The sequence below is a fragment of the Pyrus communis genome, chromosome 13 (genome assembly GCF_963583255.1).
Source record: "Pyrus communis chromosome 13, drPyrComm1.1, whole genome shotgun sequence".
Classification (NCBI taxonomy): Eukaryota; Viridiplantae; Streptophyta; class Magnoliopsida; order Rosales; family Rosaceae; genus Pyrus; species Pyrus communis.
The window spans coordinates 3,339,274-3,481,920 of record NC_084815.1 but is presented as its reverse complement, the minus strand read 5'-3'; the positions used below and the strand labels follow the sequence as shown (position 1 = coordinate 3,481,920).

Sequence of the window (142,647 nt, the reverse complement as noted above, 5' to 3'; positions counted from 1 at the left end):
AAGGAGGGAAACATATATTGTACAATATTGTTTTACAAAGGAAGAAATATAAAATAATATCTACCCTAATCACATCCTGATTACAAGGACCCAAACAGACAACTAAACTAATTACAAAGGTCAACTCTCTCCAACACTCCCCCTCAAGTTGGTCCATAAATGTTGTTTATGCCCAACTTGACGAGAGAGTTGTAGAACGCTTGAGACGCAACAACTTTAGTTAAGATGTCTGCTAATTGATCATCTGATTTTACGAATGGGAATTGAATAATGTTCCCATCCAGCTTTTCCTTAATGAAGTGCCTGTCAACTTCCACATGTTTCGTACAATCATGCTGTAATGGATTGTGTGAGATATCAATGGTCGCTTTATTATCACAGAACAAACCTGACGCCGACATTGAAGGACACCCGAGTTTTGCGAGTAACCTCCAAAGCCACAATAATTCACATACTCCTTTTGCCATACCGCTGTATTCCGCTCTACACTTGATAAAAGCAACCACTTTCTGTTTCTTACTCCGTCATGTCACTAAATTACCTCCCACAAATGTAAAGTAGCCAGATGTGGACTGTCAATCAGTAATATTCCCTACCCAATCTGCATCAGTATAACCTTTTATCCAGCAATGACCATTCTTGGAAAACATGATACCTCTACCCGGAAAGGACTTTAGGTATCGTAGGATGCGTTCAACCGCACCTATATGAGTATCACTCGGGGAATGCATAAGCTGACTAACAACACTCATTGCATATGCAATATAGGCCTGGTGTAAGATAAATAAATTAGCCTTCCAACTAGCCTTTGATAACGATCTTTGTTAGTGGGAACTTGATCAGGGTGTACAACAAGATGATGATTTTGGACTATAGGGGTGTTGGTCGGTTTACAATCCAGCATTGCAATTTCTGCTAACAAGTCTAAAACATACTTTCTTTGAGATAGAAATATACCTTGTTTAGATCGAGCTACTTTTATTCCCAAGAAATATTTCAATCCACCAAGATCCTTCATCTTGAACTCGGTTGTTGAATAATCTTTTAGCCTTGAGATTTCCTCTTTATCATCACCTGTAACAATCATATCGTCTACATAGATAATGAGTGTCGTCAATTTACCCATTTGACATTTCAAAAAAAGTGTATGATCAAAATTACTCTGCCTGAACCCATACTTCCTCATAACAGTTCGGAACTTATCAAACCATGCCCTAGGTGATTGTTTCAATCCATACAATGCCCTATTCAACTTGCACACTACTTCGAGTTGTGAAACCTATACATAGCTAGGTGGAATATATAACGACCCGTCCCCAAATATTACAGTTTTTATAATTTTAAAGCGTGAATTTATGAAAATGCCTTATGAGGCAAAAACGTTGAATTTTGTTGACTGCCTTATTGTGTCACGTAAGATTTGTTTCCTTGGTGTATCCTTCTAGTACTTGACGTTATGGATGCATAGGCGCAAATAGAATTGAATTTGGAGCTGCAATAAACGTTTTACGGAACTACGAAGTAAAAGGGCAAAATAGTCAATTCATTATTCTAGATATTAGGGTTAGATATTTTTATTATTTTAATAATTTCTGTCATGTGGGGCCCACACCCCACTTCTCATTATGCCATGTGTCTTCCGTCCTTAAATCTCTGGAACTCTCTTTCCCTCATTTTTCTCGATCATTCTCTCATTTTCGAGCAACACCTACACACCTTTCTCCGGCGAGCCACCCCACAGACCACCACCTCAACTCCCAGTTCTCTCTCTCATTCTAACTCTCTTAGCTACCTCTTTCTCTCATTCTCTGTAAACTGGCACGCCACCACCACCACCACCACCACCACCATTCGCTGTTCCGCGAGCACCCAAACTTCACAGACTCTCTCCCCGACGATCAGTGATGGACTCACAAACCCAAGCCAGGCTGAGAAATCCCTTATTTTCCCTCCCTCCCTCGCTGCACAGTATTATCTTTGAGCAATACCGAATCTAATAAGTTATCGCCATCCTCGACGAAGGTAAGTCATGAACCACCTTTCGATCTTCTTCCCTCGTGGTCTAGATTATTTAGTTGTTGAATAAAAATGGTTTTGGTGAAGGTTTAAACATGAAAATAACTCGGAAAAGCGTTTTCCAGATTTTTCGACGAGGTTCGACAGTTTTTGAGTCATTTTCCAGCCAACTCCGACCACGGTTGAGGAAACCAAAGGTATATTCCGACTCCTTGTTCTTTGGGCGTCAATTTGGTATATTGAATAACTGGTTTTAGTCGAGCTTTGGGGATGATCGTAGTTTAGGAAGCTTCGGCTTTCTTTTTCTTGGAATCTGGCTGATCCACGACCTGAAACCGGATCGACCCGACCCATGAGCCAAAAACCTGACCCAAAACTGGCGCAACCTATTAACCTTAACCCAAATCCAACCCAGTAACCCCTGGCCCAATCCAGCAAGTAAGCCCATTCGACCCGGATCCAATCCAATAACCACCTAAGCCTAGTTCCATGGGTCAGTGCGTGTAGGGGGCTGTTATGGCTGGCACATGGAGCACACGCACCTCCATCGTCCATGACGGCAACCTATCTCGATGCGTGGCAGTGCGTGCGGTGGCCTGTGGCCCCCTAGGCCGCTGCCTTGTGGCAGCGCATGGGGGAAACCGAGGTCCCTCCTTAGGTTTTTTAACGTGCCGAATTTGAATCCGTTGTCCGTTTTCCCAAATTCTATCATTTTGGTAGAGTTTTACTAAATGGTCTCAAATTGTGTTTATTGATGAGTGCATATTTTCAAATATATTTTTATCCTGAAAGCTACATTTTCTAGTTAAATTTTGGATTTAAATAAAAGGAATTGCATGGTTTGGTGATTATATAATTAAATTAATGAGTTGGAGAAAAATCATGTTATAATTCCTTGGTTCTAATTTAATCAGGTGATTTCTTATAATTTAAATCTTTATGCCCATAGCCTTTGGTTGAAGTATAGACTACTTGACTATAGAAGTTACAGGTGACTTAAATCATTTTTATTTAACTTGCCTGCAGTTAACTTGTTGGAATTACTTGGTGAAGTCACCAGCACATGACAATTTGTAGAATTACAAGCTTATGTGATTGAACCGACAAGGAAGAAAAAGCTACATAATTCTTTCCCATTTTCCATGGTCGGCCGGTCACACAAATCAAGAGAAAGAGAAGTTTTAGCAAAGTTAAATTGGAAATAAAGATGAGGATTAATTGACATAAAGGCTATGGCAGGTGAACTACTAAGAGGCTAGCAAGGAGTTAAAATTGTATTTCCATTTCTTCTCTTTTATGACAATAAAGTGGCTATTAAGTTTGGTGAATTATGGAAGAGGAAGAGAATGCCCAGCGGCAAAGATAGGAAAAAAAAAGATAGAAAAGAAAAGAAAGAAAAAAAAGAAGGCTGCAGGTGGTAGTGGAAAGAAAGAAAAAAAGAGAAGGCAGTGTTGGGAAGGAAGGAAATGAATGAGGAAATCTTGGCATTCTCTTCTTTCAGTTTTATCTTCTCAAACTCATGTCTTTCTTTTGGTTTTATTTAAGGTTATATGTAACTAATTTTTAGTAGTTAGGGGCTGTTTTGAAGCCCCGAATATGATTGCAAGTTTGTTATGACATTTCGTTTGAATTACTTTATGAATGGATGAAAATTGGTTCACTACTTGTCTCATTGATGAATTCTTTATATGTTTTCTACGGATGCATACTTAGTAAGCATATCTAGGATTCTAATGCTATGAATATGTGTGTACCTGCCCTTGTTGAATGAGGACTTACATATGTTCTAGAGTAGTACTTGTTAATTGTGGTTAACATGTGAACCAATTTATAGGATAAGTAAGACAACGTTAGTACTTACAATGCCTTGTGATGACTCAAACTCTTTTCATTCTTAATGATATCTACTTGTTAAATCTATGAAAACACCATTCTAGGTTGCATGCTAGGGACTAAGTTAAGTTGAAAATGCCATTCTCTTAACATACTACATAAGAAAGAGAAATAGGCTGAGTTCTAACATTGAGCCAACTTAAGCATCTTCATCCGGAAATAAAAGGAATTTGAATGAAACATAACATGTTTGCATGATTATTTGGTGGTGGATAGCAATTCCCCTAACTCATTTTTCTTAATTTGTGAACTACTTAAAATCTGTTTCTGTTCTGTTTTTGTTCGATTTAATTTAAATAGCAAATCAACTCTAAAAATCCCAAATATTTGTATGAGTGTAGCTCTGTGTGTTTAGTATCTGCATATTAAATTTCGTAGACTTTAGATAAGTGTAAGTCAGTCTAATAATTATTTTTCGGTGGCTGGTCAATAGGAACAGTAGCCCAGTTTTTGTGACATTTTAACTAGTTAGATAAAACAATCTTTTACGAGAAAGACCCTTATTTTCATATGCTACAATTGACAAATCTTAGTGTTAATAAGGAAAATCAATAGGACATTTGTGTGCTACTTTGTGGTGTGCATTTAATCCTATCATTTATGTGCGTTGGTGGGAAGCGACACCATCCTCTCTAGTTCGAGTGGCTCATCAACAATGGAATACTGTGAGTGGACCCCTTCTTAACTTGCATTTTTTTTATTATAAAATATTAGGATTGCATTCACGAAAAGCATGATTTCATGATTTTACGTTTTATGCATTATTTATGATTTATCAAATTTGCATTTTACAGAAGGGTATGAATTATTGGATTTTTGTATATGAAATTCTATGGATTTACATATATGATTTATTTTATGGATTTATGAATATGAATTATCATGGATTTATGAGAAGAGGCTTTGAGCTTTTGAGCTCTGGGGATTTGATATGAGATTTTTGAGATACATTTTCGGTTCTTATCTAGTGGGTTATCATACAACACATACACACAATCGGGTATGTAGACATCTATGGCCATAGGACACAGTTGATGACATTTATGACATACCCTTAGCTTCAATAGCCCAGGGCTAGTGTCGGTGTGATATGTTATATGTATATGTTTCTTCTTTAGCGTAACCTAGAGTCATACAACTTCACCTTCGGGTGATGAACCTTATGTTTCTTCTTTGGCGTAACCTGGAGTCGTACAGCTTCACCTTCGGGTGATGGACCCACTGCATATACATATATATATATATATATATATATGTCATACAGCTTCACCTTCAGGTGATGGACCCACACACACATATATATCTCTTCTCTGGCGTAACCCAGAGTCGTACAGTTTCACTTTTGGGTGATAGACCATGATTTCTTCACTGGAGTAACCCAATGTCGTACAACTTCACTTTTGGTGATGTTATGCCTTTGGGCCACCATGATACCCCTAGTTGAGTACATCACTGAGGAGATTTACGAATTTGCCTTCGGACGGCTATATTACCATTTTTGAGCACTGGTTTACACCTACATGTTTTACGAACAATTTTCATGGCATGCTAGAGTTTTCAGAAAACCTATTATGTAGTATTATATGTGTTTTCAAAACAAGGGGTTAGTATGTTCATAAAGAAGATGGTTTTCTTATTATTAGTATTATTATTATAAACTTTAGTCCACTCACTCTTTTGGTTTTGCATCCCCTTCAGGATTTAGATTCAAGGCACACGATCCCGACGTTAGGACACTTCCACATAGGTATCTTCGATTCTTTTCAGAGTAGAACCCACTCATTTGTTCGTATCATTTTATATTGATTCTTTCAAATTATTCTTGATTAGTTGTATGCTCTGAACACGGTTCTGCATCGGTATATTTCTTTCTAATTACATATTTTATTTGTATGCAAGTTTAAAATGACTTTGTCACCCTCGGGTGTTGACTAGCACGTGCCTATCCTGATATTTAGGGATATCGAGGTCGGGGTGTGTTAGAATATCCATATACACTTATTCTTTAAGATTGCCATGTAAGAAAGCATTTTTCACATCGAATTGCTATAATGACCAATCTAAGTTAGCCGCCAAAAAAAGTAACACTCTTACCGTATTAATCTTCGCTATTGGGGGTGTATAATCAACATTATACATCTGAGTGTATCCCTTGGGGTAGCGAAACCAAAAAAAGTAACACTCTTACCATCGACTTTATACTTGATGGTGTAAACCTATCTACATCCGACTCTCTTCTTTCTTCGAGGTAGCGAAACCAAATTCCATGTTTGATTTTTCTAAAGTGCATCCATTTCTTCCACCATTGCCTTGGTCCATCGATAGTCAGATAGTGCCTTCTTCAATGAACTTGGTGTGCTATCATTGGATATTTGTTGTACAAAGGTTTTGCCGGGTTCTGATAATTTATGTGAGTACATAGTTGGCAATGGGATATTTAGAGCCTTTTGTTGTTTCCGGTGAATATCGATTAGGTGGATTTCCTTAGTTGTGCTTGAAAGGTAACTGATAATTCGAAAGATCGGATACATCAACAGGGATAGTAGAGCTTACCTTAGGAATATTATAAGGAGTATGGTTATTTGGTGAACTATATTTGGAGATGAAGGGGGAGTAGTATTAGTAGAAGTCCCAAAATCAGCAAGTAGCAGCGCTGTTGTCGTGGGTGTTGATGACACAGTTATGCCTACATCCGTCGTGAAGGGGGGTGGTAGCAACAATACCTTTTCTGATGTAGTTCATACCCTATAAAAATACAACAAAGAGCACATGGGTCAAGTTTCATCTATACCCCAATCAATAAAGATCGAGCAGTTTCTAATAGATAACGATTTTTGCGCTCAGCTACCCTATTTCATTGGGAGTTTAAGGACAAGTAGTTACGTGGAGGATTCCGTGAGTAGTAAAATAATGTGTAAAATCATTATTAACATATTCATCGCCATTATCAGAACGCAAAATATGGATTTTAATGGAAAACTGTTTCTAAACCATGGTGTGGAATGTCTTAAAAGCCAAACACACATCACTTTTATGCTTAAGAAGGTATAACCATGTCATACGTGTGCAATCGTTTATTAAAGTCACAAACCGTCTAATACCGGATAAAGTAGTAATCGGAGATAGTCCCCAAACATTCGAATGAACAAGACCAAAAAGAGTAACACTTTTATTAGAATTCAACGGATAAGAAACACGATGACTCTTTGCAAGTACGCAAGTGTCACATTTAAAGTTTGAAACACAGCAACCAACAAATAAATTCGGAAATATATGTTGTAAGTAACTGAAAGACGAATGATCGAAACAGTGATGCCACGACCATATCTGATGCCGCTTGTGATTGACAGCTCCTTGGGCGAGATTGACCCATCCTGTACTGACATAATCCACAAAATAGAGATCCCCCTTCTTAGTACCACGACCAATTATCTCATTCGTGAGAATATCCTGAACAAGTCAAAGCTTCAGATACATTAGTACACAACAATTCAATTGCTCAGTAGCTTGGCCAGGAGACATCAATTTAAGCTTTAGTGAGGGTACAAGTAATGTATAAGTAAAAAAGAGAGTAGGCGTGAGGCATATAGTGCCATCGCCAGTCACCGATGAGGTGACACCATTAGCATTGGTAATATTACATCTGAGTGGAACAATATCATATGCTAAATCAGAGGGGTCATAGGTCATAGGTCATATGGTCCGTGGCATTGGAGTCAATGATCCAACCAGACTGAGTAACATCACTATTCATATTAAAAGCATAACCACAGTTACCTGAGGACATCGAAAACATATCAGAAGAACTTGAAACGGGAGGAGGATCATCCTGAGATATCAAAGATAGTTGGGATATTGAGGTTGCAAGATTAGCTTGCTCGTCTCGTTCCCTTTGTTTCTAAAGCTTTAATGATTCCCACCAGTCAGGAGAGCCGGGCAACTGAAAGCAATTATCGTGGATGTGCTTCTCACTGCCGCAGTAAGTGCAACCACCAACCAGGACTGGTGGTTTACTTCCATCATAGACACGTGGCTTATGTTTTGGCTGAGAAGGCTTCAGTTTGCTTCTAGGCTTGATGTTGAGCTTCGGGTAGATTCACCTTGTTTTGACACCTTTGAGCCTTCTTTCGGTCTAGCCCAATATTCAAATATTAATCCAAACATGTAGTAAAGAAAGTTGTATGCTGGTAGTAAAGAAAGTTTAGATGGGATGTGAAGTGATCACATTTTTTGAAGTCGAAACCTTTTTTTTTTTTTTTTTGTTTTTGTTTTTACTGGAGATACAAACTTATGTTGTTTCCCTAAGTTTCATTCTTCTATTCTTTGTTCCATTTGTTCCTTCTATAATGTCTTCCGATTAAACTATTTAATTCATGTCGAACTTTTGCTTTTCTTGTTCAACCGATATAGGGGGAGGGGAATTTGAACACAGAATCTCGGGCGGAAAGACAATCAATCTTTAACTGTAAACTCAAAGTCAGTCGCTAGGCTTGTCCATATAATTTTATGAAAGAATGGCCAATGGAATAGATGTCTCATGGCTCGATTAGGGTAGGCTGTAAATTTCTAATATGGTTCAATGCATTTGCCGGGAGACATGGATTAGAAGTTAACGAAGATATTTGAAACTGCCAAAACAAGAGTGGGGGAAAATAGAACTTCGGTAAGATTCGTATGGGATTTGAATAAAAGTGTTTTGTTTTTTTCCTTTAAAAAGTTTTTGATCCTCATGATCCTCATGACTCTTAAATTGGAGGCAATAATTGATAGAATCTAGCACCTAGAGGAGTTAGGCCTTAGGTACAACGATTGTACTATCTCACTATGTTATACCTAAAACTTACTGTACTCGAACGATATTGCAATCTAATCGAGACTGCATGTAAGGCTACTTAAACTGTAAAGAAAGAGTATGCTGCTTTCAATTAGGCTACACATTGATCTACACGTAATTTGGTTAGTAGAAGTAGTTCGGTTAGAAGGAAAAAAAAAAAAAAAAAAAGCTTTGGGTAGTTGTAGCACATTATCATGTAGTTGTTCTTTTAGAATTTTAATTGATATATTTCTTTTAATCAATTGGGGAAGGGAAGTTTGGACATTGGATCTCTTCTAAACAAATAGGCAATTACCCAACAAAAAATAGGCAATTACGTAACCAAAATAGGCAAGGGGAAATGTTTGAATCTAGGATACGGTAGTTTAAAGAGGAAAACCCGGTCCACCAAGTTAATACAACATGTAGACATGAAGAAAACTTATTCGTTTTAATCCTACCAATTTGGAAGGATCGGAAGGAATAAGTTTCTTTGATGAGTAATTCATCTTCTATCAACATTGCACACTTTGTTTTCATTCTTCCTTTAACATGCATTGAATCTAATTAGTTATTTATTCCAATCAAATCCTAAACAACAAATGAATCCAAGGATTCTCAATTTCATAGACTACCCAACAAGGAATAGGCAATTACCAACTCATAATATTTTATCCCTCTCGTTAACATCATTCAACCAGGGATTATGTTGAAATGGGGTCCAATTGTAGTTTTCCAAGCCAAACAAGCAGATAAAAAATTTGACGAAGCATCTCCTGTGCACACAGGTTGTGCGCATGAGTTATTCATGATTCGTATTGATAATATATCACAACAACATATTGACAGTAAATTGACAATTAATATTTATTTATATATTATTAATAAAGTGAGGATATGTTATCGATGCACTGTCAACATAGGTCATGCACAATCCATACGCAAGCGATGAAAAATGTGGCCGACCTATGATTTGGGCATTAAGTATTGTGATAGACAGCATACATAAAGCACACAAACAAAACGCAGGATTGCTCCTGCAAATTGGGGTACGGAGCCTAGCTTTGAACAATGGCGACCCTTGCTACTTTCACATCACGAGAGCTTCAACCAACTAGGGAATATGTGTTAGGCACTCAGCACTGGCTTTTGGGTTATTTGCAACCATGGTTTAATACGGATGAACGATGAGGTTATGCTTTATGGTTATAGTAATAATTACAAATTCATATGTATGAGCGGATTTGTTATATCACATAGCTATATTCCAGTATAGTACAATAGTATAATACCATTCCAGTATTGGCTTAGACTTATTAGAAGCATAAGCATGCACGTATATACCATGCGTTGCTAATATAGTATTTGAATTAACACTAGTAATTGTAAAATAGAATTCTCTACTTAGGGAGTTACTGGTTTTCATACTCTTTTTTTTCTTTACATATACTCCTTTCTGTTTTTTATTTTTTATTTTTTTCGACCTTTGAGTTGAATAAATTTAAAAGAAAATTAAGGTACATAAACAAAAAAGAGCTCACAAAGACAAAAACAGTGTTCAAAAATCACTTTTGAATCTTAGAAAAGTATTTAGATGCAGAGGCGGAATAACATGAAGGGCTGGATAAGCTATAGCCCGATCAGCCTAAGTTTTCAAGCAACTTAATTCGTCATCTTGGTTCCGCCACTAGATAGGTGGTTTTCTTGAAAGCTCTAAAACAATGTTTTTATAATTGAGAAGTAGTATTAGGTTTAACTTTTTTGGTCAATCATTGTCAAATACATTTTTTATTATATAAAAGTGTTTTTATGCCAAAAAAAAATTACTTAGAATTTAGAATTGACGTAATTTTGATCATCATGAAAAAAGTTGAAGTTTTATTATAAAATTAATTGGTTATAATAATTTAATTTGTTATAATCACATGTAACATCCCATATTTTTTTCGATGTGAAACAACACTCAATTTTCACACATAAAACACAATACAATATAATAAGAAGAAATTTATGAACTCGTCACTCAATTCTCACACATAAAACACAATACAATATAATAAGAAGAAATTTATGAACTCCATAGTGAGGGTGGTATTTATTTTGAGAGCTGCTAGACCCACCCCAATGTCATTTTTTCAAACCCACATTATAATCCCACCTACCATAAAAAGTCAAAAAATTGAAATGTTATTTTCCCACCCACTATTATTCCTAATAACCTCTAAATACTATTTCCATATCCACTATTATTCTTAGAAAATTGAAATGCTATTTCCCTATCCTCTGACGATAATCTATTAGCAAATGAATGATGCTTCAAATACTTTGTTGCTGTCGTGAGATTATGCACTCCAATAACTATTATCAATATTAATTTAAATCATCAGTTGCTAGCTCATATGCACTTTTCCAAAATTCTTTTTACCATCGCCATTTATGTCTTTTTTGTGAATTCGACTTACATATTGCCCATTCCTTTCACAACCCAATAGAAGTCTATGGCTTATGCTACCTTTTCGTGCCCAATTTATTACTATTATGTACTTTTTAAGATCCTTATCAATTATTTAACAAAGAAGAAAACTTATAATTAAAATTTTTATTAAAAATGGATGAGAAGATAATACACTGAGGTAAGAAGAAGAATACTCTATCTTTGAGTCAAGTAATGCATGATGATGCATCGCATCCGTCCGTGGCTACCACTTTTATCCTGATTCCCACTAATCCGTGGCTACCACCATCACCATCATGTATACCGATCATGCATGATGAAGATACATCAACTACATATCACAGCCGCCACCATCAGCATCATGCATGCATTAATTCCCCATTTTCCATTTTCTTAATTATCTGTTACTTTTGCAATCACAACAGTCCATGCCAAAGAAGAAAGATTTAAGTTTTAACTCCAATTGATCAGCAACTTGCATTGCATGGTTGCGGTCAAAGTGATGCGTAATTTTTTTTCTACTTGTTGAGGGAAGACCAAAACCCTAATTTAATCATGCCATGTTAAACATTATTACACGTGGGCGGCAGTGGCAGAGTCACCCACAAGATTCACAAGATTTAGGTGGGCTGTAGCTTAGAAAGGTTTTTTGTAAATTCATGCTTTAATTGCTTATGTTAATGCATGTAGTTTAATTATATAGCTCACACAATTTTAATACAAGTTAATATTTAATGTATACTCATGGATTTGAACCCCGTTGGCTCCGTAATCTAACAAATCTATCGTTTGACAAAAAAAAAAAAAAAAGACTTTTTACCCTATGCAATCTATCCATTGTGCTTACTCAAAAAAAGAAAAATATTTTTTTAATCAACCATTAAACCCCTAGCTCCGCAATTTCCTTACTTTCCATTGAGATTTTCCATTGAATGTCACATTTGGTCTGTTCTTAATCTCTTTATTTACTATTCTTGATCTAATTAGTAGGCTAATTATTATATGGTCCTTTAATTTGTCGATTAGATTACGATTTTGAGAAAAGTTTATATTTGATCGTTGTTGTTTCATATTGATTATTATATAATTTTATATAGGCAAAAAGAATGAACATATAATTTTGTGGTACTGATTTCAGCTAGCCAACCCAAGAAACAAATCCTAGCTCCGCCCTAGGTGGGCGGTAGGGAAAATACAGTGATTTGCAATTTTAAATGTGGCTTAAATTTACCCAAAGTTCAGGTGCCTTATTTTTTTGGTTAATTTGGATTCTGTATAAACTATTGCTATCAACTTAACAGGTTGTCCATATATATGGCTCAAGACAGAAGACTACCAGTTTTCTTTCTGATAGGGTGAAATCTCACCCACTCTTACACTGACTGGAGTAATAGATCATTTAATTATATAACTGTTAGTGCGAGTTAGGATCATATTTTGATTAGGAGTGGTTTGAATTTGAAAATGTTATCTTGTTTGGGTTAATTTATACTATTTTGAGGAGTAAAAGAATTGTTTAAGAGTATTCACATTTTGCGTTTGAAGTTTTGGGTTCGAATATAGTAGCCTTCACTTATTTTAATCAACGATGGAAACGAATGAGCGTTCCATTATTTGGTTCATACTGTATTTAGTTGGAAGTGTTCATTTATCTTTTGCAAATGAGCATTCAATTAATTGGGATTTTTAATACGACTAATTATACTCTCAGGTCTCATTTGGCAATTCGAACTTTACTGACTATTTCAATCGGATAGGATAATCTGCCATTGCATTGTATTGACTAAATTAGTCCGGCGTTTGGTGCAATAACATACTAATGACCATATTATTTATAATGTGTTTGGTACTGTTCCAGATAAGAGATCGGATTAAAAATTTTGATGACTAATGACAAAAAGGGATTTTCTATTTTTTTTTTTTGACAAAAATTCACAACAACCAAATGCATCAAATTAAAAAATAAAATAAAAATAATCTTGTTTGTCATTTTTGAACTTTGATATTCCATTTTCTATTTGTCCTTTATTTAAACCAACTTATAAAAAATAAAAAATAAAAAAAACAAATAAAAAATCTTTTCTTCCCCAAATCTTCTCCACCATACCGCCCCCAGACACCCTCACTCCTAGACCTGGCAATTTCTGACACGACCCGATAACCCGACACGACACGACACGAAATTAACAGGTGTTTGGGTCGACACGATAACGAATCGGGTCTTATCGGGTAACCCGATAAGCACCTGTTAAGATAACGGGTTGGGTCGGGTATACACGTGGGTAAACACGATACACGATAAGCAGAATATTATTTTTATAATTTTATAACCCTCAAACAATACTGTAATAATTATATACATTAATTTTACAATTTTATACCCCTAAAAATTATAATAAATATATATATATATATTAAATTAACTATAAAATTTATAATAATTATAATAATTATATATACTATAATAATTATACCCCCAAAATATTAAGTCTATCTATACTAATTATATATATATATATATATATATTAAATTTTATAAAAACTATAATAATTATTAATTAATAATTTAATATGCATGATCATGCATTGCATATTTGCATGATTTTGCATCCATTGAAATTTGATGCGTCAGGACTCATATGTGATTTGTTTCCATTCTCAAATTTCAATAATCAATTTCTTGCCATTGCCATTTGCCAACTTGCCGCCCTTTTTGAAAAAAAAAAATGGAGGGAAAATGAAAATGTTAAGAAAAGTTGAAAATAAAACAAAAAAGTGAGGGAATTCAATTAGGGAAAGATGTTGGAGGGAAAAGTGAAAATGATAAGAAAAAGTTGAAAAGGAAACAAAAAAGAGAGGGAAAAATGAAAATTAATAGAAGTGGTGAATCTAAGTATAAATAAACTCTAAGTGTTAGTTAATCTATCGTTTTACGAATTCTCCAAAACTAATTTCAACGATCCAAACCGTCAAAATTGTTTGTATATGCTTGGAGATCACATCAGCAAAAAATCACAAAAAAAAAACATTCAGAGATCAAGTAAACGGGACAAAGCTTTTCAACGGTTATAAATGAAAAATCACGATTTAACGGTTATTTTAACTCCGATTTTGATGATTTTTTATAACTACACTCCTTGACCCTATATGAATACAATGAATGAATTCGATCTTTAATTTAAAATATTTACACAAGTGGATACCACAAAATCTTATGTTATACTTAATAAAAGTATAAATAAACTCTAAGTGTTAGTCAATCTATCGTTTTACGAATTCTCCAAAACTAATTTCAACGATCCAAACCGTCAAAATTGTTTGTATATGCTTGGAGATCACATCAGCAAAAAATCACAAAAAAAACACATTCAGAGATCAAGTAACGGGACAAAGCTTTTCAACGGTTATAAACGAAAAATCACGATTTAACGGTTATTTTAACTCCGATTTTGATGATTTTTTATAACTACACTCCTTGACCCTATATGAATACAATGAATGAATTCGATCTTCAATTTAAAATATTTACACAAGTGGATACCACAAAATCTTATGTTATACTTAATAAAAGTATAAATAAACTCTAAGTGTTAGTCAATCTATCGTTTTACGAATTCTCCAAAACTAATTTCAACGATCCAAACCGTCAAAATTGTTTGTATATGCTTGGAGATCACATCAGCAAAAAATCACAAAAAAAAAACATTCAGAGATCAAGTAACGGGACAAAGCTTTTCAACGGTTATAAACGAAAAATCACGATTTAACGGTTATTTTAACTCCGATTTTGATGATTTTTTATAACTACACTCCTTGACCCTATATGAATACAATGAATGAATTCGATCTTCAATTTAAAATATTTACACAAGTGGATACCACAAAATCTTATGTTATACTTAATAAAAGTATAAATAAACTCTAAGTGTTAGTCAATCTATCGTTTTACGAATTCTCCAAAACTAATTTCAACGATCCAAACCGTCAAAATTGTTTGTATATGCTTGGAGATCACATCAGCAAAAAATCACAAAAAAAAAAAACATTCAGAGATCAAGTAACGGGACAAAGCTTTTCAACGGTTATAAATGAAAAATCACGATTTAACGGTTATTTTAACTCCGATTTTGATGATTTTTTATAACTACACTCCTTGACCCTATATGAATACAATGAATGAATTCGATCTTCAATTTAAAATATTTACACAAGTGGATACCACAAAATCTTATGTTATACTTAATAAAAGTATAAATAAACTCTAAGTGTTAGTCAATCTATCGTTTTACGAATTCTCCAAAACTAATTTCAACGATCCAAACCGTCAAAATTGTTTGTATATGCTTGGAGATCACATCAGCAAAAAATCACAAAAAAAAAACATTCAGAGATCAAGTAACGGGACAAAGCTTTTCAACGGTTATAAACGAAAAATCACGATTTAACGGTTATTTTAACTCCGATTTTGATGAATTTTTATAACTACACTCCTTGACCCTATATGAATACAATGAATGAATTCGATCTTCAATTTAAAATATTTACACAAGTGGATACCACAAAATCTTATGTTATACTTAATAAAAGTATAAATAAACTCTAAGTGTTAGTCAATCTATCGTTTTACGAATTCTCCAAAACTAATTTCAACGATCCAAACCGTCAAAATTGTTTGTATATGCTTGGAGATCACATCAGCAAAAAATCACAAAAAAAAAAACATTCAGAGATCAAGTAACGGGACAAAGCTTTTCAACGGTTATAAACGAAAAATCACGATTTAACGGTTATTTTAACTCCGATTTTGGTGATTTTTTATAACTACATTCCTTGACCCTATATGAATACAATGAATGAATTCGATCTTCAATTTAAAATATTTACACAAGTGGATACCACAAAATCTTATGTTATACTTAATAAAAGTATAAATAAACTCTAAGTGTTAGTCAATCTATCGTTTTACGAATTCTCCAAAACTAATTTCAACGATCCAAACCGTCAAAATTGTTTGTATATGCTTGGAGATCACATCAGCAAAAAATCACAAAAAAAAAAACATTCAGAGATCAAGTAACGGGACAAAGCTTTTCAACGGTTATAAACGAAAAATCACGATTTAACGGTTATTTTAACTCCGATTTTGATGATTTTTTATAACTACATTCCTTGACCCTATATGAATACAATGAATGAATTCGATCTTCAATTTAAAATATTTACACAAGTGGATACCACAAAATCTTATGTTATACTTAATAAAAGTATAAATAAACTCTAAGTGTTAGTCAATCTTAAAAACAAAAACTCTTTATCCTTGCACATTTAATATTTGTAATAGATTAGTAGTGTATGTATTTTTTTTTTTATTAGGCTTTCATTTTCGAGTGTAGATATAGTACTTGAACGAGAAATGTTTTAATGTTTTCAAGTAATATTTATGTCGCAATGTGTGGTATGTGCAAATTTAAAAAAAATATATTTTTTTCTTAACGGGTCATAACGGGTCATAACGGGTCGGGTCACTTTACCCGTTGGGTAAAGTGACACGACCTGTTAAGGACCCGTTAAGATAACGGGTGTAACACGACACGACCCGTTAAGATAACAGGTGTTACACGAAAACGACACGAACACGACAGACACGACCCGTTTGCCAGGTCTACTCACTCCCTTCTCCTTACCAATTCAAGCAAATTTTCCCCCTCTATACATCTGAAACGAATCCCAAATTACCCAAAAATAAGGAAACTTAATTACTATTAGAAAACAAAAAAGGGGGAAAGGGAAATTGAGCTGCAAGAGTCTTCGACACAACCGAAGGGGAATTGAGTTGCAAGATGGGATCTTAACGGTGATGTCGTTCTTGCGAGCTTTGAGAGCGTAGGCAAAGAACTTAGGCAGTGGATCGGACTCAGAGCCTTCGACGCGTGAGGGCTAAGCCTCGGGGCTCTTGTAGCAGAGGAAGATGTGGCGGCCGTAGGCGTTGACGGTGATGGCAAGAATGACGACGGCGAGAGGAGGTGTTGTGGAGAATGAAGTGCGAGAGAGACGGAAGGGAACCAGACTAATAATCTACTCATTTTGGAAGGGTTTATTATGCAGGTGTATAACCTACTAAATAAGCAGACTGACTAAATTAATCTGACGACTATTTAATACGAGAGGACACCAAATTAGGAAATCCGTGCCATTGAAAATTGATCTAACTGCTGAAGTTATTATAACTTTTAAAATGGGCCCCTATTTGTAGTCGTTCGATTAAATTTCAATAGCTTGGATTTCTTGATTTGGTGGATTAGGAGAGAGGGATATAGAGAGAATCCCTTTCCCTACGATAATTCTGAATTTTAGTTCAATTAAAAAAAATAAAATAAAAAATAAAAAAGCAAAACCTAAGTAACTTTCTCTCTCTCAACACATGTCACACACCTTGCCACCAAAACCAACATCCCAAATCCTTCAATACACCAAACCCATAAACCAGAATCAATCAGATGATTTCAGACTTGCAGACAATAGGAAGCTACTATGGTCCCAACCCATGGCGAAGACTTATCAAACCCAGCGACAGTGCTGCTTTCTTTCACACCCGACTACTCCGCCTCTCCAATCCCATCTTCCTCCCCTTCTCATAAACCCAGCACCACCGGCATCTTCATCTCTATCCTCCTTACTACCTACGTTGCTCTCTCCACTATGGCCGCCGTTCTCTCCAACACGCAAAAATCTTACCCCATTTACGACTCTTCGACACTCAAATCCAACCCGATTGTTCTGTTGGTTTCAATTCGAGTACCAATTAATGGCCCCGACGTAGATTTGGGTTGGGGTTTGATAGGTTTTTTTTTTCTTTTTTTCAGTGTTTTAATTAAATAAACTAGCATATGGGCACACAAGTGTGTGAGAAAATTTTTTATTTTTGTTTTTGAAATAGAAGGAGAAAGGAAGAGAATGATAGAGAATGTGGGAGTGGGAAGTGTTTTTTTATTTTTATTTTTCATTTTTTCAATTTTTTAATTAGAGATATGATAGGATTACATGTAGGTGAGGTTTTGAAAAAAAAAAACAACAAAATTTGGTTGTATGAAATTACATTTCTACCCCATATTTCGTATTCATGTTCTGTTTTAATAACAGAAATGTCACATGGCATTATTTGAAGATTACGATTTGTAGAGATGAAGACAGGAAGTGTCATTCTTTCTGTGTAGATCTCGAAGTTTTATTCTCTAGGAGTTGGATTTCTTGATTCAAGATTACGATTTGTGGATGCGACGACAGAAAATGTCATTCTTTCTGTGAATCTTGGAGTATTAGTCTCTAAAGATTATGAATTAAGATTTCAGAAGGGGATTTTTGCTGAGATTTGTATCTTTCTTGGAGTATCAATCTTTGGGATTAGTGTATTCTGTTGTGATTTATGTTGAGTACTTATCAATGGCGTCCTCTTCATTTAAAATAGAGAATTTGTTGGGTATGTTGACTATAAAACTCAGGGATGACAATTTCACCAAATGGGTGTTTCAATTTCAGTTTGTGCTAAGAGGGTATAAACTTTTTGGTCATTTTGATGGTACGGTTGTGTGTCCATCAAGATATGTTGTAAGTCAAGAAAATGGGATCACGAAGGAAGTTTCTGCAGAATTTCTTGAATGGGAATCTACTGATTTAGCCCTTATCAGTTTGTTACTTGCTACTTTAATAGATGAAGCGATGGAATATGTTCTTGGTTGTAAGACCGTTTTTGAAGCATGGACAAATCTTGTTGAAAGATATGCGTCTGTTTCAAAGTCCAGAATTAATCATTTAAAGACAGAATTGCATACAATGCAAAAAGGCACATATAGTATTGATAAGCATTAGTTGAGATTGAAGAATATTAGGGATCAGTTGATTGCTGCAGGGGAAACAATTTCTGATAATGATATAATGATTGCTGAGTTAGCAGGGTTACCTAAAAAGTATGTTGTTATTAAGACTGTTATCTTGGCTAGAAAGTCTTCGATTACTCTGAGAGAATTCCAGGCACAATTACTTGGTACTGAAAAAGAAATTGAAGGGGAAATGAATATGTTGTCTCAAAATATGTTTGCTCTTTTAATGCAAGGTCCTAATTCTGGTCAGATTTCTGGTTCGAGTTTTCTTACATATGGTCAAGGATCTGGATCTTTACATGGGGCATCTTCTTCTAATTCTGGTCATATATCAGCTACTACAGAGGGTACAATCCTTCATCAACCACATAATTCTTTTTCTAGCCCTCATGGTCAAGGAACTGCTTCTTTTGAGCCTCGGTCATTTGGTTCAGGATTTCTTGACATTTATGGCTATGATTTTGTGGGGTGGTCTAACTCAGGACATCAGCAAAGGTTCAAATTTCAGAATTTTGGTTCCAGGTTTAACAATGGTAATCAATTCAAGCATCACAACAACAATTACAGGAGTAATAACTTCAGAGGAAGGTGGTATACCTATGACAGCAACAATTCTTATTCTACATGGTCTAAACAAGCACATAATGGAACTACTTCATGGATAGGCAATATAGAAACAAGAACATATGTTGTTGTTGAATGTCAGATCTGTAATAAAAAAGGTCACACAGCTGTGAACTGTTTTCACAGAAACACAAATAATCCTTCTGCTGGTTTTCTTATGGAGTGTCAGATTTGTGGAAGAAGGGGGCATTCTGCACTAAACTGTTTTCATAGAGGGAATTATGCCTTTCAAGGTTAGCCACCACCATCATCTTTCTCTGCCATGCAAGCACAACAAACAACCCAAGTGCTACCTCAGGACTCGTGGATTGTAGACTCAGGTGCTTCTCACCATATGACTGCAGATGTCACTTCATTAAGTCAAGTTATTCATTTTCAAGGTTCTGAGAATATAACCATTGGTAATGGTTCTAGTTTAGCAATTCAAAATATTGGTTCTACTACTATTCAAACCAATAATCATTCACTTATTCTTAGTAAAGTACTTCATATTCCAAATATTGGCAGAAGTTTACTTTCCGTTAAACAATTATGTGCAGATAATAATAGATGGTTATATGCAATAAATGTGAATTTTTTGTGTAGGACAAGAAGACATGGAAATAGTAAACTAGAAGAGTTATTTCAGATACCTGTTCTGTAGAAGACAAAAGGGTTACAGTCTATTGCAAGAGGTCCAGTTACTTACTTGGGAAAAATGGTGAAATCCAGTATTTGGCACCAAAGGTTGGGACATCCTGCTAATGATACCATGAGTGTTATGCAAAAAGAGTCTAGAGTTGTATACAAGTTAGATGATATGCATACTATTTGTATTTCTTGTATTCAAGGAAAGATGTCTAGGTTACCTTTTCCTGTTAGAAATGACAGATGTTCATTTTGAGAAAGTTCATAGTGACATTTGTGGTCCAATACCTGTAAAATCCTTAGAAGGATACTGATACTATGTACTGTTTGTTGATGAATATACAAGATTTAGTTCGATATTTTCCATGTGCAATAAACCTGATGTATATGAAATCTTTGTCAAATTCTACACTTTGATTCAAACTCAGTTTGGGATGTCAATTAAAGGATTGCAAACAGATGGTAGAGGAGAATATACTCGCAAGAGATTTGCATCATTTTGGCTACAAAGGGTATTATGCAATTCATTTCATGTCCCTACACTCCTCAACAAAATGGCATATCTGAGAGGAAGCATAGACATATTGTGGATACTGCAAGTACTTTATTACATGTTGCTGGTTTAAATAGGGAGTTCTGGTACTTTGCATGTGCTCATGCAGTTTTTCTGATAAACAAGATGCCATGTAAAATCTTGTCCTTTAGCTCTCCATACTTTCTTCTATATAAAAAGGTACTTGACTTACAATCCCTCATAATTTTTGGGTCATTAGTGTTCCCTTGGATAAGACCCTATAATACTAATAAGTTGCAGTTAAGATCAAAGATGTACATTTTTCTAGGCTATGCAATGGGGTATAAGAGAGTTATTTGTTATGATACATAGTCTAGGAAATGTATTACATCAAGACATGTTTTTGAAGAGTCATTTTTTCCTGCAAAATCAGGAATGTCTCAGATAAGGGATCAATTTGTGAGGAAACCATGTACTCCTACTTAATTCTGTGATTGTATCATTTCCGATCCGGATAAATCATACAAGTTCTACATCCGGGACTAATAATACAACTGCAACAAATCATTTTGCGTATGATACGTCAGAGGTTGAGATATCATCTTCCAGTTCATGCACACATGCTAGTAATACACCCCAGCTTTAGAGTTCTGGTTCTGCATCAACAGCAAAGCATGATTCCACTCTTTGAGCTTCTAGTGATACACCACTCACACCTCATTTACTTCATGTCCTCGATTCAGCACAACTTCAGGTAATATTACCTATCTCTGAAATGTCTTCTGGTACTGATATCTCTGTCTCACCTGTTCAACAACAAAGACATCATGGAATGCAAACTAAGCTACAAACATGTGCAATTTCAAGAAAGAATTATGCAACTTATCTAGCTGCTTTACCTGAATTGAGTTCACTACAATTATTTGATGCTAACTCAGTTGATTCTTGTCCAAGTGAATTCGCTGGTACAATCTATAGGGTTTTTTTTCCTTTCTAGCTGATATAACAGAAGTTGAGGAACCTAAGACATTCAAAGTTGCATCTTCTAAAGTTGAATGGAAATTGGCTATGTAAGAAGAGTATGATGCATTGAAGACACAAGGGACATGAGTTTTGGTTCCACCTCCACCTAACAGAACTATTGTAGGGAGTAAATGGGTATACAAAGTTAAGAAGCATCCTGATGGATCAGTGTCCAGATACAAGGCTAGGTTAATAACCCAAGGTTTCACTCAGGAACAAGGTTTGGATTACTTTGAGACTTTCAGTCCGATTGTGTGACACACTTCTGTAAGAATTGTCTTAGCTTTAGCTGTCCAATATGGATGGAATATGAGACAATTGGATGCTAAAAATGCATTTTTACATGGTGATCTTGAGGAAGAAGTCTATATGAAGCAGCCTCTAGGGTTTGTGGATCTTACTTGTCCAAGTTATGTGTGTAAACTTATCAAATCTCTTTATGGCTTGAAGCAAGCACCAAGAGCTTGGAATTCAAAATTCACGAGTTATATGCCTTCTTTTCGTTTTAAAGTCTCTTTATCTAATACTAGCCTATTTGTTAAAGTGGATGATGAGGATATTATTCTTCTTCTACTATATGTAGATGATATCATAGTCACTGGTTCTAATCCCACAAAAGTTCAAGAAGTTATTAGTGATCTTGCAGGAGTATTTGATCTTAAAGATATGGGAAAATTAACATTCTTTCTAGGATTACATATATAATACAAGGAAGATGGTTCTTTATTCATCAATCAATAGAAGTATGCAAGATATCTATTGAAAAATGCAGCTATGGAGACATGTAAACCAACCACCACACCATCAAAACCACATACACAATTGCTTGAACAACAAGGTACTGCCCTTTCAGTCTAACTGCTTACTCAGACTCAGATTGGGCAATTGATAATAACACTCGAAGATCAATAACTGGTTTTGTGATTTAGTTGGGAGATAATCCGATCTCATGAAAATCTAAAAAGCAGTCTACAGTTGCCTGGAAACTTGCAACTATCATCACATAGATTAGAAAACTTGTTACAATCCAATTAAAGAACTGAAAAACTTGTCCATTCAAAGTGGCCTACCTAGTTTTACTTTTCAACAAATATTAGGCTTACCACTCATCAAATTTGTTTACCAGGCCACTAGGAAATACCTTTACTACAATTCACCATATCGCTGAATATTCAGTAATATTCATGTTAAAAAAATGTAATATATAAAAAAATAAAAAGTAAACGTTGTGTTTTTAGAAGTGTATTCAATTGAGGTTTTGAAGAATTTTTAAAGAGTTTAAAAAATATTGGAGTATTTATGAGGATTTGAGTGTTTTTTAGAAATGATATTATTTACCCTAAGAGAATGGGGTGGGCTTAGCCTCACAATGGACTAGCAATAACATGATTCAAATTCGCCTTTAGCGAGATTCAAACCTAAGAACTCTCACTTACAAGTGAAGAGGAATACTACTAGACCGTAGTACTAAGTGACAGAAGATTTTAGAGTATCTTCAAAGCAAGAGATATTCAATTAGAATGTTAAAGGAGCTCATAAAAGTCATAAAATCCGGCGGTATTCAATTAGGATTTTATAGGAGTCTATAAAAGGTTCACATGTATTAAATAAGGATTTAAATTTAAAATAAAAGATTTTTTTAGGAGTTTATTTTGAAGAATTTTGAAAAAGGTTTAAAAATCTAAGAGTATTTATGAGGATTTAAATGTATCTTAAATGACAAGAGATATTCAATTAAAATTTCAAAGTAGCTCATAAAAATTCATAAAATCTAGCTGTATTTAATTAGAATTTTAAATGAGTTTATAAAAGTCTAAGTGTGTTAAATAAAGATTTAATTTAAAACAAAAGTTGTATTTTCTAGGAGTGTATTCAATTGGGATTTTGAAGAATATAAAAAAAGTTTAAAATCCAAGAGTATTTATGATCATTTAAATTTATCTTAAAAAGTAAAGGTAAATTTGAACCAAATTATTGTGAGCCTATTATGAGGCTTAACCACACCCTTTCCCTTAGTGTAGACAATATTGTTTGGTAAAAAAAAAAAAAGTATCTTAAAAGGCAAGAGGTATTCAATTAGAATTTCAAAGGAGTTCATAAAAGTTCATAAAATCTAGCTGTATTCAATTAAGATTTTAAGGGAGCCTATAAAAGTTTTAAGTGTATTAAATGATGATTTTTAGTAGAATGTTAGGGTTAATGGGTTAATTAATTAGTTGTTAGGCAGAAAGAAACAGTGGGAATCGAACCTGCACTAAGGTGCATGGGCATGATTGCTTTATGCCATTGTAGTAAAGCGTCATTTGCTAAATAAGAATTTGATTTTATAGGATTTTGATGATTTGGAGGAATTTCATAATCCACTCTCCCTTGAGATTTTGAAGGATTTCTCTCAAGTTAGCACATAATAAAGTTCACTAAATGTTGTGTATTCAATTTGGAGTTTAAATAGTTTTAAAAGAGTTTTACAAAATGTTGTGTAATCAAGATTTAGTTTTAAAGTTCACTAAATGTTGTGTAATCAAGAATTTTTTTTTTGAGAAAAAAGTACGATATTCACTAATAATGAGGGAATGCGTCCAATGCTAAGAATATGGTGCATGTTAGAGCATCTTCAACCGATGATGTGTAACTGTGAAAAATGACATTTCATTTCATTCCAACCCATCACCCAAAAGTTGATGTGGATTGAAGGCTTGGTGGGATGTGTCAAAAGTGCTGCCACAAAATTCATATGGCAAATAATTATTTTGGTTTTTTTTTTTTTTTTTTTTTTTCAACTTATGGACTAGCCTTGCATTAAATGCTTGGTCTAAGTGTAGCTATTTATATTTCTTTTAGCACTTATTATGATTTGAAAAATTAATATATTAAAATACAAAATAGTATATTAGACATATTGGTTGGAGACGTAATTTTACCATGATGTCAAACTACCATGTAGATCATCAAATTAAAATTTGGTGCTCAATATTTGACGCCTCCTTTGGAGATGCTCTTAAGGGCCTCAATAAAAACCTTGTTGGGGATTTCAACCCGGTCTAAGGGAAAAAGAGCGTCCTGCACCAAATTACAAGATGGAGTTGCTATCCTCAAATAAAGAATCTAAGATAAAATCTGGCGGTTATTCAAACCACATCAAATGATTAGTTACTATCAAGCTATATCTTGCAAAGCAATGTGCAACATTGTTGGCCTTGAGATTGATAAACGAGACATTCCCCTTAAGAAAAGTTCTTCAACATCAGACGAGTATCATTTAGAACATGTCCAAACTGACCCATGTTTGTTGTGGAATCTCGTTGGAAAGCTGCAACCACCATTTAAACGTCTCCTTCTAGTTCCACCTACGAACCGACCCACAATTGCGCAAAGGTAGCAACCTCATGAGTAGTCATGCACTCTACCGACGTCAGGGATTTGATCCCTTCAGCGTTCAATGTTATTGCTGCCACAAAAGGACCACCACTCCAATCTCACCCTGATCATGTCGCTCGTCAAAAGCCTTGTCAAAGTTGACCTTCAGCCACCCTATCATCAAGATTTTAAATGAATCTATGGAAGTCCATATGGCTATTCAATTGAGATTCTAAAGGAGTTCATAAATTCCAGAGAAATATGAGGGTATTCAATCAATTAGATTTTAAAGTAGTCTATAAAACTTTATGTGCAGTCAATTATGATTTTAATTTAAAAGTTAAGGAGTTTGATAAATTTGTAGGGATTATAATATGTTTTAGGCTTAGGAAATAAAGCCAAACCCCATCAAACTTCATGTATTTGCACATTGATATATTACATTGCATGTATTTATAACTATATTAAAAGAGTAATGCTAGGCTTACCAATTATTTTTACCATATTTCTACTACCACCTTATGTGGCAACTGAGTTGGACATCTACGTCAATTCTAATCTTTACTAATTAATAAAACACTTATTGTCAACCAAAATCCTATGAAATTACCAGTTTAACCCTCTAACAATATTAACAAACTCCACTACTCAGATAATGCCATGTGACATTTTTGTTATTACTCCCCCCTCAAACGAAGCTTGGAGTATCCAAGTGAAGTTTGAATCAGTGACTTGTCTGAAGTTAATCTGGAACTGCAAGGCCAAGATGCCTGCAATGTTTCAAAAATATTAGACTATGCAGCCCTTTTGTAAAGACATCTGCAATTTGATCTTCAGTGGATATATATTGAACAAGTAGATCTCCTATTTGTACCTTTTCTAGAACAAACTGGTAGTCAGTGTCGAGATGTTTGATTTTTGAATGAAAAACAGGATTTGAGCTCAAAGCTAATGCACTCAAGTTGTCACAATGAAGTAATGGAGGAGTTGAAATCCCTTGATGCATGTCTTTAAAAAGAGATCTAATCCAACATAAATCTGTTGCAGAGTAAGCTAAAGCCTTGTACTTTACCAAATAACCCACAAATTGCACATTATCCCCAGCACCACCCTCCCTCTCTGTCCTCTCTATACATACCCCCTTACCATGAGACATCTTTCCTCACACCCTCCATTCCCAGATAACCAAATCCCAAAAGAAAAAATATATATATGGGTTCCCTCCCTCAAATAGTAGAAGATTGCATGGGAGTTCTCCAAGTCTTTAGCGACGGTTCGATCAAACGCTGCTCCTTAACGGACATAAACGTCAACATTCCTGTCATTGACGACGGCTCCGTGGCCTTCAAAGACATAATTTTCGACACAAAACATAAACTTTCCCTCCGTTTATACAAACCCAAATCAGTAAACCTCAATTCCAAGCTCCCCGTGGTCTTCTACTTCCACGGTGGCGGCTTCTGCGTTGGCTCGCACGTGTGGCCAAATTGCCACAACTGCTGCATCCGCCTATCTTCTGGGCTCCAGGCACTTGTCGTGGCCCCGGGCTACAGGCTCGCTCCAGAGCATAAGCTTCCGGCTGCGATTGATGATGCAGTGAGTGCAGTGGAGTGGCTGCAAAAGGAGGCATTGGGTGAGAGCACGAATGATGCATGGATTGGTGGTACGGCTGACTTGAATCGGGTTTTTGTATTGGGTGACTCTTCAGGTGGAAATATGGCCCACCACCTGGCGGTTCGGCTTGGGATGGGGTCTGTCAAGGCGGCTCCGGTTAGGGTACGGGGGTATGTGCTCCTAGCGCCATTTTTTGGTGGGGTGGAGAGGACAAAGTCAGAGGAAGGTCCTTGTGAGGCATTGCTAACTTTGGAAATACTTGACAGGTATTAATTAATTCAGAACTTTTTTAGTCTTGTCCTTTCCTAGTTTGCACATTAATGCCCTCTTCATTATCTTTTTTTCTTCTTTTTGAGGAAAATTAATGCTCTCTTATCTTACAACATGGTATTTGAAAATCCTCGCGTTCAATCTGAATCATAAATTCAAGGAACATGATATAACATATATATATATATATATATATATATAAAGTGAAAATCTCACAACTTAGCATATTAAGTTGTTTGATCGGATAAAAAACCATATTTGGATCTACTTCTACACCTTAATGCTCAAAAGAAGTCACAACTAATAAAGTGCCCACAAATTGGCACACTATCCAATTACTTAATTCGGATTCTTCGGATGTGTGTACATGTATCTTCTGCTTAGAAAAGTTGCACAAATTCTAAGTCAACTCCATGCACGAGACGAAATTCCACAAATTAATGTATTTTCTTTCACTTGGTGTCAACTTTTTTGTTTTCGTTCTTCAAAGGGGGATCAGTTAGGGTCAACTTGTTTGTATAAAAACCCAAAACTCGTATATACCATTTATCTCTTTTAAGAGAAGTTTTTATGTGACCACAAAATTTCTGATCATTGTCACTTCCTGTTATTGTCTAGTGATATTTCTCTTTATTTGTAAGTGAAAGGTTTTGACTTCAATTCTCGCCAAATGTGAATTTAAAGCACATTATTATGGCTCGCCCATTATAAGGTTTAGCCTATTCGTCACTCCCTTAGTACAAAAAATATCGTTTGTTAGAAGAAAAAAAATTGTAATCATTTAAATGTTATATATCTTGACCATAAAAGATGTCGTCACATGTGAATTGCATCGTAATTACTTGTCCCTTCAAAATATGGTCTAAAATTAGAAGATCTTCTAGATAATTATAGGTGATGACTACTAGAAGACACCTACATAGGGTAGAAGTAGAAGATGCCTCCAAATCCCACTAAAGTTGATGATGTGAAACTCATTTCTTCCTTACGTGTGTCATGACTTGAACTTGAACGAATCATCTTTTAAAATTGGAGGTGTCTTTATCCAAATAATATCTCAAATAATAATTTAAGCTTAATTAGCTTGTGTTTTACCAACATAGGCATTTCAAAATACTACTAATAAAAATGATCATAACTTAATTAGATTTAAACACGTAATGTTTATTGACTAATAATGACGGATGGCACAATCTTATTAGGTTGTTATTAGGTTGCTTATCCATTAAGCTAGCGGTTACTATATATTGTAGGATCACTTTCCTTTTCTAAGTAACTCAGACAATAATATCAAAGCTTCATTTTCTTCAACCTTTCAACTTCCCTCGGCTCTTATTTCATTCTTTGATCCTTTGATTCTGTTGCTCTAATGATGAACTGTTATGAATGTTTAGTGATAAAGAATATCAGTTGGTATTTTTTAACAGAGAAAATTCGCACTTGGGGCTTTCTTACAGTCATGGGTAGAGAAACAACAGTAAATAATAAGAAAAACTAATGAAAAGGGCTTGAAAACTTTGAGTTTTAATGATAAGGACAAAATAAAGGGTAAAGTGAATAGTATCAGGATTGACTTTTTAGTGTAAAAATGTGGTTTTTCGTTAAAGTGAACAGTACCATGAATTTTTCGTTAACACTCCCATAATAATAGTTAGTCGGTGACCGCTTTGATAGCTTTAAAAAATTTGGATATAAAAAATGGGAGCTATTATTGACAAGAAAGTAGTCATGATGCACTTATTTGAGAGAGGATCCTCACCGGATCCTATTTGTGAGGATCCCAGAAATACTCCAATCACATTCGTTCATCATATATCGTGCGGTCAGTTTTTGTCAGATACTGTTTATATAAAAATTACAATGATTTTTTACCGCATGATGTACGATAAATAGATGTGATCCTCTGGCTAATAAGAAAACAAAAAAGGGAAAAGCATGATGATTGTTTTGGAGTATATGTTCATAACAATTAGCGAAAAAATCTCTTATTTTGTTTCTCAACGGAAAAAGGAGAGGGGTTCAAACTTAGTACCTTTTTTAATACTAGAAAAAAAATACTGTGGTTTTGACAATTATTCAAGATACTTTGATTTGATTTGTGTGGTATGAACATATGCAACGTTGTTACTTACCAAGCATGAATAATGATCAAACTTTGAGTTTCTTTCCAAACGTGTAAGATAGTGCTTAATCCAATATAAGTATGACCTTTCAAATGATTAAGATAGTGCCATATCCATTTATCTATTTTTATAATCAAACCACATTCCTTGTCATCCTCCCTTAACCAATAACAAATGCATACTTATTGGTTCTAATATCGTACATGTATTTGACTCTCAATACATAGAAATAAATTTACGAGAGCCACCTTTAGGACATTTTTTAATGATCATTTCTCTTTTTTGGTTTAACAATATTCCTTTAAGTATTATTCTCACGTCAATATTTGATATGTATCATTTTAGGATCCCTGGCCGATTTAAAGAAATTGGTTTGATATCTGTGTTAACTGTCTTCTATAATTTGTTTTATTCAACAATTATCTTCCATAAAATTAATTTAATGGTTAATATTACATGCAGATTTTGGAGGCTTTCAATGCCAGCAGAAGAAACCAGAGACAATCCAATGGTCAACCCGTTTGGACCAAACAGTCCAAACCTTGAGAAGGTGGCCCTTGATCCCATCTTGGTTGTCGTGGGTGGCAATGAATTGTTGAAAGATAGGGTGGAGAGTTACTGGAAAAAGTTAAAAGATTTGGGAAAGAAAATTGAGTATGTCGAATTTGAAGGACAGGAACATGGGTTTTTAACGAATGATCCATACTCAGAAGTCTCGAATGAAGCTTTGCAAGTTATTAAAAGATTTATGACTGAAACCTGCAACTGAATAAGGAATTAATCACCATGCATGTGATATATTGTTGGATCAGTTTCCAGCTATAGCTCTATAATTTATTCTGAAGTGTTTGAGCTTGTATGTTTATAGACAAGCATTTGAAGTTAGCACCTTGCTTTTTTAATTTTTTCCTTCTGAATCTGATCAAGCTATTAGTATATATTAATGAAGAAAAGTTATATTTATGGTTATTACTATAATATTGGGGAGTTCTATCAAAATATTATGTATGTATGCATGCACGTATGTATGATGTATGTATGTAAAATGCTGTAGGAGTACATTGAGGAAGAAAGGGTGTGATAATCATCTCACAAATTTTATCATTTTAAATATGTAATTATTATTTTTCAGAAATTTGACGGTAGGAGGGAGCTTTATTTAAGGTTTGAAAAAGACACAACTTAGTATTACTATTTAATAATATTACTCTCTATTTTGTAAGTGTGAGCATTATGTTCAACTTTTTAAATTGCAAGTTAAATATCAATTTATTATGGCTAGACCGTTGTGTAACTTAGCTTAAATCTGTCACCCCTTAATGTAAATATATTATTTTATAAAAAAATAAAAATAAAAAGACAAACAGGAGACATAGGGCCTAACCCCCAACTATAATCTTTAACTACAATAGCGTCTTGAATATTATTAGGAGGCATCTCAAACAGTTAAAATAAACGAGCACAAATTAAAACAAACCGAGCTAACGTATTATTTCAAGTAATTTTTTAGTTTATATGAGTGATCATATTGGTTTAGAAATAAAAGAAATGTATTCTTAAGTTATAATCCACAAGATGCATAGGTAAGTAAACCCAAACATGATACGATTAGGTGCATTAAGTTAGTTTTGAGTTATATACATCATTAATTAAACATGGTAGATTCATCAAGTTGAAAAATATTTGACACGGATACAAGCTAGTGTGGTTCGAAAATGACCTCAATTGATGCCATATTTACTTTATTGTTGAGTCTTTACAAATAAAAAGAAATTGAGTAAGACTTATGTTGATTTAACAATAATAAACGTCCCTATCGATAACTTTTAGACCAAACTCACACTCAAATCAAACTTTTCGTATGAGATTTTGGTATACTATCCAATATTGCTTTTATGCTAAATGATAAAATTGTTCATTGTCTGATTAGGAGAGTATCCTTTTGAGAAGATTTAGTGGTCCATATTATCAATCCACTGTCATGCTTTGGATTAGGATTTAATTGTATATGTATTTATTAAATACAAATTGCGCCTTATCTAATTGACCTTATTTTAAAGATTAATGTCTCAGCACGCGATTTCCTTTTGGTTCACGCACTGCTCAGTGCTTTGACAATATTTTGGAAATGCTCATTTATAAAATACTTATGTGTAAAAGCGTTGCAAATTAGAAGTATTACGAAATTTGTGATAAAATGGAATGTGTGGTGGCAAAATATGTCGTCTTTCAATTTTGATGAATTTGTACCTACAAAACAATTAACACCTTCATCACAGACCAAAACTATGTTAGTGCGTATGAAAAGAGTGAGTGTTTAGGGCTCGCATGCGTAGCAAAAGATGATCAAAATTTAGTGGAGATGGAGTGGCTGGCTATAGGGTTAGGGTTTTGCCTTACACATTATGCGAGGTGTGTCATCTGTTGGATGAATGAGGAAAGAGTATTCTGAATATATTAATTAGGAGATAATATCTTGGGATGATGATGAAGCATCCATGATTGATTGTGATAGGAATTCCTTACTTGATAAAGTTGATCTACAATTGGTACTGTATTAAAGATAGGAGTAATTAATCCGACCTTTAATGATTTTGACTTTTCAACGCCACGACTAGGGGAGGCCTTAGCGGTCATAGTGAACTGCTTGGACATTCAGGATGCTGAGTTGTCGTGGGAGTATTTGAGAGCCCTACCCATTTAATGAGGGCAATCTTGTTTTTCTAAAGAAAAAGTCCATGTGTTGTCATATTGATTTTTGGGATTATTTGTTGCTCTACACAATGCTTCATGGTTTGAAGTGCTTTTGGTTAAACATAATTGTAAGTGCTTTTAGTGATTTGAAAGCGATTTTAATAATTTTAAAATTATTTTAAAAAGGATTAATCTCAGTTTACTATCATGAAGTTTCTTGGTTTCAATATTTGGTATATGAAGTTTTTTTCATCTCAGAATGGTACCTAAAGTCATAATTTTTTGCCACTCTCATACATCCATTAAGTTTCCCGTCAGAACCTCTATTAACTGATGACGTGGCACCCACATGGACAATGACTGAGGGCCACGCGTTACTATAGGTCAATGTGAATATTAAAAAATAAAACAATTTATAATTTAAAATTTAAAAAACTAAAAAACCAAACCTAAACCTAAAAGACCAATCTTGGTCTCTCTGTTTCTTCTTCCCCACCCAACATAGAAAATCATGATCCTTCCTCTTCCTCCGCCTCTCCCCCTCCCCCTCCTCCTTCGCCAATGCCACTCCCCTCCCAGCTTTCTTTCTCCCTCCCATCCAATCCAGCGACCAACCCCTCTTTTTTGTTCTCCCTCTCTGCTCTTGCTCTCAATTCTTCTTCTCTACACGAAGATACCCAAATCTTGCAGGTACTCTCTCTCTCCTCCTCGATCTGTCTGTCTCTACCTCTATGATTTTTAATTTTTTTTTCTTCCATTTTTTGTGAATTTGAAGGAAGTTCAGAATCAAATCTCCGCCAAGAACAAGTGGATTTGCAGGACGTCAGGGTCTCCAAGCTAGATGTGGGTAAGGGTCCGATTTGGGAGCGCCCAACGGTACAAATTCGGTTCGGATTCAGGAAGATCCACGTTGGCGTCAGATTTCAAGCAAAGGGTTGGAGGCCTTGACCAGATCCGGAGGAAGAGGGTAGAGATATGCAGCCTTGGGCTTGGCGTGTTGGAGGATTGGGCTCCGTGAATAACTTCATGTGGTTTGGCTGAGGTTTGGTTTTGGGGTGTGGAGGATGGGGTTAGGTTTTGGGATGAGGAGGATGAGGGTTTGGAGCAGGAGGTTGCTGGGGATTTGCGACTTGGTTCGAAATGGGGATGGGAAAAACCCTTAGTTTTTTTTTTTCTTTAAATTTTTTTTTTTTTTTTTTAGTTTTAATTTTTTTTTTTTTTAAGTTTTTATTATTATTATTATTTTTTAATGTCCAAGTGGGGTCAACTTGAATTTTTAATTTTCACGTAGACCCCTTAATGACACGTGGGGCTCAGTCATTGTCCACATGAACATCACGTCATCAAGTAATGGAAGACTTAACGGTTAGACTAACGGATGTATGAGACTGTCCCAAAATTAACACTTTAGGTATGACTCTGAGACGAAAAAAACTTCATGTACCAAATATTGAAAACTACGAAACTTAAGGGTAGTAAACTGATATTTATCCTTTTAAAAATGTGGAAACATTTTAAATTAGGTCAGTTTTACATATGATATATTTTATTGTCGATTTGACATGTCCGGTGCCATTTTTCCTGCAGTGAGATTAATGTGGTGCACGAGGCTGACTCTGTATATCGATTAAGTTTTGACTTGGGAGGTTTTTGACATAAGTGGCAAAGCATAGGTGGGTTGCTAGTGAAAGACGACATAGACATATCCAACGATTTCAACAACAAAATTTGATAGACGGTAGGTATAGATTGTCGAATTTTGTAAATTTGATTGATGCTGGGACTCATGGATTGTGATAAAGTAAGAGCATCCAATTCAAAACCAATCAGATTTTGGACACACAATATTTCAGCGTGTAAGACAAGAGTTCAATGAAAAATGTGATGCAAGATAACTGAACTGTTAGTTGATGATGGCAACTCCATGCCAAATGAAAAAAATACTATAATTGATGGGGTAGCAGGAAGAAGAAAAACCATTTGAGGTTGAGGCTGCAAACTTGGATAGGGCAGTCGGAGGCCAAACTTTTTTAGATAACGATAATTATTATGACATAAACCGAATATTCTACATATATTTTTTACCTCTTTCACCCATTATTTTGTTATGGTTTCATATTAAATTGTCGTTTTTAATGCGTTTTAGGATCATTTCTCCTTTTTTGGTTTAACAATATTCCTTCAAGTATTATTCTCACGTCAATATTTTGTATCATTTTAGGATCCCTAGCCGATTTATAAGGTCATCTCCAACCGACTGGGCCAAAGGGTCATATGTAGGGCTAAAAATAGCTTGAAATGACACGAAAACCGTCTTCAATCGAGGGCTAAGCCAAAGAGCTTGTGGGTTCTACTAGGCCAAAACCACCAAATCGGGCCAGAGGGCTGGCCATTTCCAGCCAACCAGCCTGATGAGCCCATCCCAATTTTTTTTTCCTACATCATTTCTCACTTACTTCTCACCATTTCTGTAACATCCCACATCACCCAGGGGAGTGATCCTTAAATGTATATTCTCATCCCTACCTAGCACGAGGCCTTTTGGGAGCTCACTGGCTTTGGGTTCCGTAGGAACTCCGAAGTTAAGCGAGAAGGGGGCTAGAGCAATCCCATGATGGGTGACCCACTGTGAAGTTGCTCGTGAGTTCCCAAAAACAAAACCGTGAAGGAATGGTAAGCCCAAAGCAGACAATATCGTGCTACGGTGGTGGAGCGGGCCCGGGAAGTGATCCGCCCCGGGCCAGGATGTGACAATTTGGTATCAGAGCCTAACCCTGGCTGTGGTGTGCCGACGAGGACGTCGGGCCCCTAAGGGGGGTGGATTGTAACATCCCACATCGCCCAGGGGAGTGATCCTTAAATGTATATTCTCATCCCTACTTAGCATGAGGCCTTTTGGGAGCTCACTGGCTTCGGGTTCCGTAGGAACTCCGAAGTTAAGCGAGAAGGGGGCTAGAACAATCCCATGATGGGTGACCCACTGGGAAGTTGCTTGTGAGTTCCCAAAAACAAAACCGTGAGGGAATGGTAAGCCCAAAGCGGACAATATCGTGCTACAGTGATGGAGCGGGCTCGGGAAGTGATCCACCTCGGGCCGAGATGTGACAATTTCATACTATTTTATCTCATTTTATTTCAATTATTCACATTCTATTCTCTTCCAATAATCTTTCCTTTAATTTTTTTCAATAATTTTCAAATGGCCACCTCTTTCAATAATCTTCCAATATGTTCGAAAATCTTATTTTAATATGGTGGTTTAATTTAATTAACTATATTAATTCAATTAAAATAATAAATTATGTTTGGTCTATGACCTTTTGGTCCCCTTGGTTGGAGATGGTATAAAATATGCTATGGCACTGTTCATTAAAATATAATTTCTTGTAGAGCTATAAGGCTAAACATAGCCCTTTAACCCTCCTTCGGTTGGAGATGGCCTAAGAAATTAGTTTGATATCTATGTTAACTGCCTTCTATAATTTGTTTTATTCAACAATTATCTTCCATAAAATTAATTTAATGGTTAATATTCCATGCAGATTTTGGAGGCTTTCAATGCCAGCAGGAGAAACCAGAGACAATCCAATGGTCAACCCATTTGGACCAAACAGTCCAAGGGAGAAATTTTTCTGGGTATCGGGAACACTACCTAAGCTAGCGTTCCCCACGAATGAAGGCTTGATACGTGTTTGTTTTATTTTTCTTAAGTAAAAATATGCCATCTAGATTTTTTTGGACTAAAATTCCTAATTTACCCTTAACCTAACTCAAGAGAAAATTCAGAAAATGATAGCCCCCCCCCCCACCTCTCGCCATTGACACCGAGCTCCCATCATAGATCAACCATCCACCTTCATCGTCGGTCGGCGATTTCACCGGCGACTTTATTTTACTATTCTTGCTCATCTTCCCTCTGTGCATCCCACACTTACTTCGACATTAGCCTGAGCGATGGTCGGCGGCAACTCAAGAGGTGGTGAGTTCACCAACTTGCCAAGGTTCACTTTTGTCCTTTCCCGGCTTAAGAGATGAGGAGAAAGAAAAAGCGGAAGGGAAAGAAAGGAAGAGAAGGTGAGAGAGAGAATAGTGAGGAAGAAGGAAATGAGGGTTGGGTTGGGGCGAGGGGTGTGGTGGCGGAGGTGGTGGCTTGTGAGGGAGAAATTTGGGCTTTTATTTTATTTTTCTTTAATAAATAAATTCTTTTTGAGAAATAAAATAATGAATTTAGGTATAAGAAAGGAGTTCATCATATTTCCCCAAAACCGAAATGAATCTTAACTCAGGAGAGTTTTTAGCCATATGTAAGATATTAATTAGTGGTGAACACATGTCAAGTTTTTATTTGTGGGGAACACCAGCTCAGCTAGTGTTCCCGAAACCTAGAAAAATTTCTCCAAACCTTGAGAAGGTGGCCTTTGATCCCATCTTGGTTATCGTGGGTGGCAATGAACTGTTGAAAGATAGGGTGGAGAGTTACTGTAGAAAGTTAAAAGATTTGGGAAAGAAAATTGAGTATGTCAAATTTGAAGGACAGGAACATGGGTTTTTAACAAATGATCCATTATCCATACACATAAGTCTTAAATGAAGCTTTGCAAGTTATTAAAAGATTTATGACTGAAAACTGCAACTGATTAAGGAATCACCATGCATGTGGTATATTGTTGGAACAGTTTCCAGCTATAGCTCTTTAATTTATTCTAAAGTGTTTGAGCTTGTATGTTTATAGATAAGAATTTGAAGTTAGCATTTTACTTTTTTTTTTTTTTTTTTTTTTCTGAATCTGATTAAGCTATTAGTATATATTAATAATGAAAATGTCACATTCCAGCTTGGGGCCCACCACATCCCGGGCCCGTTCCATCACCGTAGCACGATATTGTCTGCTTTGGACCCTGACCACGCCTTCACGGTTTTTTTTCTGGGAACTCAGACGAGAACTTCCCAGTGGGTCACCCATCATGGGAGTGTTCTCGCGCGCTACTCGCTTAACTTTGGAGGTCCCCTGGAACCCGAATCCAATGAGCTCCCAAAAGGCCTCGTGCTAGGTAGAGATGAGAATATACATATAAGGCTTGCAAGATCCATTCCCCTGGGCGATGTGGGATGTCACAATCCACCCCCCTTAGGGGACTGACGTCCTCGTCAGCACACCACGGCCAGGGTTAGGCTCTGATACCAAATTGTCACATCCCAGCCTGGGGGTCCACCACATACCACATCCCGAGCCCGCTCCACCACTGTAGCATGATCTTTTCCACTTTGGGCCCCGACCACGCCCTCACGATTTTGTTTCTGGGAATTCACACGAGAACTTCCCAGTGGGTCACCCATCATGGGAGTGCTCTCGCGTGCTACTCACTTAACTTTGGAGTTCCTATGAAGCCCAAAGCCAGTGAGCTCCCAAAAGGCCTCGTGCTAGGTAAGGATGGGAATATACATATAAGGATCACTCCCCTAGGCGATGTGGGATCTTACAGAAGAATTTATATTTATGGTTATTACTATAATATTGGGGAGTTGTATCAAAATATTTTGTATGTGTATGCATGCACGTATGTATGTATGTATGTATGTATGTATGTATGTATGTATGTATGTATGTATGTATGATGTTGTGGGAGTAAATTGAGGAAGAAATGGTGTCATCATCATCTAACAAATTTTATCATTTTAAATATAGAAAATTAGATTTTAATCCCTAAATAAGATGAAGTTTAGAAAAATGTCTTATACAAGATTAAAAATTGATTTTAGTCCCTAGACTCTATTAAATGATATCATATGTATTCAATGTCTCTTTGTTTTATTTATAATTTTATGATGTTCATAAATTAAATTTTATGAAAATATTATAAATTTTAATTCTCATTATGGTGAGTAGCTTATATAAGAAAATATTTTTGCAAAGATTTTTTGGTACACTTATGTTTTTGCATATTTTCTTATGTGCCACTAATTTATTACAATATTTAGATACAAACATTTTGGTACACTGGATTAGTATAATATGTTTAGGTACAGACATTTAGGTACACTAGTTTAGTATAATATTGTTTGGGCCCAAAATATTATTTTAGGCCGAGCTTAGAGTTATTCACGGCCCAATAGCATTCATCTAGAATCTTGTTATGGGCTGTCTAGTAAGGTCGGCCGAATCCTACTGCGAGGAAGATTGGTTTAGATAATGGTGAGGTAGTCGAAACCTAGTGCAACAAGGAGTCGGAAGGCTAAGGATGCTGAGAATTAGGGGATGAATCTGGTTTGTTGAAAGAGCTTGGTTCAATGTCCTATCGGAGTTAGGATTGGTCGAGACCTAATCAGATTAGGTTGAGGAGTTCTAATTCGAGTATGATCCTAGATCAACCATAAGGGGGTTGGCCACTATAAATAGAGAAGGGAATGCATCATTCAAAGCCCCTCCAATTCAACACACAAATTGCCCTGTGCAAAGCTTCTCAACAACCTTTGAGATTTTATCCTTCTCCCATTTCTTCCACCGACACATCTTCAATTTGGATAAACAGTATTGTGAAGGCAACCGATGACATCTTCAGTTTGGATAGACAACACTGGAGCCATAGAATCAGTTAATAAAGAAGCACCTTCAGTTTGGATAAACAACACTGCTTCGAGACCGATTAATTATTTATCCAAGTCTCGGTCAACAAGGACTTTTGAGTTCTTGTTGGTATAGGTCATCTCATCAACCTTCTCGGCGAAGTGAGGTGTTACAAGTTACTAGGCTCGGCACGTTGAACGCTGAGTTGTTTTATGATTGGATATTCACAAGTACACTTTAGAGTTCGACATTCCAACGGCCAAACCACATTTACCATCAAGACATACATCTTCTTCGAGTATTTGTGTCCATATAGTCTGGTACCAGTTTGACGTGCTTATACTCTTACGAATATAATTACCATAACCGAACCCAGCGCTGACGATTTGTGAACTTTGCAAAGACTAGCAGCCTTGTCTTCAGACTCTAGAACCTAAAGGCCAAGACGTGTTCCTTCCTTGGCCACAATTGCAGGATCAAGAAGTCGGTAATGTGCTCAACACAACATCAACACATTTTACTCCCCAGTCGAGCTCAACCATCGAGTTGGCACGCCCTACACATAACCGAAGAACATAGTTAGCTTATTAGTTACTTGGCCTTCGCGCCACATAGGCTTGGTAGTTTTTAGGGTCAATAAATATATTTAGTTATCGACATTTTAGTACACTAGTTTAGTATCATATAATTAGGTACGGAATTTTCGGTACACTTATATTTTTGCATATTTTTCTTGCCACTAATTCACTACAATATATTTAGATACAGACATTTTGGTACACTAAATTAGTAAACATATTATGATACAGACATTTAGGTACACTAATTATAGAAAGTTAAATAAAATTAATGAATTAAAATGTGTAAATAAATTTAAAATTTAATGTAATGACATTAAATAAGATATCTATTAAATATTAAAACAAAAATATAATATAAATTTGAATTAAGTACATATTAAGGGACTAAAATCAATATCCAATCTAACATCAAGTTTTTATTAAATTTTAATCTTCTTGAAGGATTAAAGTTCAAAAATCCCCTTTAAATATATAATTTTTTGTTTTCCATAAATTGACAGTAGGATGGAGTTTTATTCATGATTTGAAAAAGACACGACTTAGTATTACAATGTAATAATATTACTTTGTATTTTGTAAGTGTAAGCATTATGTTCGACTTTGTAAATTGCAAGTTAAATATCAAATTATTATGGCTAGACTGTTTTTTAACTTAGCTTAAATCCATCATCCCTTAATGTAATATATTATTATATAAAAAAATAAAAAAAACAAACAGGAGGCATAAGGCCTGACCCCCAACTATAATCTTTATCCATAAAAGCGTCTTGAATATTATTAGGAGGCATCTCAAACAATTAAAATAAACCAGCACAAGTTAAAACAAACCGAACTAACGTATCATTTCAAATAACTTATGAGTGATCAAATTAGTTTTCAAATACAAGAAATGTATTCTTAAGTTATAATCCACAAGATGTTTACGTAAGTAAACCCAAACGTGATACGATTACGTGTATTAAGTTAGTTTTGAGTTATATTACATGATTAATTAAACATGGTAGATTAATCAAGTTGACAAATACAAGCTAGTATGGTTCGAAAATGACCTCAATTGATGCCATATTTACTTTATTGTGGAGTCTTTACAAACAAAAAGAAATTGAGTAAGACTTTTGTTGATTTAACAATAATAAATGTCCCTACCGATAACTTTTCGACCAAACTCAAACTCAAACTCAAATGAAACTTTTATTGCTTTTATGCTAAATGATAAAATTGTTCATTGTCTGATTAGGAGAGTATCCTTTTTCTAAGATTTAGTGGTCCATATTATATATGTATTTATTAACTACAAATTGCGCCTTATCTAATTGACCTTATTTTAAAGATTAATGTCTCAGCACGCGATTTCCTTTTGGTTCACGCACTGCTCAGTGCTTTGACAAGATTTTTGGAAGTGCTCATTCATAAAATACTTGTGTTACTCATGTTTATGTTTAAAAGCGCTTTCAGTTGCAACATCTTGTTAGAAGTGTTAGGAAATTTGTAGTAAAATGTAATGTGTGATAGTAAAAATTTACCGCCTTTCAGTTTTAACGAATTTGTACTTACAAAACAATTAACACATATCTACTCTAGGCAACTCACCCGTGGAAGATTCAGTGTTCTCGGAAGAGACAAACATAGGCTTCTCTTCTTCTTGTCACCAATATTGTCAATCTTCCTTGCACAAGATTTTACATAAATTATATTCTGCTTTAGCGGAATTCTTTCTTCTGGTGTTGGATGTGTGGATTGTTGACTTCTGCTTGCTGCCATATTGAAAACTCAAATCTCATTTTTCTTTGTTAAATAGCATTTTTCTACTTATAATTAGCTAGTTTATGCTTGGCCTTACAAAAGCTAAACATGTTTGTATATCGAATGCTCTAATTACATACACACAGTATAATATCTCTTTTTCTTTGTCCCAGTTCCTTTGGGATTAAGTTGAGATTTGACGACCTACAAGAACAAAGTCTGACGAACGGAATACGAGCTTCATCAAAAACCAAAGAAAAAAACAACCATGTTGCGTTAGTTGATACTTGATAATAAACTTCGCTACATACTAAAATTCTTGATTATTTCGCCCAATATTTCTTTTGTGATGCACATCAATGTCTGCACATCTAACAAAAGCTGAGAAAATGAACCCTAAAGTTGTAATTTGCAATTTGTAATGCCAAGATGTTTCGATTACAGAGATGTTTACATGAACCCTAAATTTGTGTTGCACCATTTTCGTCCACTGTAAAGCTCAGAAAATGAGTCGGCTGCGGTAGGGTTAAGTGATAAACCATCTCATCCAACACAAAAAAAAAGGAATTGCATCTCAGTGCCAAGTAACAAAACTCAATTCGAAAAATGCTCATAATCGAAGAGAAATATAATACATAATGGTAAAGTGGGTATGCTTTGGATACTCCCCTAATTTGGACATAACTTACCTGCAAACGTTTCATTTTCGATAATTTACGCAATCCAATACCTTGAACAGGCTTCTAGAATCTAGACTTCGACATAAACTTGGTAAAGAGATCTGCAAGGTTGTCTTTGGAATCAGATTTACTTGACAGCGCACCCAAACCAAAGTCGATGAACATGAACCATCAAATTTAACCCAACAATAGATTTCTAAAGTCGCCTAAAAAAAAGAAGAAACATGAAGAGGTTTTCATTTTTCTTTTATAATGAGATCAGGAAAAGGAAAGAAATGAAGGGTGTGGGGGAATATGAAGAGCATGTACTTTGCTTCCCATCGATATCTTGTTGCCAATGGCAATGCATATATCGGAAGAGGTGAAGAACGTTAGGCTTCTCCAACGCACGGGATTTGGCGTCAAAAGTCAAATTTTAATATGCTGGAAAAGCTAGGGTCGTATATAGAGTTTAGAGTTAAACACAAACACAGTTACTCTAACTCCGGATGAATTACTCAAGCCATTCTCGCTCTTGCTCGCGGCTTCTGCTTGTGCCATTTCGAAAACATTTGTCCAAAAACATCAGTACAAGATGGGCAAGGGGAAAAAAAACATTTGTCCAAAAACCATATCACAAATTTCCCAACATAAACCGTAATCAATATCAACTCTGCATCTATGAATCTTCAAACTTAAGAAAGGAAAAGAAACACACAAAAATTGTAGGTTCAAGTATTTCACAAAAGCCTAACACGCCAGACGAGTGTCAAATAGGGTCAAAATCAATCAAAAGGGGGAAACTGAAGGCAGGACATCATATACACAAATACAAAAGCAGGCACATGCCTATTTGTATATTTAGTGGAGGAGAACATACTGTATAATTAACCCCCAGAAACAGAGAGAAAAACGTACCCTGAGAATTTTCATTCTCGAAAGAGATTTTATCCCCATGTTCTTGCTCTTCATTTGATCCACAAACATTCTCTTCCCCACTGTAGGTAACGTGCAGAAATCCATCTTCGCCCTTATTTTGCTCATCGATTTCATAAAACAAAGCCCCTGTAACAGTGCATAAATTATTACAACCTTAACTTTTGGAACTCTTGGAACAACATAGGATGCATAAAAGAAAAAATGAGCTGCCACTCACCAACGGGAGGTTTAGTGTTCTTGAAAGAGACAAATATTGGCCTTTTTTTGCTTATCCTGATGCTAACCCGAATGAATAAGATGAATTCTCTTAGAGTCATTTTACCAGGGACATGGTATCTGCAGTCAAAACCAAGATAGGCAATGCTGCTATGTAAGAGCCCCTTCCATTTGAGACAAGTTACAAACACACATGAACTTTCAATTTACCTATGCAGCAATCGATACATTTTCCTTTCAGTATGAAAATTCTATGGACTGATATGGAATGAAAATTACATGGTGGGAAGCTATCGCTAATTTGGTAACCAATTCTTGCAAACACTGTTAATCAAGAGTATTCCTAACCGCTCATTAAACTCTTAGCGATCAATTCATAACAGTACTTCGTATTGGGGGCATATAGTCTTTGCATGTAGATTTAAAACTGCACAACTCTCACAATAATAACATAACAGGTATTGGGAATAATTTCAACAAAATTCTAGCTTTTCATTTCCTATTTTTTCCCTGACCCATATCATGAAATATGTCAAAAGCATAAAGGGAATGGAAACAGTCCTATTCTATTGCAGCAATACAATTCAAGATAACTAGATCACAAGGGAATTCAAAACTCACTTCTTCCTGTCAATTTCAGGAATATCACTCCTAGCATCCTTCTGGACAGCCACCTACATGCAGGCTCAAATTAGAACAGCGTACATCCATCCACTGGCTGCATATAAAGTAGACATATCTGAATGCAATTAAATTCTTGCAGGTATTAAAATTGCGCAGGTCTTCCTCAAATGCCAGGCATCTATATGATGGGGCTGGTTTTGGGTGCGCTCGAGAAATTTTCTGAACCTATATCATAAGCATAAAACAGACAAAAAACAATCGGATTCCACTGTAGCAAATAAAAATCAAGATAAGTAAAGCACAAGGGAATTGACAACTAACCACATCCCATCCTTAGTATTAAGGTCAGTCCTCACAACCTTGTCCACGAGCAAATGCATGGAAGCTCAAATTAGTAGAGAGTACATGTATCCACAGAATGCGTAGGACATAAACATATATGAGTGGTGAAGTTCTTACCAGCCCGTTATTCCAACGGTCTAAAACTGTAATGGGTTTTGTGAACTTACGATACACTTGTCATTTCCTCTTCCTCGTTATGAATTTCTGAAAACATATCAAAACCATAAATGAACTGGTTTGTAGCAATACAAAGTTTACAAACCAAGATTTTAAAGCTGAAGAACAAACTTCTTCGCTATATTGACGGGAACGTCAACCCTCCTTGGAGATTCCATCACAACTATCTCATCGAGTGAAATAATCACTTGTTTCCAAGGGGCATTATTCTCTTCTGCTTGCGCCACTTTGAAAACGTGACAGATTTGAGACAAAACATATTAGAAAACAAATAAATTTTTCCAAAATAAACCATAATCTATGAAATTTCGACCTAATCTCCACAGACCAAATACTAAAATAGGCAAATTGGGAACTGCATAAAGTATATAATTAGCGCACCCAAAAAAAGAGAGAGAGAGGGAAGGAAATAAATACAAACCCTGGGGAAATTCGTTACTGGGGGAGCTGTTGGCCATGGAGAAACTCCCAATTCGACTGTTCTCTGCCAATTTTCAAACAACAAAAATCAAAACCGCATGCCGAATTTTCAAACCAGAAATTAACTGACAACATCAAACATAAAAATTTGGGGTAAAGATTGATTGACCGACAGCTGGGAAAACAAAGGAGGGCCAAATCAATCAATCAATCCTTACCCAAATTGGAATCCCAATTTGGGTTTTGACCCTCTTTGATTGCATTCAGAGAGCGAATTATTGCAGAATGAAGGTCGTATGCAGAAATCGGATTAATAAGTTTTAGGGTTTAATAGGGGGAAGTACCTTCCTATTCCGCCAAATCTACTTTATCTCTCTCTCTCTCTCTTTCTCTTCGCTTTTGCCAAAACAAAGGTTGTGCCATCCCCAGCCAATCTGGTCACATGATCGAAAATAGGCCAAAATGATATGAAAATCATCTCCAATCGAAAGCTAGGCACAATGACTTGTAGGCCCATCAAGCTATAATTGCACAATGGGCCAACCGATTGGCCTGAACCAGCCAACTAGCCATGCCGGTCCACAATTCAAGCCCAAAGGCTAGCTAGCGTCAGCATGACGCCAGCTAAAGGCAAATTAGGACCATTATATATTTTTGCACGAGCCCTCTTTGACCTATTTGGATCATCTTGGTCGTCATCAGATTCTCCATTAATATAGCCATTGCGCTCATCCTCCACAATCATGTTATGTAATATGATGCACGGCATCATGATGGAGTTCAATTTATCTCGACTCCACCTTCTTGCCAATTCCTTGATGATCTTCCATCGTACTTGTCAAATACCAAAAGCTCTCTTAACATCTTTTCTGTATGCCTCTTAGTGTAAGGTAAACCACCTTTGGGCGTCATCCACATGGTTTGGAATTCCTTGGACAAGTGTTGCCCACTTTGGGTAGATGTCATATGCCAAGTAATACCCCATATTGTATTGACGGCCATTGATGTAATAGTCAAGTTAAGGTTATTTATCCTCCGTCGAGTTATTGAAGATGGGTGAACGTCCAAGAACTGTAATGTCGTTTTGGGATTGTGGGACTCCAAAGAACGCATGCCAGATCCATATGTTAACAAGGCAACTACCTCTAACACAATAATTAGCTTTCTCGATCTTCCGATAAAGCCTCCTTGCCATCCAATGGGACTGTTCTTCCACTGCCAATACATGCAATCTAATGACCCTATCATGCCCAGAAAGTCACGGTCTTTAGCTTTATGAAGAAGCCGATCTAGATCTTCTTGATTTGGTTCACGAAGGTACTCCTCTTTATAAAGAACAATTGTGCGACAGAATTAAGCAAGATTATCAAGGCATGTAGACTCAGACATACCATATGTATCATCCATCGCATCAGTTGGGAAGGCATAGGCCAGCATTCGAAGTGCAACAGTAACCTTCTAATGAGGTGAGAAACCAGAGCAGCCTGCTCTGTCCAGCTTCTGTCGAAAGTATAGATTGATATGTTGGACATCATGAAGTAAACGCTCGAAGATATAACGCCTCATCCGGAAGTAACATCTGAAATCCTCTTCTATGTACACCGAGTTGGGGTTGAAGTAGTTGTTCATCAGATTGTCGTGCGTCATCTCTTTGTTTCGTGGTTTATAAGAGCGACCAGCAACAAAGCCACCCCATTGAGGTTGTTCCTCAGTTGGCTCACACACTATGACCCCAGCCATAGCTGCCATATATGATGTGTTGCGCCATGCTTCATCTTCTTCATCAGACTCATCATCTTGTCGTCTCATATACGCCGATTTTTCTTCCAATTCAGAATTGGATGAGGACCCTAGTTGGAATCAGAAAATGATCCAAAGTTGGAATTCATTGCAAACTTGAATTGAAAGAGATATTAGATAGGGCAAAGCTGAAAGTGTGTAAATATAGCCCAATATCCATCCTATTTATAGACATTGGAAGTTGAAGATAAGAAGTGCCACGCAGATAAAAATCTTATCTCAAATTCCCACAACCAATTACATCTCGACATGTGGCACTTGAAATCCTATATAAAAAATTATTGAGATTACACATCGACAAGAAATCTAAAGAGTTACTCGCATATCGACACGTGACACTCGAAATTCGAGACGTAATATTATTAAGATTCCTTATCGACAAGAAATCTGCAAAGTTACTCACATATCGACACATGGCACTCGAAATCTGAGACATAAAATTATTGAGATTCCTTATTAACAAGAAATCTGCAAATTGACTCACATATCAACATGTGACACTCGAAATTTGAAACGTAAAATTATTGAGATTCCATCTCGAAAAATTATTGAGATAGTTTAATTTAAGTAACCATATTAATTCAAGTAAAATAATAAATTATGTTTGGCCTATGACCTTTTGGCCCCCTCGGTTGGAGATGATTTTTTGTCACATGGCCATGCTTGGCCTATGGCCATTTAGCCCCTCGGTTAGAGATGTTAAGAAATATGATCTGATAAATTTATGCCTTGAATTATTAAAAAAACAATAGTTGATAATAAAATTATTGTACAGGACACTAAAGTTCTACTGTTTCGATTGACATTTGATGGACACGAGCACTTTATGGGAAACATTGACCATTTTGAGCAGCACGGGAGCATTCAAGAATTGGTCTAGCACGTTTTGGCGAGGTTGGGATGACTGGTCAGGTGACAACAGAGATGACGGGTTTGGTGACGAGGGGGATGACGGGTCTGGTGACGGTGGAGATGACAAGTTTGATGATGGCGGAGATGACGAGATTGATGATGTGGTCGATGAGGATGGGCAAGGTAATAGTGAGGACGACAAGGTGAGATAATTGTTCTCTAATTTCCAAGTGTCTATTGCATTTCTATTAACTTTGAAGAAAAGTGATTAAGAAAAATGATTTTTCGAATTATATTTTTTATTTGGACATGTTTTTCCTTTAATCATCTGGATTAATGAAAAAAAATCAAGAATTGCTGGCCAAAATGTGATGAAAAAAGTGTTCATAAATTTTTACCTTGAATTATTAGAAAAATAATAGTTGATAATAAAATTATTGTACAAGACATTGAGGTTCTACTGTTTCGATTAACATTCGATGGACACAAGCACTTTATGGGGAGCATTGACCACTTTGAGGAGCACGTGAGCATTTAGGAGTTGTTTCAACACGTTCTGCCAAGGTTGGGATGGCAGGTCCGGTGATGACGGATATACGGGTCTGGTGACGATGGAGATGATGATTCTAATGACGATGGAGATGATGAGATTGATGATGTAGTCGATGAGGATGGGCAGGGTGATAGTGAGGACAAGGTGAGATAATTGTTCTCTAATTTCCAATTGTCTATTGCATTTCTATTAACTTTGAAGTGAAGTGATCAAGAAAAATAATTTTTTGAATTATATTTTTTTTTTTTGGACATGTTTTTCCTTTAATCATCGGATTAATGAAAAAACATCAAGAATTGCTGGCCAAAATGTGGTGAAAATAAATGTGCATAAATTTTTTCCCTGAATTATTAGAAAAACAATAGTTGATAATAAAATTATTGTACATGACACTGAGGTTCTGCTTTTTCAATTGACATTCGATGGACACGAGTACTTTATGGGGAGCATTGACCACTTAGAGGAGCACGGGAGCGTTCAGGAGTTGGTCCAACACATTCTGCCAAGGTTGGGATAACGGGGTCCGGTGACGACGAAGATGATGGGTTTGGTGATAAGGGGGATGATGGGTCTGGTGACGATGGAGATGACGAGTCTGGTGACGACGAAGATGACGAGATTGATGATGTGGCTAATGAAGATGGGCAGGGTGATAGTGAGGATGACGAGGTGAGATAATTGTTCTCTAATTTCCAAGTGTCTATTGCATTTCTATTAACCTTGAAGTGAAGTGATCAAGAAAAATGATTTTTTGAATTATATTTTTTATTGGACATGTTTTTCCTTTAATCCTCAGATTAATGGAAAAAAAATCAAGAATTGATGGCCAAAATGTGGTGAAAATAAATGTTCATAAATTTTTGCCCTGAATTATTAGAAAAGCTATAGTTGGTAATAATTAACAATAGTTGGTAATAAAATTATTGTACAGGACACTGAGGTTCTGTTGTTTCGATAGACATTCAATGGACACATGCACTTTATGGGAAGCATTGACCACTTGGAGGAGTACGGGAGCGTTCAGGAGTTGGTCCAGCATGTTCTGCCGAGGTTGGGACTCGCACGGTATGGTGGGCCAAATGGCCACTCATTCTTCTTCTCTAACCACGTTGGTACCTATTACGAGATGGACGAGGCCATGGGATTGCAATGAAAGCAGTTTGTGGACATGCTGAGAGCGGTGTACGTTGGTGATCAGTATGATGTAAGTATTTATCTTGTGTTATATTTGTTTGATTTGTGTAGTTGGTTTGTTGTGAATATGTTTTAAACGCTTAAGCTTATTGCAGGAGGAGGTGATGAGATTAGAAGAGCTAAATGTGGTTGAAATCAGAGAGGATAGCACCTGGTTGCATATTGGATCGGTCTTTATGGCGAGTTCTGTTGTAGAGTTGGAGCGAGGTGTTTCGGATGTTAGAGCTGAGCTGCCTTGGACTCGTGAGTACGGGTGCATATACACGGCTCCTGATATGTTTCCTTTTGGGTGGACTGGAGAGTTACTGGCCGGAGCATCCTGGGGCTGGGAGTGGGTCCTGGAGTATGTAACCATGGCATATATATATCTAGATTCCTTCGCTTGTTCCACCATTGACATATTTTACCTGAGTGAGATGCTAAGTAAGGTGCTGAGTAGTGAGTGCTGATGCTGACTTTTGTCTTCCTGACTTTCCTCCAAGTCCAATTCTAGGAGTTTAACCAACCAAATGACCTGACCTAAATTGTAATGCATGACTTCTTCTAACTACTTAATCAATATAGTTAAAATATATTGGCAACAAGCTTGTCTTCCTCCACACAATCACCTGCAATTTCTAGATGTGTATCAGATATCTAGATTAGATTGATGAAGAAGAAACTGTATGAGATCTAGTTACAAGTATATATTACATTTGTAAGTCATGGGACCAAGTTAGTAGTGGGTATTAAAACTTAAAATGATATATATTAACAGAGGAGGGAGCCAAAACAAGTAGTAGTGAGAAGTTGATAGGTACATACATGGGTACCGGTGCTGCCCTCTTGAAGTCCGGAGCGGCGGATGTGGACTTTGTCCTCCCCATCAGGACCTTCTCCGGAATGGTCATGGACTCATGGTGGGATTCAGAGGGATCCTGGGAACAAAGAATAAAGAACCAGAAACCTCATCAGGTCATTGCCCCCTTCCATGATGGGTCCTTCCCCAACCCGTCGCCTTAAACCCAATCTCAGGGATCCCAACCCCTTTCTCCTCTCCTTTGATGCAAACCCCATACCCCCACCACTGATAACCTACTTAATTTTTTTCCCACGGTGGCGCCATTCATTTTTGGCTTCCAAATCCGACAATAATAGATGAGAGAGAGATATGAGCGGCGATCTTGGTTCGGATGGGTGTGGGAGGTTCTCATATCTCTAGCTCATTCATCATTTTTTCTCCTTTTTTTTTCCTTTTTTTTTTTTTTTTTTACGCAATCGAATACCTTGTACAAGCTTCTGAAATATAGAATTCAACGTAGCTCACTCCTATCAGAAAATATGGTACAAAATCGAAAAAATAGAACTTTTCGGCCAAAAGAAAAAATATGGTACAAAGCCCAGCTCACTCCTCTCACCTCTCTCTCGCATCCCATTGTTATAAACCAAAGGTATGAGGTTAACCCAAAACCCACCTCACTCTTCTCACCTCTCTTTGAACTTCCCTCTTCAAAATCTGAGCTCAACCCAGAAACGCAAAGCTTACAGAGATCTCTCCATATCCTTCCCTTCCAAATGAGAAAAAGTAATGCAATGGGCTGATGATTTTTAGTATTTATACGTGGGTATTTTAGTAATTTTGATTTTGTGTATGGTATGCATGGCCGATTTGTCCTATTTTTGTCTCAAGATTAAGAAAATGTCATATTTCTGGTTATTTCCCTAAATTCTTTGTGTGAGATGTATTTAATAATATGTGAGAGCGAATAAAGCAACTCTTTACTAGTCTCAAAAACTATTTTATTTTCTCGTTCTCCAATAATAATAAGATATGAAAAATATAGACTCATCTTGGTCTCGATAGGATTTTCCATTCAATCAATGTTTTAACTTTTAACGGTCTTACGCAAGCAACCAGAGTATCTCCGCTGCAAAGACTCAAATTCTAGGACCTATATTTTCATATTTGTGTCTCAATTTATGTATTTTGGTTTTCTTCTCCAATGCAAATGCTCAAAATCTTACGACTCATTTTGAGTTTTAAGATTTGAGTCTTTGAATTGGTGGAGAAAACATCAAACTTAAAACTTAAATTGAATTTTAACAATTTGGGCATGTGCATTGGAGATAATTGAACTCAAATCTCTTTTCTTTTTTTTCTTATAAATTTTTTTTTTTTTCTAATTAGTATGGGTTTCACCTTTTGGATTCAGAACAATTACCTAGAAGGGCTTAAAAACTTTTTAATTTTGTAGAAAGATTTGGGGACTCTTTTGTCACCTCATAGTTTATCATCCATTCATGTGTCAATAGTATAAACATTGTATAAAAAACATAAGTTGTCAGAGAATCCATAAGAACATAATGATAATGGCATCATTGGTCCATTTGTGCAGCTCAGTCTAAGAAACTTTGAGTGTATGACCAGACTTACGAGGTATTCGTATTTCGATACGAATGAATGAGTATTGTGCATCTCATAATCAAGTTATTAGTATTGTACCTTTTTTTTTTTTTTTTTTTTTTTTTTTTTTTTGAGTGCATGTATTTTGTTAAAATATTTTTCAACAAAAGACTGGACAACACATTTGCATGATTTCACAATGTATTAGTAAAACTAAAGTGCGTTATCCTAATTTAATCATCACAACCACACGAACTGTTGTTCATGGTAAGTAAACATACCTTTATCATTATCACGTAATTGTTGTTCATCAATTATCTACAAGTAGTTGGCCCCCGATACATTGACGAACCGCACCGGAACTCTAATGGTAAGTCCTCTTCTCTTAATAATAGTATAGATGAGCTCATGAACGGAGGAGGCTTCATATGCTCACTGGGAGCAGCTGTCCTCACTCAATTTTTTTTGCACAAAAAATGCCCCAACTCAAATTATAAATTACTTATATATATATATATATTCAGAAATAAAGTATGAGTCCAGACATTCAACTCAAAATACCCTTTCACGTTTTATATTTTTCTTTCCCACTCACTCTTCTGAGACATATAATATTTTCCATTAGCTAATTAATGGTTCACAATTTTACTATTCTAAGCACTAGTTACTCAAAATGATGTTGTTGGACAATAAGGAAACGAATTATATCAAATCTTGATTTAATTTCATCACTTGAAGTTGCCTCCACTGAAAAAATGTTTTTGGCTCTGTCTATGGATGAGCTTGTAATGACGTTAAATTAATAAAATTTCAGTTAAAAATCTTTGATAAAAAGAATATGATAGAAGAGAAAGGCATAGGCCTACATCTTTTTTTTTTTCCCGATATGGTTGGTCCATTAATATATAAACTATGACTTTGCAAGAGTTATTTTTAATCTAAAGACAATCATTTTGGTTGGATCTCTTTCAGTTTTACCAACTTTTTCTTTATATGGCCTCTAATTAGTTGAGGATAATGACGGTGGTGGCCAAATAGTTTCCAATAATTTCTCTCTTTTATCAATCAACCACAAAATGTTTGATCCAAAATAAAACACCAACCAACCATAAAAGGGTAATGTTAGATAGACTAAATTTTTAAAAGTAATGTTAAAGAGACTAATTTTGTAAACCAAATTTTGTAAACTAAATTTTTAAACCAAATTTTATAAATCAAATAATGTGTCACTAATAGGAAATAAGAACGTTAGCCAACACTTAGGCCTCGTTTGGCACATCGTATAAGACATCGGATAGTACTATATAATATGAAACAGGTGTTTGGTAAGTCTCGTACTAAATAAGCATCAGATTATTAGTCTGGCCCCGCCTATTTAATACCCCATACACCTGCTACCTTGGTATTATTTAGTCGGGTTCACTGTTCACGTCTAAAACGAAAGCACGCTCGCTCTTCTCCAACCCATTCGCCATCTGCTCTATAGATCGCGAACTCATTTCTCTCCCTCTTTCTCCATCCCCACTTCTGATCAACATCAAGAAGATTTCGAACGGAATCCAGAGGTGGCAGATCAAACCCAAGTCCCGCCGATCCTATTATGGAGACATTTTTTGAGTTTTTAGCTTAATTGTTCCCTGATTTTGTTCATATGGGGTGGGTAAGCTCAAAACTGGGTGAGATTTCATCTGGATCTTTGATTTCAAGAGATTAGAAACTCAAAATTGGGGTTTTTATTTCATATGGGTTTTTGGCTGCACTGATATCCCTCTAAAGCATGAAATTTCTGCTTCAGTGTCGTCATTTTGCTAGGTTTCTTGTTGCTACCCTTGTGGTGGGGTTTGGTTCAGGGGAGCAGACGAAGAAGAAGAAGGGAGAGAGAGGGAGGGATTCGGGGGGTGCGGTGGAGAGATCTGGGAAACAAAAGAAATGATTTCATTTTTTTTTTTAATTTTTTTTTAAGTTTGATTCTCATATCCGGTATAATACTAAACACAGTATAAATAATACAGTCATTAGTCTGATACTGCACCAAACACCCGACTAATTTAGTCAGTACTATCCGGTGGTTATTTATCTTATCCGACAGAAATAGTCAATACAGTCTGAGCTGCCAAATGAGGCCTTAAGTAATAATTCAATCTTTAACAACCATATCATTGAGTTGACAAAGTTTGGTTTGAAAATTTGGTCTCCCTTGCATTACCCATCCTAAATGTCAGTGTAACTTTAGGAATTGGGTATATCATTAAAATGTAGGTTCCACTAGCATATTAAGTTTGTTTCTGGAAAGATGTTATGGAAAACTTTAGTTGATATGAAATTGAAAGGACTAACATGATGAATTAGTCAAACTTTAGGACACTATTCGTGATCAAAACTCTTTTTGAAATTGGGGTGGTTTATACACGAAATAATAAAAATACTTTGATGTCTTGATCATGTTGATTAGGATGTAAAGTTAGCACTTATCGTTTAACTTCATTTGTTTTAAATAACTTCATACATTCTAAATTGAGTATTTTATAATTTGTACAATCACAATGTTTGTTGTCAAAATTAAAGCGAAAATGTCAAAATCGCTATCATTTTAATTCTTTAAATATCTCAAAATGAGACTAGATATTCAAATTTTTTTTATTTCCCGTGTCACTCTAAAATATTTTAGTATACATATAACTAAATCTGACTTAAATATTTATTTGTCTATAGACGTAACTAAATCTATATTGTGACTATTTATAAATACAAGAGCTTCAACATTTAGGTTTTAAAATCAAAACTCAACCAAATATGTACCATTAAACACACAAACATCTTAAATACGTATCACTTGACACTCATGTAATATGAACTCCTTCACGGTATTTAATAAGAACAACTTATTAGAATTTCTTCTAAATTAGCTAAAGTGCATTATCCTAAATTAACGATCACAACCACACAAACAACAAAATTTACTACGAATTGGATGAGGTAAAACTCATTGGAAATTCACAAAGATAAACACCTCATCGAAAGCCATCAGTGGTTATTTTTTCTTTGACAACAGTAATTAGTTGTTAACCGCGCTAATTATTGAGTGTATACGTGTTTCATTCGTGTTGACTCGGATTATGCAAATAATAGTAAATCAAAAATTAAACCCCAAATTAGAGGTAATTAGTAAAAAGTAAGTATAAATTGTAAAGGTACAGGGTAATTAGTTGAAGTGGTTGGACAAAAAGCTCCCTCCATCCCCCAAACATACGAACAAGGTCCTCTCGCTCACAAATTCCAATTCAAATCGTCCCTCGCTCTCTCTCTCTCTCTCCAAACGACATCACGAAATTCGAGACGAATGATAACAAAAGAGGGGGAAATTTTTAATTAACAAAAAATCTAGGGTTTCCATAATTTTCTCTCTCTTTCTGTTCGATTTTCTTTCCCTCCAAACAGCCCTGGGAACGCGGGTGGGAGCGAATTATTTTTTAGCAGCTTGGCCTTTTTTCATTTTCATTTTTCTTCTTATTTTTTTTGTCCTTCGTTCCTCTTCAGATCCTAAATCTTCTCGGGAAAAACTTTTTTCCGGGAAAGTTTGGCCTGCACCTCCTGCTCTCCGCGACTTTCTACGGTCTTTTGTTCTTCAAGCTCGTCCAAGGTAATTCTCCCTCTCCCTCCCTCCCCCTCCCTCTCTCTCTCTCTCTCTCTCGCTTTCTCTCTCTCTGCCACTCCTTTATTTCAATGGAATTTAATTTCTTTGGATTATTTTCCGGGAGAATTTGTTTCTTCAATTTCCTTAATCCTCCTATAGGTAATTTTCAATTTCTTCCCAGATTTTGGGGAAAAGTGCAATTTTTATGCATGTTTGAGTGGTAGCTATTCATTTTGGTAACATTTTCTTTGTGAATTAAGGCAGAACGGAATCTATTTTGGCATTTTTAGGTCTAATATTGTTGCAATTTTTGTTTTTTTTAGGAGTTTTATGTGTGAGTTGTTGATCTGAGAGGGACGATAGCTCATAATCGGAGTGCAGGAAGGGAGGGAAAATTGTTGAAGGTCTTGGATTCATCGAGAGAGGATTTGGGAGCTCCAGGATAAGACTTCTTGATATTGTAGATGGTTGATTTGTTGAATGGTCAAATTACCGTCGCTTGATCTTGAATTGGTTGAATTTTGAATGCACGTTGCTCTATGGATTCAGAAGCATTTCCATCCTCGAAGCCGATGGTGAAATGTTGTAATTGTGAATGTAGTTGTTCGCTGGTGAGTGTCTCATCAGGGGGGACTTGGCTTCGGTCGGTAAAGAGAAAGTATGGCGAGTTTGAGGATGGTAACCGTTTCTTTATACCTGGGCTTGAACTTTATTATAATGCGCGAGTCCAGATGGAGAACGAATGCATTGCACTTCGCGAAACACTTAGTAGCCAGCAGAAAACCATACAAGATTTGTATACCGAGCTGGACGAGGAGAGGAATGCTTCATCATCCGCTGCCAATGAGGCTATGTCAATGATTTTGAGGTTGCAGAGGGAGAAGGCTGAAATACAGATGGAGGCCCGGCAATTCAAGTGTTTCGTTGAGGAGAAGATGGCACATGAGCAGCAGGAGCTTTTGGCACTGGAAGATTTGCTGTATAAGAGAGAGCAGGCGATTCAGGCACTCACATGTGAAGTGCAGGCCTATAAGCACAGAATGATGAGTTATGGGCTCACGGAGTCTGAGGCAGAAGGTGACCAGGGTTCCTTTAGCCGTATCCAAAGCGTGGGTGACTTTGAAGCCCAATATGAACTACCGACAACGCCCACATATGAATACCCACCTCTGAAATGTAAGATAAATGAGACCCAAGGTGTGTTGGAGTGTGATGATGATGCAGACATTGAGAAATATGCATTTGGTGAGAATCCTCATGGGAGAGACCATTTGAGAAATTTGGAAAGCAGGCTCTTTCAGATGGAGGGGAGTCCGAGCGGCAGTCCAATGGAGAGGGATTTTTCAGGTACCAAGAATTTTTTTGAAAAGGTGGTGGTTGGCCATTCTCCTAGGCGATCAAGACATTCTGGGAGACTTTCAAGTGACTCGCTTATGTATACAGTTAAAGAAACTGGTCCAGATTTTACTGAATCTCCTCGATATAACAACAGCTTCAGGAAGGCAGACTATGTCTCACAGTCAGAGGACTATCCAAATGCTAGAAAGTTTGATAATGTATCAGAAGTTGGAGACGACATGAGTGACAGAGTTTATACCATTGACTCTGTTCATATTGGAGCACCTTACAATGGTTATACAGAAGCCAAATCTGGAGTTACTCCTAGGGGACTTAGTGGGCCTGATTTTGAGGATCCTGATGTCATGAAGCTCTATATGAGGCTTCAGGCACTTGAGGCTGACAGGGAGTCAATGAGGCAGGCAATGCTTTCAATGCGAACAGATAAAGCTCAACTGGTATTGCTTAAAGAAATAGCTCAACATTTGTGTAATGATTTGTCACCGGAGAAACGAATGATTGTGAAGAAACCGTCTATCGTTGGACGCTTATCTTCCATGTCTGTTTTTAAGGTAAATTCGGATTCATCTATTGGCAGTTGAAATATAGTTTAAGCCAGGCAATGGTATTAAATTATGTTTAATTAACACTTGTTATCTATTTGGTTGTTTTGTTCAGTGGATCAAGTCCTTTGTTTTCTGGAGAAGGAGAGCGTGCCGAAGCAAGTAAGTAGCTCATACTTCCTACCATCAGAATAGATAGAAATCGATAGTTTAACATTTTTATTGTATAACTGATACTATTAATTTTGTATATTTTTTTGATAAAATGAAAACAATGTGTGTTTGAAAAGACGAAGGCAAACCCATCTAGCAACAATTACCACTAAATTATAAACTATACAGAAGAATAATTTGAAAGAAAAACTGTAGTCCTAACTATGATCTACATAGCCTTGAAGTAATTCCCTCCCCCGGGGCCAGGGTGAAAACAGTAGGTAGCATTAGATCTATATCCACAGCACTATGGTACTTTTTTGCTTTGCGGATTGTTTATGGCCATTTTATCGTTTTCTAATATCTTTAAACATAATTTCAGGCATATGTTTGGGCTATCAGCCAATGTGGGTTTGCTTATGATGTTAGACAAGGGTCCCCATGTAAGGCAGTGGAGATGTCTTACAAGCACGCAAGTGTAAAACCAGTTATCCGTATCAAAAGCTACGCTCACATGTGGACACACACCAAAGGGCATTCTAAATCACACTTGGGCTTGGTTGGTTGTTGCCGCTGAATTTGGGTTTATGAGCAGAGTGTTATTTTGATTCATTTTTTTCCTGGGGTTTTGAGTGTAATTTTCCGGCTGACCGATGAACCATGGCAACGTTTCAAGCCTGCCCGCTCGTGTATGGTTCCTTGGAATTCAGCTCAAAGCTGTGTCATTTGACAGTCCTCTCCTGTACATTGCAGATGCTTGTAAGAGTGATTTCCAATTCAAAATATGCGAAAGGCCTTTTCTTTTAGACCTGGTTTTTGCATGTTTTAACGGTTTTACCCAAAGGGGTTTCAAATCTTGGTTCTTTTGGAATATATTTTGGTCCTTTGCCCCTATATGCTTTTTCGGACCACCACCGCACAAAAGTGCTTTTGAAAATTCAGTTGGTTTGCTCTGTTTTAATAATGCTGGTTCGATAGGGTCATGTATTGTCTTTCCCTTTTGTCATAATTGCTTTTTTTTTCCTTTACTTTGTTAAAATTAGAGATAGGATCTTCGCCGGATCCTTTTTATGAGAATCCCAAAGATCCTTTAATTATGTTCGTTCATTATACATCGTACAGTCAATTTTCGTCAGGTACTGTAGTGCTTAATTTTAAATAATTGGCAAGGATCCTATCTCTTAAAATTAAAGTAAGATTGCCCTAAGTTTGAACCGTACGTTTGCAGATCTTTCATGTTAGATTTGGACAGTGATTTTCGGAGTAGGATTTTCTCTCCTACTCTCTTCCCCCTTCCCTTCTATTTGAACGGTTGCAATTAAATCACGTTAACATCTTGTGTTGACTTCTTTATAATATAAAAGTGGACGATGGGGTTAATATGTTTCGCTTTAGAATATATTTTTCAATGTTCCTCATTTCAATTATAATACATAGTATACCGTCTCATGTTTCAAGTACACTAAAAAAAAGTAGAGGATTTGAGAACTCCTAGAAGGGATTTGTTTTCATTGAAAGGTAATAATTATCTTCCTGTGTATTGTTTTAGTTGATAGTTAACATACCTAGACTAGTTTGGAAGGGTTAAGAAATTACTCAACACAACCAGCTGCATGCCTGCCTTTTGGTATATCAACTATTTGATTTTGATCCTGACCTGCCAAAAAATGGCCAATGCATGAAAGTGTGAGGAAATTTCTCATTTGTATCAAACAAAAACTTCTCTACTGCACATGAAATGAAAATAGATGTTTGCAAGGAGAAAATCTGTTGTGTCATCGGAATATATATCATTGTGTTTATAGCACCCATAGCAAGAGAGACTTTTATTATTTGGAAAATTGATTGTTTATAGGACAATTACTAACCTCTTATAGGAAAATCAATACGACAAACATGACATGAATTTTCACACGAGAAATGTCTAAAATGCTTATGCATATACTACGTAATACTCAACACGATCAACAACCTTTAGGTCCATTCCATCCTCCAAATGCAAAATTCTTAATTGTCAAGTGTGTTGTTTAACATGGTATAAATACATGAGCATTTAAGTCATTTCATGTGTTGTATTTTGTGCGAAAATCTGCAATTGCAATTTGTTTTAATCCAACTTGTTACATAAAAATTTGTCTTTATTTTTGTTATGTATCTATATATTTACATTAATATGTTAGATGAATAAATTAGTATCAAATTTACAATTTACAAGATTTAAAGCTAAGACAGCTGATTCACAAATGAAAATTTCAATCACCATTTTTTTTTTTCTATGTAAATTTTTTTTTTTTTCCTCTCTTTCAAATAGAACAAAAACATTCGTTTTGTAGGCGCCAACACGCGCGCACTTGCTGCACCAGTCTAGCTTAAACCCTGCCCCATCACCCAGCTGCTGTCCAGTTTCAGCAAAAAACCTCTCCAATGCTTAGCTACAAAACCCTATTGTCCCAAAGGGCCAAATCCATTAGGAAAAAGAAGAAAACCAAATCCAAAACCAAGAAAACAACCAAATCTGTTTCCACAAAAATAAAAAATAAAAAATAAAAAATAAAAAAAAATAAAAAAATCCCCATTTCCAAAAACTACCAAGAATTAGAGGAGGAAGAAGAAGAAGATGGTGAAGATTTTGAAGCAGGTTTCAATCTCAAGGCCTCAGCTTCATCGAGCTCCCATGGGGTCCAGCCACTGGAAAATCTCTACCTCAACCTTGGTTCTCTCAACTCAAGGAACACCAGATTAGGTAATCTCAAACCCTAACAGATGAGCTTGTTCTTGAGATTTTGGGGCTTTGTTTGGGATCCACTTGGGGGTTTTGGCCACTGTGAGCAAATATTTCCATGTTTTTGCAAATCATGAGCCCCTATGGAGGAAACTTTTGTTAGAAGTGTTTGAGTGGATATTTAATGTTGGGTTTTGTGAGAATGAAGGTCCAAGAACACAAAAAATAAAGGGATTATTGGGCTCGGACAAGGCAACAACCTAAGAAGAATAAAAAATCATTTTTGCTAAGGAATAGGTATTAGGCTTATAAGAGAAGTAACACTCAGAAGGGCAGTTCACCCCAACAAAAAGTACTTTTCGAGAGTATGGATGGGTAAATAAGTGGTGACTCACCACGTTCCGGAGGACTTGACCAAAAGGCAAAGCTTGGACAGTCGGGCTAAAATATCTATAAAAGCAACAAGGGACCCAAAGACAAAGACACTCAACCAATCAATCAAAAGACATCCCACTTTTCTTTTAGACAAGCAAGAAACCAGAAAGCTTTAGTTTGCCTAGACTTTGTTCTTTTAGTCTAGATTCACCATAGAAAGCAATCTTTTATCAAGTTTTAGAAGATCTGCTACTTTTCCCAACATTGTAGTATGAATCCCTTTTTCCACAAAAAAAAAAAAAATACCCATTTTCAAAAACTACCAAGAATTAGAGGAAGAAGAAGAAGATGGTGAAGATTTTGAAGCAGGTTTCAATCTCAAGGCCTCAGCTTCATCGAGTTCCCATGGGGTCCAGCCACTGGAAAATCTCTACCTCAACCTTGGTTCTCTCAACTCAAGGAATACCGGATTAGGTAATCTCAAACCCTAACAGATGAGCTTGTTCTTGAGATTTTGGGGCCTTTGTGTGGGATCCACTTGGGGGTTTTGGCCACTGTGAGCAAATCTTTCTATGTTTTTGCAAATCATGAGCCCCTATGGAGGAAACTTCTGTTGGAAGTGTTTGAGTGGATATTTAATGTTGGGTTTGGTAAGAGTGAAGGTCCAAGAACACAAAAAAACAAAAGGATGATTGGGCTCGGACAAGGCAACAGCCCAATAAGAATAAAAAATTATTTTTGCCAAGGAATAGGTAATAGGCATGTGAGAGAAGTGACACTCAGAAGGGCAGCTCAACCCAGCAAAAAGTACTTTTCGAGAGTAATGGATGGGTAAATAAGTGGTGACTCACCACGTTCCGGAGGACTTTACCAAAAGGCAAAGCTTGGGCAGCCGAGCTAAAATATCTATAAAAGCAACAAGGGACCCAGAAACAAAGACACTCAACTAATCAATTAAAAAACATCCCACTTTTCTTTTAGACAAGCAAGAAACCAGAAAGCTTTAGTTTGCCTAGACTTTGTTCTTTTAGTCTAGATTCACCTTAGAAAGCCATCTTTTGTCAAGTTTTAGAAGCTCTGCTACTTTTTCCCCAGCGTTGTAGTATGAATCCCTTTTTGTAAACTCGTTTTACCTTTCATTCTCCAAATATTACAACCCTTGTAAAACAAAAACAAAAGTGGCTGGAAGAGGATGAACCTTACCTGATAAAGTTATAATCTTGCATGAATCTTTTTTGTTTAAAGTAGATATGTTGTTTAATGCATCTTTCTTTATGTTGTAAACCATTTTCAACTGCCTTTCAAAGTTCATTTGTGATTAATCTATCTAAACTAATTAGCCTTGATTCTTTAGTATTAATTGTAATAAAAAAATAGTTGGAAGGGTCCTGAACTCCCTTTATTAGACATATAATATCATAAATAAAAATCCTTGTTTACAAGGCAAGAAAAAGAACCTTATTACAAACTTAACTCATCTGTAACAATCCAACAAGATCAAGAAGTTTAAGTAACTTGTAGTGCAAGTAATCAACCCAGTTAAAAACCAAAAAAGAATAATGTTATACAAAGGTAACAGTGGCACACTTAGATCTATATTAGTTTTGATTGTGAGCCTCAAGGTCTAATAAAGGCCCCACAAAGGCACCATTCAAACTAATAGTAAACTCATATTGCAGCACACCAAGCAGAAAACCTTGCCCGACAGTTAAAACCCCAAGGAGCTGTGCGAGGGACGGATCTAGCCCGAACAGGATGATCTAAAGGATAGACTTTTGTATAATGGGTCTTGGAAATCTACTTACATTGCTGCTCATTGCCTTTCGTTTGATGTGTCGAATATCCGGTTTTCGGGTTTTAGAGTTAGAAACTTTTATTATGACTATCTCTTCCAGAGCTGGCTCTGTGCCAGTCTTGAGATGAAACCCTAGTGGCTTGAAAGAGATAATATAGTCCGAAGAAGGGGCATTTCGGTTGAGGAGTTCATTTCGGATTTTGAGGAACCGAACAAGCCGGTACAGTTGGAAGGGTATATGGATAATTGGGTTGCATCAGAGAGATGGGATTTTCCTCCTGATGTGGGTGTTGTTTCCTCCTGATGTGGTTCCTCCAGGGGAACATCCCAGTCCAGATGGAGCTGAGGTGGCATGTCCAGTTTCAAAAATTGAATGGTTCATGAACTGCTATGGAAGAAGAAACCCATTGAGTGCATTTGTAAGGCTGGGGAGGTGATTTTTGTACCTCGTGGATGGTGGCCATTTGGTGATCAACTTGGAGGAATCAATTGTGATTACACAGAATTACGTTAGCAGGTAGCGTTCGTAATTTTTTTGTATTTAACTTTAACCATGCAACTTGAAGGAGATTCTTTTAAAGGATGGGTATTTGATATGTTTTTACTGTGCTGACAAGAAAGCAAATAGATTTAGTTTACATGGATGCTTGAAGTGGAGGCCTTCATTGGTCAAGTTAAGACTGGATTACGAAACTGAGAGATGGCTAATAGGCGCCGCCTCATGGAGATTTAGCTAGTGGATTAGGGTTGTGTATACCTCATATTTGTAAGAAAGTAAAAAGTTTAGTTACTATTGCATTGCTATTTTCTACTTAAGAGCAATTAGCTCGCTGGGGTATATAGCGATGTGGAGGTGTCTCGTTTTGATGTGCTTGTAAAATAATTGAAAACGCTTTTGGTGAAAATATTTTTAGAAATGCAAGTAAATCATGGAAAATCACTTAAAGTGTTTCCTGAAAGAAGTACATAACTGATGCTTCTTGCAGAAAGCACTTAAAGTGCTTTTGGAACCCAAAAATATTTTCTCTAAAGGCGCTTTCAGCCATTTTAAAAGCACATCAAAACGAATAGATGCACCATGGTGATAGGAAGAATATGTCAATATGTAAAGATATTTATTGCTACATATAGCTTCAGATGAAAATGAAACTTCGAAAAGAACCCAAAAAACATGTAAAAGAGTTCATGTTGTTTTCTTCCAACTTTGTATTGCCAGGATGAGGATATGCATTGTATGATCATCCATAATATCCACTGTTTCGGAACAGAAAAAGAAGGTTTTCCCGTTTTAGTTACCTGGGTTTTATGTTTTTGCAGGAGAAATTTGTTGAACGTCTTGCATTTTCACAAGAGGCCGAATGCGAGCACTCTGGTATCCGGAACCAGGGATAGGGTGAATTTGTATGGCAACTTTAAAAATGCTACCGATGCTTCTTTTCCTGGAACTATTGATCACCTGACGCGGAAAAATAGAGAAGAATGCCCAGCAGGAAAAACCATCCTTCTGGGATTCAGTTACGGATTCAAAGGCCGGATTCAAAGGCCGGTGCCTTCAAGTTCTCTTTCTAGACGAAAACCACTAATACAGAAAGTTGCAACGAGTCCTCCCTCCAGAAAGTTGCACCAAGTAGAATAACTTACATGTCCTTGTATGCCACACTGCCAACGTACGCGTGCAATGTAAGTTCTCGAAGAGCTTACATGCAACTCGGACACTAGGTGACGAAATGGGGAACTTGGCCAGCCCTTTGAGGAGCATTTCGGTATTTCCATTCCCGCAGCAACTGTGTTATAGTCGTCGTTTCAAACCATTCACAGGGAGAAAAGCTGGATAAATTTCACATGGAGAATAACTAGTAAAACATTCAAATAGTAGGCAGATTTCTCATGAGTTTTGTCAATAAAACCATTCAGTATCAAACTGGTAAAGCAAATTTTACAAGGCGGTTCAAGAATAGATCATGTACCAAATTAAAGTACAGAGAATTAGTTGAATCAAAGAATGATATCAACCATCGTTATGGCGAAATATACGATTGCATTTCTATTCAGCTTCTGAGGTAGGAGAAAGGGAAGCCGAATAAGAACCATTTGAGAACTTCAAAGTTTTCAAGAAACCCAAACGCAACTGAGGCATAACAATGGCTCCTGGAATACCAAAAGCAGAGGTGCTTTTTTGTAAGTCTTCAGCTGCCGCATCAGGACGATCAGATTTCTCAGGAACTGCTTCTACAGCAACATTCAACCCGATTGATGAAGGTTCGTTCATAAAGCTGGAAGTAGGTCAAATCAAATAGAAGGACGTGTTAAGATCTATATTGGAATAGTTTGACAATGGCAACTGAATGCAGACTAGTGTAGTGCAGACAGTAACCAAACTCCAGATGGAAGATACGTTCAATGCAGCATAGCATCCAAAGGTTATAGCTAAAGTCATCATTTAACTCGGCCTTAAATTGTGAGTATTCATCTACTTACGGAACTTGGTACACTAAATCATATAGATCAACCTAACGAATTTTGAGCATTAATGCACAAAAGGTTCATATGAAACTTGAATCATGTTAATGATTACCTCGCCTCGAAGCTTCTCTCTTCGGAGCCCAGAAGGGCAAGTAGGCTGCAAATAATCCATGGTGGAAGATATGGATCCTTAATTTCAACACTAGAGCAGAGACCAGCAGATAAGCCTTGCATGGATCCATCTTTTGCGGTGGTTTTCTTAGGAGCAACAATATGGTCTGCTCTTTTCAATTCCGTGCATTTAATCTTAAAAAAAAGGGTAGAATAAAAGGTTCTGTTAGCATATTTCTTAGAACATTGCAGCATAATGAAGGCAAGTAGGCACATTCAAAACAAATGGGAGGTGGGGTTTGGGGGTGGGTTAGGGAAAATGGGTAAACGGGTCATTATCTCTAGTACGCTCTAAATCATGACTTCACTCTAATACATTATAATAGCATTGGCAAGCACGAAGCTCCAACCAAATGCACATACTCAAACAAACATAGAATTCATGTTTTTGGCAACAAGACATGCTCTGTAATCTAGGTAGTCCCTGGCATAAAAATTAAAGTCATTAAAGAACTACAAACATTTTTCACACCCACCTCTGGAGAAGAAATGGCAGCACTCTGAAACGGCACAGGTGAATATAATATAGGGACATCCATTACCATTAAAGCAGTCAACAACGATCTGAACATGAAACCAGAAGCAAGATAGAGTGAGAAGATGATAAGAATCCAAAATACATATTTAATCAGTTTAACCAGATGACATGGAATTGAAAATTAAGTAACATACCTATAATTTAACAAAATATCAAACACTCCATGTACATTTTTATTGCCACTGAAAACTAGCAATGATTCCGGGGTATTATCTATATCAGAAGAGGAACTCAAGCGCCGAGTCTGCAACAATTTTAAATGGAGGTACATATAAGTCAAGCAGAAAAGTGATCTATGAAACTTGTAAACCAAGGCCTGAAAATGGCATCAGTAGACAACCAAAAACACATGACGAATGCGAATGGTTGGACATGCAAGACATCCTTCCAACAATATCTTTTAAAGAATAAGGATAATAATAATAATAGTTGGAATGATACAAACAAGTATAAGACTGAGATACTTTTCTTTCCTTTTTCTCTTAAACTACCCAAAGTTTTAACTATCAAATGGTGAATCAAAACAGAAACTGCTGCCCAGTATAGCCAGATCAGTAGAACAATATAGCACCAACTCTTATCCGCAATCAAATCCCACAAAAGGCAGGCAAGGGTATTCCATGACCCTTTCCATGCCTACAACCAGATAAGCAAAACTAGAACAAACTGCAAATAAGGGGAAGAACAACAGATATTAACCTGGCCGAAATTCTGCTTCTCCATCTCTGAGAGCTCAACAAGAACATCTGGAGTGACTTGCTCTACTTTCGAACGGCAAAGAGGCATAGTGAAAGAAACATCCTAATGGCAATATTGTCCAGAGAAAAAAAGTCAGAAATGATAGACAAAAAGGGCAGTACAGGGTCCATTCTGAGTTAAAAACACACTACACAGACAAGGCTTAACTTTCAGAAATTATGCCATGGTCCATAATTGTGTGTGAAAGCAATACTGAACCAAGAGCAAAAGCTTGTAGCTCAAGTGTTAAATACATTTTCAAAGACTTTGTATGAGGAAAAGGTATAAATTGGAACCCTATTAACTTATTTGGTTCAATGATTTTTGACTTTCATCTACTAACTTAGTGAATATCTAAATGCAAGAGAAAAACATTCAAATGAAAAATGACATAAGATTATATCTAGACAAGATTTCTGTCTGTAAATGCAGTAAGCATTACATTAGAAGTAAAAACTGCACAAACAAAAAAAAAAAAAAAAATTGAGAAATACTATGAGTGAAACTTACATGCTCTCTTAACAATGATCGTATGGCTCTTGTTGATTGGGAGATATAAGCATTGCTGATGCGTTTCGAGCCCACCGAGACATTACAAGCCGTGAACATTACCACAAAATATGGGGTACACACTAGAAGAATTGTACATGAAAACAGCAATAAGTGTGGAGTCCATATGACAAAAAAAAAAAAAAAAAAAAAAAAGGGAATCTAATTGGTTCAAAGATATTGGAATGGAGCATAAGACTCCGGAAAGGGAAGCTTATGCCTTCTTGATATGAATGGCAAGCTGAAATTTAAAATAATAACAATAATAATAAAACAAAAATAAAATTGTTTTCCGTTTGATTATTTTGATTAAAAGTACAAGTCTCATCATGCAAACACTACCATAACACAGGGAGAAATCAACTTTTGTAGATTGAATAAGGCATAATACATTTGTATCCCCACTCCAAGCATAATCAATGATAGTAATTCATTCTAAAGTAGTACGTATATAGTCAAAACACAAGCGAAGGTGACTTGAAAAAACATCATATAAAGGCCTCACCATAAAAGATATCACAGGTACCATTACGAAGCATGTAGTATAGACTCTGAAATGAGTCATCCCATGCTACCTGTCGTTTTCTCAAGAAATCTGTTTCCACTGCAAAAGGGAAAACTATTGATGAGAACATTTCAGGAAAAGATACATTGGGAATGACAGTATACAAAAAACTTATTTAGCGCACCTCTCTCAGCTGTTGATGATGTCAAAACTTGTATGAGAGAAGGCGGTAAGGTAGATTGAGGATAAACCCAGGAATATAATTGTTCAGAAATAATGACTTTGGAATTCAATGTGAGCCCTGAGCCACGGCTCATATTTTGATCCTGATAACAATCAGATTGGAACTTGAGATTGGGCATACTAGTGTAGGCACCGCACGCTATTGCCCTATGAATCCTAAAATGTGAAAACAACATAACCAACCACAGAATTAGCAGGGTATGCTGATGAGTTTAAACTCTAAAGAAAAGTGGTAAGGGCAGTTTCCTCATGTTTGCAGTACCTTTTTTTTTTATCATTTATTTACTAATGAAAATTCATGTATGGCTTGAAACCATGCGATACTTGCATCTGGGCAATTCTTCTAATATAATATTTGTATATGAACAATCCATAAGCATAATTTGATGGTTTGACTAAGACATCAGCAGTGGCCAATGCATTATCTGCTAAAATTTATTTCCCCATCACTTCTCAAACCGTCTTCAAGTATGTTGAAGTCAAAGTCACGTAATTGCACCCTATCTTCAATGTTATTAAAGTGAAATTAGACTGAATATACCTAATTAGGTTGAAAGCTTATAAACATGATCATGACAAAACAAGTTAACATACGCTACAGGTCATCTTAGTTAAGTGTCTTATGCACAAGCACCTAAAGAATTTAACTAAGCATTGGGAGAGAATAACAAATCATAAGGAATGAAAAAGTAGCACCCGTCCTGTCTTAAGTACTGGTAACTAAACAAACTGTCTTTTTAATAAACACATTTTACTTAAAAGAATACAAAACTGTGGACAAGTAATCAACCAAGGAGATACAAACTCAAGACTAACTAACAGAAATGAAAACTAAACAGATAGTATAGCAGCTGACCATTTACCATTTCACTGGGGAAGAGGACACCACCCGCATACTAGTTTTCAAAGTAAAATCCAGAGGAACCTTTCCACCAGGCAAGCAAAAGTCGCCTAAACAAGTTGATGTAGGATCACCACTTCTTTCAGAAATATAAGCAGGTAAGCCAATTGTAGATTCCTGGGCATCTATTCCTTTTAATGCTTTATCCTGTTAAAATTAGCACAAAAAAGTTAATAACAGATTATTTGACTATGTAGATAAAAAGGAAAGGCTACTAAGTATACCACATCGACAGCTGCAAAGCCCGACAATCTGTCACCGCCTGATGAAAGCTCAGTAACACTACAGAAAGTAGTTTGACTACACTTTTCAATAGTTCGATAAACTTTTGACGTGCCTTCTTTGGTATGTTCAGCAGAAGCTACATTTTGGGAACTTCCCGGAAAAGAAAGATGGAATTGATAAGAAAATAAGAATGAGCCTGTTTTTCATAAACTAGATAACAATGGGCTAAAAGGCATACCCAGAAAGTTGTTGTTTCCTCTTCGAAGCCAAATTAGAGAGCAAAGAAAGATTCTTCACACTGCTAAGTTTCTCCATTGAAATACTTTCCTGAACACAATAATAGGGTATTTTTGCACATTACCAACCGCATTTAAAATTGAGTAGTAAAATAAGAGGGAAACAGGATTTCAAGAAAGGTAAATGGAACATCTTTTTAAGATTATGAGCAAACCTTAGCATTAAGTATCTTGAACCTAGATTTTTTTGCAGGGTAAACTTCATCCATACGAATGTCAATGTATCTAGGATTCCTTGACAGTTCTTGTTTCTTTAGCCCATTTTCTGCTTCACTAGTGTTGCAGAAAGAAAACAAGTCAGTGACTTTCAACAAAAAAACCTAGAAAGAAGTAAGAAAATCTTACTTTGTAGAACCAAGCAAAGGAGCTGGAGATTCATCGCTTATCTCCACAGCATTCATCCGCTGTTCTCCCTGTCAGGCATGCATTATAAATAAGAACCTTCTTAACTTATATAGCCTGTAAAATTATAAGCCAAGCGTTTGAAAATCCACTTCAATTAAAATTTGTCTATAAGCACTTGGTTATGCATTAGTGTTGCTTTGTAAAAAGTAGATGTAGCACCATACAATAATTAGACATAGCACTAGGCCTTAAAAACTGTACTGCAGCCTACGCATAACCCAGTGCGCCAGTGCCAATCCCACTTAACATGGGGACCTGGTAGGCGTGATCCTCTTGAACTGTTTTGACATTGATTAGAATTTGTTTACAAACAAAATAACAGAATATAAGAAGATGGACGATACAATGACGGGTTCTCTATGTATCCAACCAAAAATCGAAAGAACACAAGTACAATGGCAATGATAAGATTTATAATCAGGCAACCAACATAAATCTCCGCAATTTCCAAAAGGATTAATAATAAGAAGACTAGAGTCCGTAGAGAAACAAAACCATGACTTCAGCAACTTACTCTCAGTTGAGATGGTGTCTTTCTCTTGACTGTTGCCGTCCCACCACCAATCTTCAGAGATGCAGGAGGTAGAGAACCGGGTGGAGCAACCATCGCCATACGTCAGCCTCAAACACTATTAACAGCAGGTCTTTTACATACAGTTCGAGTTCCTATATACGATTTGAGCATCGATTCAATAACCATGAGTAAAATAAAACCCTTCAATTTCCCAGCTAGCTAACCCTCAATTTCTTCACAACACGAATTACAAAACGAGTTAAATTACCCAAAAAAATAATTTAATTGCGTCAAAATCTTGGAAATTTGTAATCTGAAGATTTGTAGAAGAATATCTAACCTCAGCGAAGGAGATCTTTCCAGGGCAAAGGCATTGGCTGGCGGCCGACGAAATCTTAGTGCGGCGTAGCGACAGACGAGATTAATCAATCCCGGTGGTTTCGATCGATTTGCCACCAAAAATTGAATTCCGGAGACTAGGGCAAACCGAAGAGGTAGCGAGTGGAGAGAGAGAATATGGTGGGAAAATGCGGTAAAGTTAAAAGAGATTTGAGAATTTTGTTTGAACAATCTGGAGTTTCCCTCCTGTTACTGACGGCGTCAAATCTGACGTTAGTGTCCGTTTATCTGTCTCACGCTGTCTCAACTCTCAAACCAATGAACTGTTTTCCCGGAAATATTTGGGAATTTGAAACTTTAAAGCCTCTTCTCTCTTGTTTTTTTTTTTTTTTTTGGTTTTTCTCTTCCAACGATAGAGATAAGCTTTTTCATTTTTATTAATGGCCACAATACTCTAAAAAAACGAATAATAATTTAGAGATTATACTATTTAGGCTCTCTCCAACCGAAATTACTAAATATAGCCCCGTCTAAAATTATTATAGTCTTACAAAATATTACTTTTAAATGATCAGTGTCAGGTCAAACTCATATATCATCTTCAACTGAATGGGCTAAACATAGCCCTCTCAATAATTTATTAGTTTTAAGTTTATACTTTAAATTTATTAGTTAATTTAATTAAACTACCTTTGAATGTTTTCAAATCTAACCGTTAAATTTGAATCAGTTTTTGCAACTGAAGAGCTGGGTCCCAAAAAAAGAGCTAAGATGGGGGCTACATTTTGCCAGCCTGATGCTTCTTTGGCCAAATAATAGTCTATTAAGCTCTATAGAATTATAGGCCAACCTTAGGTTGGAGACGAGTTTTTGGACAAATCAAGTCATTTTTTAGCTTTCAGACCTTTAGCCTTCTCCATTGGAGATATGGCCTAAGGACTTCCCATTGCAAACAATATTCTTTTAGGGACCTATATATTCTCTTAAAATTCATAAATGAATACTCAAAATTAATTGTAGGATGCTCTAAGAAAACACTTTAGGGGGCGTTTGTTTGCCCTCACTAAGTGGGACTAGACTAGACTGGACTAGGTGTTAGTGTAGTCCTATGTTTGTTAGAGGAAGGGACTAGCTTTAGTGGGATTAAACCTCACTCGCCTCGACTACGAGGCTCACTAGATAGTCTTAGCGAGACCCCCCGAATACCATAAGATTGGTAGACCCTTCTTTTCTCTTGCATTGTCCTGCTCGACTCCTCACCCTGCTCGACAACCTCACCGGACCGTCCCAGGGCCGCCGCCGCGTCCTTGTAAATCACGGCTTCCTCTGCCACTTTCTTTTCTTAGTTGCTCCACACGTCATCTCTCCCCGCTTCGCTGCTCTCATATACTTCTTCCTCGCTTCCACAACCATCTTCAAAACCAGATCGCGTAGTTGTTCCCACTGCCTCACACATAAAAAACCCCAAAACATCTAACCCCAGAATTCGAAACAAAAAAAAAATTATAAAATCGTTGTGCCTCTGAAACCCAGTCGCTCCATCAGCCGCACATCAGTCGTTCCAGCACCTCCAAAATCCAAATCACGCCATGGGTGCTATTGATTGTATGATTTGTTCGTTTTGCTTGGCTATGAGATGATACACTTTTGTCGACGGCAACTGGGATGAGCGCTAATACTTTCTGTACTAAGAGGGAGAAAGAGGAAGTGAAGATGTGAGAGAAAGTGAAGAGGATGAAGTGTGTCTCTACAAAGTTGAGAGAGAGGGAGAGAGAGTGAGGAAAGGGGTTTCAGGAAGGGTCAATTATCTCCCAGGAGGCAATGGCAGAAGCACAACTAAAAAAAAATGTAATGGTAAAAGATATTTTTATAATATAATTGTTATTTTGTTATTTTTATAAATTTAAAGTGAATTAAAAATAATAAAAAAATATTGTGGGTCTTAAAAATATTTTAGTCTGTAGTTTAGGCCAAAACTGCACCAAACAGTTCACTGTTTTTTCCTATTTAGTCCAAGCTAAGCCAATTTAGCTTAGTCCCTGAAGCTAGTCTAGTCCGAAAAAGTCTATCTCACAAGACATAAGAAAACACCTTAGAATCTATACACGAGGCATAAAAAAAAAAGTAAAAAAAAAAAACACACTTTTAAGAGTCTATAAAAACCAATAACGGTCTATCCTCTTTAGAGTTTTTTTGCATATAGTTTAGTGGAATACACACGGATATAGAAGCTCCATTACTATTCGACCTTATACATTTTTTTATGCTAGGACCTTAGGGGTTTAGACATAAGAAAACAATTTGTGAACCGGGTAGAAAACAATTTATGATAGGACTTTAGGGGTTTATATTATCAAAATTAACAACGTTATCTTAGACAATCATGATGTCTCAAATCTAATTAATAATTTGCATCATTGCAACTTATGTTTCTTGAAACCAATCCATATGCCGAGTGACCTTCATCAGGAACCTACACATTTATCTCAATGTTCCTATCCGATTGACTTTAAACCAATCATTTTCTCAATTAAACAAATATAATGTACAAGTCTTTATCGTTTAAGACAAAAATAACATTTCGTCAAAGAAAAAAAGACAAAGATTACATATGGGACAGGTCTCATCTTAGCAGAAGCAAATCATAAACTAAAAGGTTAAATCTGTTGTAGAATTAGTGGATGAATGCCCACACAAAGTAATGAAGACTTGGGAATAGTGGTTGTGTGATACTTTCAAAATGTAATCATTTTTGTTTGGTTGGTTGTCACGGGAGTTGCTCTATAAATAGAGTACTCTATGTGTTATCAAATACACACTGCAAAAGAAAGAATTAAAGAAACAATATCAGTATCTCTCCCTTCCTCTCTTTATCTGTCATCCTTTTGTGTTATAGCTACTAAAGTTACAGTGTGATATTTTGCACCCGCTTTGTTCATGTCCCTAGCAAAGGTTATCTCTCTAACATTTGCCTATCTATAACACGTTATCAACACGACTCTCTAACCTTAACTAGTTCCCACCTCCCTTCACCAAAAAAAAAAATGCTTCCTCTAAGGATTTTCCTGTTCTTCTTCCTCCTCTGCCTCACCTACATGATGTACCCTCGCGAAGAACTACTAGTACCATGCCTGGTTCTCATTCTCAATTTAACAATTACTTATATCTTTGATTTCTTGTTTGGTGTAGCTCCTGATTACTAACCCAATGTTTATTTATGTTAACTTTACTGCAATAAAAGATGGTGCGGTACAATCACCCATCTTGAACTGCAAATTTAATTTCACTACAATCAAAGATGACGGGGTACAATCGCCCATCTTGAGCTACAAATTTAATTTTATTGCAATTTTGGGTGGTGTTGTATAATCGCCCACCTTGCTCTTTGTATTTAAATTTTCCTACTGTTTGAGTGTGCAGAATAATCGCTCATCCTATGCTTGTTTCAATGAGAATGGTGCGGTACAATCGCCCTCCTCATTAATCATGTAAATCTCGAGCCTGAAGTTTCGAGTGCTTATCATTTTGGCATGAATATCAAAATGAAAAAATTATAAGAACCAAAAGTTCTAACACTATATTCCCCCAGGAATGTATATTATTGCAAGTTCTTAAACATCTCATTTTTCTTTCAGAAAAAAAAATGGCGAACTTGGCAAAACTTGATTTTGTTGCCCTGGATATTATAGGAAGAACTACCTTACCTAGGTAATGGATACCAAGATCCATTTGGAGGCAGGGAATCTTGGAGAAACCATTAAGGAAGAAAACAGTGCATCCTATCCAGATTGGGCGAAGGCCATGATCTTTATCCATCACCACATTGATGAAGGACTAAAGAGCGAGTACTTAACGGTTGAAGATCCATTAGCTATTTGGAAGGCATTGAAAAACATATACAATCACCAGAAAACAGTGATTATTCCAATGGCTCATTATGAATGGGCTCACCTAAGGATCTAGGATTTCAAGTTAGTGGCTGAGTACAATTCTGCGATGTTCAGAATTAACTCCCAGATAACGCTCTGTGGGGAAACCATCACTGAACAAGGTACAGTAGCAGTATAGAGAGTGAGGCTTTTTTAAATACAACCAGCTGATATCTGCGTTCCTGGTAGCTGAACAAAACAATGAGCTCTTGATGAAAAATCATCAGTCTCGACCTACTGGATCTGCACCATTCCCAGAAATGAATGATGCTTCCCTCGAAGTGAAAGCCACATCCTCTGGTGGCAATAATCATAAAAAAGAACGTGGCTACAAGCGAGGCCGGTGGAACAGGAAGGGTAAGAATCATGGTGTCCAGTTTCACAACTAGGTTCTAAGGTATAATTCAAGCCCAAACATCAAAAATGTAAATCGCCATAAGGGCAAAGCTCATATGAACAATACTCCTACGAACTCTGAAGGAGTCTGCCATAGATATGGTGGTAATGGGCACTAGGCACATACCTGTCGTACCCTGAAACATCTAGTATATCTATATCAAGCCTCTCTCAAGGAGAAGGGTGTCACGACCAATTTCCTCGACTAGGCTAGACGAATGGATATACCTGGTCCAGTGTTCGACTTATCATGGCAGTTGAACACAAACCACCTAGATGCCTCAGACTTCATTGTGGAAAGAGGGAATGAAGTATATCGGTCCGATTGAATCATTTATGTTTGATGTACTTTTATTATTCTGAACTTGTAGTTTAAAACTCATATTTCAATTCAATAAATGTGGCATTTCAATTCCCTTTTATTATGAATAAATTGTTTTTAACCGTGATCCCCTTTACTCAGAAAGCATGGATAAAAACTATGGTTATTCTCAAAACAAGAGAAATTGTGGAGATATTTGTCTTGCATATAGTGCAACCACACATACAATACTTCGAGATCAAAAGTATTTATCAAGCTTGATGCTTCCTAAAGTAAGGGTAACAACAATATCAAGCCAATCAAATATAATTGAATGCTCAGGAAAAGCCCAAATCATTTTACCAAATGGAATAATATTGTCCATACAACATGTGTTGTACACTACTCAATCTACTCGAAATTTGTTGAGTTTCAAAGACATGCATTTAAATGGATACCACATTGAAACAAAAAGTGCAGAAAATGTGGAGTATCTATGCATTACCTCCAATGATACCCAGAAGTGTATATTGGAGAAGTTGTGTGGTTTGTCGAGTGGATTTTATTATACATACATAAAGACAATTGAATCACATACTGTCATGAACCAGAAGTTCATTGATTCAAAAGTTTACATGCTTTGGCATGACCGTCTGGGTCACCCAAGATCCACCATGATTCGTAGGATCATTACCAACTCTAATGGACATCCATTATTGAGCAGACATATTGATATCTTAAATGATAACCCTTGTAAGGCTTGTTCTCAAGTGAAGTTGGTAATTAGACCATCACAACTAAAGGTTGATGCTGAATCCCCATCATTTTTTACAAAGAATTCAAGGGGATATTTGTGAGCCTATTTAACTATCTTGTAGAATATTTTGATATTTTATGGTTTTGGTTGATGCATCTACCCAATGGTCACATGTTTGTCTCTTGTCTACTCGGAATGTAGCTTTTGCAAGACTTCTTACTCAGATAATTAAGTTGCGAGCACAGTTCCCAGATAACCCCATTAAGTCAATCTGACTTGACAACATTAGTGAATTTACGTCTCAAACCTTTGATGATTACTGCATGACATTGGGCATTGATGTTGAACACCTTGTTCTTCATGTCCATACTCAAAATGGTCTGGCAGAAGCATTTATCAGGCGGCTTCAATTACTAGCTTGCACTCTGCTCATGAAAACAAAATTGCCAGTTTCTGCATAGGGATATGCCATCTTACATGCTGCATCATTAGTTTGATTGAAACCTATAGTTAACCACTAATACTTCTCAGTACAACTTGTGTTTGGGTATCAGCCAAACATTTCACATTTACAAGTTTTTGGTTATGCTGTTTATGTGCTTGTTGCACCACCACAACGCACTAAGATGAGACCTCAGTGCAGACTGAGAATTTATATGGGTTTTGATTCACCATATATTATTAGATATTTGGAACCATTGACATGTGGTATGTTTACATCTTGTTTTGCTGATTGTCACTTTGATGAGACAATCTTCCCATCATTTAGGGGAGAAAAAAATCGTTCCAGAAGAACAGCAAGAGCTGACATAGGTTGTACCCACGTTGTCTCATTTTGATCCACGTAGCACTCGATGTGAAAATGAAGTGGAAAAGATCGTTTATCTTCAAAGGACTGCTAATAAAATGCCAGATACATTTAATGACGTTATGAAAGTGATAAAATCACATATACCAGCTGGAAATGCACCTACAATAATTGATGTCCCTGTTTGACAGAATAAAGTGGCAGCGAATGATTCATCTGGTGCACGCCTGAAGCGTGGTAGACCCCCCAGGTTCAAAAGATTCAGCCCCTCGAAAGAGAAAGAGAAAGACAAGGGCACAACTGAATCCAAATGAAATCATTCAGGAAGAGAGAATGAATGATAAATCCATAATTCATGATTCTGTACTTTCAGAAAAAGAAAATGTCCTTAATGAGACACGTCCCTGAAAAGACAGAGGTACATAAAAGCAAAGAAATCTCCTTAAATTATGCATGTACTAATGAATTGTGGAATCGGAATGAAATAATTATCGACGACATGTTCGCATTCGTAGTAGCTACTGAAATCATATTGAGTGATGATATTAAGCCCCGCTTTGTTGATGAATGCAAACAGAGACAAGATTGGCCTAAGTGGAAAGATGCAATCCAGGCATAATTAAATTCCTTGGAAAGGCGAAATGTTTTTGAACCGGTATTCCAAACTCCGTCTGATGTAAACCATGTGGGTTACAAATGAGTATTCACAAGAAAGCGCAATGAGAAAAAACAAGATTGCAAGATATAAATCACTACTTGTTGCACAAGGCTTTTCACAAAGACCTGAAATTGATTATGAGGAGACATACTCTCCTGTAATGGACGCAATTATGTTCCATACTTAATAAGTTTAGTGGTTTTAGAAAAACTTGACATGCGACTTATGAATGTCATCACTACGTATCTATATGGAGAATTAGATACTGACATATACATAAAAGTCCCAGAAGGACTTAAGTTTCCTGAAACAACTAACAAACCATGAGGTATGCTCTCAATCAAATTAAGGCGATCATTGTATGGGTTGAAACAATCTGGATGAATGTGGTATAATCGTCTCAATAAGTATTTGATCAAAGAAGGATATATTAACAATGTCATTTGGCCTTGTGTGTTCATTAAGAAGTCCAATTCTGGTTTTGCTATAGTGGCAGTATATGTCGATGATATGAACATAGTTGAAACCCTTGAAGAGCTCAATAAAACTATTGAATATCTGAAAAGCGAATTTGAAATGAAAAACCTTGGAAAAACAAAATATTGTTGCCCTGAAGATCAAGCATTATGCTAATGGAATTTTGGTCCACCAATCAGCTTACATTGAAAAAATCCTGAAGTGATTTGGCATGGACAAGGCTTATCCCCTCAGCACACCAATGGTCGTTCGTTCTTTGGAGATTAAGAAAGATCATTTCCGTCCAAAAGAAGATGATGAAATGGTCCTTGGTCCAGAAGTATCATATCTGAGTGCAATAGGTGCTTTATTGTATTTAGCACAACGTACTAGACCAGATATAACTTTTTCAGTTAACTTGTTAGTAAGGTATAGCTCTGCTCCAACAATTCGTCATTGGAAAAGAGTCAAAGATATTTTGCGATATCTTCGTGGGACAACAGACATGAGTTTCTTCTACTCAAAGAAATTCACAAATGACCAGATCCTTGTTGGATATACAAATGATGGTTTTCTCTTTGATCCACATAAAGCCTGTTCACAAACTGGATATATGTTCACTAATGGAGATAGGGCAATCTCATGACGCTTAACAAAGCAAAAATTAGTTGCTACATCTTCAAATCACTCAAAAATACTTGCTTTACATGAAGCAAGTTGTGAATGTTCTTGGTTAAGATCAACAATCCATCATATCCGGAATTCATGTGGTCTAACTTCAAAGACAGACACTCCAACTGTCATCCATAAAGATAATGCAACATGTGTTGCCCAAATGAAGGAATGATTTATCAAGGGCGATAAGACTAAACACATATCTCCAAAGTTTTTTAGTGTACATGAACTTCAAAAGGCTAAAGTTATTGAAGTCAGACAAATCCGTTCCAATGAAAATCTGGTAGACCTATTCACCAAATATCTACCAAAGTGCATGTTTCAGAAGCTAGTGCAGAGTATCAAATTATGTCGGCTTACCAATCAGCTAAATTTGAAGAATCCGGAAATAGGGGGAGATACATATCAGGGGGAGCATCCATGATACATGCATGTTGTACTCTTTTTCCTTTGACTCGAGTTTTTCCCACTGGGTTTTTCCTATCAAGGTTTTAACGAGGCAACATAAGCATACTTAACACTATATCAACAATCCAGGTAAAGTTGTACTGTTTTTCCTTCGCTATGGTTTTTTCCACTGGGTTTTTCCGAACAAGGTTTTAATGAGGCAACTGATGTTGATATGTGGGCATCCAAGGGGAGTGTTGTAGAATTAGTGGATGAATGAATGCCCACACAAAGTAATGAAGAGTTGGGAATAGTGGTTGTGTGATACTTTCAAAATGTAATCATTTTTGTTTGGTTGGTTGTCACGGTAGTTGTTCTATAAATGAAGCACTCTGTGTGTTATCAAATACACATTGCAAAAGAAAGAACTAAAGAAATAATATCAGTATCTCTCCCTCTCTCTTTATTTGTCATCCTTTTGTGTTATAGCTAGTAAAGTTATAGTACTCATGTCCCTCGCAAAGGTTATCTCTTTAACTTTTGCATATTTATAACAAAATCAAAATTTTAAGTTATCTTCTTTTTTATCAATAACGAATGATTTCATTTCATAACATAGCCAATTATACAACTTGAATGAGAGAGACAAGGAAAGGAACAACAATAGCGAACAAATAACCATACACCTCTTACTGAGATGGTCATTCTTCATCAGAAATGAACCACCACCAGAAAAAGCTTGCCGCCTGCTATTCATGTAAATTATTTCAAACAAAAACATGTTGAACCAAATTAGAAATCAAACATCCTGCAAAACTCATACATGAAAAAAATGAATTATATGATATATATATATATATATAGAGAGAGGAAGCCTTTAAGGGAAGGGATTCCTATTTTTTATAAAAATAAGGATTAGTTGTAGGGTCCACACCACATCGAACTTTAACGATCCGAACCATCTATTTTTCAAGTTGTACCTCATAGATCACCTTGCAAAATATTAGCCAAATCAAAAATATTTAAGACATCTAATTGGGTTCAAAGAAATGAACGAATACTTTGTTATATAAGAAACAATGAAATTTGATCTTGATAATTAACTAGGCAAATGGTTTCGGATTGAATTGAATTTTTGCAAGGATGATCTATGAATCGAGACTAACAAAATAGATGATTCGGATCGTTGAAATTCGATGTGAAGTGGGCCCCACATCTAATCCCCATTTTTTTTTTAAAATGGAAATCCCTTTGCATAAAGGGCATACATATATATATATATATATATCAAAATAACCTTAACTTAATTAATTCTGGCATACAAAGCTAAAAGCTAGACTAATATATGAAACCTATCTTTTGCTTTTCTCGAACTCAAAGTAACCCAGATAACATACTTTTGATGTATAACATATGTACATATTTCTACAGATAAATACACAAATACATATACTGTTACATTGCTAGAAGATTTCAGCAAAGTTGGAGGTTGTTGTAGTAGGTATTCCAAAAGGTACACGATCATCGCGGTACTCATCTGCCCTATTATTGTTGGGCTTCCGTGGGCTCTCACTCACGAAACCTTCTTGGCCGATCAAACAAGTAGTGGAAGCAGAAGAACAAGACTGAGAATTAGCAGCAGCCCCAATGTTAATAACCTCGGATTTTCGACAGCCTTGATTATTATTATTCCCAGTAAGCCGTTGAACCAAACCCATAAACTCTTCAGGTTGGACATGAATAATCTTGGGAGATATGAGATAGACTATGACTGGCTTCTTCTTCGTCGCCTTCTGTGAATTCTTGCTCGCCATAAGAGGTGTAGGCCTTGGACCCTGCAACTCCAAATGCCTTTTCAAAGACTTCGTCATCTTATTAAATAGCGAATATGAATATGATAGCGCTGTGGTAGTGAAAATTATGGAGGTGCAAAACAATATTTATACTTGGTTTCAAGGAAGAATGGGTGCAATCTAATATTTTGTATTTGGTGACTAGTAGCTTTCTTTTGGCTTTATTTGTATCATTGAATTGGTCTGTTTTGAGATAAAATATGTTTGCTGATTCAGTAGAGTTTGCCGGCTGTCGTTCTACATATTTCATAGAAACCAAGAATTATAATAGAGATCAAAATTTTAAAATAAATTTGTAAATTAAATAATGTGTCATTAATATGAAATAAGCACATGAATCGACACTAAATTAATAATCAATTATCAATAATCACGTCATTTAATTTACACAATTTAATTTAAAATTTTGATCTCTCTCATGTTGCTCTTAATATATTAATTGACATGTGTGAACAAAAATACTATTCAAAAAGCAGAATAAACAAAGCACGGATCATCAGGCTATGAAAAAGTCATCGAATATGCTAGTCAGCCCAGATCAGTCATTCAATCATGTACTTCTCTTATTTGGCGTGCAACTGAAAACTTAAAATATTTTTGTTGAGGAATTTGGGACGTCTGACTTTTTACACTAGATCTTGTTGTGTCTTTATCTTGTAATAAAAATTAGCTTAAAATGTAAATTACATTTTATCCCTTTTAGGTTTGAGGTCAATTGTAACTTTATATAATATATTTAAAACATTTCAATTTCATACATTTACTATTAGTTTATTTCAATTTCATACATCCGTTAGCCAATCTGATAGTTTGACAGTTAAAATGATGTTGTGTCAACTGTGGGTCTCACATTTTTGTTGATGTGGCAATCAAATCTATCCACATGGACTAAAATATAAGGATAAAATACAAAAAACTACCTCAACTATTTGTATCATGACACTTTCATACATTATCTTTTAAAATTGACAATGTCATACTTCATATTTAGAATTTGGTCCAATATTATACCTTCCGTTACTTGGTCGTTTACTTTTCAGTTAAATGATGACATGACTTGATTCGAGGCCCACTTTCTATTAAAAAATTATTAAAATATTATTAAAAACTAAAAAAAAATATTTAATATTTTTTAAATATTAAAATAATAATAAAAAGTTTTTTTTAAAAAAAAAAAACCCAAATCTTGTCATCGGGAAGATGGGTGCGCAGAGAAGGTGGAGGATGGGTGTGGAAGAGGATGTAGAGAATGGATAAGAGTGGTGGATTTGGGGTTGGGTTGGGGGGGGGGGTGAGAGACGAAATGGGTTCACTTTGGATTTTCTTTTTTTTTCTTTTTCTTCTCCTTATTCTTATTTCTGGGTTGCAGGGGGTACACGAACTGGGTTAGGTTGAGTTTTTTTTTTTCTTCTTCTTCTTCTTCTTCTTTTTCCTCCTCCTTCTTTTCTGGGTTGAAGAGGGGCGAATTGGATTGGGTTGGATTTTTTTTTTCTTCCTCTTTCTCCTTCTTTTTCTTCCCCTGCACGAGGGGGGGTGTTGATGGGTTTTCAAAAAAAAAGATTTTTTTTTCTTCCTCCTCCTTCTTTTTCTTCCACAGGGGGGTTGATGGGTTTTCAAAAATTTTTTTTTTTTTTTTGGTTGAAGATTAAGAAGGGAATAATATGAAGATGAAGATGGGGATAAAGAGAGGGGGGGAACGAACGAACAGAGGGATTTTTTTTAATTTTAATTTTTTACTTTTCTTTATTATTTAAAAAAAATTTAAATAATTTTTTTTTAGTTTTCAATAATATTTTATTAATTATTTAATAGAAAGTAGGTCCCGAATCAAGCCACGTCAGCATTTAACTGAAAAGTAAACGGCCAAATAACGGAAGGTATAACATTGGACCAAATTCTAAAGAAGAGGTATGACATTGTCAATTTTAAAAGATGAGGTATGAAAGTGTTGTGACACCAATAGTTGAAGTAGTTTTTTGTACTTTACCCAAAATATAAATTATAAACCACCCTTTCAAACTTGTTACCTAGCTATCTAGCTGGTTTTCGCCGGAAAACGCAGACCATGGCTGTTGCCATGACCAAGACGTCGAGCCCACTCTTCTTTGACTCCATCCTATCTCCTCTGTGCTTGTCTGCAACCAATAATCTCATCTGGTTTGGGAAGCTTCTTCCGCCGCTCTATAGAACTTGAACCTCTTCTTCCTCGTGCAACCTTCATCTTCCCTGCAAATCTCACCATTCCTACAACTCAGCGTGGCGGCAAACACAATGAGAAGGAGAATGCTGAATAGTGTGCGGACCCAGCAGTTAATGGAAAGAATGAAGAGATCGGAAAAAGGGTTGATAAGGGTTGCTAAATGCGGCCATAAATAAATTGGAGTGCAGATCTTGATGCTCTACGTGTTGGGTTCATCCTGATTTTCTACAGATTTTGGCATTAGGGAAGTGGGATTTGGGAAGCATATGAAATTTTCATCTGGGATTTCGTTGACAAGTGTTTCAATAAAAGTAAGAGTGAGAAATTGGGCGTTTGGGATTTCGTTAGGAAGATGGGATTTGGTTGATAAATGGAAATTTCATGGTGCTAAAGGGATTGTGGGGTTTAGACCTAAAGGGGATTTGAAGTTGTTACCATGGAAGAACTGGATTGGAGAAACAAACAGGTGACAAAACCCATTGAAGTGAAAAGCTTGAGACTTTCAAACATGGTTTGGGTTTTTTTTTTCGAGGAGTTGTGGGAGATGAATGCAGTGGTGTGGGGGATGAATGTAGTGGAATGCCTTGAAGCGGAGAATGATTGCCAATTCAAATGGGGACCAGTCGCGGCCGCTTCTCTGATTCGATGAAGTCTAGGAGGGTCGGACTCTGTAGTTGTTGCTTCGCCTTTCACTCTTACTCCAGTGTAGAAACTCCTTCACACTTACCTAGTATTTTAATTCCAACCTAGAAATTCAAAATTTTGAAATCCTAGATTTGCCCAGCAGAAGGGATGAAATAAGAGGCGTCTTGCAGGAAGGCGATTTTCTTGGGCCTATAGAGCCTGCCGCCATGGGTAAGGCGCAGCAGAAGTGGGTTGCCAAGAACAGATCTAACGAGTCTGTCGAGGATCCTTGGCGTCGACATGTCAAGATACCAGAAGCTGCCATTATCCCTTTCCATAACCTTTTGCAATTGATGTGGTTGATGAATATTTATGTGTCCAAGATTTGGAAGGTGTGGGCTAACGTGTAATAGGGTTTACTACTACCACGTCAGCTCTTAACGGATCAATGGATGAAAAATGTAACATATGTATTATATTGAAATAACATAGTACATGAGGTATGAAAGTGAAATTTAAAAAAAATGTTGTATGAAATTGTAATACACTTCAAACCTGAGGTGGTAAAGTGTAATTTACCCTAAAAATTATGTAATATTTTTTGTTGAGAAACATGGAAGAACCAAGGGAAGATTGACAGTTGGAGGAAGATTAATGCAACAAAAATGTAATATTTTAGTCATAAGTTTTAATTCAATGATGGTGTAAATATATACATCAATAACATCACTGAATTCGAATCTCATTAAGTTTTAACTCATCTAAAAATCAAATTTTGCCGGTTAACTCCTTAAGATCATCTTCAATTCTTACGTTAAAACATACAAATTTTAACTCTGAAAATTTAGATTTTAATCTAGAAATAGTTTTTTTTTTTATTTTTTTATTTATTTTTATTTCAATAATTTTGAGTTAAAATTTTAGCTTGAGATTATTAAAGAATGAATTTAGGATAGTTTTTTTTTCTTTATGATTAAAAAAAATTTCATCAAATGTTTTTATATAAAAAGAAATCAGTGAGATATTTATTGATTAGTTTACTATATGTTTTTGTTAACTACTTCGAACCCCTCTTTATCTTTACCTCATTATCCTCAAGAATATTTTCAGTGTACCGAAAACACAAGCCGGTACATTAAGTGTCATAAAATAATTGATTGAAAGATTTTTATCCAAGTGTCCAACTAATTGTTTTGTGACATTTGTGTACCAGGTCATGTAATCGGTACATTGAAAATCTCTCCATTACCCTCCACCCTAGGAATTAATAATGCCTATAATAATGATTAAAATTTGATTATTGTACGGCCACTTCACATACAATCTAATGATATTTGCCTTTACTTGTAAATTTGATATTTAATTCTCGTGACAAATTTCATGCTAATTTATTCTCTACTGTATCATTATATGATGGGGTAATGGTAGGAAAACTAAATTTGTAAACAAAATAATGTGTCACCAATAAAAAATAAGGACATTAATTGACACTTTGTTAATAATCTAATCATTTATAATTACATTATTTGATTTGCAAATTTAATTTAAAAATTTTTGTTTACCTAACATTACTCTTATATAATTATTGTACGGTTGTCTATTATTATGTACGAGTTGAACACGTAAGTATGGATTTGTAGCGTCGATCACAATATCTCTCTACATGCAGAACATGGACATGGCGTCCCTTTTATATGATTCAAAATTAATTTACTTACAAAATAAAGAAATTTTATTTGGCTCAAAATTAATTTACCTATTATTTGTACATATATCTTATAATAATAAAATGTGCCAAATATATGTATAATAATACATGAAAAATATATTACCTACTAAATAAAAGAATGTTTATTTGATTCAACATGAATTTACCTACAAACTATATGTTAGTTGCTCATCATAAATTTACATATAGGTAGATTAATTAGTAGTGCATATATATATATATATATATATATATATATATATATATCTTGAGCTTATGGTAGTACTATATACATTTGAACGTGTATATATATATATATATATATATATATATATATATATATATTATTTGTTCATTGTAATTAAGGCGAGTAATTACATTTATTAATTTATTTTGAATATTGTGGTATAGGCTATAAATATCTTGTAATAATAGGTCAATTATTTTTCTACTTGGTAGTCATTTTCAAATTTGGGTTTTATTTGGAAGTTTATAACTAGGTGGGTTTTTGTTCAGAAAATAAGAGTTGCAAGAATCTATATCTAAAAAACCCTTATTCTTGTTCGCAATTGAAATTTGTTCTCCGTACATTTTTCTGGACAGTAATCTTATTCTTTTTTGTTTTAATTTTCCAAATTTCATTTGTATTCCTTAACTCTTTTATGAGTATTTATCAAATATAGCCAGAAATTAACTCTTAATTTCAAAAATGTCGCTTTTTATAAAAACTTTTAAATATATCCAAAATTCACTTAAATAGACAAAAATACCCTCAAATTTAACAATTAAATAAATTAAAGATTTTTTAGCTACTGTTGCCTCAAGTTCCTGTCCAGCTTCACCCTTTCTTATACACTCCACCACCACAACCATATCCCCTTCAACCCCCTCGTCACCGACATTGAGCGCCGTTGTGGTTACCGCAAGTGGGAGCAACATAATTTCAATCATGCCTTCAACACTTTTTTTCTTACTAATATCATTTTTAGTTTTAAATATAAAAATAGTTTTTAAAGTTAATCCATATGTCTTTATATGATTGTATTTGTAAGACCCACGTGGCACCGATTCATCACACTAACAGGGCAATTAACATATTTTTCACGAAAAAACTAAAATGATCAAGATGGACAAATTCAAAGAAAGACAAAAATGATTCATGATAGACAAATTCAAGAACATTACTATTGATTATCATTAATTGTTAAGCACCAGATTAAGGAGTTATGTCAATATCACGAATCATTTTGGCTAAAAAGCCTTTAATTTATTTGATTGTTAAATGTGAGGGTATTTGTGTTCATTTATGTGGAATTTTGGATACATTTGAAAGATTTTATAAAAAAAATGACATTTTTGAAATTAAGGGTTGATTTTTTGTTATATTTGATAAATACTCCCATTTTATTGTAATTTTTCCGATTTTTGGAAGAAATTTTTATTCATTTTATCATAGTTGATTTCCATGATGTATCTCGCAATTTTGCGCCTCTCAATTCGTTTTCGGACGCAAATTTCTCATTTTTGTCATTGAATTTTTAAGTGAAAATTCGAATTTTGGAAGTTTTGAATAGGACAAGGTGCAATTACGGTTTCCAGTCATATGCTGTTGGCCGCAAAGAATCGAGCTAGGGTTTGTTCAGGTCCCTGATCTGACCTGCAGAAGTAGGGACTTGATTGGATTGCTTGTAGTTAATGGGACTGAAGAAGAAGATTGATTTGGATGTTGAAATTAATAGAAAGACCTGAGATTGGTGTTTTTATTATTTGATGGGGAACACATGTGTAGGACCAAATCTTGGTAAGGGTTTCTTTCAATCTTTTACTGTCGCTATTTGGCGAAACCAGCCGCCGGAAAACAGGCTTCCTCCTCCCAATGAAGGAAATAGTAACAAAAGTGGTCCAAGTTCAAATCATGATTCATCTAAAGGAGGTTCTGAACGGAATAAAGCACTTGATCATCAGGTTCCTAAAGCTATTGAGATTCCTCCTAATCCGGTCCAAAGCACACCGCCTCCAGCTGTGAAAATCGGTAATGATCCACATAAAAAAGCAGAACCTGAAAAACCTAATAAGCCGGAGGTTAGGGAGGAGGTGAGTAAGCCTCCTCAGGATGCTGACAAATCGAAGAAACCTGCTCATATGAAGAGGATTTCGAGCGTTGGACTGCAAGTAGAATCGGTGTTAGGAAGAAAGACTGGGAATATAAAGGATGTTTATAGCTTGGGCAGGAAGCTTGGACAAGGGCAATTTGGGACGACATTTCTCTGTGTGGAGAAGGAAACAAATAAAGAGTTTGCTTGCAAGTCCATTGCAAAGAGGAAATTGACAACACAAGAAGACGTGGAGGATGTTAGGAGGGAAATTCAGATAATGCATCACTTGGCAGGTCACCCCAATGTGATACAGATCGTCAGCGCTTATGAGGATGCTGTGGCAGTTCATGTTGTAATGGAACTGTGTGCAGGTGGGGAGCTTTTCGATAGGATTGTACAAAGGGGGCATTACACAGAGAGAAGGGCAGCTAAGCTTGCAAGGGTTATCGCTGGTGTCCTCGAAGCATGCCATTCTTTGGGTGTCATGCATCGGGACTTGAAACCAGAGAATTTTCTATTTGTCAACCAGAAAGAGGATGCACCACTTAAGACAATAGATTTTGGGCTCTCTGTGTTCTTTAGGCCAGGTATAATATCACATTTATGGATTAGATTTGTATCTGGAACCCATATGGAACAAATTAGGTGCAAAGATTATTGACCCTAAATTGTCATAAACCTGTGAAATAAGATATTTGCTTTTGATTCATTCTTGAGCTGGTATTTAATTGGTTTTTGGTAGAATTCTCTTACTATTTCTTCCCATATCATTCGTTTACTTTGATGAGTGTAGGATTTTCGATTTTATACTTCTAGATTGAAATGGTAGTTATGCGGAACTGAATATGCTGGCTTGATCATTTTTCTCTGAATTGTTGCTTCTAAATAATTACAAAAAAGGAACCTGCCTTCCTTGCTTTAATATGTTGAATGTTTACGATTGTGATGTTAGGTCTCATGTTCATGAAGTGAAAAGTAGTCGACCATAAGTGTGAAAATATATTATCTATATATAAGCAAACTTTCTTTGCATGTGTGAGATCTTAGATGAGAATCTGATGAGAGGAAAAAAGAGGTGTGTAGATGGGTATATACTGGGAGAGGTAAGTGTGTGAAAGGTGATGACAGGGTAGATATCAAAATGGTTAAGGGTTGGGGTGTGTGGTGGAGGAGGGTGATCAATTGTTTTAACTGCTTTAGAGATAAAAATAGCCTTAAGTAATATATGAGTATGAATAATTAACTTCATCATTGTTGAAGCTTGAAAGGTCAATGATTTTTGGTATTCTTTGATGTGAAATTGCTCACTTTTGTAATGGATTGAAATTAATTGTAGTGATTCTAGTGAATGTTTCAGGTTGATTTTTACGGTAGAATTTGCTTTCTTTGTTTTTTGAAGTAACACTTCAAAGTTTCGAGAATTCACAAGTTTGTTTGAGTTGCTCCTGCCTATAGCCCGTACGACACTTTGTAAGAGTAATATGGACACCATGTGTCATAAGTTTGCCCTCCGTTTAATAACTCGTCACACAAATTTGCCCAATTTGTGGCATTTTTTTTTGTCAAGAATTTTGTGGCTAACCTTTTGGTTTTATCTTAATGCTATGAGGAGTTTTTCATGTATCTGGGCAGAGTTTATTTAATTTTTGAATAAATATGTTAAAAGCAAGGATTTGAATATGAAAGATATGAAAGTATTGCAACGGTTATTTGTGCGGAACTATGCTAGCTAGAGGGGGTAAAGAAATACTATTTGTTCATTTTCTTTTGATAGTCGGCTTTCCGTTTTCATTTCATTTACAATTATGTACATGGGGTGTTAGATAACTCATGTTGCTTGTGTAGTTTGCTTGCACCCCTTTTGGCTCTTTTCAAAATACTGTGAAGAGCACAAAGGATACGATATAATACACATTAACTATTTACGCGAAAAATTCCTTCAGAAAAAAGGATATAATTTTTAGTTAATGCTTCGAATAACCGTGCATTTGATAACCATTTCAAATGTATTGTTTCCTTCCCTTGCCCCATAGCTCCTGCAAATCAGTACGTTTTTAAGTTTCCAGTAAATCTCTGTTGTAAATGATATGTTTTTTCTAAAGCCAGCATGCTGTCTGAATGTTGTCTTTGCTCATTCGAACTTATTTGATCTACTTCACATTGTTAGATTGAATTCTTTCAAAATCTGAATTATAACAAAAACCCATCTTCCCAGGAGAAACATTCACTGATGTTGTTGGGAGCCCTTACTATGTGGCGCCAGAAGTACTACGGAAGCACTATGGTCTAGAATGTGATGTTTGGAGTGCTGGTGTGATCATTTATATCTTACTCAGTGGAGTGCCCCCTTTCTGGGATGGTGGGAATATCATGGCTTTGTTGTATTGAATACTCATTAAATTTCATATAAAAGTTACATCTAATCTCTAGTTTTCTTCTGATGTTCTTGATCAGAAACGGAGCACGGTATATTTGAGCAGGTATTAAAAGGCGAACTCGATTTCATATCAGAACCGTGGCCCAGCATATCTGAAAGCGCTAAGGATTTGGTTCGGAGAATGCTTGTGAGGGACCCAAAAAAGCGGCTAACGGCCCATGAAGTTCTTTGTGAGTAAATTTTCTCTGCAAATTTTTAACTTTGTTGCAACCTAAAAGTTCCATTATATCATGCTATTATTGGATTATTTTTCAGAAAGCGTCTCTTAAGCATCAATCTATGTAATTAGATGGTTCAGTATGGAGCATTATTAAGTGTGAACAATTCAAAATCTCAGAAACTACAGTGGAAAGTGGTTTAGAATTTGATTAAGAAAGAAGGGTAAAATATAACATAAGTGGGCGAATTATTACACTTAGGGTTCGTTTGTAAGTGTTTTTAAAATGACTGAAAACACTTTTGATAAAATGTTTTTGGAACCAATCCATAGTAAAAATGCAAGTGAATCTTGGAAAAGAGGAAGCACTCCCAAAATCATTGTTTCTAAAAGCGTTTTCAGTCATTTCAAAAACACTTCCAAACGAGCCCTTATCCCAACTGGATTTCTCTTTTCAAACCTGTCACAAGAACTAAGGACTTAATTCGTGGTAGGTTGTAAACTTTTCAAATTAGAAGCATGTGTTGGTCCAGTGATTAATTGGATAATTTCAAAGTGTACTTCATAGTTCGAAGTTAAATAGGCTTTTTGAAGTTCACTTGCGCTTTGGTGCTTGAATATCATGCTTATAGATTCTACTGTTTTGCGCATATCAATGAATTGATAATTGAACTTAGAATTGAAGGTAAATTATTGATCTGGGAGTCAGTTTTCTATTCAAACTGTTTGATCCTTACATGTTTTCGCATTTCTTCTATCATGAACCATAGCATTGCATTAAGTAGCACTTTTGTCCTTGCAGGCCACCCATGGGTTCAGGTAGATGGCGTTGCTCCTGATAAACCTCTTGATTCTGCTGTCCTAACTCGTTTGAAGCAATTCTCCGCGATGAATAAACTCAAGAAAATTGCCATCAGGGTGAGTATACTCATCCTTAAGTTTTACAACCTTACGGTTTTGTTTGGATGAGGGCTTTGCAAGTACCAAGGGATTTGGAATAAGTTAGTTAGAAATGTACCATTGATTGCATCATTACAAAGCGTAGGCATGGGACTTACAAATGACTCCTTTCAAGTAGTCATTTGCAAATCCATCTTAATGCATTGTGTATACAGTCTACCTGTTTCAAATCCCTCCTCCTAATCTTTTGTAGTGCATTAATTTCTAACTAATTTAGCTTAAATTCCTTGGTACTTGCAAATCGCTTGTCCGAACATATACTGAAGGATTTTACAGGTCGGGTTTGCATGGTTACGACAACGTCATTAAAATTCTGCGATAGTAATATTTTAATTATGCAATTCTGTATTTAAAACAACTGCAAAAGAAAGATCTTCTTAAAAGTTTTCTTGTAAGTGAAGTAATCTTCGGTTGTTTGTGTAGATTATATTTATAGGGTGGGGCTATCCACACACCCTTTTTTACCACCCACACATCCCATGTTAATTTGTGTCCGTTGATCTTGTTCAAATAATTCCGACCTGACTGCCGGAAATTGAGAAGGGTGTGTGGAAGGTAAAAAGAGGTGTGTGAATAGCACCACCCTATTTATAATATGAAGAAGTAAACAAGTTTGATATCATCAATGGTAGGCCAATATTACTGCTTGAAGACTTGTTGGGATGACTGGTTCTTTTGTTCGGGTATGACTTACCCATCTATGCTTGTTTCGTAGGTCATTGCAGAAAGCCTGTCTGAAGAGGAAATTGCAGGCCTGAAAGAAATGTTCAGGATGATAGACGCAGATAATAGTGGGCATATCACCCTTGAGGAACTGAAGAATGGTTTGGAAAGAGTGGGTGCAGACCTCAAGGATTCTGAAATCAGTTGGTTAATGCAAGCGGTAAGTGCTAGTTTTTGATCCATATAGAGAACTTTTTGTAGTCTTGTAGAATACCAAAAATATAGTTTTCCTTGTCCTGATGGATTTAATTACACACATGCTATCCTATGCCTGTGGAGTGTAATGGAAGTTATAACAAGGGAAAACGTAGGGTCTGCGATAGAGAAAGTTGGCTTTTGATTACCATATTATCCTTAGTTTTGAATTTATCGATTTCTTAGTTTAAGAGAGGCCAAATCATGTTTTCTTGCGTTACAATTGATGGAGTTTTGTCGTCAATAGTATAGATAAACGATAAAGTGATGTCAGTTGCAAGATCAGCAACCGTTTTTTGTTTCCTGATTGATGAAGGGTTTCCTTTTCTTATAATAAAATTTGCAGGCGGATGTGGACAACAGTGGTACCATAGACTACGGTGAATTCATAGCAGCAATGCTCCACCTGAACAAGGTCCAGAAGGAGGATCACCTTTATGCAGCATTCTCGTACTTTGACGCAGATGGAAGTGGGCACATTACTCGAGATGAGCTGCAACAGGCCTGTGAGAAGTTTGGCTTAGAAGATGTTCATTTAGATGACATAATACGTGAAGTTGACCAGGATAATGTAATTCGACTTCCCTGCCAAAATGCATGCTTGATTTTCTTTCTCCTTTTCTTCATATGAAATTCTTATGGATACAAAATTGTTCATGATAATTTACCTTTAAACTTTTCAGGACGGGCGCATTGATTATAGCGAGTTTGTCGCTATGATGCAAGACACAGGTTTCGGCAAGGGGTTTCAAAGTAACATGAGTAGAAAGGTAGCATGAGTATTCGAATTCGAGGAAGTCCTCAAGCATTAATACCTGATGTTATGTCTAGTCAACAACACAGTCCATATAGTCAATATGTACTAATATTTGCTTCTTAAGAAAAATGAACAGAAATAGAGATGCATACTGATGTAGAGATCAGCCAGATTTCAGGGGGTGAGAGAGTGTTAGGGCCCTGTTCTTTCTAGTGCTTTCATTTTGTATTTACCATTTAGTTTTGTATGAAGTATTTTCACTGTTGAAATGACTGCAAGTCATTTGTTCTTGAAGCTATTTTTGTAATTGAATCTTTGTTTCCTTGTACTTGTTCGCTTATGCCCTTAATTCCAACATATTTTTCAGTTTTCCAAACTCCGTTTGATCAGAAAAAGAGATTTCGGAACTCATGAATCACTGGGTATCGTGCGTCATCCATTTACACCCATTAATCTTCATTTTTTCTTAGACCGGAAATTTATCCATGACGAACACATATCCTTGAACCAAGTAGAGGTTAGATGTCACTAGATCAGATGACCATTATCGTAACCATTCGTTCGTTAAGCTATAACAGGCAATGCCTACCATCGATTTTTCATGTTGTACAATCCATCATATAATAGTGAGATTATGTATGGATATTTGCGGGAGAGGGTGCGTACATTCGTTTTAAGAGAGGATATTCAGCATATTCCTCGTCCTCACGATTTGGCATAATACCTTTTTTTCTCTTAAACGCGTCGATTTGGGGGTTTAAGTTCATGGCTTAGCTTATGTTAAAAAATTCTATTGGATGCACCCGTCTATATCATACATCACACTTGTCATGCTGATGTAGTATATAAAACTCATGTTTCGTTAATTCTAACCACAAACGCTAGTATGTGGACTAGTCGGACTCGCAGATCGTTTTCGGAGGTAAATGTAAACTTTTCCAAAGAAGGAAGTTGTAATTCAAGATGCATGCATCGTCGTCCTTTAAATTTGATGCAGTCACCGTGTGCGCTACGGCGAGTCCTTGAGAGTTGTATGCATCGACGTGCTTATATTTGATGCAGCCACCGTGCACGATACGACGAGTCCTTGAACAAGAGTTGTATGCATCAACATGATATAAGCTTAATTGTCATCTTCCTACATATGAATCAGCTTGCATACGCTAAACACACGTACAGAGATGTACAAGTATATATAATAGTCCATTAGCAGGGGTGCAGGACTAGCAGCCACGGTTAACATTTAAGTAGTACGTAGTCACGACTCACGAATGGGGCCTCTCACATTCAAACATTCAAATACTAGAATTTATCTTTTGCATTGACGCCATAACCATCAATACATATTTTGTTATTCTTAAATATCAAATTTAACAAATATTTGTGCATTGAAAATCTTGGAGACCCTATAAAGTTCAATCTTGTGCGGTCGCTCCACTTGCTCATCACCAAAACCGCCTTTGATCATCGTGGAGTACTGGAAAGTAAGACCCTGTATTTCGTATGCTGCTTCTTTATACCACATTTCAATTTTCACGTATGTATTTGGTGTAAAAATGAATCTGCAGTTGATTTAATTTGTTGGTAAAAGGTAAAGTTATCCCTAATATTTGATGCACCCTTGTATCTATGCATATATGCCAGTGAAACTGAGAGAGTGCAATGTCCACATCCCACAATAGTGATAATGTGATATAGGGCCGAGAGAGCACGTACTGAACAATCTAATTTGTCTAATGGACCAGCCATAGCTGTTGGCCAGAATGCTTGAAATGGAACCATGTGAATGTGATATATCCTACAAACAGGGGAAGAGAACGACACGCTTATCGAGTTTCAAGAGGTCGATTCAGTTTGTACGGGCTTTTCCAGACAATGGCTATATACTTCACTGTCATATTCTATCCGATCATGTAGACCAAACAGCGAACCGTATGCATTCATTGTATGCAGTAATTTCTTATTCAAATGATTAAAGAAATTAATGAATACCCTTTCCATTAAAGTTCAAAATTTGTAGTGTTTTTTGGTTAAGAAAATGTTTTATACTTTCGACTTATGTTGTTAGACAGATGCATACTTAATTAAGCAAATCCTTAATTCACCTAGTAAACCAAATTGGCAAGGATTCAACCCCAAATTTGGTAGTCTAATTTTCTCATACAAGCGATGTATTAGTCTGGAATGCGAGCCTTGAACTCAAGACTTCATGTATAATTTGCTTAACTGAGTTACAAGCCCCTTGCTAAAATGACAGTGTTCTTAATTGCTACAAAACAGAAGAAAACGAAATTCATAAATTCTTTGATGGTCACTTGGTTGTGTCCCCATATATACTACTAGACGAAAACCAACATTATTAGGATAGTTTGAGTACGTAGCATTTTCAAAATAAATAAATAAATAAAGGAGAAAACCGACATCTCCTAGTTGTCAAGAATAAGTATATAGTTTGAAACTTTGAGTAGTATTTTTACAAATAACAAGGGGTTTTCTCTCAAATTTTAGCAAATTACTCCTTAAATTTTTATAATTGGTCAATTTCTCCTAAATTTTAATTTTAGCCGATTACCTTTATGAACTTTTATAATTGGCTATTTTAGCCGATTACTCTCATGAACGTTTACGGGAGCCATGTAATCAGCTAAAATTAAAGTTGAAAGGAAAATTGACCAATTATAAAAGTTTAGGACGACAATTGGCTAAAATTAAAGTTTAGGAAGAAAATTAACCAATTATAAAAGTTCAGGGGATAATCGGTTAAGATTAAAGTTCAGTGAATAAATTGACAACTCTTTACAAGTTTAGAAAAAATTGACGTCTCCTTACAAGCTCCTTAAGTTCTGCAGTAAATCCAACGCACTGTTGAGTAAATAGGACCGTAAGTGATAAGCCCCTTAATTATTTCCCAGCAAAAGATTCAACCTAGGATACTTGTTATTTCTCTTTTGTTTTTAATTATTTTTAAAATTTTGGTTTGATATCAATAGCCCGAAGCACATGATCCTTGACCTACCGCACACCATCTTTTTCCATTACATGTACATCTTTTGATGAACTTTCTAAAAACTTCAAATCACACCAGCCTTTTAATTCAACCTTCACTTTCAAAGCCTCTTTTTTCAGGGGATGAAAATGAGAGAAGAAAACGAACGAAAGCTGCAAGTCCCTAGACTCCCTACCATTTGACACCCTTTATTTCCTGCTGTCAATTCCTCCTCTGCATTATTTGGACCACTTAATAATTTTCGTTTTTACACTAATTTCCTCCTCTTTAAGATAGAACAGATGATAGCAAGAAAGGAACAGGCTGGTGGATGAAGGTGTCTGTCCAATATAGCTTTTTCCCTAATCGCTCCCTCGTTATCGTGGGCACCATGCATAAGATGCTTATACGTGTGTTTTGTTTTTGTTTTTGTATTATGCAAGGCTAAAGTCAAATAATTGTCTAGACTTCATTTGTTTTTAATTCTCTTTCTCTATGTGAATATGAAGTAGTACTACTTGTACCCTCTCAAAGTGGATGTTCAATTTTAAATAGCAGAGGACATGAATCTGCAATACATTTTAGTGATATATTAATAACTTTTGGATTGATTATAGGGAGAGATTATTCAATATACACAAAGAACACCGTCAAGTAATATTATTCAACTAAAATTATAACATGAGTATTTGTTTTTTATTAACATACTCTAAAAATGAGACATATCAACTATATTGCTCATTCATATAATATATACAACACTTAATATAATAAATCACGTGAAATGTATTATCTGAACACGTACCAAATTTTCTTAACTAAAGGTTATCTGTCAAACCTTTTGCTCAAAGAAGTTTCTTCAGTGGAACTAATAGTCTAAGATTGCAATTATAGAACGCAAGTGTGTCACCTCAACTTAAATTCGGCCCTTTTCCTCCTGTAGTGGGTGGGTCCAACAAATGATGTGAAAACCTTTGTATTGTCTTAATGTATCGAGGTGGTATACATGTTGGAATTTGAGACTCGGTTTGGATCACTTTAATTAGAAACCAATACCCATCGCTAGTTATAGTGCCATAGCCACTTCTACCCCAATTATGTTGCCTATTCCACCATTTTCTTCCACTAGGGTTTGGGGCATTCCACTTCTACTAAATAATGGAGGTCATTTGTATACTTTTATGGGTTCATAATTGCTAAATCTTTCTTCCTATCCATAATACAAAGCTTTCTTCACATTTTAAGCTTATCACCGTTTGAATAGTTAAAAAGATAAGCAGAAAGCGAGGTGTAAATTCAATTCTAAATTAAGAAATTCATTGTAATTAATATTCATGAATTTTTTTTAATAGTGTCTGTTTAATTTATTAGTGCGCGTATCTAATTTTGTTTAACATCATATTTGATAAGATAAGAGGATGGATAATATATTTTCGTAAAAAAGAGAATTCTCCAAGGTCTGTTACGTTCCGCCGTGTTCACCTTTTTTCTCCCGTCCAATTCCTTCTGTGCTGGCGCCCTTTTCACACAGAAAGGAGGATTCAACCTTTATTGCTTGTCTATGGTCTGCATTATTGAATTACTATGCTATCAGATACGTGATCTTGAGATCCACGTGGAAGCAGCATAGGGCAGCTGCTTGGGATCAACCCAATTGATCAGCTAACGTGTCATGGCAATTGTGGTGGTGACTCCACTGCCGTCAAGTCGATATGAATTGTAAGAAAGCAATTCGTGGCCCTACACGTGGCAAGGGAAGGACGGCTAGCTAAAACGTATGTCTTGCGACGACCTCTTTAGGGTTTAGCACGGTCTCTCGACCTAAAGGCTAAAACTGGCCGTCTATCCCTTACGGTCACGTCTTTGTCGCATGCCTTTCCCTCTCAAGGACGGCACCGGCCTTCGGATTTGCGATTTGGAGGCAAAAAGCTTCAACAGATTTTTCCCTTTCTGTTTTTGTTGTTATTTTGAAAAGGAGAAAATTAGGTAATGTATTCCAGGTGGAAATCATTTAGAATCTGTTTGGTACTCTTTTTGAATCCAATTTTTAAACTCAAAAACAATTTTTAAGTTTTAAGCCTTAAAAATTTATTTGGTATGACTATTTTAAAAAACTGAACTCAAAACTAACTCAAAAATATAATCTATTATCTAAAAACACAAAAAGTGACTTTTTAGAGTTTTTAAACTTAAACTCACTTATTTCTTTTTTCTCTCTCCTCCCCCACACTCCAAATCTCTCTTTTCTTCTTTTTCTCTCTCCCTTATTACATTTATTACATTTATCGTTTCTCCTCCAATCCGCTCTCTTCATTCTCTTGATTCTTTATCTCACTCATCTTCCTTTCTATTTCTTCTGATCCTCTCACTTCTTTCTCTTTCATCTAATCATCTCTTTTTTTCTTTTATCCTCTCTTTTTTCTCGCTCGGCCCCTTTTTTTTTGTTCTCTTTGTCCAGTTTAGGTTATAAGATTTAAAAATTTTAAATCGTATACCAAACAAGTTTTTAAGTCTTAAAGAAAAATGTTTTCAAGAAAAATTCTTAAGAAATGTTTTGAGAAATTATAAATTTTTTTAAATAGAATACCAAACAAACCCTTAGTATTTTTCCGTACTACAGAGCAGTATTGTGAGGTAGAGTTGAACACAAAACTTAGTGTGATACAGTAGGAGTATAAGCTCTTAACTTGTTAAATTACAAGCTCTTTTTAGTGATAATCATAGTATAGCTAGAACAACCTTCACAAGTTGTCGTGGAAATGATTATATTCAAAATTACAACTCTATACTGAGAATAATTTTCATCCACACTGCTATGAAGTTAAAAATCTTGTAACTTTATTTCTTGAATCAGTATTATACCATAAATTAATTTTAAACCAACCACAAAATATTATTAGTTTAGATGACTATGGAGTAAAAAATAATCGAGAAAAATATGAATGCGACACGTGAATTCTTGGGTGAAAAAGATGAAATTACTCTCGAGGCACACTGGAACTCCTACACGCAAGAAGTAGACAATAACAGCTTAATCAATGTCAAAGGTGATCAAAATAGGTATTTATTCAAAATCAATTTCATCACTCCTCATCAAATCCTCCCCACAAGGTAACCCATATTTATTATTTTCAAATTAGGATTAATTACCAAAATTAATTGATTAATTTCCTAATTAATTTCCCAATTAATTGATTACAAGATCTTATTTTGACATAATATCTTGCAATTAGAGCAAAAAACCACCATAAGTGGCCGGACCCCTTTTCTCCAAATAGGGTCGGCCACACCCCTATATATAGCCCCCCCCCAACCATTTCTCCAAAAACCGAAGTCCAATTCTCTTACAAAATTCTCCAAATTTCTCTGAACACTTTCTCCCTCAAATTCTAACTTTGGCATCGGAGGTTCTTCGGCCAAAGCCCCCCATTCATCGTGGGAGCGCGAGACTTTTGGCCTTGGCCTTAGGTGTTAATTGTTTTGTAGGTGCATTTTCGTCCAAGAAGGAGAAGGCGGAAATTTGCATCCACAAATTGATGCTTTCATTGAGAGTCTTGATTTACACACTCGTAAAGACTCTCGCATTCAAGGTTTTTCGTCTTCTTGTTCATTTGTAGATTTTTCGTATGTTCTTATTCTTGGAATTTTTATTTATAAAAATTCTTTGATAAAACGTAAAAGAAAAGTCCAATGACTAGAAACTCAGAAACCACGACGAACGAAAATTCCAACTTTTAAGAATTGGGACCACATCAATCCACAAGGCTCAACACAAAGACAAATGGAGCGGCACCACCACCACGGGGTGTCACTGTAGCAGCCACCACGACAGCAACCACCATGGCCACCCACGATGAGATCCACACCCACCGTGAGCAGGACACCTCGTAGCAATAGGCCCAAGCCCATGCCACAAGGCAACCATCCCAGATTGAGCAGGCCATGGCCCAAAAGGAGCAAGCCTTAAAGGCAGCCCAGCTTGTTGTCACTTCAGCAACTTAGGCCCATACACCAGCAACCGAAGCCTAGAATGCCCAGGCCCACACCACGGAGCAACGCCAAGCCCAGGCCTAGACCATTTTGCAAGGCCTGGCCCAGGCCCACTCTACACAGCAGCCGTCCCAAGCAGCGTCTAGGAGGAAACAGGCCCAGCGCCCAGGTGCACAGCACGTGAGGCAACCCACGCTAGTGGCCTGACTTGCTCTAGTGATCTGACCGGCTCATACGACCCAATTCGAGATCGAACCCACTTTCGTGGCCCAATCCATTTTCGTGTATCCTAAGTAACCCAGGCTGGTCCAAGACCGGTTCTACCGTCCCCGTTTCAAATTTCTAGGCCGACGATTAAATCGAAGGCATTTTCACCCTATTTTTCTGCAGATTTGATATTTCCCAACTCAAATCTTTCTCTTGGAGTCTACCACACTTCCACTACTTAAGGAAACGCATTCCGTCTAAGCTCTTGCAACCCAAATGGTGAACAATATTTGTCCCGACAAGTAATAGAGTTGACAAGCCCTCTCGCACAGTAGACAACCTTGGTGAATCAGCTCTTACAACTTGCCCTAGACGAGGTTTCTTGTAGTAGGACAAAGGCAGACGACGAACTTCTTCAGCAACGTCTCGGCAAGTAGCTCATCGACCAGCCACAAACTGAGCGTTAGGCAATGTACACTCTCGGCTAGGCTCTCGAGATAGCGTATACTCTCGTCTTAGCACGTGGAGGAGCATGCACTTTCGGCTAGGTCCACAGACGAGCATACATTCACGGTTAGGGCCACACTCCGATAATCAACATGAGCAACCTTCCAAGTGAAGTGTTCATTTGCGGCTAGGCCTGCAAGGAGTGTCATCCACCTCACATCGGAATAGGCAGCACCACAAATAGAGAGAAACAGTCACTCAATCCGGTTCAAGTTCAACCGGTAGCCTGCGAGAAATTCGCTCACCTATTAGGAACATATCACATGCAACGCAACCGTGACATAGATGAGCTGAACACATGGAAGAGCAGCCTAGACCAGCAGGTCACGATCGGGGGCAACCGAAAGTTCCGCTGCCATGCTAAAGGAAAATTCAAGAATAAGTTAAGAGGTTCCTGATCGAACGATTGCGCGATTTCTAGTTCAACGAAGTTACTAACGAGGCTCTCCAATGAGACATGACCAACAAAATTGGGTCACCTTTCATTAGCAGACGAGGCTATCCTACATAGATTTTCTGATACAAATATTACTTATGTTCCGACAAACGTACCAGCTCAGCCTAATGGTGCATTGAGGGCAGACGAGTACCAAAAAAACACACTAGCCCAACTACCAAGAACCGAAAACAAGGTTTGTTCTCAACACTCCAGGTAATTCAATACTAAAGCAGCACATTACCAGTAGCTAAGCATCACAGACCTAGTGGTCCAATTCTTCATGTTGCGCACAACTGAACCCAAGCCAGCCCTAGCTCTGTGCTCATAGTCGTGCCTACCTGCTCCACCACTCCCGGCAACCCTTGATCTGCCACCATGGCTCTTAACTATGCCGATCTTACACCAAGGCTCCCAGCTATACTAATCTTGCCATATGGCTTGAGTCGACTAAGCCCACGACACTTCAAACTTTAAAGCATCCAACGATGGAGCAGAAGACAAGGCTTTATTAGTAACCCTTGCTAGCGAATGCCTTAGTGGTGAAAAAGCTTGCAATCTATTCAGATTCTCAGCTGATCACCAACCAAGCTTCAGAAAGGCATAAGACAAAACATCTAACGATGGTGCAATACTTGAAGAAATATGGGAGCAATTCACCGCGCTTCCCACGTACACTTTTATGCGGGTTCCATAAACAGTTCAAAGTCTCGAGCAGATCATCGAACAAAACCTCACAGGCTGAAGATTATTTCAGTTGTCCAGCTCTACTCAGCTGTGCTCATTATAACGACTTCCATACTCTCTAGTGCGAGAGGGTAAACTAATTCCCTGATACCTATATGGGTTTGCTCTCCAGTGCGAGAGGATAAACTAATTACTCTCTAGTGTGAGAGGGTAAACCAATTCCCCAACACCCATATAGGTATGCTATTTAGTGCGAGAGGATAAACTAATTGATATTCAGTGCGAGGGTAAACCAATTCCCCGACACCCATATGGGTCTGCTCTCCAGTGACAAAAGATAAACTAATTGCTCTCGAGAAATAATAAACTAATTGCTCTCCAGTGCGAGAAGGTAAACCAATTTCCTGACACCCATATAGGTCTGCTCTCCAGTGTGAGAGGATAAACTAATTGATCTTTAGTGTGAAAAAGTAAACCAATTCCCCAACACCCATATGGGTAAACTATCCAGTTCAAGAGGGTAAACTAATTGTTTTTTAGTGCGAAAGGGTAAACTAATTCCTCAACACCCATCTGGGTGAGCTCTCCAATGCGAGAATGCTGCATAGCTCAAAAGATTGAATATTTGAAGACCAATTAAGCAGCAAATGGTTAGGGGGCATCAACCAATTTGCACTCAACAGTTCGCTCATCCGACACTTCATCTTCAGTAACTCCGATCTTGGCAGCTCTATCCTTAATTGCTTCATCTACGGCAGCTGAGAAATCAAACTCAAGTAGTTTCCTCGTTTTTGGTAAGCAGCCTAGACGTGGCAGCCCAAACTGTGGCCCATGCCATGCCACGCCACTTCCTCGGCCCATGCCAAGCTAGTCCTTGACTTCAGTTAAGCCGAGCAGCATAACTAATAGCCTCTGCCATGCCACCTCCTTGGCCCATGCCAAGCCGACTCCTGGCCTCTGCCAGCCGATGTGCTGCACCACCCTGACGGCTACCCCATGGCAGCACCACCCAAGAAGAAGACAAGGAGGATTAAGTATTTCTTACATCGATGCAGCGCAGAGAAGACAAAGAAATCAACAGAAGACAGTTCTTTGCATGGGCAAGCAAAAAAGAGTGCTAGGGAAGGGGGAACAAATATCCTATAGTTTTCTCTCGTTCTTGTAGGGATAAAAAATTTCCCTCTAAGTTGATTTAATCCTCTACTTAAGGTGTAACACCCCAGCCCCGAAATACGTTTTATTTCAAAAAATAAGCATATTGGTGATAGGCCCAAACTAAACTCTTGTTTAGTTAACATACCACTAATCCCAATTAAACCCTTTAATTTCATGAACCTTTACAATAAATTTATAACCAACAATTAATTATCAAAGCATACGGATAAAACTCAAGTTATTAACCCAAACTCTCTTCTTTTAGCACAATCGTTCAACAAAAGATTTACCTCGATTAATTAGCTACCACTTAACGTGTTTCTTTATTTATAATTATACTTCTGAGACCTAACTGCTATGGTTTACATATCAATACGATTGTGGTATATGTTGGACTAAATGAATATATTCGGGTTTGGTTTGCATTTTTGAAAACGTGAACTACGAATGACTTGATCCTTATTTAGGGTACGTAGGCAGTTTAACAAGATGTTAGATGCAGCCATAAAATAAGTGAGATTAAACACTTCGAAAATAAATAATTAGAATGAGATTTGATCTATAAAGGAAGGTGGTGACAAAGTGTGAAAAGAAATAGTGCATTTGATATAGAAATTGTGATTGTGGACCATGGATGGAAACAAGGCTTATAAATAAAGAAACACATTAAGTGGTAGCTAATTAATTGAGGTAAATCTTTTGTTGAACGATTGTGCTAAGAGAAGGGAGTTTGGGCTAATAACTTGAGTTTTATCCATATGCTTTGATAATTAATTGTTGGTTATAAATTTATTATGAGGGTTCCTGAAATTAAAGGGTTTAATTAGGATTAATGGTATGTTAACTAAACAAGAGTTTAGTTCGGGCCTATCACCAATATACTTATTTTCCGAAATAAAACATATTTCGGGGCCGGGGTGTTACATAAGATAGGCTTAAATAGGCTTTGGATGTGATTTATTTCCTTTCCTAGAAGAATCTAATTCCGAGTTCAAGTGAGAATCTGCATTAAAGTTAGAGATCTCTACACATGCTGCCATTTCCTGGGAGCAGCCCAGTAGGTGTGGAGGCATTTGTGAAGTAAAAAATAATCGAGAAAAATATGAAGGCGACATAAGGATTCTTGGGTGAAAAAGATGAAATTACCCTCGAGGCACACCGGAAGTAGATAATAACGGCTCAATCAAGGTCAAAGGTGATCAAAATAGGTATTTATTCAAAACCTATTTCATCAATCCTCATCAAATCCCAACCCCTCCCCCCCCCCCCACCAAAACAAGTTAACCCCTATTTATTCTTTTCAAATTATGATCAATTACCAAAATTAATTGATCAAGTTCCTAATTAATTGATTAATTTTCTAATTGATTGCAAGATATTATTTTGACATAATATCTTGCAATTACAGCCAAAAACCACCATAAGTGGCCGGACCCCTTTTCTCCAAATAGGGTCGGCCACACCCCTATATGTAGCCCCTCATTTCTCCAAAAATATATGTCCAATTCTCTTGCAAAATTCTCCAAATTTCTCTAAACACTTTCTCCCTCAAATTCTAACTTTGGCATCGGAGGTTCTTCGGCCAAACCCTTCCCATTTATCGTGGGCGCGTGAGGCTCTTGGCTTTGACCTTAGGTGTTAATTGTTTTGCAGGTGTATTTTCGTTTAAGAAGGAGAAGGCGAAAATTTGCATCCACAACGATCTTATTCTATTTCCTGGAACATCACGAACTAAATTCTAAGATGCTTAACATAATTGAACTATCTTATTCTACCTTTGCTTGCCTTCACTTGAGTCCCACCAAAACCATCTTCATGGATGTGCCTTCGTCTTTGTTGAAACCCTAAAAACAATACTAATTGAAGAAAGTTAAAGTTGCAGCATAAAATAAATTGACAATATGAGAATTAGTCCTACTTTTCATAAGTTTATAGAAGGTTTGTTCTTCAATCAATATGAAATTCATTCTTAACACACCCCCACGTGTAGCGAATTTTTAAGCCTAGCACGTGAACAATTCAAACGGGATGACGTGGAGCACGTGTGGTCATTAGGCTTGACACGTGAGACAACTTGCTTTGATACCATGAAGAAAATTGGGGTTTCATCATAAAACCAATTAGTACTATTTACGAAAAGTAGCCCAATTTCTTATAAGTGTAGCAAGATCATTTCTCCTATCAATGGGAGATTCATCATCAACAGTAATACATGTACACATAAACCCTAAAAACAATTACTAATTCTCAAACCATACGTTATATACCATTAGGTGTCTATATATAGTCTAATAAGTTTAAATTATGATTGGTAGCTTATTAAAATAGTTACTTGATGAACACTATATAATAAGTTGACACAAAAACATTCTAATTTGATTGATTTTTCCTGCTAAAATGGATAATCCATGATTAGAATAAAATGAAATTCATGCAGCTGGTTAATTATTAGGACAGTTAATCTTACGGTCCCAACTGCCACGAGGCAAGGGTTTGGTGGAGCAATCGAATTCGAGGGTGACCAACTATTTGGAACAAGCACCGCAGCAATGCCCTCCTCCCTTAATCCTTATCATCAGGAACCACCAAAACCGTCCTTTTGGGGGCTACTTTTTCTTCACACCTCCAGCTATTTCCTGCACACCCATCACCTCCTTCCTTAATCGTTGTCATCAGCAGCCACCAAAACTATCCTCTTGGGGGCTACTTTTTCTTCACAACTCCAGCTATTTCCTGCACACCCATCACCCAATGGTCCATCATAGAGGAAAAGGTCCGGATCATAGAGGTAAAGGATACTAGCCAGATCATTTTTCTAGAGATCTTTGAGATTCTATGATCATGACCGTTAATCGTACATCGTGCGATCAATTTTTGTTAAGTATTATTTATATTCAATTTTAAATTTTAAATTTTAAAATAATTTTTGATCGCACGATGTACAATGAACAGTCACGATCACAGAATTCTAGGATTCTCAAGACAACGATCCGTCATAGAAACCCTTGAAACCCTTGAAACCCTCCACCCTTAAATACTACGATACCCTTCGAACTCTATACGAAAATTATTGGGTATCATGTATCAAATTTTGTTTCTTTCCTTTTTTTCATTTATCAAGATATAAAGAAGCAACTAGGATAAGGAATTATCCCTACTCAGCTTGGCAAAATAATTTCGATGATGCTACCTACAGTTCTATTCAGATTGCTCTGATTAATACTTTCAGTGGGGAGAATATTGAAATTTGGCCAAAGACCACAACCACAGAGCAAATTCAATGATTTTGAATGACCAAGTTGCATTCGTGAAAATTCCAACATGTAAAGCACCAAAAGAGAACTTTTGTCATTCTGTCGATATTTTGTGTAAATTTGTGGCTTGTCCAATTCATATTCGTATTTTCTTTCGTTGATGTGGTGCACAATATATACTATATAAGTTTTTATCTTTAGACCATTGGCCTAATACAACCTATCCAACAAGCTAAAGATGCAATTGCCTAAACTTGTAATAACCCATTCATCCAATAAAAGATACTCGTAATAATCCATATGGTGGCGGAAAATGGAGAAAATGTCGAATTATACAATTTTCCCAAACACAAGACTATAAGACCAATGGTAATCTACGTAATTTATGAGCACTTTTTTTTAACCGTTAGATGTGACGAATTTATTCTATATTTAAGATATAAAAGGGTGACTACCACTAAATGTTAATATAAAGGTTGAGTTATATGCTTGCATTGCTCTATGGCAGCGATCCAATGGTCTGGAAAGAGTGTATAGTTTCCCTCTTTCTTTTGTTTTCTTGACACAGCATGAATTTCTCTCTGCAAGCTAATCGTATGCATGCCAAGGGATAAGATATAGCAATCTGTATTATTATTTCTTACTCCGTTTAGCTTTTCGTTCATATGTCTTTCTTTTTTCTTTTTTTTCTTTTGTCAAAAACTTTCGTATATGTCAAAAACAGTGTCTAAAAAAATTGAAAGTATCCTTTCAAAGTTGATTGGTCAAAAATTGTGGAAAGTCGGCCAATTACAATGGAAATTTTAAATCTGAACTTACAAGTTTAAGTTGTTTTACGTAAATAAGTGAAAAATTTTAAATTCGATTCTTGATGATATTTATGTAGATAATATAGCATATATTAAAAAAAAACTCAACATGTTATATTAGTGATTGAGCAATGTTATAAAAGTTTAAGGGAATAATTGACTAAAATTAAAGTTTAGAGAAGAAATTAGTAGCTCTTTACAAATTGGAAAAAGAAGGAAAATCAATGACTACCTCAACAATTTTTCAACAATGTACGAGCATATGTTCTAAAATTAATTATATTTGTATATATATTGAGAAGGAAAAACGTGAGCCGTTTGTGAGCAAAATACCAAAAAGAATTTGGTGCCCTTTTTAAAGGGTAACCTGAGACCAAACCAAGACCTCATGTTGCGCAGACATGCAGGCCCTCCAAACGAAGGAAACAAAATTCATGGTCTCTTTCTGCATTTGGGTTACTTGAGAAGGCGGCACATCTTCCATCCTAAAGAGGTTAAACATCATCAATGTCAGAAGTTTCCCATTTGATCACTCACAGTAATGTTAGCAATTGAACAAAATCTGCAGATTCAAATTCAATTCCACGAAAAAACAGCTCCACAAAATCGTCCTAACACGTGTACGACAATGATGCAGGGATGGACTCACTCAACAACTTCAGATTTTGATTGATTGATTGATTGATATTATTGGTCCATCCATTTATCATATCTCATAATATTTTATATGTTCGAGTCAAGTTAACATCAACACTATGGAATTACGTGTTTGATAAATAATAACCAAGGTCAGGGGTACTTTGGTAATTCCAATTCCCTCTCCGATTGCATTTTGCTCTATTTATAAGAAGGGGGTGGTGGCGAAGCTGGATCATGTTCTCATACCTCCAGACACCAAAGGGGATCTCTCCTTGTAGCTAGTAGTCTTCATCTACTCTCAGCTCATTCCTTTCCTGTCAAATAATTGAGAATAAGGTATGGAGCGATTAATTACCTACATTTGCATGTTTTTCGTTCGATGTTCATTTGGACTTACAAAATCTCAAATTGACAAAAAATAACGGTTAAATTACTACCATGTTAAGTATATTACGATGCAAAATGAACCCAATCATATATCTTTCGATCTAGTGTTTCATTGCATTTTGATTTTAAACTTACATAAGTAAACTATGATGCTGGCAAACTTATTTTCTTCTAAAGCTAGATATTTAATTTGTTTATATACATACTAAGGACATATATAGAAGATCAATTTATGATTAGGTTTCTGTATATGAACCATGCACCCCTACTTTTCCCTCTCCTCTCCATTTATCTAGTGAAGCCCCAGAAAGTTTTCTCTCTTTAAACTTCCAACAAGAGATCATAAATGCTCCTACCCTAAAGTGCCCATGAGGTAGATATATACCTACCTCATCAAAAAGTTTACAAAAAAGTGGTGCTTCTGGTTTCCAAATTATAAACCCGTGTAATTTTATCATCACATTCACTCATTGAGTAGAGGTACATCTCGTTTTTGGTCAATTATATATCACCTGCATACACAAGAAATTAACTAAATTTGTACTTATTGTTTTGGTGAAAGATGGAGAAACCAAATTCATCTGGGTTGGCAAGGACCAAGTCCGAACAATTGGTGGAAACTATAGCATCGGCGTTCAAGTCACCTCCGTCAGGCGATGCCACTTCAACGGTTGAAGGCGGATCAACCCTATCGAGGAAGTCAAGCCGGCGCATGATGGGGGCGTCACCGGGGCGTGGTAGTGGCAGTGCTGGAAAAAACACACACATTAGGAAGTCTAGGAGCGCCCAAATGAAGCTGGACCTCGAAGAGATCGGCAGCGGCGCTGCCTTGAGCCGCGCCTCTAGCGCCAGCTTAGGGTTTTCATTCTCCTTCACCGGCTTCACTGTGCCCGCTGAGGATATCGCCGACTCAAAGCCTTTCAGCGACGATGATGATTTACGTAAATACTTAACACTACAGTAAATTTTTACGTAAATACTTAACACTACAGTAAATTTCATGCAAGTGCTTAGTAATTTTCACACACAATAAAAAATAAAAAATAAAAAATAAAAAAAGGTCTCAACAATCAATTAATATAGTCCATGCTCTTCACCCACATGCATATATCGATTAAAAATACTATAAGTTGAGGAAAATTTACAAATTAGTTATTTACTTTTGATCTGTGTGCGGTGTGCATATGTATTATGTATTCACATGTTTTTGCATTTAATATTTTTTTGGCCATGTTTGTTATTTTTATTTTGTAAATTTATGGTGCATGTTACTCTCCACTCTCCTAACCTTTACATGTGACTCCACTCAATAAAAAATTTAATTCAATATTAATTTCCGGGTTTTATATATAATGTTTTCGATTTGAATAAAGTATAATATAAGTTGAATATAGATGTATAAATAATGTTATTATAAACAATTCAAACGATTATTCTGAAATCTTTTGTGTAAACATAAGTAAGGAATTTCACTTAATAGAATATAGGACAAGTTTTTTTAATTACCATTTACAACTTCCGATAAATACAATATCTGTTTTGATATTTGGGTCATTTTACAAAGTGTTAAGCTAGCTAAATGAAGAGGATGGTGTCTGAGATTGATTGGTGAGTCCTAGCTAACTAGGATAGAGAAACTATCTAAAAGTAACTCTAATGATACATAACATTGAGTGATATAAAAATATACGACACAAATCATACATCACTTTGTTACCCTTAATTATTTTCATGTCTAAAGTTACATTTTTTTCTTCTTCTTAAAATCATACATCAGTTAGTCTAGCAGTTGAATCATCTGTTAAATGATGATGTGGTGCATGACTAGACATTGACTGTGTAGAAATGTGACCTTGTGGGCCCCATGTGGACATATAAAACAATTGAAAAAATTAGAACTTTTTTTTTTAACAAAGTGAGAATTACCAAAAAATTGAAGAAGAATACATTAATTCAATTTAACATTTTACATGAAACTGTTTTCCTTTAGAATTACTTAAAATTAAGTATTAAGTCTTGTTTTGTTCAAAACAAAAAGTATTAAGTCTTGTATTGTTTGTGTAACTATGTTTTCCAATTTTTCCTTATTTTACTTCTCTTTGAAACGTTAGGATTGGATTGAATTGAGAATCGAATTCATGTTTTTTACTAGAACAAAAACTAGTCATATGTGGGTCCCAAATATTGGTGCAATGAGACTAATCTTATACCTAAATAAGACTTTTGGTCTAAAGAAGATGCTGAACACTAAAATATTAAATTTAACATTAAGTTATAGTTTAATAGAAAATGTACTTATATATTATTGTTAAAAATATAAAAACAAGGATAAGATAGATATATTTTTTTAACTCATTATTATTAATGAAAAGGGAAAGGGTTCGAAAAAGTTGAGTGCAAACCGAACTAGATTATGAAGGCCTTCAAACTCTGCATAACAATTTTTCTAGCTGTAATTTGTGCCTCTTTCCAAACACAGGTTCATCATCTAAGGAAGAAATGATTATTACATTCATAAAATCAAGCATTATAAAATGTTGCTGCTACTCAAAAAAGAGTAATGTTAGGGAGAATAAATTTTTAGACAAAATTTTGTAAACCAAATGATATATAAGTTGATGATTGAATTATTACTTATGCGTTGAGAAACATGATCATTCATTTTGTTAACATATCATTTAGTTTGCAAATTTTGTCAATAAATTTAGTCTCCCTAACATTAACCCTCATAAAATCATCTAAACAATGTTTATTGCTTGTGGCACAAGTAAGCACTGTTTTTTACACTTTAGTATTCAGCTGCTACCAGTCAAATAATGCTAATTAATAACCAAAAAAAATAAAAATAAAACCCCTATTATTCGATGTATATTGCAGGAGAAGACCTTGAAGCTGGCATCATCAGGAAGCCAAAATTCCAAACAGAACCCACACTGCCATTATATCTAAAGGTTTTTCTTCCTTTCAAGTATTTACGTACACAAGTTACAAGCTTACGAGTTGCTATGTTTTCCATGTATGCTTTTCTTCTCCCTTTTTCTCGCAAAACCCTTGCAATATTTGCAAAGTGCATCTGCCGGTGTACGATTCAAAAACCTGTTCGTGTTCAACCTTAGCGTCGACGAGAAATTGATGTGATACTTACTGTATTTGGGCAGGCAAGGATGGAGATTGATCATCTAGCTAAACACATCAAAGGGCGGTCCATAGAACATGGCTAGCATTATATTAGTATGGTCAGGTTCAGTCTTGTACAGAAATTCATTCTATATGATGACTTGTTTGTACAAGACTTGCCCCTTGTTTCCAACCCAAAAAAGGTGCTACATATTCATCATATAACTAAATCACATAATCTACCTTTATCTAGGGTTCTAGAACTAAGGCGAATCACGGGTTTTACACCCTTCAAAAACTAGTTTAGAAATCGTCAATGATTAGGGTTTAGGGACACCAAAAGCATCAAAGGAAAGAAGGGTATGGACAGTCTGTTTGTTGGCGTTCTGGAAAAGTAATTAATTCCTTATCTTTCGGCTTTGTAATAAATTCAAATCATTAATATAAGTAACTAGTTAGGAATCCTAGTAATGAAGGCTAAATCTTGCTGTTGTTTATTTATCTCAGTTCACAGATGTGACATACAAGGTCATTTTCAAAGGAATGAGGACAGCTGAAGAGAAGGATATCTTGAATGGGATTACTGGTTCGGTTAACCCCGGTGAAGTTTTGGCCCTGATGGGACCATCAGGAAGTGGAAAAACCACACTCCTTAATCTTCTTGGGGGCAGGGGAAGCCAAACCAATGTCGGCGGTTCAATTACCTACAACGATCAGACATATTCCAAGCACCTAAAGAGCAAGTATGAATCGGGAACCACAATTTTTCACCTTGATAATACAGAGTAAAATGTATAGGAGAAACAGAAACTATGTGGATAGGTGTTATAATGATCATGCATAATGACATGAAACATATGGCAGGATAGGGTTCGTGACTCAGGACGACGTTCTATTTCCTCACCTTACAGTGAAAGAGACATTGACATATGCAGCCCTCCTACGACTGCCAAAGAAATTGATGAAAGACCAGAAGGAAAAACGAGCGATAGAAGTCATCTATGAGCTAGGCTTAGAGAGGTAAGTTCTCCTTCTACCGGTTTCTGTTGGATTTTGGGATTCCTTTGGGTATTGTCATCAATGGAATACCTGAATGATAGATATAGATATGACGAAGACTATTTTAGGAACTACCGATTTTGTTACTAGATTAAAAATCCAACCTGCAAAAATTCTTGATATGCACAGGTGTCAAGACACTATGATCGGTGGCTCCTTTGTCCGTGGGGTATCAGGTGGAGAGAGGAAGAGAGTTTGCATTGGCAATGAGATCCTAATCAACCCTTCTCTTCTGTTTCTGGATGAACCAACTTCCGGCTTGGATTCTACAACTGCATTGCGAATCGTTCAGATGTTACAAGACATAGCAGAGGTATGCAATTAAAATAGACATTCACAGACGCCAATGGTGTACTAGTAATATGAACACAAAGAAAAAAGTGAACTTTATTTTTATTGCAGGCTGGCAAGACTGTGGTGACAACAATCCACCAGCCATCAAGTCGACTCTTCCACAAATTTGACAAGTTGATCCTTCTCGGGAAGGGAAGTTTGCTCTACTTTGGAAAAGCATCAGAAGTAATGGTGTATTTCTCATCCATAGGATGTTCTCCACTTATTTCCATGAACCCGGCAGAGTTCTTGCTAGACCTTGCAAATGGAAATTTAAACGATGTTTCTGTACCATCCGAATTAGAGGATAAAGTGCAAATGGGAAATTCAGAAGCAGCTGATACAAGAAATGGAAAGCCATCTCCAGCAGTTGTGCAAGAGGTAAATCTTACGAGACGAGTGATTTTTGTTAACAAGAGATGGAAAGTATATTTATGTGGTGTTCCTATTTGGAAGCAGTATCTTGTGGAGTGCTACGAGACACGAGTTGCAGACAAGGAGAAGAAGAAGATTATGGTTCCCCTTCCCCTCGATGATGAACTGAAGTTGAAGATTTCGTTTTCGAAACGAGAATGGGGAGCAAGCTGGTGGGAGCAATTTTCTATCTTATTCTGTAGAGGAATTAAAGAAAGAAGGCACGACTACTTCAGCTGGTTGAGAATCACTCAAGTTATCTCCACCGCAATAATTTTGGGCTTGCTCTGGTGGCAGTCAGATGCCAACGATCCCAAAGGCCGGGAGGATCAGGTAAATTCTTCTCTTGTCAAATCAATAAAAGTTAACTGACCCGTTCAATAAGTAATGTTTTGATTGACCGTCGCACTGAAAACTCTCTCCCTTGATACTCAAACCATCCTCAATTTACATCAAAAGAAAACCACCGCTTAACAGAAAGAAGGCCACTTCATGGAGTATACAATCAGTTCTAAACGTACAAACTTAACCCTAAATTGCAGGCAGGGCTTCTTTTCTTCATGTCGGTCTTCTGGGGATTTTTACCCGTCTTCACAGCAATCTTCACATTTCCTCAAGAAAGAGCAATGCTGATGAAGGAACGATCGGCTGACATGTACAGATTAAGTGCATATTTTGTTTCTAGGACCACAAGTGACCTCCCACTTGATCTAATGCTACCAGTTCTGTTCCTCGTCGTTGTATATTTCATGGCTGGCTTAAGGTCGAGTGCTGAAACCTTCTTCCTAAGCATGCTTACAGTTTTCCTCTGCATTGTGGCTGCGCAGGTATGCCTATTTTCAGCTACTAGTTGAGAATATTCTATGAATATTTGCACTACCATACGTAACTAATTACAAATGGATTTGAAATAGGGACTCGGACTTGCTATAGGAGCTACGTTGATGGACCTAAAGAAAGCCACAACTCTTGCTTCAGTAATTGTGATGACATTCATGCTTGCTGGAGGTTTCTTTGTGAAAGTAAGCACACAATCCTCTATTAAAAGCCTATATTTTGTCAACAAATGCTTCAGTGAAAATTACAATTCATAAGATGGAAATTATTAAGAGTCTAACTCAACATGTTATTCACAATGTCGTAGAAAGTTCCGGTGTTCATATCTTGGATTCGCTATTTGTCTTTCGACTACCACACATACAGGCTTCTTCTTAAGGTGCAGTACGAACACATCACACCGACCATTCACGGGTTAAGCACAGACTGCGGCTTAACAGAAGTTGTTGCCCTTATAGCCATGGTGTTTGGATACCGGTTCTTGGCATACCTTTCTTTGCGGAGAATGAAGCTTCAAGGCGGGGCATAGAACTCAAGGAAGCCTACATCTTTTAAAAGCTATTGTCTAAAGCATGAGTTTCGATATTAACTGAGGAAAACTAGTGAGGTTCCACTGATCTGCAACGTATGCCTTCTCTGTTCTAAGAAGTTTGTTAAATTTATCTCATGCAGAATGTGAAAAATCAGATAGATTGGTTAGCTGGCTAATAGCCAAAACACCATATCGAGAGAGAGACTTTGGAGTTGTTTTTTTGGAATATGTAAACTCTAGGTAACAGTGGAATTCATATCAGAAACTGTACTTTGTATGTCAATTGTAATCGACGAAAACTCAGTATGATTTTACTTGACTCATGAATGAACTTTATTGAACTACCGGAAATGTTTTGCGTTCAAAATGCTAAAGCTTTGTTTCTGCGAAACGATTAATTAAGTAGGTAACCAAGAACTTCAAACTAAATTAAATTACCTCAAGCTGTCACCCCATGTTAAACAAAATTAACCAAAGGTATTCCTCTGGTAGCATTTGATAATATGGTTTTGGCAAAGAACCCGTCTAAAAGCTTTTTCCAATGGTCCGACCTGCATGAACTCCAAAATAACATAAACAAAATCATCTTTCGACAAATATAAATACTATTTATATTTGCGTCACGGGATGATCCCCGCGTGGTAGAGTGAGGACTGGAAAGTTTGTGTAAAGCATATAGTTTGGAGTTGTCTTTTTAGGCATTCAGCGTCCTCTCCGCCGGCCTGCTTAGCGAGGGAGCCATCTTCCTTGGGGTCAGTGAGGACTGAGGAGGACAGGACAAGAGCTTCCACTCAAAGAGGAAACCCCAGCGGAAAGGTCAACTAAGAACCGGCACCTCTGCCCTGAAAAACTATGATGTTAGTAACATTGTCCCTGTAAACAAAGAATAGATACATTTCGCTAAGGACTCTGCAATTCCACCAACACCACCAACAGGGTGGTTAGTCCAACCAGAATGCTTGTCACACGTTACCTGTCGAAAACATAAATGAGGAAACGAGAGGAAAAGCGCAAGATATGACCCAAAAAAATAGATAACCCATCGCGTAAGCTTTGAAATCACAGACAACAGGTTAGTGTTAGGAAACAGAAGTGCAATAAACCTCGCGACGAACGAACCCAAGCACAAGAAGAATAACAATCATCTAAAAATATCGTTTTATTTTTGATCTTTTCAAGTAACTGCATCAGATTCTATTTAGGACTGATATCTCAAAACTTTGAAGGTTTCAATATTGTCAACTGTATCAATGACACCAGTGTTGCAATCAATTGTTCTACCTCCCCACGGTGTTGCAATCAAAACTTGGACTCCAAGCTTCCTCTATTCCTCCCCCGTCATCCACAATCCCAGAAGCGGTTGGAGCAAACACCTCAATACCTCATGGGTTTCAGCAAGTAATTGCTCTGTGAAACTTGGACTCCAAGCTTCCTCTTGTACTGCTCCGTCGGCGACAATCCCAGAAGCAGCAGGCGAAGGTACTTCTAGGGTTTCGGCCTCTGACATACTTGGAATCCAAGGTGGCTCGCCTACTGCTCCATGATAATATCATGAGTAGTGATCACATTCACATGTTGTGAATACGACCCTAATTTCTATGATCCCACTCCATCCTCTTTCTTGACCTTTTTCTTTTTGTTTGTGCAGCGCTTGCGCTGCTTCTCCGAATTCGAAGTCGACTCAGAAATGTGACAACCGGTCAACTCAGAAATGAGTCTTATGATCGTCAATAATTTTAGTAAAGGGTAAGTAGGTCAAACAACTGGAAGATTGAAATTACATGATTTTAAAATATTTAAGTGCATTTGTTCAACAACAGCAAGTGGTCAAGTGGTGAAGGCACGGATTGCGGTTCTCTAATAAAACAAAGAAAATGCAGGAGGTTCTAGGCTAAATGATTCGAGCTGGTGAGTCTACTTGATTGTGGCCACGAATAGGGTGAAATTCTTCATAGCCTTTCCAGGTCCGGAAAGAATAGATAACCGTAACTTACCACCAATTGTCTCCTTTCTTTTTTCTTTTTTCTTTTTTTAATTTTATTTTAAGTGCATGTGTTTGAAAAAAAAAAAAAAATTAGTGCAATATGTGAGAAACTTGAAACTTACTGCTCATTTTGAAAACCACTGTGAATCTAGATGGAGTAAATTGTAATTAGCGCAATTTTTTTTTATTTACTTTTTTTTTTTTCGAATTGTGGGGATGCAACACGAGGACTTCCCAGAATGTCATCCATCCTAGTATTACTCTTACCTAAACTCGTTTAACTTCGGAATTCTGATGAGATCTAATGCATGTGAGTTATAGTGTTAATGAGTTAAATTGTTAAATGTTAGGAAGCTTTCCCCAAAACCCTTAAAATTAAGCTAACAATGGAGATTCTAAAGAAAAAAAATATATAAATCAATCCACCTTCTGCCAACAAATTTTGCAATGTTGAGATAAAGTATCCCAAGAAAAATGGGAGTTCTTTTTATTTTTATTTTTTTCTTAAAAAGGGAACAACGGGTGGCAAACCATGGTTATCCATCTTTTCGGGGGTCGAAAAGACTTTCATCCGAAAAAAAAATTCATAAGCTCTTTCCCAACTAATGTGATCAAGTCTTCAAGGAAACCTAGATCAATTAACAGAGGATCGTACATGCATTTTTACTTGTCACACAACTCTCAATTTTTGACCGTTGGATTAAATGAATCGAAAAATATCATGGGCCAAAAATTAACAAGGGTGTGTGAGAAGTAAAAATGGGTGTGTGAATAAAACTATTCTTAAATGAATGAGTTTCAAGTTAACTAATCTGGAACTTGCACTCTCTGTTCTAAGAAGTCGTAAAATTTATCAGCTAACAGACTTGGCAGGAAAGGATTATACTTCATACAGCACGGAGAGCACTGTACAGTTTCTCTATAGCTCATGTATAAACTATATGACAGATACCGCATACATACGCGTCTACCTGCTACACAAGAATGCTACTTACAAGCAAGATATATACCCGCCATTCCAGCCAAATGGCCACAATGGTCTTATATTATCCCATCGAAAATCGCTGCTAAATAGTATGGATGATATATATCCCAACTGCTGTTAGAGCTACCGTGGTATGTGATAAAGAAGATAATGCATCTGCAGCCAAACTGACAAGCTGCATTACATATTGTCCTGTATGAAGTCCTCACGCTAATGTCCTTAACCATCCAAGTAGTCGAAGGAGCGCAGCATCCAATACTGGGGACTTCTTCTCAAGCCCTGCCAAAGAAAAAAAAAATTGAGAAAATGAAATAAATAAACCAACATAAAAGCTCTAAACAGTTCTACACATCAAATCAGCTATGGATCGCTGCATTTGAACTCCCTCTGTTCGCTCCTTAATAAACCCGATACTTTTTTTGTTAATGAAAATATACGGTTAACCTTACCAATTCTTTAATTCCACATCTTTTTACTCTAATTTCCTATGCTGTAAAAAGCAAAGACTGCCCATCAAGACCAAACTTGGCAGGCTTTTTCTAGGGACGAGGAGAAGGTAGGAGGTGCCCATGATCTTTTGGTTCAGAAAGAGGAGCTGCCAGTGGCGCCTTTGTTCCATTAAACTTCTTTTCAAGAGTAAAATCAGATTACAAAAGCAACCCCAAAAGGGATTAAAAAACACTGAGAAAATACCAATATCAGCAGCTACTCGATGAGCACACATTACTCCTGAGAAGGATACGGCTATAACTCCTTGTCCCGGAAAGCAGCTATCACCAACACAGTAAAGACCATCTATGGCCTGCATTTTCATCATCGCACAGCACATCTTGTTTAGTATGCTTAAAATCAATGACTACCATTAAAACATCCATTTGATATTGCAACTGAACTTACGGTTGTATTGAACGGCATTCCCAATAATCCCTTAGGAGTATTACGCGGTATTGGTCCGTAAGTACCCTTGTCACGAGCCAGGTATCGCCTGTGTGTCTTTGGTGTTCCCACCTGCCAATATTGGAGAAGCTTTCAATGATCATATCAAATTGTGTAAACTAAAAGTTGTGGAATTCTAAGAATCCTAAGCATAACAAAGTATTCACCCACAGAAGGGAATATTTTGTGGAATCAGCTTAGTTAAGCTCATAGAAAGCAGGGAGCCTAAAAATTCAAATGCCCCTTAGGAGGAACATTTGTTAAGTTGAAGAGAATAAACACGTATTTAATAAATATAAGTTCTAGGGAGAGAAGTGCTAAGCCCTCAAACATTTTTTCTAATTTCCTCCCATCTTCTGCTCTGTCTCTCTCTTTTCCATGTCACAAGGCTCACAACCTTAACACTATTTCAGATATCTCAACTGCGTGAGTATAGATTAGAAGTGAATAGGGTACAATATTACCTCCTTAAAAGCAATGGACGATTTGAGCCCTGGAAATAGTTTATTCTCTAATCTGTGTATGATTTCATCTGCTACAAGCTCCTTCTTTGCCTCATAGTCCTTTCGAGACAGTCCCTATAAAGAAATCTCCACCTCATTAGTTACTCAAGTTACAATTACAATGTACAAGGAGGGGCTGGCTACAGAAAGAGTGGAGAAGGAATCAATGTAACTTTGACAACAAATGGTTACCTCCCAGTCCTCTATTGAAGAGGTTGTAAATATGTGAAGAATATGGCGTCCTTCTGGGGCCAACGATGAATCAAGAACAGTTGGAATGCTTAAAAATATACTTCCATAAGGCTCTTCTAACCTCGTCCAATCATCCTGAAAAACATGCAAGACAATGAAGAAAAGATGAGCAAAAACATTCCTAGTTCAAAGCCCGAAAACGTTTCCTAGCAAATGATGGTACCGAAAAGGAAAAATAAAAGTACCTCAAGCACAAAATGGTGGCAATCTGTTTCTGGTGGCAAAACCTCAGCTTTCACCCCCATGTGAATGGAAAGAAAAGATGGGGCCTTAACATAAACTTTCTGAAAATCTTCCTCTTGTTTCGGGACCTGGTCTGCTTTTATCAGTTTTCCTAAAATAAAGTTGAAGGTGATTAGACTTCCTTTAAACAAGCTACATATAACAGTGCAACATTCGGCAAGAAACAACGATCATCTAATAAATTAACTGCTGGTCGCACTAACCAAAGGTATTCCATCTTGTAGCATTTGATATTATGGTTTTTGCAAAGAATTCCCTCCCGTCTGAAAGCCTTACTCCAACCTACATGCACACTGAAATAACATAAACAAAATTATCTTTGACAAGTATAAATGAAGCAAAGAATAGATATCTTTGCATAACTAATCCAAGACTAAATTTGAACTCACCGCTCTGCCCTGATCAACTATGATGTTAGTAACATTGGCCTTGTAAAGTATCTCACTGCCCTGGTCTACCAGACCTTTTGCTAAGGACTTTGCAATTCCACCAACACCACCAACAGGGTAGTTAATCCCACCATAATGCCTATCACACATAACCTGTCGAAACCATAAATGACAAGAGGAAAATACACAAGGTAGTACCCAAAGAGCAACTTGAAAATCTTACCATGCTTGCATTGATCATTGGTGTTTGCAAAGCCTTGACTGTACTCACAATAAAACACTGGATACAAATGTAAAATTTTTTATGAGATGGAGTGGAAGGAAGACCATTCGTAGACCACCAAAGATGAATAAATTTACAAATGATATAAAATCGTAAATACGAATTTCAATAGGATCGAAAAACCCACCTCCGCATCTATGAAAGACAACAGCTGGGGGTCCTGAATGTATTTGCGAGCTATATCCCCAGCATTTTGAGGCAAATAGTAGGCTGCAATAGTTAGCCCATCACGTAAGCATTTGAAAACACAGATAACAAACCGAAGTCCTAGACTAAAAGTATAAATTTCTTTTTCTGTTCAAGTAACTGCATCAATAGATCTCATTAAATAACTGCAAGCATCGATCAATTAGGGATTCAAAATTTTCCCGTTTTCAACTACTTTAACCAATAATTTAATCCTATGGACATAATAACTATAACGTTGCCCCGAAAAATATCCAAGGTAAAGCTGGAAAGACAAACCAAGGGCTAAATTATATCTTGCACAATGACTCGAATTTAGGTTTGAAAATTCATTGCAGTGAAAAAAATATACAAAAAAAAATGCTTACCAAGTGTCAAGCATTCAACAGGCTTTTGAAAGAACTGTCCAAAAAGGTAGATTGGCTCCTCAAGTGACTTCAGTTCCAATGAGTTCAAGGCATTGAAAATCTATACATATGTACACAATGTATTAGTGTCAGTTCGGAATTACAAGTAAAAATATCTCAAAGGAACTCCCAGTCAACTTGAAAAGTAAATGAAAAAAGAAAAGAACAGACCTGCCAACATACACCATAGAATTTGAGAATCCCTTGCTTTTCATGGGGAAATTTATTAGTAAGTTCTGAAACAAATTCACTGTATTCTCTGTGCACTACGACAGAAAGATTATCAGGTAGATGGTAATGGACGGTAGTCGGATCAGGTATCACCGGCATCTCACAACCTACAGCTGCCAGTGCTTGGGTTATCAAATTTAGATTGCCCTGCCATATTACAAATTCAGGGATAATAGTTCATGAGAAAATATCAAAACTGAGAAAATGCAGGCCTCACTGAACCATGACAGATGCAGGACAAATAAAAGTTCTTCAACCAATACAAAATGCCAGCAAGATGGAGTTCATGCTTAGAAAATCAGAACCGCATGCCATTACCAAAAGAAATAAAATGTAAAGTTATACCAAAATATACAACATACACGACAGTTAATTATCTTTTACATATTTGCAGACCACCTTGCTGTAAATTTAAACACTTTCAGTTAATGACTACTTTCCGATTCAGACATGTGTCTGCCCTTGGACAAATCCCTCCTTTTTTCCCCGGAGTCCTTAAGCTCTATATGTCACTTGTTAACTAACTGTAGCATGTCATGGGAAATACTGTAATGAATGTCTGCTGTTACATTCCCATGCGTACAAGTTTCTACAAGGACACAACGCTCTTCATGGTAGTAACTCCCAACCTCCAATAAGTTTCCACGAGTTCTTTTGATTAAGAAAAGAAATTCTTCAAATTTCTGCACAATTATTTCCGTCACAGATATCGAGCTACTTTCACAGATAGTCAAAATCATAGCGCAAAGTAACTTTTCAATCAGTCAAGAAAGAGCCACTGATAACAATGTGTAATATACACTGAATTATTCGAAAGAGAGGACTAATCCTTTCTACTTTTAGTAATGTTTTTTTCCTTTCAGTAGGATAATAATTTTTTTTACTTGTTTTACATGATTTATGACGGACAAGATTTTTGATATATGGAATAATCAAGTCATATTCGACCATTTTCAACTCAACTCATATAGCTATCAAGTAAACCGCAATGTATGCAACGAAAAATCAAAACTTTACACGAAAGCTGACCTTATCGCTGAACCCGAACATCACAGAAGATCCAACATCAAAAGTATAACCATCCCTCTCATAATACCCAGAGCTCCCACCAGGGATCACATACTTCTCCAAAACCAAAACCTTTGCACCCTTCACAGCCAATTGTGTTGCTGCAACCAACCCTCCAATTCCTGACCCTATAACAATGGCATCATAATTTTTCTTAGCGCCACCTTCCTCCCTTTCCACCTCTTTCTCCACACCCAATGTCGAACTAGACCTCACAACGAAACTAAAATTCCTCGAATTCGCCTCCTCCAACTCCAATTCCACTCTCCCATGCATGTGCCTACTAAAATCTGAACCCCACAAATGACTCCCTTGAAACAATTTGCTTTTGCAAAACCCTAAATCCAATCCACTGAGCTTGCAATCATTAGTAAGTGAGCTTCTACCATGCCCAAAGGAGAGAACTTTGAGTTTTCGGCTTCTGGGTCCGACTCTACTACCCAACTGCAAATTACATCCATGGCCAAAAGCTTGAGAGCTCTGAGACCCCAATTGGAATCCGCAGAGGCTGACGCCATTTCCCTGAGAGCCATGCTGCTGAAAACTGTGATTTTGAACTCTGGGTTTTGAAGAACTCAACTGGGTGATGCAGTGGCGACTGGGAAACTGATAAATCTCCATGGAAGGAGAGAATCCAAGCTCAGGTATGGAAAGTGAATGGGAAAAGCGCATTTTTTGTATTTGGTAGGGAAAGCTGTGGTGGGAGAGGTGGTGATATATGGAGCTTGTTTTGCTGGGTTTTGTAGGTTGAATTCAATTGGAATTGGGTTGTGATTCCACTTCAGGATTCCTGGAGAAGATGAGACAAAGGATTTTCACTCTTGGTGAATGGGACAAACCGACAAAGTGGGTGGTTTGTTCATTTTGCGCTTTGTTGGCACATGGCCGGTACCAAGTTTAGAATTTGGTGAGTGACCTGTTTAAATATTTATTTTTAGGAAATACAATTATTTATTTATTTTTTTAATTTTTAATACAACAATCCTGCAGCATAATTGGGATAAATCATATAACGAACGAATCGTAAAGAGGTATCGAACTCAGCACAAAAATTATACGTTTTGAGCATGCAAGTAAGTTCACTCGAGCATGGGAGCCTCCTGGGTAACAAAAGCAATCTTAGAAGAAGAGGAAGCAATTGAACTCTTGTTTTGCCTTTTGACCCGCAGTGGTCCCCACACACATCACATGTCAACCTCCCCTCCGCAAGCTGCCACGTGTCCGAAGCACAAATGTAAGCTCTATTTCTTCACAAAAGAAGCGCCAAGGAATTTGGATCCGATTCGCTTTCCGATATCTGCTTCGCTCGTTCGTTGTATGCATACCTTTCAATCACTCACTTCGGCATCTCACTCTCTCCTTCCCCCAATTCCTCGAAAACCTAATAATCCCAATCTTCGATTCCCAATCGCTTCGAATCGGACTTTTGCTCTCAAGTTTCCAGGTGATTTCTGCAATTCCCGCTAATTGTTTGTCGCAATTGTTGTTAATTCGTTGCGTTTAGTTTCAATTTGTGGCAATCTGTTTGGTTGCCGGGAAAATTGTGTAGGGAGTAAAGAAAACTTGAGCTTTCGAGGTTGTTATTCGTTTTGAATTTCTCAATTGTTGTTCATCGCAATCGTATTGATTCATTGTGTTTAGGCTCATTTTCTGTCTGACTGTTTGGTTGCCGAGAAAATAGCGTCGAAACTGAGAGAGAACGCGGAGATTTGAGTTTTTGTTTATAAAAGACTCAGATTGAACTTCCGAAATTTGTTGGCTGAAGAATTTAACAAAAAATATGCTTCCTTTTTTTTTTTTTTTTTTTAATTTCAAACTTTGTATTTGATTGAGGGTCATCTTAACGAATTCGGATGTTTGGTTTTGGATTTCGAATGGTTTTACAGATGTTTGTATCTCTTGTATATTATAATTCAGTGCAGGTTTGCGTTGGATATAGGATAGTCATGGATCGGCTCGAAGCTCCTGCCCGGCTAATGATAGTTTCAGATCTTGATCATACAATGGTAGGTTCTGTAACTTGTTTTGTTATTGTGGTTTCGCTTCGTTCCCTTTCTGCAGCGATTTTAGTGGTGAATGCTTCAATTGCAGGTTGATCATCATGACACTGAGAACCTTTCCCTGCTCAGATTCAATTCTTTGTGGGAAGCGAATTACCGTTACGATTCTCTGCTGGTTTTTTCAACTGGAAGGTCACCGACACTGTACAAAGAATTGAGAAAAGAGAAACCCATGTTAACTCCCGATATAACAATAATGTCTGTAGGAACCGAGATAACATATGGTAACACAATGGTTCCTGATGATGGCTGGGTTGAGGTTCTGAATCAAAAATGGGATAGGAACATAGTCAAAGAGGAAGCCAGCAAATTTTCTGAACTTAAACTTCAGGTATATTATATATGTTACTGGCGTTGATTAGTGTCTCTCGTGGTGTCATGCCATGAATTCTGTTATAGACATGCATTGGAATAAACTGAAGTGAAATTCAAATAAGAAACTAGTTGTATATCAACTTTTTGAAGTATTAAACTTTATGCGGAATTCAGGCAGAAACAGAGCAACGGCCACACAAGGTTAGCTTTTATGTTGAGAAAGCCAAGGCTCAGGAAGTGACAAAGGCTCTTTCAGAAGTTTTTGAAAAGCGTGGGGTAAGATATAAATCTTAGACAGCATTTTTCATTTATACTGCAGACCTGCATTGAATCTTAGTTTATGTAAAGTGTTAAAGGTTATTACTTTCAGAGTACCATAGGTATTGTTGCTTTTGTTATTGACCTAAGTTGTTGCTTCATCTTTGGTTAGTTGGATGTGAAGATAATCTATAGTGGAGGAATGGATTTGGATATATTACCACAAGGTGCTGGCAAAGGACAAGCTCTTGCATATTTGCTTAAGAAATTTAAGAGTGAGGGAAGGCCACCTGTTAACACTCTTGTTTGTGGTGACTCTGGAAATGATGCTGAGCTTTTTAGCATTCCAGAAGTATATGGTGTCATGGTTTGTAGCTCAATTTGTTTCTCCTCATATTTAAGCACTATTTTCTTACAGTGAAATGTGGTTTTCCTCGTTAATCGGCATTATTTTGTTATTTATGATCGTACAGGTTAGCAATGCCCAAGAAGAATTGTTGCAGTGGCATGCTGAAAATGCTAAGGGTAATACAAGGATTATTCATGCAACAGAGAGATGTGCAGCTGGAATCATACAAGCCATTGGCCACTTTAAGCTAGGTCCAAGTTTGCCCCCAAGAGATATTGCAGATTTTTCTGACTATAAACTGGAGAATCCAAATCCTGGTCACGAACTAGTAAAGTTTTTCTTGTTCTATGAGAAATGGAGACGCGCAGAAGTTGAGAATTCAGAGATCTATTTGGCAAGTTTGAAAGCAGATTGTGTATGTTTATATCTTCCTTTCTCCTAAATACTGAGTTTTATGAAATTACAACATCTTATATTTATTGCATAAATTTATGCTGTCAGAAGATATTATCATTGTTTCCATTTCAGATTTGAACATCTTTTGAAATACTTCAAAATTTTTCTAGTTCAATTTGTAGTTAACAGATTACATGAGTTCTGGTTCTTTTCGTAAGTTGTGTAGAAAGAAAAAGTAAGTCACTTCTCATTTTGGATATGGCCTAGGGGTTAGTAACTTAGAATTCATATTTTTTTTCCCTTCCTATTCTTTTTTTTTTTGGTACAGAGGAGGGCAAAGCCTGGCAAGCAAAACAAAAAAGCTAGGCAAGAACAGCCCTAGGAAGGGCCCTGCCAATAGAATCAGAAACTAGAAAATTAGTAGCAGTGGTAGGAGGAGAAGCAAAAACATGAAGGCCAAGGGATAACCCATGACCCAAGTCAGCCATGTGATCAGCTGAGGCATTCTTTTCTCTATAGATATGAGTGACTTCACATCTCCAATCTTTTTTTTTATGGCTTCTTTGCAGTCAATAATGAGATTGTAGAGCCGGTGCGAAACCAAAATAGGATTTTGGATCAAAGTAACAGCATCCCAAGAATCACTTCCCTGCAACCCTCATCCCAAGCTATAGAAAGGCCCCTGAAAACACCCCAAAGCTCAGCTTCCATGATGGTTCCTCTACCCAAATTAGCAGCAAAACCCTTAATCCATTCCCCTTCAGAATTACGAATCAAACCTCCAGCACTTATGTGGCTAAATGGCTCTTTACAACTCCCATCTGTATTGATTTTATATCTACCAATTGGCGGGCAGATCCAATGGATTGAGATGATTTGTGTTGGAGGCTTTTTCAACTACATAATAAATCTATGACTCAAGCCCAGTTTGTAACACTCATTTATATACAAATAAAACTTGGTCGTGTTGTGATCAGACAAAGCAGTGGAGGTGAGTGTGTATGATGCCATATTACATGAGAGCTGAAGTTTTGGGGATCTATTGACGTTGACAGTGCGTGCTTCATGTTTATCACTATTGTCATTTTGGTATTTTGTTCTCTAAGACATCAAAATATGTGAAGATAGTGAACAGAAAAAAATGAAATTACCTGTCTACAACATCTGCATGCCAGAGTGTGAACTTGCTCAATTTTCTTATATGTATGTTTGCATTGTCCAATTACAACATCTTTATTATTAAACTCGTAAAGTTGTTTAGTGACAACATTTGATTCCAATTGACTGAAAAAAAAAACTGTCAAAACATTATTTTTCTGGTTTAATTTTGGGTTAAATCCTTGGATCGAGTAAACTTCTTCTGTGTACTTTTGTAAAAATAAACAGACCTTGGATATTTTGGTATTTAATTATTTCATATCATGTGTTGCCCTTTTGCATCACCTTAATTGTGTTCGTCTCATCAGCTGCTAACCTTTAATTATGTTTTCTTTGGGTCAGTCTCCATCCGGTACATTTGTCCATCCTTCTGGAGTTGAGCACTCTCTTTCTGACAGCATAAATGGTCTGAGAAACTGCTACGGAGACAAACAGGGAAAACAATTTCGGGTTTGGGTGGATGGGGTATTAGCTACACATGTTGGTTCAAACACATGGCTAGTGAAGTTCGATAAGTGGGAATTATCTGGTTAGACGCTCCCCCCCTTTCTCTCTTCTCCTTCTATTTAAGCAATCCAACATGTTTATACTATTTGATAAATATATGTTTAAAATTTAACAACATTAATATTTCTGAGAGAAGGCTTTGTGGAATATGCTGCATGCGACATCTTACTCATATCCTGCATTTGAAGATTTTAATGAAAATAAAATTGCATCCCTTTTCTGGACAAACATGACAATCATGGTCATTGACGTTGTAGGAAAAAGTTGTATATATTTAGACACATCATGACTATCTAAGTTGTAGCACCATATACGCGCAACTTGCTGCTGATCTGTTGACTCTACTCCTCATTGCAGGTGAAGAACGTTATGCAACAAAGGGAACAGCTGTTATAAGTTCAAAGGTGAGATATGAGATTGTGATTGGTTAATGTCCTCCAGCACTCCCGCCTTAACATTTTCTAAGATCAGATTATCGGGTTTCAGGGTTCCGGTGTGTCAGCTGGTTTCACTTGGATTCGAGTGCACCAGACGTGGTACAAAGGATACGAAGCAAAAGATGATTCAACGTGGTTCTTCTAAATTGTGATTGCAGGTTCATTTCAAAGATCTACAGCGCCCTGAAACTTCCTGTGTGAAAATAATTGCGTATGTTTAATATTCAAGTTTTCGGAAGTCATGTATGTAATCATCAACTACACGGACATGGTTACGAGATGAATAATTCAGTTAAAAAGAAATAACAGTAAGGCTGGTATTCATAGTCTAACGGCTTTCTTCGACATAAACGTTTCATAAACTTGAACAGATGACACAGAAGAATGACAATGATGTCAATGAATACTTACCTTTAATAATGTAAATTTGGTATTTTACGTAAAATTTACATATGCTATCATGTCTCCTAATTTCATAAATTGTAGCGATTTTGACAGTTCTTTTTTAACTGTACGCACCTCAAACTCAGAGGCTAAAGGAGTGTTCAAATCGTGAGGGACATAGCAAGCAAGCTTTCAGTTTTGTATTGGTCTTTAGATATAAAAACTAATGAATTAGAGTTATAGCTAGTAGCCCATAGTTGAGTTGGGCCTACTGGGCTACATCCTTTAGGGAAGTGTGAGTGGGAGTCCTTCATGAACGTGTAGAAATGGTGTTTCAGATGAAAAAAAAATATAAGAGTTTTAACGAAAAATCCACAGTACTGTTCATTTTAACGAAAAATCATATTTTTACATTAAAAAGTCAATCTTGGTACTATTCACTTTACCCTTTATTTTTTCCTTATTGTTAAAACTCAAAGTTTCCAAGTTCTTTTCATTAGTTTTCCTAAAAAAATACCAAGGAGATTATTTTTTAGATCATATTTTATAAATTATATGATGTGTCAGTTGATTTTTGAATTATATTTTTAATGATTTAATGGAAGAATCCAACAATTAATCATCATATCATATGATCAACAAAATACAGTAATTTCTCTAGCATCGCCCTTATAAAATTAACCACTCATGCAATGGTGGTGATGAGTTATTTAATATTCGTAATGAACTCTCTATTTTTGGTCAAAATTTAAGAAGAAATCTTTATGAATACATGACGTTGTAAACTCCAACTAATTTTGGTTGATCATTTTTTTGTGGTAAATAAAATAATGCTGCACCAAAGCAGCAATAACCCACACTAACTATTTATGGGGATATTCCATTCTCGTAAATAGACCATTAGTAGCGAAATGGGTGATTTTTAAGGAACTCAACTGAAGTCTAATAGTGAACTTAATTGAGTTGAGAGCCACTACATCGGGTTGACACAAATTCTTGAATCTACGGTTGTTCTGCTCTCCATACATAACACATGGTAGCAATAAGACACAACTTCAACACTATCAATGATAGAGATTTTTCCTTCCACCGGCTAGCATGCCACACAACAAAAAAAAAAGGCCAAAGGAGCCTTAGCCACAGGACACTGCACTTGAACAACACCGAAGACCAAATAGCAACAGTAAAAAGACACTCAAAGAAAAGGTGGCATTGAGACTCCATAGCACTAGAGTAGAGGACAGAAGTGACATGAGCCGATGAAGCAAATGTCAAAATCCTATCCATAGTACAAAGCTTACATTTAATGGCCAACCAAAGAATGAAACACATATTGAGAATATTTTGATTATACCATAAAAGTTTTGACCAACCTGCATTAGGCTTAGATTGCCAAAACCTATCCCAAACGGAAGCAGCAGAGTAGATGTTAGACGATGAAGGAGTCCATTATCATATCATCCAAGTTAGTATTTGGAACAATCTTCCAACAACTCTTGAGAAGAATTGTGAGGTCGACACCAATTAAAACCATTCAAAATATTGCAAATCAAAGCAGTTTTAGGCACTCCGAAATCAGCAATGATATTGCAACCCCAATTGACAAAAAAGGACCTAATTAATGTCAATTGTCATACCAAAGAGAGGTTCTCCTACCATCCCTAATTTTGTGGAAAACAAGAAGCCAAACAAAATCTCTCAAATGGAAAAACTTCGTCCAATTCAAGAAATTTTTCATTGTGACCGAAACATAGCTAATACATCATGTGTTTTTATACAAGTGGTGGTAAATTGTATTTTTTAAGTTATTAACTTTTTAACACACACATTCCACCATTTATATAATGATAAATAGTGTACCACCTCTTATACACGTCACATGGAAAATTCTCTCGTCCAATTCCAAGAGCAATTAATTTTGGGGGATCCCAGTCTGCCAAAAATTCATATTCTTTAAAAGACAGTCCTAGCCTAGGCCAAAATCTTTGGTTATGAATGGTAGACATCGTGAGTAAGAAGTGTCTCTCTCTGAAAGAAAACCATACCCTAGCAGCATCTCGCACCGCTGGCCCCTGCGAAGGCTTGGACTGGCGGCATCCTCACCTTTCCTCCTCCTAGCCATTTCCCCTTTCCTCCTACACCTTCCACAGCCGCCTCTCCTCCCCTCTCCTTCTTGCTTCCTTTTTTCCTTATTTCTCCTTTTTTTTTTTTTCCCTTCTTCATTGTTCTCAGCTTTCCTTGGGCTTGGTCCCAATTTTCTTTGAGCTTGTCTCATATATGAGTTTCATGCCCGTTTCTCAGCTTTCCCAGCAGGTTTCGGTGTTTTCCCGTTTCTCTCTCACCCATGTTTCTTCTCCATGCTTTCCCAAATCCCATTTTTGATCTAGCCATAAGCTTGCTCTTGAAGTGTTTGACCCGATTGGTTCCCTAGATCCACACCTCACAGCCCCTTGCCTTACCGGCTTGCCAGAAAATCTGGGTGAAGTGTGGAACGATTTGCGTCGTAATAAGGGTGTTTTACATACCCCCTTCAACCCTCCCTTTTTTTCTTTTTTTTTTTTGATTTGGTTCTCTGGTTCTCTTTGCAAGTTTTGCTGTCGACGGTTTGGATCTCAGGGTTTGATTTGGTTCGGTGTTTCAAGATTAATATTATGGTTTGTGTGTGATTGTGGATTTGGTGCAAGCATCGTGGTACGGCGAGCTGCTCTTCGATGTTGGAGATTAGGGTTTCTTTTGTTGCTTTGTTTCTTTTGCTGGGCATAAGCTTGGTTGGGCCGCCCTACATTAGTAACACCTTGACCAGAAAGCTTACTAAGGACTTTCGAGCCCTTTGCTCAATGTTGATGAGAATTTTCTTAGCTAAATGATACTCTCCACAAAACATATACGGTCCAATAACATGTCAGCTTAAATATATGACCAAGTGATGAAAAAAGAAAAAAGAAACACTGAGTAGGTACACATGCATTAAGTGGTTGGTCGTATATTTAGGATTACGATTCTCTTCCTTCCTTTTTTTCATCTTCTTTCATCTTCTTTTCTCATATTCTCTTATTTTGTCTTTTTCTTGTTATAAAAAATTAATATAAAATATTGACGTCGCTTAACCATGATCATTCAAATAAGAAATGAGAAAAAGGAAGGAAAAAAAAAAAAAAAGGAAAGAATTTTACTTTGTATATTTAAGCTTACATGTGCAAGCATGCATACAGGTGCACTAAACCATGCCCTCACACGTAAACACTCCCTCAATCCAATTTCCCACTCGTCAAAGTCAAAGTTGCCCTTCACGACAAGTACGTACAGTATGGGAAAACATAAATCAAACATTCAAAGTATCCACTTACTGTCCAAATTCCAGTCCCATTCCGTCGTTACTAATGTATTTAATTGAAACCTTATTAGTTTTTAGATTTTGATTGAGGTTTTTAACATTGATATAATAATGAATTTACATGTCCGTTACATAAATTTTAAAATAAAAATTAATAATTGATTTAGGATTTTAGTACTCACACCTTTATTAAACTCATAAATAATTTTCAATTTTCCAAAATAAAAAAAAAATAGAATAAGTTTGTACCCCTTAATTTTTTTAAAAAAAGGTTTCTAATTTTTTAATCTTATATGTACCCATTCATGTAATTTTTTAATTTTTTTTAATCTTAAAATGTATCCATTCTTAAATATACGAATTTGTTGTAGTAAAATGTACCTTTATATATATATATATATATATATATATATATATATATATAATCTATTCAATTTTTTTCTAATCCATTTTAAACTTATATGGGTACATTCTTTTTCTTGATTTGAGAATGTATCCATGTCAAGTTTAACCAAAGAAATTTACTAATGTTATTAAGCCTAATATCTATTATTTTTTGTGTGGTTCTGAAGAATGTACCTTTATTTTGGTACAATAATTTTTTTGTTAATTTTTTATGAATGTACCCATGTTTATACACACACACACACACACACACAATATATTGGAGAGTATAATTTATATTTTAATAATTTTAATCCACAAATTATGGGTTTTATTTATTTAAAATCTCATTAATACAAACAACTATAAATTTCAATTTTTAATTTAAAAAATATAATAACCTACATAGAAATACATTATTACATTAATTTCAAGAACTTCGATAAAAAATTAAAAACTAACAAGGTTTCAGTCAAAGAATATTAATTGTTGTGGATCTCTTATCTGAGAAAGACTGAGAGACCAATAGTGGGGTTGTTATGAACTCGCAATATATACATATATGGGTTTTAGAACCGTGTACGGGCTGCTGTTCCTGTCCTTCTCGTGCGCCTGTATCATACTCATCCACCTAATGCTCCACCCAGTATTCTACTACACCACCTGAGAAACTCTCAGAAGTGAAAAGTTGATTAGAGCTGCAGGTGAAACATGGGTTAGCGCACAAGATTCATACTTGTCGGTTTGGTATTGTATTTATACTTCAATATTCCAATTGGGTTTGTATTTGTTTATTGATGCATATATGTGTGTTGTAATGGCATATTACAATAATTCAATTGTATATTTATGAAATTAGTATATGTTGTAAGTGAGGATGAATTGTGTGTGTGTTTGAATTGTTAACTTGGTGTGATTTAATATCATAGGCATTGATCATGTAAGTTAATGGCTTGATCTATATTTTCTCTTACTTTCTTTGACAAAAACTTGGCGGTACCTGATTATGTACGTATTGTATGGTGATTTTAAGTACGTGTAAGTAAGAAAACAAGTAAATTTCAGCCGCCCATGATTGATGGGCTTCAACCAAAGTTAGGAGAAATACTCTGGGGATATATACCTGACTACGGTATTCATGATAAACTTGTGACACTCTTATTTAGGCTCCATTTGATATTGATTTTTTTTTTGGTACTAAAAATTACTTTACTTTAAAGTTAAGTATAAAAAATGTCTACTAAAAATAAAATATCATATTTATTTTAAAAACAATGACCTCTAGACAGACATGTAACGGAAGTTGCTTTTAAAAGCTATTTTAATAAAAAAGCAAAATTGAGCCTTTAATGAATATTTTCAATTGCTGTCATACCTTCATTACTTTTTTTAAAAAAACATTATTTAACCTTCTATACACATTTTGTCCCTTAGAGAATAAATTGACCTCTACCACATACCACAAGAAATACTAACCTTACACCATCACTACTATTACCATCACCATTGTTACCACCATCACCACCATGACCACAACCTCCATAGTCACCACAACCACAACCGTCACTAGCATCATTGTCACCACCATCACCGGTAATCCAGTAGATAAAGTACATTACATAGTCCGTTTTATGGATTGACAACTTACTATTGTCACCACCATCATGACCACAAACTCCACCACTGTCACTACAACCACAACTGCCACTACCACCATTGTCGCCACCACCATTATAACCACAACAACCACCACTACCACCACAATCAGAATCGTCATCACCACTACCATTACCACTATTGTCCCCGCCTCTGTTGTCGTCGCCCTCACTCCTACTACTATGTCCATTTTGTCATTTTATACAATTATATTAATTTTATATTAACATTTACCAAACATTACATTGCCTTTAATACTATCAACACTTTTAAAATACAGTTAATCAAACGCTCATCTACTTTATTTTACATCTAATTAATCTTCAAGCGCAACATAAACAGTTTTTAAAAAAAGCACATCAATCCCAAATTATCCCTTACTCTCTTATTAAGGTCTTATTCTACTCGTTATTGGTTCTACTTGGAATGAAAATTTTCCTAACAAAGCAATCCCACCCACATATGTGTTTGATATAGTAGACAACAAGATTCTAAAAGACACTAGGCACTAGTCGGGAGGCGGGCTAGGGTCTAGCGCCTAGGCAGACTAGGTAGATTTAAGTAAATCTATTATATTTCATGTAAATAAGTGTCTCTTTATACTTAAAATATATATAATTACATCATAAAATACAAAATAGAATGACATATATATTATGAAGTATTAGAACATAATGAAAACATGGGGAACAAGCATATAATGTGTGTTTGTTTAAGTATTCAACAAATCTCTTAAAATTTATTGAAAAAAAATAAAATGCAAAATGAAAGTTATCTATTTTATGTCGAAATGAGTCGCAATCTAGGCGGATGTCTAGGCGGGTCTGTGCGGTCTAGGCGGGTGCCTAGGCGGTCTAGGCGAGCGCCTTCGTAGGTCTAGACGTCCTTTCTTAATTTTCAAATGTCTAGGCATTAATTGGGGTGGTGACCAGCCGGTTAGCGCCACCCAAAACAATGGTAGGTAGAACAGAAAATTGTCATGATCTGTCTTGAATTTCATTTTATTTTATTTCTCTTAAGTTGTTAAGTTAAAAAATGCTTCTAGAATGGATAAATAGAAACACCACCTTGTGTTTTGAGTATACTAAAAAAATTCTCTCTTTATGTAAGTCTTATTGATTGATTGATGTTATGCAAGTCTTGTTGATTGATTAATGTTATATATGCAAGTAGTGTTCATTGATTAATGAAATCCCAATAGACCTGAACAAAAGCAAACAAGAAAATGCTACATTATTCTAAATCGACTTTTTTTCTTTCCAAGCCACCAAATATATAAATCATATATACGAATGTGGATTCTTTAGTCTATACCGTGAAAAGGTCAATTCTTAAGGGATTGTTGGCAATAATTCATAATTTTCAAATACAAGGAAGTTATTTAACACGAGAACTAAGGGGCAGTTTGATAACTATTTTTTTCTTAGTTTTTACTTTCTTTTTTTTTATTGAAACTTGAAATCTTGTTTTTACTTTTTGGTTCTCAGTTTTTGTTTTTAAAAAGAAAAAAAAACTGAAAATTGAAAGCAGTTACCAAACATGATTTCAATTAAAATAAAAAAAACTGAAAATGAAATTGGTTATCAAATGAATTATAAATTATTCAATACTTATTAGTTTGTTTGTTTTTGAGAAAAAAAATATATAATATTTCATCATTAAATAAAGGACATTATATAGACATGTTCGAGAACAATTCAATGCCCAAAGATTTGCAAACTGAATCTACAAATACTGTAATAAGTATGACTAATTGCAATGTAATCAGCAGACTTTTAGCACTTCATCAAAGTAAAAATACAAATATGGACCAAAAATCTCAAATAGATTTGGTTTAATCTTTTTAGCCAGGCAAATGCCATACTACTAATAAACCTATCCTACATATGGATTTCGTGGATTAAAATCTTGGGTGGTGCTATGTTCACACACCTCTTTTACTGATCTCCACATTTTTCTTAAATTTTCAACGTCGGTTCAAATGGTTGAAGAAGATTATAGGACAAAATTAACAAGTTGTGCAAAAGGTAAAAAGAGATGTGAATATAACACCACCCTTTCCTTTTACTCACAGATCTAAGTACTAATATATCGTCTTCAAAGGATGTATCCTCCTGGTAAACCTACCTTAGATTTCCTTGAATTGCTCATAATGCATACTCATGGTTACCTTTTCTTTTTATTAAAGTCTCACTCATGCTTACTTCAGTTAAAAAGAAAGTTTATGGAATGAAGTGTCGTTGGCATTGACCCTTGATATTACAAAGGATTGTGTGTTTGTCAATGCTTTTCATAATCAAAGGCAAACCCCACACACGTAGAGATAAGAAAAGATTAAACTCTAGAAATTAATCTCTGTAACTTAATACTTTTTGTGAATGATGGAGAGAGGAAAAATCATTTTTAAGGATGATAATAATTAGTTATATCTTGTAGAAATCTTCTCTATTTATAGAGAATTAAGTGACTTTCTAAATTGATTGAGTAGCCATGCAAATAAGCAGGCATATAGTTCAAACCTCTTGATCCCCCTTGATCAAGAGGTATCTGCTCATTTGAATTATGTCAGATGACTTTTTAGGTAGAATCATCTGTAAAAAATTTATGCTAAATTAAAGGTATTTTTGTTCAATGAAGCCTTTTACTTTTCATTTAGGGGTGTGATATCCACACACCCCATGTTACTTCTCTCACACCCTTCTAATTTTCGGTCGTCAGATCGAATGATTTGAAGAAGATCAACGGACAGAAATGAACAAGGGATGTGTGAAAAGTAATTTCGGGTGTGTGGATAGCACACCCCTTCATTTAACAGAGATTTTTCATGAAATGACCAAAATGATTAATAGTGGACAAACTTAAAGACCGCTTCAATCGATTTTCAATGTCCATAACCAAAATGAGGAGTTATATTAATCTCAATGACCATTTCAGTTAAAAAGCTTAATTCATATTGTTTCGTTTCAAAACTCTTTAATTTTTTAATTTAACACAAATACGGGCAATCGGTCGTGAGACACAAAGTTTGAAAACTTTGAGAATCTGTCAAACCCATTGACCTCCATAGTGGTTGGCCCGTAGCTATTGTATTAAGAAGAAGCAAAGACTTAAGCGCTAGCCCTAGTGGGCGAGGGTGGATGAAAATGCCAAAAGTTTGTTTCCCATAACAAATTACAAAAACAAAGACTTGAGACTAAATTTATGATTTTATCATCATTATTGGAGAAGTCTTAGATGCGTACAATTCATTCAAGTTAACCTAAATACGTATTTTTTTAAGATGTATAATTCAAACACGACTCAATAGTATACAGCATAATTAACGACAAAACCACTTTATTTATTTGTTTCTTTTTGCTAAAAAAAGAAGGTAAATACGTACAAGGCACAAGTACAAATTAGAAGTCATTTTCATTGCTTGTTACTCTTTCATTTTTCCTTTTCTCTATAGAATAAATTTATTGAACTCCTTTTGTTTTTGGTTGGTGTCTAGGCCTGTTTGATGAAGGTAGAACAGAAGTTTGGCACAAAAGAAATAGTTATATCAAACAAACAAAAGAAATAGTTTTCTTTCTATTTTTTTAAATTTATCACTAACTACAAAATAAATAAATAAATTGTTGCAGTCCTATTGGATTAGAAATGTGATTGTATAAATCTTAGTATATCTAGAAGTATCTTTGTATATTCCCTTTAGTAGTTTAATTCCTATTGAAGTTGTAATCCTAATAGAGTAAGGATTTAACCTTCTCCACTACTATAAATAAAGGCACAATGAGGTGATACAACACACACCTCAGAATTACATCTCTCTCTTCTCTCTATGTTGTTGTCGGCCCCTCTTCCTCTCTGTCCTAAATATAGTTCAGTCAAATAGGCCTACAACACGTTATTGTCAGAAACTAAGGAACTGAAGGATCATGGAGGAGGCTTTCTTCTACAATATCAAAGGCTTTCAATTATTTTATGCCAATCAGGTTCTTCTCAAAATAAATTAAGATATTTGAAAAAACCTTGAAGCATGAAAACATTTCCAATGATGCATGAACCCCTTATATTTATATTTTCCTTCCAATTATATATATTGTGTATGTGTTCATATATTTTGTCAATATATATTGTTCATGCAATACGCAATTATGATATGTGGAATTTGTGAGTCAAAGCATCGAAATTTATTTAGAGGCAATTACGGTTTTACCCTAGATTTCGAAAAAAAATAAAAAATAAAAAATAAAAAAAATAAAAAAGAAGAAGAAAATTTTGGGATTTTGCGACATAAGCCGCAGCTCATCGCCGTCGTGCCCCATCACTAGCTTGCAGCCCAGCTGCGTGGAGCACCTTGGGACGACATCGTTTCGACGTCATGAACCTCGGCAGCAGCATGACACCCAGGCCTTTTTGAAACGAGCTTGCAACCCTAGCCCATTCCAGCAAGCCTGCAGCTTTGCTGTGCTTGCCCATGCTCCCCTGGCCCATCTTCAGCATGCCTGAAACCTGCTGGGCTCGTCCCCTTGCCCTGGCCCGCCTGCAACAGCTTTCTTGGCTGCTGGGCTTGCATAGTCACCACCCAACCACAAAGCCAACTTCGGCTGCCTTCCTCAAAAATTACGTATTATAACGTATCAAAGTTTAGTGACGATCCAACAGTCGGATCGTCGATTGCTATAATAATCAAGTGGTGGACCTTAATGGAACTAAGTTCAAAAGATGGAATTCGTCAATCAGACTTCACCAATGGAATCAGGGTATTCAAATTTTGCCTAGAAAGGTCAGGGGACGTCTCGGCCCACGTGCCTCCGCAGGTGGCGATTGGTCGCCCCGACTCGCCGGAAAATTTAACTATTTCTAAAAATTCTCAAACTTCACAGAATTAAAGATCTCAATGAGTAGAGCAACTTTCATACCTATGACTAAGGCCAATTTGGCCAGGAAATGTCCCAATTTCATGAAAACCTGCCAGAAACCCTATAAAGGGTGATTCTTGATTCAACTTCAAACAAGCTCCTATGCCTCCAAGGTTGATTGGGCTTTGTTTCTGGGTTCATGGAGAGTCTATTAGTGGTGTTAATTGAATGGAAATGTTTCAGGTTTGGTGGATCTCTACCGAGGGTCCTCACGACACCCATAGTTCTCGTCGGGATGTTTTCCCCAAAATACAACCAAATTCTTTATAATTTTAGGTGGAAAAGGAAGAGGGAGTGTAGTGGAATGTTTTCTAGGTGATGGATGGTGACAATTTGATGGAAAAACCGACGAAAATTGCCAGAAACAATGGCGGAACCCGATTGGGTCGCGTGTCAATGGGGAACCCAGCGGGTTCTTCTCATTTTCTCCTTTTCTCTTTTTTCCTCCTTTCCTCTTTTCCCATTAGTTCTCCTCATTTTCTCCCTTCCTCATTGGTCTGGTTCCTCCCTCCTTTCTCTTATTTATCCTCCATCTCCATCTTAACCGACCATATTTTTTTCTTTTAATCTGGGCCACACAAGTGGCTCCACAAGATTTTGCTCCAAAAATTTGGAGCATTCAAGAAAATAAAAATTCACTAAAATGCCCCCGACTTTAAACGTTAATATCTCATTTGTTATAACTCCAAATCACGATCTGTTTGTGCCCACGCGTCCGTAGCGACGAGTACTATAGGAATACACCAAGAAAAAGAACATTAAGTGACATGACATGGCAGTCAACAAAAGTCAACATTTTGTCTCAAAGGCCATTTTCGTAAATTCACCTTTTTTAAAATTATAAAAATCATAATAATTGGGAACGGGTCGTTACAACGCCTATGGTCGTTTGGACTCTAGATGCTAAACAAGATCCTTTTCGTCTCAAGGAGGATGAGGAAGAGATTATGGAGCTTGAAGTTCCATACCTAAGTGCAATTGGTGCTTTATTGTATTTGGATTAATGCACTAGACCCGACATCTCCTTCACTGTTAATCTTTTGGCTAGATACAACAATGTGCCAACACATAGACATTGGAATGGTGTTAAAGACATTTTCTGCTACCTCAAGGATACGATAGATTTGGGCTTGTTCTACACCCACGAATCCTTGAGAGGAGTCGCCGCCCCCCTTGGTCATCGGGTTGGTTCTCGCCTCGTTGGTTACACAGATGCTGGTTATCTGTCTGACCCGCATAGGGCACGTTCTCAAACTAGCTATGTCTTTACCGTTGGAGACACCGTTATATCTTGGAGGTCTACCAAGAAAACGCTAGTTGTGACTTCTTCGAACCATGGTAAGATTCTCACATGTACAACAAGTTTACAATTTAACACAACATAAAATGCAAAATAGGAGGAAAATGAGGAAATATAGTAATGTAAGACACTAGGCAATTTTTTAGAACATTGCTTGTATAGGAAATTTGAGAAAGATAAAATGAAAAATAAAAGAATACATAAATAAATATTTATCATAAAAAATGAGTATTATGTAAAATTTTAAAAATTTTCTAGGATCATCGGGCCTCACAAGACTTTTAATAAAAGAAACCCTTTGTTAAAAAAAAATAAAACAAAATAAAAAATAAAAAAATAAAAGAAACCCTAACCACAAATCAATAGCCATCAGCCGCCCACCTCACTTTTCTCTCAAATGGCTAAATTTTCTAGATGATTGGGCCAAAGAAATAGTTAATTAATAAGTTTTTAAATATTTTTGCTTTTACCCAGCATGGGAGACTAGGATTCACCCACCAACTCCTTAATCCTTGTCCATCTAATAGCTTTAATATAATAGGGTCTCTCTACAAATCGTGAACTCTCTCTCGTCTCACTCTCTGCAATTTACTCTCATCCTCCTCTCTAATTTTGTCTCTGCATAAACCACCTTCACTCCCATCCTCCTCCTCTGAGGTTTGTGCAGAACCCACCTTCAGAACCACCTTATGTAGAACCCATCCTTCACTTAGCAAAGCATAACGATAAGTTTGAGGCTGTTGAAAATTGCATATGCAAGTTGCAGATGGTGAATTAGTTGTAGATGGTGACGAATCGAAAATTGCAAAACCCGCCTAGACTACTGCCTAGGGCCGCCTAGACCGCTTGGAGCGCCTACTGAGCGCCTAGGCAGCCGCCTAATCCTCTCTGCTTTTTGTGAACGTCCTGGCTAGAATCTGAGTGGGACTCCACCGTCAAGCGCCTAACGCCTAGGCGCTGCCTACAGCGATTTTTAGAACATTGAGTAAAAGTGTAATGTTAAAAAGATAAAATTTATAAATAAATGATATGTCACCAATAAGAATGAACACGTTTATCAATGTTTAAATAATAATTCAATTATCAAATTTCGTGAGTGCTTTTGGTTGAGAGTAGTCATGGAACGTATTCGAAGCACTAGTGGTCTTTCTTTCATCATTAACCTTCCTACGATGATCTTTGAAGACAACGCATCATGTATCAAGCAATTAAAGAAATGATACATCAAGGGAGACAACACCAAGCATGTAGCGTCGAAGTTCTTTTATTCTCACCAGCAACAACAACATCAAAACATTGAAGTCAAGCAAATTCGTTCCCAGGACAACCTGGCTGATTTCTTCATTAAGTCATTGCCCAAGTCTACTTTTCAGAAGCTCATCCAAAGAATCGGTATGTGTAAATTATCTGAGTTGAATTGCTTGTAGTTCTCTTATTTGGAAGTTATGTCTAACTCAGGGGGAGTATCCTGAAGCATACTCACTTGATCTTAATGTACTATTTTTCCTTTGATTAAAAGCATTTTTCTCACAGGGTTTTTGCTACCTAATGAGGTTTTAATGAGGCACCCATCCTAAGATGATCATACTCCATTCAGTTCACTATTTTCATTTTGTTTGACGTTTGTTTTAAGACATTATGCATACTTCTCACTTTTCTCCTTAGTCTATGGGATTTTACCTATCTTAGGTTTACCATAGTGAGGTTTTGTGAGTTTTACTACCCATGCATACTTTCTTTTAAATTTGAGACTCGCATTCACCCGTTGTGTCGACAACTTCATCAACTGTTCTACCTTATCTGCTGAAGATCTGATGCGATGTTTTGTTTGAGTATTTACGTACTCAATGGGGAGTGTTGCAGTCCTATTGAATTAGAAATGTGATTGTGTAAATCCAAGTGTATCTAGGAGTATCTTTGTATATTCTCTTTAGTAGTTTAAGTTCTATTAGAGTTGTAATCCTAATAGGGTAAGGATTTAACCTTTCCTACTACTATAAATAAATGCACAATGGGGTGATACAACACACACTTCAGAATTACATCTCGCTCTTCTCTCTCTGTTGCCGCTGGCCCATCTCCCTCTCTGTCCTAAATACAGTTCAATCAAATAGGCCTACAACAACAATAGTAAATTGGATGATTATTCTTACCCAAAATTTATTTTAAGACATTTTTTTCCTAGTAAATTCGTTTTATTTTAAGACTTTGTACCCTATAAAGAATTGAATCTATTATTTTCCTGGTCACCAAAATTATAATTAAAAGTAGTAACTGACTCATAAGGCAACTCACCAAGTTTGATTTGCGGTTTTAACACCAAGAATCCAGATAAAAACAGCAGGTTTGTTACTTGTTGCCAATTAACGTTAGCACTTAAAGGCAGAGGATAAATACAGGCAGAAAATAAAAAAACAATTAACTATTAACAACACTTAATTAATTCAAGTCTTAACCAATGAAATCAGTTAAGCCGTCTTTTTTTTTACTGGGTCTTACAATTTTAGGCACATTCCTCATTAGCATGGTCAATGTCATGTTTTCTTGTATACATCGCCGATTCTAAACCGCTTTATTTTTCTCTTTCTCTCGCACTATATATACAATCTCCCACCAACTTTCATTCCTCACCAGTTTCTTATTTTTCTCTTTTTTTGTAATTGTTTTACTATGAATTTCTTGGGCTTTTTCCATGTCCTTGTTGATACAAAAAAAATCTCATGATAGTGTTTGGTCCAAATTAAACATTTTGATTCTAGAGAGAAAGAGAGAGAGAGAGAGATGGAGAACTCTATTGGTGTAGGGTTCATGGCTGTTTTTGCTGTATCTGGAAGCGTGGTTGTTCTTGCCCATCAACTCCACAAACGGCTTCTCTCCGATTTCATGAAGAATATTGAATCTGAACTTGGTGGTTTTCTCTCCCCCCACAAAAGATTGGCAGCTGGTAAGTCAACCTTCACTAATTTTCTCGTCCTCGTATTTTGTTTCCAGAAAATTTTAGCAATGCCTTATGAACTTCTGACTCGCGTCACCTTTCGCACGAACCGAAAGTCTAAATTATATATTTTTATTTTTGGGTACTTAGGAGGATCTGAGAAAGTGCAAACCAAGAAGAGTGTTAGGTTTGCAGAGGATGTTGTGGAACCATCATCAAATAACAAAGAGTACCGCAAGAGGAGGTACGGTAATAATACAAAGCAGGCTAAAGAGGGTTCTGGGAATCATAAAATGGAGGACAACAGCATGCCACTCAATAGGCAAGCTCTTTACAAAGGGATCATTGAATCTAAGGCCCTCAAGGGCACACATGTTTTTTAATATATAATCGTTGTTGGTTTCGAGTCGTGTTAACTTGCATATTTTCATTTTGTAAATTAAGAGTTCTTTTGTATAAATTGATTTTTTTTTTTTTTCTCTTTTTTTTGGGTCGAAACTTTTTTTTTTTTTTTTGTATGAATTGCATTTTTTTTCTCTTTAATCCCTCTCTAAAAAAACAATAAAAGGTGATGAAGAAGTTACGGGGAGGTCAAATGTATATATTTTCTCTGTACTCATCATTTAATTTTTATATGATGATGAAATTATGAGACGAAAATGTATACCTTCTGCTGTACTAATAAAGACTTTCTCAAGATTTTGTGATCCATAGATTTAGTTCCATGGATGCGAAAAGTCTGTTAGGTAATGTGGGAGATGGAAGAACAAACATTCTTTGTTTGAATAAAAGGGTAATTTGGTTGTTCATTAGTTGACCAAAGCCTAGGAATTGTCAAAGATGATTCCATAGAAAGACTGGCACGTACTGCAGGACTCAGTCTTTGCTTGTATTTGTACTGTGTTATGTTTCTGGATCTCGTACATAAAATGATAGAAATAATACAGTCTGCCTGCATTTTTTGTTTTTTACTTTAACGTCCCCGGTGATTTCGTAGTTTGATTTTGTTTTATAACCGTATGCTTCAAATAGGAGCAGTGTTCTCTTATTTTCTTCAGACTAAATTTGGGTTGCACATTATAATATTTTCACACGTTAACAAATAGTATGGTACGAGAACACTTTCGTCGATATGATAATGTGCATACAAAGACCATAAATTTAGGAAAACAATTTTTCTTAAACATAATAAAATGCATGAATTGATCATCTTCACGATTACACATATTTGGAAATGTAAAATCAAAAACTTATTGCACACACTATAATAACAGGAAAATACAACAAAAATTCAAAGGATGATACATGCATTCACATTACCAATGGGGATGGATAGGAATCTTTGTTTTCTCTCTTAATTTTTCTTATTTGGGTAGATTATTGTTTTGGACTCTATGGAAATCTTCAATGGAGAGGGATTCAAAAACTAAAAAATTGTCTGATTTGTGCAAAAGTTCAACTACAATGGAAGGTTGGGCTATAATTTTGTGAAACCCACCAAACCATTATTTGGCCAAAAGAGCTGGCTGGCTAAGGGCTAGTTTGGTATTGTTGTGCTTTGAAAAAAAACTGTTTCTGCTGTGCTGTGAGAATAAGTATCAGAGTGCTTGGTAAATTTTTCTGTAAAAGTTCTTTTTGAAAAAAAAAAAAAAAAAGCAATATTATAGTGTTTGATAAACTTTTATGTAAAACAAATGTGAAAAAAACTGGTTTTTCAAAGCTGGGTTTTGCAGCTTTGTGTTTTTAGTTTTTTAGCTTTTTTTTTATAGCCATTTTTTTCAGAATCACCTCAGTACCAAATTAGGGCTAAGTCCAACCTCCCTCCCAACCCGTCTTCTAGGGCCCAACTCATCTGCTTCAATAAATTATTCAAATTCAATGGCTAAATTCCAAAGCATCCAACGGCTAGGCTTGGAACATCAGAGTAGAGGTCATGAACATGTGAGTTATTTGGCTTCA

General features: G+C 36.3%; 10 protein-coding genes, 1 long non-coding RNA gene and 2 pseudogenes across 17 annotated transcripts; 9 read left to right on the top strand and 4 right to left on the bottom strand.

Moving 5' to 3' along the window:
- Positions 1 to 26,351: 26,351 nt before the first annotated feature.
- On the top strand, positions 26,352 to 30,169 carry LOC137713829 (carboxylesterase 15-like). Its single transcript, XM_068453184.1, has 2 exons — positions 26,352 to 27,079; positions 29,669 to 30,169. Exons 1-2 carry the CDS (start codon positions 26,412 to 26,414, stop codon positions 29,973 to 29,975), a joined length of 975 nt encoding a protein of 324 aa, XP_068309285.1. The 5' UTR covers positions 26,352 to 26,411; the 3' UTR covers positions 29,976 to 30,169.
- A 12,462-nt stretch (positions 30,170 to 42,631) lies between these two features.
- On the bottom strand, positions 42,632 to 44,501 carry LOC137712965 (uncharacterized). 3 transcript variants are annotated; one of them, XR_011065255.1, is made up of 6 exons: positions 44,168 to 44,501; positions 43,858 to 43,972; positions 43,687 to 43,773; positions 43,549 to 43,586; positions 43,225 to 43,452; positions 42,632 to 42,723 (listed from the first exon to the last, which is right to left on the bottom strand). It is a non-coding gene; the product is annotated as an uncharacterized lncRNA (long non-coding RNA). The 3 variants fall into 3 exon arrangements; XR_011065254.1 differs by having other exon boundaries at positions 42,640 to 42,723; positions 43,225 to 43,277; XR_011065256.1 differs by having other exon boundaries at positions 42,701 to 42,813; positions 43,225 to 43,277.
- Positions 44,502 to 54,208: 9,707 nt separating this feature from the next.
- Positions 54,209 to 57,442, top strand: LOC137713321 (myosin-binding protein 7-like). Its single transcript, XM_068452603.1, has 4 exons — positions 54,209 to 54,588; positions 54,906 to 56,492; positions 56,599 to 56,645; positions 57,019 to 57,442. The coding sequence occupies exons 2-4, from the start codon at positions 55,122 to 55,124 to the stop codon at positions 57,116 to 57,118; spliced, it is 1,518 nt and encodes a 505-aa protein (XP_068308704.1). The 5' UTR covers positions 54,209 to 54,588; positions 54,906 to 55,121; the 3' UTR covers positions 57,119 to 57,442.
- On the top strand, positions 57,290 to 61,811 carry LOC137713416 (arginine-specific demethylase JMJ22-like; annotated as a pseudogene).
- On the top strand, positions 61,810 to 63,097 carry LOC137713415 (arginine-specific demethylase JMJ22-like; annotated as a pseudogene).
- A 312-nt stretch (positions 63,098 to 63,409) lies between these two features.
- LOC137713846 (uncharacterized) lies at positions 63,410 to 69,590 on the bottom strand. Its single transcript, XM_068453201.1, has 15 exons — positions 69,417 to 69,590; positions 69,077 to 69,228; positions 68,503 to 68,570; positions 68,313 to 68,430; positions 68,100 to 68,188; positions 67,861 to 68,011; positions 67,599 to 67,783; positions 66,677 to 66,891; positions 66,493 to 66,591; positions 65,949 to 66,070; positions 65,400 to 65,501; positions 64,835 to 64,944; positions 64,639 to 64,726; positions 64,104 to 64,297; positions 63,410 to 63,801 (listed from the first exon to the last, which is right to left on the bottom strand). Exons 2-15 carry the CDS (start codon positions 69,173 to 69,175, stop codon positions 63,573 to 63,575), a joined length of 1,869 nt encoding a protein of 622 aa, XP_068309302.1. The 5' UTR covers positions 69,176 to 69,228; positions 69,417 to 69,590; the 3' UTR covers positions 63,410 to 63,572.
- Positions 69,591 to 73,126: 3,536 nt separating this feature from the next.
- On the top strand, positions 73,127 to 73,733 carry LOC137713413 (uncharacterized). The gene is made up of 3 exons (XM_068452707.1): positions 73,127 to 73,297; positions 73,379 to 73,466; positions 73,534 to 73,733. Exons 1-3 carry the CDS (start codon positions 73,127 to 73,129, stop codon positions 73,731 to 73,733), a joined length of 459 nt encoding a protein of 152 aa, XP_068308808.1.
- A 5,512-nt stretch (positions 73,734 to 79,245) lies between these two features.
- Positions 79,246 to 79,653, bottom strand: LOC137713412 (protein MKS1-like). The gene has a single exon (XM_068452706.1). The coding sequence runs from the start codon at positions 79,651 to 79,653 to the stop codon at positions 79,246 to 79,248; it is 408 nt and encodes a 135-aa protein (XP_068308807.1).
- A 6,284-nt stretch (positions 79,654 to 85,937) lies between these two features.
- Positions 85,938 to 91,841, top strand: LOC137713209 (calcium-dependent protein kinase 20-like). 3 transcript variants are annotated; one of them, XM_068452486.1, is made up of 9 exons: positions 85,938 to 86,029; positions 86,066 to 86,249; positions 86,280 to 86,850; positions 88,479 to 88,622; positions 88,718 to 88,870; positions 89,660 to 89,775; positions 90,533 to 90,700; positions 91,082 to 91,306; positions 91,419 to 91,841. In XM_068452486.1, the coding sequence occupies exons 1-9, from the start codon at positions 85,938 to 85,940 to the stop codon at positions 91,512 to 91,514; spliced, it is 1,749 nt and encodes a 582-aa protein (XP_068308587.1). In that variant the 3' UTR covers positions 91,515 to 91,841. The 3 variants fall into 3 exon arrangements, with proteins under 3 accessions (XP_068308587.1, XP_068308586.1, XP_068308585.1); XM_068452485.1 differs by having other exon boundaries at positions 86,066 to 86,850; XM_068452484.1 differs by having other exon boundaries at positions 85,938 to 86,850.
- A 14,566-nt stretch (positions 91,842 to 106,407) lies between these two features.
- Positions 106,408 to 113,245, top strand: LOC137713375 (ABC transporter G family member 22-like). Its single transcript, XM_068452663.1, has 11 exons — positions 106,408 to 106,498; positions 107,112 to 107,490; positions 109,427 to 109,500; positions 110,174 to 110,409; positions 110,531 to 110,686; positions 110,855 to 111,038; positions 111,128 to 111,439; positions 111,518 to 111,805; positions 112,015 to 112,299; positions 112,387 to 112,494; positions 112,617 to 113,245. Exons 2-11 carry the CDS (start codon positions 107,112 to 107,114, stop codon positions 112,836 to 112,838), a joined length of 2,244 nt encoding a protein of 747 aa, XP_068308764.1. The 5' UTR covers positions 106,408 to 106,498; the 3' UTR covers positions 112,839 to 113,245.
- Positions 113,246 to 115,654: 2,409 nt separating this feature from the next.
- LOC137712681 (prolycopene isomerase, chloroplastic-like) lies at positions 115,655 to 121,140 on the bottom strand. Of its 2 annotated transcripts, none has more exons than XM_068451810.1 (13): positions 120,270 to 121,140; positions 119,181 to 119,387; positions 118,971 to 119,070; positions 118,544 to 118,626; positions 118,357 to 118,413; positions 118,134 to 118,286; positions 117,948 to 118,026; positions 117,687 to 117,835; positions 117,442 to 117,576; positions 117,211 to 117,324; positions 116,708 to 116,818; positions 116,504 to 116,612; positions 115,655 to 116,089 (listed from the first exon to the last, which is right to left on the bottom strand). In XM_068451810.1, exons 1-13 carry the CDS (start codon positions 120,978 to 120,980, stop codon positions 116,016 to 116,018), a joined length of 2,082 nt encoding a protein of 693 aa, XP_068307911.1. In that variant the 5' UTR covers positions 120,981 to 121,140; the 3' UTR covers positions 115,655 to 116,015. The 2 variants fall into 2 exon arrangements, with proteins under 2 accessions (XP_068307911.1, XP_068307912.1); XM_068451811.1 differs by having other exon boundaries at positions 118,134 to 118,220.
- Positions 121,141 to 121,412: 272 nt separating this feature from the next.
- On the top strand, positions 121,413 to 126,233 carry LOC137712834 (probable sucrose-phosphatase 2). Of its 2 annotated transcripts, none has more exons than XM_068452004.1 (9): positions 121,413 to 121,752; positions 122,226 to 122,314; positions 122,400 to 122,699; positions 122,858 to 122,959; positions 123,114 to 123,308; positions 123,415 to 123,705; positions 125,187 to 125,373; positions 125,709 to 125,755; positions 125,838 to 126,233. In XM_068452004.1, the coding sequence occupies exons 1-9, from the start codon at positions 121,497 to 121,499 to the stop codon at positions 125,931 to 125,933; spliced, it is 1,563 nt and encodes a 520-aa protein (XP_068308105.1). In that variant the 5' UTR covers positions 121,413 to 121,496; the 3' UTR covers positions 125,934 to 126,233. The 2 variants fall into 2 exon arrangements, with proteins under 2 accessions (XP_068308105.1, XP_068308106.1); XM_068452005.1 differs by having other exon boundaries at positions 121,620 to 121,752; positions 122,231 to 122,314.
- Positions 126,234 to 140,469: 14,236 nt separating this feature from the next.
- Positions 140,470 to 141,119, top strand: LOC137712080 (uncharacterized). The gene is made up of 2 exons (XM_068451226.1): positions 140,470 to 140,697; positions 140,839 to 141,119. Exons 1-2 carry the CDS (start codon positions 140,535 to 140,537, stop codon positions 141,069 to 141,071), a joined length of 396 nt encoding a protein of 131 aa, XP_068307327.1. The 5' UTR covers positions 140,470 to 140,534; the 3' UTR covers positions 141,072 to 141,119.
- The last annotated feature ends 1,528 nt before the right edge of the window (positions 141,120 to 142,647 follow it).

Excerpts from the sequence above, each read along its gene's own strand:
- LOC137713829 (XM_068453184.1), top strand. The coding sequence starts at position 26,412 with ATGGGTTCCCTCCCTCAAATAGTAGAAGATTGCATGGGAGTTCTCCAA. Across the intron at positions 27,080-29,668 it reads ACTTTGGAAATACTTGACAG|ATTTTGGAGGCTTTCAATGC; the intron begins GTATTAATTAAT and ends TATTACATGCAG.
- LOC137713321 (XM_068452603.1), top strand. The coding sequence starts at position 55,122 with ATGGATTCAGAAGCATTTCCATCCTCGAAGCCGATGGTGAAATGTTGT. Across the intron at positions 56,493-56,598 it reads CTTCCATGTCTGTTTTTAAG|TGGATCAAGTCCTTTGTTTT; the intron begins GTAAATTCGGAT and ends TGTTTTGTTCAG. Across the intron at positions 56,646-57,018 it reads AGGAGAGCGTGCCGAAGCAA|GCATATGTTTGGGCTATCAG; the intron begins GTAAGTAGCTCA and ends ACATAATTTCAG.
- LOC137713846 (XM_068453201.1), bottom strand. The coding sequence starts at position 69,175 with ATGGCGATGGTTGCTCCACCCGGTTCTCTACCTCCTGCATCTCTGAAG. Across the intron at positions 68,431-68,502 it reads CCTTTGCTTGGTTCTACAAA|TGAAGCAGAAAATGGGCTAA; the intron begins GTAAGATTTTCT and ends CTGCAACACTAG. Across the intron at positions 63,802-64,103 it reads GAGAGAAGCTTCGAGGCGAG|CTTTATGAACGAACCTTCAT; the intron begins GTAATCATTAAC and ends ACCTACTTCCAG.
- LOC137713413 (XM_068452707.1), top strand. The coding sequence starts at position 73,127 with ATGGATACCAAGATCCATTTGGAGGCAGGGAATCTTGGAGAAACCATT. Across the intron at positions 73,298-73,378 it reads ATCCATTAGCTATTTGGAAG|GATTTCAAGTTAGTGGCTGA; the intron begins GCATTGAAAAAC and ends CTAAGGATCTAG. Across the intron at positions 73,467-73,533 it reads GGAAACCATCACTGAACAAG|CTGAACAAAACAATGAGCTC; the intron begins GTACAGTAGCAG and ends CGTTCCTGGTAG.
- LOC137713412 (XM_068452706.1), bottom strand. The coding sequence starts at position 79,653 with ATGACGAAGTCTTTGAAAAGGCATTTGGAGTTGCAGGGTCCAAGGCCT.
- LOC137713209 (XM_068452484.1), top strand. The coding sequence starts at position 85,938 with ATGGGGAACACATGTGTAGGACCAAATCTTGGTAAGGGTTTCTTTCAA. Across the intron at positions 88,623-88,717 it reads AGTGCCCCCTTTCTGGGATG|AAACGGAGCACGGTATATTT; the intron begins GTGGGAATATCA and ends GTTCTTGATCAG. Across the intron at positions 90,701-91,081 it reads TCAGTTGGTTAATGCAAGCG|GCGGATGTGGACAACAGTGG; the intron begins GTAAGTGCTAGT and ends TAAAATTTGCAG.
- LOC137713375 (XM_068452663.1), top strand. The coding sequence starts at position 107,112 with ATGGAGAAACCAAATTCATCTGGGTTGGCAAGGACCAAGTCCGAACAA. Across the intron at positions 111,039-111,127 it reads TGTTACAAGACATAGCAGAG|GCTGGCAAGACTGTGGTGAC; the intron begins GTATGCAATTAA and ends TTTTTATTGCAG. Across the intron at positions 111,440-111,517 it reads CTCCAGCAGTTGTGCAAGAG|TATCTTGTGGAGTGCTACGA; the intron begins GTAAATCTTACG and ends ATTTGGAAGCAG.
- LOC137712681 (XM_068451810.1), bottom strand. The coding sequence starts at position 120,980 with ATGCGCTTTTCCCATTCACTTTCCATACCTGAGCTTGGATTCTCTCCT. Across the intron at positions 119,388-120,269 it reads TGTTCGGGTTCAGCGATAAG|GGCAATCTAAATTTGATAAC; the intron begins GTCAGCTTTCGT and ends GTAATATGGCAG. Across the intron at positions 117,577-117,686 it reads GCCACCATTTTGTGCTTGAG|GATGATTGGACGAGGTTAGA; the intron begins GTACTTTTATTT and ends CATGTTTTTCAG.
- LOC137712834 (XM_068452004.1), top strand. The coding sequence starts at position 121,497 with ATGTCAACCTCCCCTCCGCAAGCTGCCACGTGTCCGAAGCACAAATGT. Across the intron at positions 122,315-122,399 it reads CAGATCTTGATCATACAATG|GTTGATCATCATGACACTGA; the intron begins GTAGGTTCTGTA and ends CTTCAATTGCAG. Across the intron at positions 125,374-125,708 it reads CGATAAGTGGGAATTATCTG|GTGAAGAACGTTATGCAACA; the intron begins GTTAGACGCTCC and ends TCCTCATTGCAG.
- LOC137712080 (XM_068451226.1), top strand. The coding sequence starts at position 140,535 with ATGGAGAACTCTATTGGTGTAGGGTTCATGGCTGTTTTTGCTGTATCT. Across the intron at positions 140,698-140,838 it reads CCACAAAAGATTGGCAGCTG|GAGGATCTGAGAAAGTGCAA; the intron begins GTAAGTCAACCT and ends TTGGGTACTTAG.